Genomic DNA, 144,179 nt, shown 5'->3' with positions numbered 1-144,179 from the left:
CTGCCACACCTCTGCATTCTTACTGGCTGAGCAAAGGCTAGGCCGGTGAAGGGAGGGAGGGAGGAAGACGAGCAAGCAACGTCATTGCATTACTCCAAGTCCTGGCCCGTGAGGGAAAGGGAAGGGGAGCCCAGCAAGGAAGGTCGCTCCCAGCTGTTTTTAGGAAAATCAGAATAGGGCAAAAGCTATGCCCTTCCCTACCTAAATGGTGCCCCTGCTTCTAACTCTGAAGTAGCTTCATTGCCAGAGACCAAGCGGTCACTGGGGACCAAACCTAGTGCAAAGGGACCAGCCTTGATTTCACATGGATCCCTTGGAATCTGTCAGGTTCCGTATCATCTTCTGTGAGGATATGGGGCAAACTCAGTGCCCTGACTCCCTCCTTGCAGGGGGTCTCTTCATAAGAGTCTCCTTCCTCTGAGAACCCTGCTGCGGGTTTTTCCACAGGACATCATGATCCAGTTTGTGATTTTTAATATTCCCACTGATTGTTTGATTGAGCTTTCAGTCCTTAACATGGCTCTGAGTGATTATTCTGCCTTGAACACCTATGTGAGCCCTGAGTAGGAAAGCAAATAGGCCTTTGTTCCTCATCAGAACTAGTAACAAAAGCACAGGCTAATTAAACCCAATAACAACAATGCAACTCCAAGATCATGAATACTGAAGTCTCTCACCAAAAATCCTGTTTAATTTTTAGCATTACAGCAAACATCTCTGTAAAATAAAGAATGTGGCTTTAACACTAGGCACTGACTGGCTAATTGCTGTAGAGAATCCTGATTATGAATAGAAAGACCATTTTAAAGCTACACACACAATGAGATTTATCTCTAGATTCAGCTTAGTATTTTTTAAAAAAAAATCCTTCCTAAGAAATAGTGAAATAGGTGAAATGGTTAAAATCTGAAACCATCTTGTCTATGACTGCTCTTAATCTGAAAATGAAATACCATGTTACCAAGTGTTTTGTGGGCATCCTTTTCAAGAAGATAAAGAACTGCTTAAATTAAAACAAAATCAGTGTTTATGTGCCTTTTTTTCCATTATTCAGCTCATTTCACCCTGTAGATATACACTTTACTTTGATCCTTTTCTCTATTCTACACTCCTCTGGTCTTTTAAACAAATTCTTGGACTGTAAAGGGAATCGTAAAATCATAGAAGATCAGGATTGGAAGGGACCTCAAGAGGTCATCTAGTCCAACTCCCTGCTTAAAGCAGGATCAACTCCAACTAAATCATCCCAGCCATGGTTTCAGTTTTAATTACTCAATCTTGGTTATACATATTTTTATTAAATGTAATATAAATTCACTGATGATATTTTTTTATTAACAAACAACTTATTTGAAGACTATACCTCTAACCGCCTACGTAGGCAGTTAGCTGATTTTTAAAATAGACATCCCAGTTCACAAGTACCCAACCTCTTACAAATCAGTACAAAAACTGATTAATGGAGTCTTGCTTCCCAAACTCAATATTCAGAAATAATAGTTAAGATTAGAATTTGTCAGAGTACATCAAATAATTTTATCTATGTTTAGGAATGGTTTAGGGCTTCCTCTCAAAGCTCTATTGCCTTATTTTCCCCATTTTTCTTTGGTTTTTACCTCTTATCTTTTCTAATAGCTTATTTTCAGTGTTGCTGGCTATCCACATCACAAGTTACTGTGTGATGTAGGAAAATAAGATTCACAATCTCTCAGTAAGCTTACTTGTCCTTTTTTTTTTTTCTGTAAAAAGAACCAGGGAAGCATAGAAGCAAAACCAAACTCTTCACAGTTTTATTTGCATAATGGCTTAAAGGACAGATATGCAGTGTGATCTTTGTATTTTGGATTTTACAATCTCTAGGACGGGGATTGAATATTATTTTGGGTATTGGACAGCACATTATCAGAGCTTAACAAATACTGAGTAATAATACTGAGCATCAGTACTTAATAATACTTACTGTCAGTTTTCAGACCTACTTTAAGATATACCAAGCTTCTGTTGTAATAAATAATAATCATTCAGTATATATGCAGCAGTATTATGGGATAATGATTATATAGCCAATATTTTCCTCTTGGATTTTTTGTAAGTCAGTATTTTGGATGTCAAAAGTGTTTGTTCCATAAAAGATGTAGTTCTTTCTCTTACCTGCTCAATCAGGCCCTGGTCCAGCAAGCATATATGCACATACTTAATTAACTGTGCCTGTCAGTAGTCCCACTGATTAGAAGTTAAATTTAACCACTTTTATCTGAGCGGTATTGGAGCATCATACAGAGAGATTTCATAAAAAGGAGTGTGTTGAACAGAGAATTCAGCAAAACTGGCAATACAAAAATGCAGTAATTATTAGCAGAAAATAATTAAAAAATGACTTTGCCTTAAGAAAGAGAACTCAGTTTATTCCCTCAGTGCAACAGAATAAATCCTCTATTCTTTAGCTTCTGCAGAAAAGCAAGTATGCTTCTCGCTTTTTTGTATATACGAGGCAGATCATTGGGAAATAATGCAAGGCTTGAAGCGGTGAAAACTTACTTACTCATTTATTTTTTCTTGGTAGGTGGGCAATGTTTTGCTAATTGTGTGACCCTGCTATATACATAAATAATAATACAGTCTATAAACAGAGCATGATTTGTATCTTTCTTTTAACAGCCTTTACCAGAAAAAATGCCCAGTGATCACTCTGATTGCAATGGAATTGAATGGGATGAAGAAATAGGCATTGTATAAACACCATAGTGAGATGTTCTGAATAGAAGCAGTAAGTCTGAAGGTATTAAAACTGTTTAATCAATCAACTAAATTATAAACAGTCCTGAGGGTTCATTAAAGGGGCACAGTGTCAAGTGGGTTAGGCTTTGAATTTAGATTATGTAAAAAGAGGTTTTAGAAAATTAGTTAGGTGTTTGGGGTTTTTAAGTGAAAACAGTCTTTCCTGAGGTGTAGAGGGGTGAGTGTGTGTGTGTTTGTGTATTAGCAGGTTGGGAAATATTTTTTTCTTATGAAAATAGTTGCTGAAAACAAACATTTTCAGGTTTTTATTTTTTTGTTAACCAGATCATTCCCTCCTCTCTATTTGATGAAAATAGAAATATTTTTGCAGAAAATATAATTTTGTTCAAAAGCCATTTTCAGTCCAAAAAGCTGTTTTGATGGTAGATGTCTGACCAGTTGTAGGATGCATAATTATGTACAGGGGGAATTTGAACACATCCATGCAGTGTTAGAAACCTCAATATCCAAGAATGTTTTGCTAACCTGAAATTGAAATATCTAATTGCAGCAGACAAGTGAAATGAAAAAGTAAATAAATGGTGAAAAACCATTCACTGTTTGGACTCCACACATATAAAATTCTTTTAGAGGAATGGAATGGAAGGTCGTTTGGCAGTTAGGTTGTTGAGGTAGCCTTCTGTATTGTGAATAAAGATCAGCACATCTGGCATCGAGGTAGCATTTTGAATCCATTTATATTATTCTAATTTATTTTTTGCTCCCATTAAAAAATTTTGACTGCTTTATCAATGCAGTGCAAAGAACATGTAAAATATAATCCACGGCTATAAGCGAGCCCACAAAGCAAGTGGCAGCAAAATTCCTACTTACTTTTGCTGTGTCGACTTAAGGAAGCTGGACTGTAATTGCAGAGACTCTGCTTGTATCATATCACACACAAAATCCATTTGTGCATACATATGTGATGGTGGAATTGTTGAGACGTGCAGTGATGCATGTTGGGGATTCAAAATCAGAATCAGATCCATGTCTGCTTAGGTCATGAGCAGACTAAAATGGCTAAAAGAAGTTCAAACCCAAACTATTACCAAAAAGCCTGAGCTTTTCTGGTTTTGGTTGGGTCTCAAATGTGCTGCTGGGAGAAACTGCTTTTTGATGTTTTGAACTAGGCCACCAGTAGAAGCTACTTCCAAAAAACCCCCCAAAAAACAAACAAACAAACAAAAAAACTTACAAAAGAAATCATTCTCAGTTTCTGATTTCCAGTCTTGCTTTCTAGATACGGTCAATATAAGCAACTAAGCCAAGTGATACTTATCTAAACTGAAATGCAGCTTCTCAACAGTTTGGGGTTTGCCCATCCCTACTACATTGGTTTTAATTTATCAACAGTAGCTCAATGCAGTGCAATTAAATCAGTGCCAGCTTTGCCTAGGGAATGAACGGTAGCATTTACTGTGTGCTAAATTTTAAGGTTTTGTGCTGACTTTGTAGAATTAGTGCAGCAAATTGCAGATGCTCTATGAAAATAAACTGAGAAATCCCTGCCTGGGACACTTTGCTGCACTGTTAAACATACTGTGTGCTGCTGCCTAGAGAGATCCTGAATTCAATATTAAATAACAGCAGGAAAAGCCCACTTCAACACGCAGAAAAACTGCCTGAAAAGTAATCTCTTTTCTAATTACGTTTGTAGTGTCATCTGATTCGCTCCAGTCTTCGAACTTCCATGTAGTCAGAGCTTCTGAGAGTCACAGAATCATTTTTTGGTGAATATTCTATTATTGCTTGCCCAACAATTCCAGTGATTCCACAAATTGACAAAGATTTTGAAAAGCTATTGTAATAGAAAAAGCACTGGCCTGGGGCTCAGGAGAGGCCTGGATTATATGCTATGTTTTGCCACTGATTTGCCATGTGACCTTGGGCAAATCACTTTATCCATCTCTGTGCCTCACACCATTTGTCTTGTCTATTTAGACTATAGGCTCTTTAGAGAAGGGATGTGTCTTTTATGTGTTTGCACAGTGCCTACCACACTGGGTTCCCTCTACAATTGGGTTCTATAGATACTACCATAAAACATAGGATCAATAATAATTATTTATATATATTTTAATATTTTTCTACTTGATTCTTTGGTTTACCCCACATATTGTTTTAATATTGTTTATTTCTTTGTCAGAAAAGAAAGCATCTGCTGGTAATATGAGAGGGCAAAAATCATCGCATAGAGAACTGGTTTCTAAAACAGATCTTTTTTCAGCCCTCACTTGTACTAATTATCTCTCATGCTAACCTGGGCAGCTAGTCACTCTAGCTGATTTACCAGTGAGATTGAAATGCCTCCCCTATCTGGATCATTTGGTAAACTGGGTGCAAGCAAACAATATGCATTTTAAATATGGCTAAATGTAAATGTATAATCTAGGAACAAAAGAATGAAGGTCCTGCTTATAGGATGGGGAACTCAATCATGGGAAGCAGTGACTCTGAAAAATATTTGGGGGCTGTGGTGAATAGTGGTAAAAGATCTGGGGGCTGCGGTAGAGAACATGAGCTGTCTGGTATTGTGTGATGCTGTGGCCAAAAGGGCTAATGCAATCCTGGGACACACAAACAGGGGAATCTTGAGTAGGAGTAGGAGTAGAGAGGTTATTTTACCTTTCTTAGGCACCATGGTGACCACTGCTGGAATACTGTGTCCTGTTATGTCCACAATTCAAGATGATGATGCTAAATTTGAGAGCATTCAGAAAAGAGCCATGACAAAGATTAAAGGATTAGAAAACATACCTTATAGTGATAGACACAAGGAGCTCAATCTATTTAGTTTTACAAAGAGAAGGCTAAGAAGTAACTTGATTACAGTCTTTAAGCACCTGCATGTGAAACAAATATTTGATCTCATCAATCTAGCAGAGAGATATATAATATGATCCCATGGCTGGAAGTTGACACTAAACAAATTCAGACTGGAAATAAGATGTAAATTTTTAACAGTGAAAGTAATTAACCATTAGAACAATTTACTAAGAATCATGATGAATTCTCCATCACTGGCAATTTCTAAATCAAGACTGGGTGTTTTTCCAAAATAGATGCTCTAGGAATATTTTGGGGAAATTCTATAGCCTGTGTTATACTGGAGGTTAGATTAGGTGATCACAATGGTCCCTTTGAGCCTGGAATCTATGAATCTGAGATTACTCACAGACAGTTAACTTGTAATTTCTTTAATCAAAGCCATTGGTGTCCAAACAGTAGAGAAACACTTCAATGAGTGCCCTGCAGAGCCAGGAAATCAGACAGAGCTCTTGAGTGCAAGATAATATTTTTATCTAAGCATCTTTGGTAGTTGAATTCATCTGCATCAACAAGTGCAGTTGATTGTTGTAGATAAGAGTTGGTTATGTTTGAGGTGGAGGACTTCCAAAAAAAAGGCTTTTTAGGCCCACACAAATTGGTATGGCCAGCTTTAAGTGCCCACTAGGTGATGCTGAGGTTGTAAAATGACAACATGCCTAGAGTATGCATGTCTGGTGGTCGGCATTACAATGGAAATAACCAGTTGATGGAGTTCTCTATCTTGTGCTTAAATTAACTGTGTTTGTACAAATCGCCAGCCAAAACTCTAGCCTCATGGATTGAAGACAACCACTTTACCAAGTAAGTCAAAATGGGGACTAGACTGGCATGTGGTTAGATCAACTTCCTGTGGTGGAAGTTTCCCTTTGTAAGCATCTTACACTTTGAAACGGGCCCAAAGCAAAACTTGGAATTCTGTTATTTATATTACATTAGCATCTCAACTGTGGTAGGTACTGTGCAGACATAATAAATGCAAACTCCTTTAAAAATTCAGGAAGTGTGGCTCCAAATCCCCAGATTCAAACCTGTCCCTGTGCCATGGAAAACTGGAAAAAGCGGGAATCTGTCTTTCAGTTCTGGGAGCTGATCGAGTATTCAGATCAAGCAAGTGAACACCGGAGTCACTGACATACAGGGGAATAAATGATCCAGTGGTCCCTTCTGACTTTAAACTTTATGACTTTAGAGACCCAGTAATTTCCAACAACAACATTTGAAAAGCTGTTCTCCCAGACAGCAACCCAAGTTACTGGAGGCCTCCTGAGAACAGCCTACAAGAATGTGAAACAGAGTACAAGCTGTGATTTGGATTCAGATGCCTGACCTTGATTAAACCATCTCCATCTTGGCCTGCCTCTACTTCTGACTTCTGCATGCTTATGGTGGTGATGGGGATTCCCCATTTTGGAGGCACTGGAATATTTCTGAACTGATTCATCCAGACTCCAGTGTAGATTATTTGAAATGTGCTGCTGAATATTTTATACACATAACTGAGCTCGGTTTTACGAGTAAGCTCTTTGTCCATCTATTGGGTTTTAAATATTTAATCAAATTATCTGAAACAAAGCAAAGTCTATTTTAAGATGACAGAGTTCACATTAGCCTCAGGATGCAGAAATTCAGAATGTTGCCTAGATTTTCAAAGTTGTACATTTTTTAACTGTACATTTCCCATTAGCTTTAATGGAAGTTTCATGACTTAACCTACATCTTTCCCCTGTGTGCAGGCCTTCAGGATCAACATAAATGGAAGGCTTTGAGTAAAATATTATTCAGTCCTTATTTAAAAATTAATAAATGGCTTAAGTACACAACTATATATTTTAGAAGAATAAGGCAATTGAGAATCAAAGGAGATGTAAAAACTCTGATTAGATCCAACTACAGTATTTCACATAACAAATTTGATGGGCAATTTGTATTTTTTCCCCTCATACAATAATTAAGGACTTGGGGAGTATGACTCGAGGATAAATTAAAAACATCTACTGATTGAATAAATGATGACTAAGGAGAAGGGAGAGGAGAGCGCAGTTGTTTTCCTCTATCTGAGATGGGAAGAGAACAAAAGTTAGTAAGTGATAAATTAGGGGAGAAACTAATTAGCATAGTACAAGGGAGTAATTAGATGAACTAGGAATAATTAGGTGAAATAAATGTATTTAAGATAAACATTAGGAAAAATTCCTAACAGTGGAATCTTTCAGTCTCCTAAGGAGAATAGTGAAACCTCCATACTGATAAGGAGATGGACTATATCAGATGGTTAAAGTATTTTCCATCTCTAATTCCCATTATAGTCTATAAAATGTACTACTTTTCAAGAGCCTGCAATTTGTAGGTGCATCCATTTGCTTTGTGCAAAAGTTCACATTTGCAGGTCCAAAAGAGACTATTGTAACATGATCTAACAGCCTGATTAGGGGCACAAGGAAGAAAAATTATCCATTTAGCATGTGCAGCGGTGAGGTTTTGCCCGAGACCATTATTTAAATAAATACTGCAGGTGCTCAAAGGCTATTGAAAAATCACTCTACAGAGTCTTATGTGTTGCATATATGTTTATAGAATATTATAGTGGGTTTTGTCTTCTTTTAGCCAACTATAATATCTTGACCAGATTCTTAGCTGCTGCAGATCATCATAGCTCCATCCAACTCAATAGAGCTATGTTAACTTACTCCAGTTGAGGACGTGGTACATTATTTACAATACCCTCCCACCTGAGAGTACCTTTGCCCAGTAATGAAATCAGACAGGAAGGCATAGGGGTTCTGAGCTGTACTTATATATTATCCTTATATTAGTGGCAAATTTTCTGATTCAATTAATTTTTATATTGAGCCACGGAGTACCGTTAGGACAGGGGCGGGGGAAGCCATGTTGATTCCCAATGGCGGGAAAGATGGTCGGGATACATCAAACGACCTACCATCCACCATTAGGTTGATAGCGGGTAGTCACGTATCAGGAAAATAAGATACAATTCTCTCAAATCATAACAACACTGATGGGACCAGAAGGGGGCAGTCACGACATGCCCCTTGGGATCTAATAAAACTCCCGCGGCAAGAGCAAACGGTACTTCAGATGACCCAGACGTCGAATGTCCCTGATAGCCCACCGAAGTGTGTTAGACCCGGCTTATGCTGTATGTTAGCGCGGTGATTGGGTGAGTCGTCTCTAGACGCGGTTGTTATTCCCCTTTCCCCAAAAATAAAGGTTTCCTTTCTTGCATAAGTCTTGCCTGTTGAATTCCATCCTCCGGACCACATATATTTACTGCAATGAGAAGCTACTAGTAATCAGCAACACAACATATTCATTCTGTTAATACAGACTTCTGATAGGCAGGCACAGAATACATTTTCTTTATTTGGAATTGTACACACATGGCTGTGGCTAGAATTCAGTCACTTTTAAGAAGCACTATGGAGACACAATATTTTGACTACAGATTCCTTTGTTAAATTTTGCAAAACCTTTGTCAGCACAGCTTGTAAATCAACTTCTCCCCAGCCAACTTATTATAAAAGCACACAATCTCATAATCATCACCACTGCCTCGGTTGACAATTATACCCTAATTGCCATTTAATTAAACCTGGTATAGCTGCATCCCCATGTGAAACTGATTATCCTAATGATCAACTGAAGTTCAGACTAATCCAAAACTCAATTCTACACTTGTGTTTGTGTTCACCTGATTTCTATCACTATTATAGTTCCTTGTAAGTTGATGTCTTCCTATGTGTTATCAAAATCATATAACATGTCTACTAGTAAATATTCCTCCTTGTTGCTGCTTTAAAAGACAATAACAAAATGAACACTTCTTAAAGAACACAACTATTGGATTCTGCTGACCACTGCTTTTTGTTCTATTCTATGAAATAAGCTTATTGAGATAACACGTTTTTTAAGATGAATGAGATTAGTAAAAATATTTCCATTCACTTCAGTGGGAGCCAATCCATAGTGTGATACTTACTGCCAAAGACTGTGGCCTATCATCCCAGATCTTTTAGAGGATTGTGTGTGTCTGGGTGCTGCTGCTGGATTCCAAATTGCCTGGTATTTTACCCGGCTCAGAGCTGCCTTTGAAGTTCCATCAATGTTCCATTCTTGATCAGCCAGCAGGCACTTCTGTTGAGTAACAGAAAACTTATCTTCTCAACACTTCCTTCCCTGGAACTCAAGTCATCCCATCTGCAGAGCTTTCCCCTCTTATTCTTCTCCCTCCTTCAGTAAGTGAGAATCCAATAGTAGGAAAGAGTCTGATACAGCAACAGTATTTGTTAGTTTCCAGTTTAGCAACAAGTAGAATAATGATCTTCACCACCCTACTCCAAGCTCCATAATAATCAAATGGAATAAATTCTGCCTATTGTTTCTATTTCTCATTTTAGGACAGCTGTGACTGTAAACTGCTGCAGACAACAAGAATGAGATAAAGAAACCTGTTATGTATTCTATATTCATAATGTACTCAATGAATTGATTATGTTAAGGTTAAGCTACTTACTTATGCAATCATTTGCATATATACAGTTGATATAGTGAATATTTTTTTCTGTTGGGGTTGGTGATTTGCTTGGCTATGATTGTTTAGCTTCTTCACTTCATGCAGCTGCAACGTTCTGAGCACGCAGTCCAGTCTTATTCATGGTGCAATGAGGAGCAATGTTTCTTCTTTGCTTGACTCTCTGGATATTATTATTAAGGATATTGTAACATTGTTGGACTGACTGATTGGAGATTTTCTGACAGCTTTGTGTTCTACAGTCCCTAATAACTGAGTTGACAGACAGTGTCACTCAATAAGAACGTTTTTCAGTGTGTTGTTGCAAACTGGATTAATGAGCTTGTCTTTCCTGCATTGTTGGCTTGTTGCAGATTCTTTCCCTTCATTTCCTTATAGGCAAGCACAGTGATAGTTCCCCATAATTACCAGATAATGGAAATGCCTCTTTGTGATCAGATGTAAGCTAGTTCTTTGGACTGGCAGTATCCAAGTCCCTGCTACCACTGTAGAACATTCACTTTTCTGAGACTGATAGGATCTGATGTTTTGTAATCACTCTGAGTGATTATTCTACTCTCTTAGGGCAGTTTCTATCTCTAACTATCTGATTCCATTACTTCATTCTTGCTCAGTTGTCAAAGCTGTCTATCTAGCTGATTAGATGATTGAGTGATTGATTGATTAAAAGACTGTTCTAGAAGACTGTAGTATCTTGCTATGTGAGGACATTGGTTAAAGGTATATTATAACAGAAGCATGCATTACTCCCCCAATGTGTCTCAGGTATTATGCAGAGCGTTTGGCTAATTCTCAGTTTGACGGAGGATACAAATAGAAGGGAAAATAAATATATTAAATGGTATAGAACATACACTTCTTTAAAACATCTTACATTTGTAAAGGCAAAGGCCTATTTATATCCTCCACAGAAAAAAGTCTAGACTTTGATATATGGTCCCACAAAACCATTTACCAAAGTAATCCAGACGTACTTACTGATAATTGTTGTCGTCTTTGCGTATAATAAAATGGGCGGACATGATATCTCATTTCTGGGTTTATTCCAAGACATCTGACATCTTATGGTTATAGAGTGCCATTCATCCAGATGCAAGTGAAAATATTAACTGATAATATACAATATATAATATACAGGCATCACCACACACAGAACGAAACTGCAGTATTGTGTGGGATACAACATATCAGCTGCTGTGCTCTGCTAAACAATACTACATAATAGGACATGGCCAAAAACACCAGATCCAGTTGAAACTATTGGAAGAATTTAGGGTTATCTAATATCACTACCAAGTGGGAATTTGACCAGGGTAGATACCCATTTCCTTAGGATAACATTTAAAACCTATACAAAGTGCTAGGGCATATTTAATAAGCCCAAGTGATCAGACTTTCTTGTTGATATCTCATCTACAGGAATGGAAAGCTAACCATTCAATGCATCTTAATAGCGGGATGTGGGTGTAGATTTAGAGTTGAGTCAGATGGAAGAGTGACACCTAGTCTATTTAAATCTGCAGCACCTTCTGTAGCATTTCCAAGAGCTGACAGAATTGTAACATCAGGTTTGAAATGTATATCTATTGCTGAGCTCTTTCTTCTTCTTTTCAAGGAAAACTTTGCAAATGTAAGAGCTGGCCTGGATCCCAAAGCTTGAATGTATATTAGTAGATTTGAATATATACTTATGCATTAAGAATAGCCATATTAATGGGGAGGGGTTAAAATTGTTTAATAGGAATTTTATAAAAGCATTGTCCAAACACAGAAAGACCCCAAAGAGGTTATATTCTGATCCCTCAAGCGCTCTCCCATTGACTTCACTGGCAGTTCAATGCATGAAAGGCTTGTTGCATCAAGTCTTGGGATCTTGTTAACAGATTTTAAATTAGGCCAAAAGGAACCGCTATGATTTCTTAGTCTGACTTCCTGCATAACACAGCCCATGGAATTTCACTCGCTAATCTCTGCCCTGGAGGCAATTATTCTTCTTAGTTATTTGAGTGAATAATGTCAAGCCAGTAACTTGAGGCTGAAGTAGAGAATATCTTTTAGAAAGACATCCAATCTTGATTTACATAGTAGAAATCATGATGAATTGACCACTGTGGTATCCCCAAGGGTGCAATTCAGACAATAGGACAGCTGTGCCCCCTTAATTCTCCAGTACTATGCCCTGCTGTGCTCTGTGAGCTGACACTCTACCACCCACCCCAGCCGCCAGCATGCAAGTCACCCCCAGACATGTACCAGAGTGCCACTCTTGAATTACGTGGAGGGTGACACCCGCATATCCCTGAAAAGTACCATATTGTACTGTTCAGATACTCACTGAACAATACAAGTTTATTAATTAGTTCGCCATTCCCTCAAAGGGAAATGGATATGCACCAGCTTTTGTAAAGTGAGTAGATTCCCCAAACACTTCAGCCAAAACCACACTGCTTTACATTAAATATAAAACAGATTTATTAACTACAGAAGAATAGATTTTAAGACTGTAGAGCAGGGTGGCCAACCCGCGGCTCGCGAGCCGCATGCAGCTCTTTGCATGCAGCTCTTTGCTCTTTGTGGCTCTTTGCTATTTGCTCTGCACATTGTATGGGGCGCCAAAGTGAAACTGACAAGCTGCTGCCGAAATTGATGGATCCACGCAAATTTTCGGCAGATGGTAAGGTAAATGTGGCTCTTTGCGGTATGTATAGGTTTTTTTGGCTCTTTGTCTCTGAATGGTTGGCCACCCTTGCTGTAGAGGATCCCCTGCAGAGGGCGGCGCCAGTGGCTATCCCTCTCTGTCAGTCTCAGAGGGAGGCCACACCTCCTGGCGTCTATGCCCTTCGGGGAGTCCGAATTAAGGGGCCACCTCTGGACCTCAGTAGGGCGAGCCTTGGTTTAGGCCACTCCTTTGGGGAAATGGTCTCTTGCCCCATGGGGCGTGCTAGCAGTCTATGGTCCAGCCCTCAGCCAGGGACGGGCCAGCAGTGGGAAACAGCCCTCAGCAGGGCGAGGAAGCAGTCTATTGCCTAGCCCCTCAGGAGGGCAGGCACGCAGACACACACACAGGCTTGAGTCCTTAGTAGGGTGAGCAGCAGTCTATGGCTGGGCCCTTCGGTAGGGCAGGCAGTAAGGGACAGCTTCTGGCACTCAGCCAGCATTCACCCCAGGTTGGTGGGAGGGAAGGGGATGCAGGCCCACCTGTCTCCACTGCGTTCCAGCCCAGGGCCCTGTCAGTGACGGGGTGTCCCATCACTGGGTCAGTGGGGCTCCAGCCGAAATGTGCTGACACACAGCAAGGGTCAGCTTAGCCACATCGTAGTCGGCTTCCCTGGGCTTCTTCCTTCCACCCTAACCCTAGAGTACCTGGGGCTAGTCGTCTTACTCGGGGCCGCTGGGGTAGAAGGCTTGTGGGAGTCCCACTTCTCCTTCACTGTCAATCGGCAGCAGGTCCGGAAACTGTGCAGGATCCTCTGTGGAGGGCAGTTCCTCTAAGTCCTCAGGCCCCCAGGCAGTAGGCAGCACCAGCAGGTTCTCAGGGTCCCAGGCAGTCGGCAGCGCCGGTAGGCCTTCCTCTGGGTCGTACGGTTCAAGAAGCTCCTCCAGATCCGCAGGGCCCCAGGCCGTGGGTAGATCCGGCAGCTTCTCCTCTGGGTGGACATTGGGTTCAGCCCTAGGCTCGAGCACCAAGGGAGAGGCGTCCTTCTCCCTCGGCCGCTGGCCTCTGACTGAGCGAGCAGGCCTGGGTTTTAAAGGCCTAGCCCCACCAACCTGCTTCCGGTCAGGTGTTGTCTTTCTGAGTTCCAGCCCCCAGGGGGGGTTTGGCTCTCCCTCTGCATCAGTCTCTGAGGGAGGCCACACCTCCCGGCTACACAGACATTAAGTGGTATTGGTACAGAAGATCAGAAGTAGTTACAAAAGGAAATAAAATGGCAAGACTGCAATCTAAATCCTAAACCATATCAAGCTAATAATTCTACAAGTATAAGGATTTCTCTCACTCAAAACTTCACAGCATTTCATGCTAACTAAGATGTTTTCTAGTTAGGACCAGCCACTCCCAAAGTCCCAGTGGTGTTTTCTTTGTCTTTCAGATGACCTTGTTTCCTTGTGTAGAGATGAGGGGGGAAAGGGAGGCAAGGTGATGTCACTGCCCCTCATTGCTAATCTTCTCCAGGTGCTGGAAAAATCCACAGCGTACTTGAACTACTTGCTAACCTTCAGGTGAGCTGTAAATTTCTTGATTACAACTCCCCTGCTGGTGGGTGGCTGGTTAAGCAGACAATGGTCTCTTAGCACCTGGCTGGGTGTTGGCTACCGCTTTGTTGTCTCTGAAGAGCTAGACTGTGGGCGTTCCCTGGAATTACAACATGCTCCAGTAACAAACATAGCGAACTCTCATAATTTCATATACAGTGATGATTCACACATTTAAAGAGGATAATGAGTTTCAGGAAATCATGACTTTTCAAATGATCCCTCACAAGGCATTCTTTGTACAAAATATATAACCACATACAAGTGGTGAATATGGGGGATACAGAGGGTTATTTTGGGGTACAGTGTGTCACAACCACACCTCTTGATAGTCCATTTCAATGGTTGGCTATCCTCTGTCACATACCAGGGTGGAATCCAGGCTGGTGAGGTGATGTGTCCCAGCATGCCCTGTAACCCTGGATACCTCATGATTTGCTGTTGTAGCTCTCAACCTAGGCAGTTCATAAACAGCCGAACAGGAAGCAGGTTGCACCCTGAATGTCTGAGTATAGCTACAGCCCTGGCCTATCCTCTCCGACACCTGCAGCCTGTCAGCAACACTCCAGTCACATGCCGCCTTCTGCCAGCCTTGGTTACTACTTGCAGGGTGGGCGCAAAACACACCCAATCCTGAATTCTTCCCAAAACTTGTGTTCCAGCCCTCTCCTGAGTAGTTCAGCTATTAAAAGTCCATTGCAGTATGGAATAGTTTGCTACTTTGACTGGAGTTACCAAACAGTTCAGTTTAAACACTATACTGAATTAGTTTTGATTAAAAAAATGTAAAAAGTGTATTTAACTACAAAGAAATTTGAAGTGAGTACAAGTATAAGGTAATAAATTTAGACATGGTTATAAGAGAAATAAACATAATGCTTTCTAGTAGCTAAAACTTAACAAGCTAAAATTTGGTCATGGTAAAATCCTTTCCTCATGTGCCCAGCAACAGGGCTGACCAAATTCTCTGGTCAGAATCTCCCACAAAGTCAATGGGCTTGTTCCTTTGTCTTCTTAGGTGAAAGAGAGAGAGAGAGATGGGGAGGGATAGCCTGGGGTGTTTTTGCCCCCTTTTGTAAGTCCAGTCACTCTTTGAAGTGCATTTTTCTGAGGGTTACCCCTAGATAAAGTTCATTCCAGCTGTATGGATGGGGGCATGGAGCCTCGTGGTGAAAATGATTCCATGTTATTGTTTGTTAAAATGCAGATCAGTCTGTTCCTGCCCCCATTTGGTCCCAAAGAATGACCACTTGACACATGATTGCCAGTCAGTTTTAATGACATATGGCTAAAGGCATCAGCTTGTTCTTTGTCTTTGAGAAGCCAGTTTACCCACTCCACAGACATGCCTGGTAAACATACTGTAGTCATAATTTGTTTGTCTTAATATGCATTTCATACATACATTACACAAGAATATTGATGATCAGTGTGTTATTAGTTTATCAATGATACCTCATAAGGCATATTTTACACAAAGATTATTATAATAATGTATAGAGTGTGAACAGAGGTAGTTTCAATAACACCCTCATTCTTAAAAAGTTACAACTTGTTTCCAATTTGATTTTTCCAACTCAACCTTCTAGCCCTTGGCTCTTGTTATGTCTTTGTCTACTAGATACAGATCCCTTTAGTATTAGATATCTTCTCCCAGTGTAAATACTATACATGGGCGTGAACAGCACATTTCATTAGGGTGTGTACCCAGGGAATTTTCAAACTCAATTCCACCGGCGGGCCACATTTGAATTTCCCGCCCGCGGAATTCTCACCGCGTCCTAGTCTCCACCGAGAAATGCCTGTACGCACACCTATGATACTTTATAACACCTGATCAAGTTATCTCTTAATCTTCTCTATAACATAAGAGCTGAAATACTATGGTGATTGGAACTCTATTGATGCCTACACTAGATTGGGAAAGATAAATGTATGTTGGTGAGCATGAGCCAACTTTTCTTTTAAATAATCTGTAGATTTATGGCAATTTACATAGGGGGGAAAACCTTTCATGAACCTACTGCTGGCAATCAAACAAGTGGTTTGTCAGTATCAGCCAGGAGTTCAAATTTCACAGCTCCTGCCAAAACTGATCTAAGGCCATTTGTTAATCAAGAAGCAGAATTCTTAGAGGCCTTGGAGGTCTGTACACATTTTATGCTGACTGGAACACTGCCTGGCTGCAAGGAGTGCTAGTGTTATGCCTTTATAGTGCAAAATGTTCTGCAGGGATTTGCTCTTTTGCAAAAACACCATTCTCTAAAGAATTACATGTTTTAAAAACATCATTAAGGCTTTGATTGAAAATTATAACTAATGGCTGAGAATTCTGGCTTTGCCATGTAAGAATGTCCCTCTGTGAACTCTGAAAATTAATTCCATTCTTATGGAGTGAAAGTTGCTCTAATGTATGCAATTCTGATGGGAGGAAGGACGTGTGCAAAGTGTTATTAATATCAGCTCTGCAGGTTAACTGAAGAAATAGAGCATGCTACATTCTGTCAAATTTAATATACAAGCTAAAAATAAATTAAGAGTGTATAAATTATGAACAATGTTCCTTTACAAAAGACACTCTCCAAATGAAAAATAGAAAGTGCTTGAGTGGGACTTCAAAGGCATAACAGTGACGGCTGGGGAAGCTGCAGAAACAAAAATGCTTCTTTAGAAGAATGCGAGTGAAGATTATAAAGCGAATCTCATCAGATTACTCATTTTTTAATTTTAAAAAAAAATATTGCCAATGACCCCCAATTTTTAAAAACACGATTGTTTAACTTGATGTAGTAAAGTAGCATTAGTTGTCAGAGTTTTACATAACCTGAGATTATGGTTTGATATATATTTTTAATAATGGAAATGAACTAAGGTTAACTACTAAATGCTTAGCTCTTTATGGCAATGTCATAAAGGTCATATATGACAGATTTCTTTGCAGAACACATTTGTAGCTAATTGGAAGAATTCCTGAGGGTGGCTACAGAGTGTTGAATAGCATTGGAATCCTCCAAATTTGCAAAGATATGCAGGAGGAAAGTTTCCCATCATAATATTAAGATCTTTAACTAGACTATATGAAACCCTGCTGCGCTGGTTCATAGGGTTCTATGTGAAACATATCAGATGTCCCTTTTTGTGGACCCATAATCCATTGAGCCCCCCTTTGAATCTTTGAACACGACATAGGAGCCCATTGAAATACCTGGATTTCACTTGGCTTCAATGAGACACAACAAACTGCTCAGCACCTGCTAAAACTGGACCAGGTTTGCTTGAAAGTTTAGAGTGATCCATAGCAAAGCACTGGATCCATACACCACTGAACTTTGGTGGTGTTTGAAATCCTCGTTTGGATCCAAATTTTGCAAATGACTCATATCTTTATAATATACTGACTCAAAACCCCAGATCTAGATGTCCAGGAATGATGGGATATTTGAACTCTGACACAAATTTCACAAGTGTTTCGATGACCTAGGGATGAGTTTTACATTAGTAGTGGAAGTCCAAGCCAAGTATAGTCACTGCACTACTTACTGCCCTTCGCACATTAGAGAATAACGTAAGAAAAGTGTGTGAATTCATTGGCCTCCAGAAGTATAATAAAGTCACCGGAGGAATAAAAAGTGACAAAAGAATAATACAATGCACACAACTTTTTGAAACAATGAGCCACATTGTTTTTGTCTTAGTTATACTCCTTGAAGTCAATGCCTTTAAAATCAATGAGCTTACATCAGGCATGAATTTTGCTCTCCATGCATAAAAAACAGAAAAATAAAAAAAGTCAATGTTCAATATGAATGTGTAGTTACTATGAAGTCTGTAGGAACCGCTTCTAGATGAAGAGAAAAAGTCTCAACATAGGTCCCATTTATTCGGCTAAAAGAAGGCTTCCTATGGTATCAGCTCACCTAGTAGCACAAGGATTCCAGCATGAGACATAGCTTTCATGAGTGCACCTAGGGCTTGATCCACCCCACTAACCCACTCCCACTCTCTTTATTGAATGGGAATCTTTCCATTGACTTCAGTGGACACTGGATCTAGTGTCATGTGCACAAACAATAACCCCGGTTCCAAACAAAGAGCTAAAATAACTGGTAAAGGCTGCGTGGAGTATCTGGCCATTGACTGATAGACATCGATGTTCTGTGACCTTTTCAGAACGCTGGATAAGTTACACATGTTGTGCAGTATAAAAAAAAATCCTGCATAGTGTTCAAGAATACAGGTCTGGTAGGTTCAGACTAGGATCAGAAATCATATTTAAAAACAACATAAAGTTGAAAGATCAGAACATCGAAATACTTTACATGTTTGACGGTTGTTTTAGGCCCATTCCATAAAGATACACTGGATAACTGTTTGGATTATTCAAAGAAACTGCCCCCTACCAATGCAAAGATTTCAGATTTACTCTTAGGGAAGCCCCTGTGATTTTGATTTGATTGATACAATTCACACAGTCTGTCTTCTTCTCTCTCGGCTTCCTTTTTAGCTGTTCACTTCCCCCATCAGACTTTGACAAATACATTTGAATGGTCAAATTTCTGTCCTCTGATGGCCGTCACATTTTATGATGCTGCTAACGTTTGCACATTCCTCTGATTCTGATTTCTTCTACGGATAGTCACAGTGAAAAAGCCATTTTAATTTGCTCATAAATTGCTTGCAGCCAGTTGCCTGGGGATCATTATAAAATATCTTTCTACCTAAGAAAGGGCAAACCAGTTTGCATATAATAAGGACTGGTCCAAATTTGAACCACATGCTATGGAGTTTTGAATAAATTAACTGTTTTTTTATTAAAGTTAATGTGTGTGAGCTTCTAAACTTTCTGGTCTAGTTTGGAGATGAAGTAAAAGTTCCAAAATGCAGCAAGAAAGTTATTCTTAGGACATTTCCAGCCTGAACTGGAAAGAGGAGAAGCAAGACTAAGCACCTGATCCTGAGGCCAGTGAAGTCAATGGAAAGCTGTCCACTGATTTCTGCAGGCTTTGGATCAGGCTGAGAGAGAGAGAGTTTGAGATTTCCAACTCAACTCTGAGGTAATGCGATCAGGTATTCGCCCCGACCAGCGGTGCGAGCACCTAAGGGTTACTTAAAGTTCTTTTAACTGGAGTGTGATGGAGCAGAAATAAACTTGGCAAACTAGCAGAAAAAATTTGGCAAACTACTTAGATTCTTAACCACTTAATAGTCTTTATTTATCAGCTCACTAGTACAACTATTTGAATTAAATTTTTCTTTTACTGATTCACTTTTATATAATCACAGACAACAACAATTAATTACAATGATTGCAATTTAAGGCACAAAACTTACACCCAAGTCTTTTGAGAGTTACAAGGACTCCCATGGCAATTTGCCCTTTTGGCAGAAATCGAAGTGTGCCCGTAATTGAGACTAACACCTGAGTCTTTTGAAGGTTTTAGCCTTCGCGGTGAGTCTTAAGACTCGAGGGATGCCCGCTAGATGTTACCACAAATTGTCTTCTCTAATTCGTTTACAAATTCTTAACACGCAAATGAAACTTAAGAAACAACTAATAATTACAAAGCAAGTCCAAAGAGCAGTTATTCCAACAGTTATAGCCACAATCACTCCTGGAATACAAATAGAATTTTATTGCTAGTTTTACATTTACAGTCACTACGCACCACATGTAGAGATGAACTCAATAGCAGCAAAGATAACAAATATTTCATGACCTGGTCTTTCTTATTTAGCGCTGATTTTCATCCAGGTGGAACCTCTATCGTATTCACACCCAGGTTATCAACTCAGTTCCCTGACTATTCTAATGCAATGTTGAGGCGACAAGCTGGAGAGAGGCGCGACAGTTGATCAGGCCCTCTATGCAGTGTGATTCTGGTGCACCCCTTTCTTGATGTGTGGCTCTCCAATTTGGGCTTGCCTGACAACCTCTTTTATCTCAACTCCGGCCTATAAATCCGCCGAGCCAATTATGGACATTTTCTACGTCATTTTGTCGGTCCCTTCTTGGGGAGTTCTCAGGCCAGAAGTTTATCCTTGACTGGGTGTAACTTGCCAAGTAAAAGTTGCAGTGACTGCAAACTTCCAAATTTGGGCCAGGAAGTCCCCCTTGCAAGTCCCCCTTATTTCAAGTTCAACCGGTCAGTCTTTGATCAGGGCTTTTGCTGCCTCTGACTTCCTCTCCCCATGTGGCTCACAACTTCTACCTCCTTATCTATTACACAAGATTAACAACTTCCCCTTATCTATTACAAAAATAACTAGGAACAATTACAAGGACAGATGGCTACACAACAACTTGAAGCACAACTAACAGTCCTCAATGGATTTTTCCATTCATCACATAACAAAATTTTTCATTGCAAAACAAGTTTAACAGATACTTCTTTGCCTATAAATCAATTACTGTCTCTTTCTCAACATGGACTCGGGGCACACACACAATACAATGGTTTATCCCATTACAACAAACTCATGCAAAAGTTTTGGAAATATTTTCTCCAACCCAACACTCTGTGAAATCCATGGCAAACTCCTCTTGACTTGGTAGTAGATTGAGGTCCTACTGCTTAATTGAATCCAACTTTTTAGGGTTTGAAGTTTACTCTTTTTTGTAAGAAGATTTTATTGATAAAAGGTGATAGATACATGAAAATGTTGTAAAGAAATGAGTTTACTGTCATTACAGTCCATCCTCCTGCATACCAAGGTAGAAGTGGTCTCTTATCACCACTTCACTTTACAACTGAAATGAAATGATAGTGTCTATCAATTCTAATAAAGAAATAAAGAAGAGAAAAAGAGTTAAAGGAAAGCAAGGAAAAGGTTAGGGAAACAAATTGCAAACCAACGTCCCAGGAAATTCACACATTTTAAGATATCCTTAATGACTCTTCGTTGGTACATCCTTGAACCTGTAGGGCTTACCCACATTTCAGAGGTGGTGGCAGGAATTTCCCTGCATCTCCTCCCCTAATGGCTATTTTCGTCTGAAACTTCTTCATTTTCCTTTTCATTCTTGGAATGATTAAGCCCAAATTTTAAACTTCCAGCAGTTCACATTCTTCTAGCCAGTGCTCTGTTTGTAACATATTGATTCAAAGGCTTCCATTTCCAACAAGGCTTCAATTTAAAATGCTTGTAGTTAATCATATTGTCACTGTTGTCCATCATCCATTTGATTAATGAATGCTTCACTAATATCACCCAATGGGATCCCTTTTTGACTGGAAAAAAATATCTATGGTAATCTCTTACACAGGCAGCTCATATTTAATAAATTATAACTTTGTGAAGGGTACAATGAAGTATAGTATAAATACACATTTCAATGGATTTCACAAGTAATATGCAATGGTGTTAGAAGAGACTAATACAGTCTCACATTTAAAGCAAGGTCTGTGGAGTGGCTAAATCTGGTTAGTCAGCCCTTGGAAATCCATCCATAATTTTCTGGAAAATCAATTCTTGCCTCTATTCACAAATAATAAATTACTTGATTTTCTAACGTGTAAAACAATTAGGTGTAATTCATTTGGACCTTGTAGCAATTAATTAGGTCATTTAGATTATTGTTTTCACTGCTTAGGTGGCATTTTTTCCTGCTTGCTTTTTATTCCAGTGGACTTGTTCAAGTCTAAATTCCCCATTGGCTACATTTTCCCTATAAGGGGTTAATCTGTTTTCTATTAACAAAGCTCTAGATTTATAATGCACAGAATACAACCCTTTCTCTTTCATACTTCATTACTTTCCCCATCAAAACTGAGAGGTCCAACTATTACTAAAATGAATTGCTGTGCATGGGTGTATTTATTTGTCACAATGATTTTACATGACAGTTGAAGTATGTTCACTAAACCTGATTTAGAAAAAGGAAATAGTACTCTCTTCAATTTATAGCTGCTCATAATAGCAGGAACATAAAAGAAATGGGATGAAAAAGTTTGACTTAATTGAGTCCCAGGCATCCCACTGTTGTAGCTTGCATAATTGGCTTTGTCCACATATTGGCAGACCTTTGGTATTGACACTCTTGGAAGACAACATTTCCACAGGTGCCACCCAGAAACCAGCAATAATCCTACTACTTAGCCCACGTTGTATATAGTGCAGGACATCTTGCAAGTGCCATATAAACATTCATTCATTAATGCCCTCTTTGAGGTAAATTATTATCCTCTTTATACAGAGGTGCAAACTGAAATGCTGAGAAGTTTGGATAAAGTGTTTAATAGTGGCCAGAGATTTTGTGTGCTTTGGTTTTTGGGTGCCCAGTTTGACACATCCGAGGCCAGGTTCTCAGTTGGTGTAAATTAGTTCTGACTTCAATGGACCTTTGACAGTTTACACAAGTTGAGGATTTTCTTTCTGATGTCTCAAGCTGGGAACTAAAAATGGACACACTTGGAATTAGTGAACAGTTTTTTGTCTTTAACCTATGTCCAAATTTACCCAGCAGTAAAATGAGTGCAATGATGCTTTCCTATCTCAGAGGAGAATATACATATTGTTTGTAAAGATAGTCAAGAAAAGCTCTATTTACAAGGAGTATAAATATTTATAATATTGTCAGTAATTGTTAGATTACCCTCTTGCTCCCCAGGCAAATAAAGAACATAACCCACTGCGTGCCTTCACTCTGATAGAACACAACTCTTTCTTGTTAGCAGGAACAATGGCTGCAGACGGGGCCTAAATTCTATACTCAAAACAACGATTTGCCATGTAATAGACAGTGACAGAGTGGATCATTCATAAATCACCTGTCTGAAGTTACCGCACTCTGGGGGAAGCTTAGGGAAGGGCTGTGCTTCCAGGAGACACAAGGATTCTTTCCCAGGTGTCTGACGGGTGCATCTTGCCCACATGCTCAGGTTCTAACTGACCACCATATTAGGAGTCAGGAGGGAATTTTCCCCTGGGTCAGATTGGCAGAGACCCTGGAGGTTTTTCACATTCCTCTGCAGCAGGGGGCACGTTTAAACCTGCAAGTGACCCAAGTGTAAATGGTGGATTCTCTGTAACTTGAAATCTTGAATTCTTCAAATTGTGATTTAAGTAACTCAGCCGGAGGTTATGGTTCTATTACAGGAGTGGGTGGGTGAGGTTCTGTGATCTGCAATATGAAGGGGGTCAGACTAGATGATCATGATGGTTCATTTGGGCCTTAAAGTTTATGAATCTGTAAGGGAGTGATGGTTGGTTTATGCTCCCCAGCATTTTCATTTGCTACCTAGGTCAGCATGTCAGGGAAAGGCTAGGACTCTAACCTTCCCCAGCCAATTTGCAGTGCTTTGCGGGGGTGCTCAGACAAAGAAGTATATCTAGACCTGTCCCTGACCACAGGGGCTGCCTTTGACCAGGGACCCTTTCTCCTCTTTTCCCCTTGGGCAGGGACACTCTAATCCTGTGGATACTGAATAATTGCAATGTATTACACACAAGGCTCTAAGATTGAATATCTAGGCTCCATCTAAGGCTCTAAATATTAGATGATTCTAATGAATGTTCTGACACCATGTTACTATCACCTGAAAAGGTTTAAAAATGTGATTAATTTGCTTCCTTATCTTGGCAAAAATCCTACTGAAAATAAGAAGTTGAGCTCATATATTACAGTGATATGCAGTTATATAACCCATCTAAATAGTAGATTATTGTGTAGAACCTAGGATTCCCATTGTGCTCAATGCTGTACAAACATACAGGGTAAGAGACAGTCCCTGCTTTGAATGGTTTAAAATCTAGAGAAGACAGTCAAAGGTAAAATGAGAAAGGAAGCATTATTATTAGATATAGTCTTTTCATGTCTTTTATTCAAGATTTTAGAGAATAGCAAAATAAATACTTTGGATTATTTTTTAACTTTTGTATGTGCATTAAAAAGAAATGTAAAAAAACCACCCGACTCAGTTGGTCTATTCCCAAAATGACTACATATCATACACTTTTCTACATGGAAAATGTGTGAGAGATTGTAGCAGAGCTGGATATTGACGTGAATAACCAATATTAACTTCTGTACAAATGGGATATCTTTTCTTGACTAAACCACATTACATCTTCAGGGAACCTTGTAATTCATCATGTTTTATTTGGGCTGTGGATTATTCACATATAATGTATGTATGTCTTTCCCCTCTCATTATCATGGGACATCAACTTTAAGGGAAAAATTACTTATTTTTACGTACATAATGCCATTACTACTTAAATATGTTGTATATAATCTTGTTCTCAGTCAATGGGATTTCCACAGTGGGTCAAGGGCAGTTCTGAATATAGCCCATAGTTTGTTTTATGCCTGTGTTTTTCATTTATCAATAATGAACTCGTTTATCAAGAACAAGGAAATTATTATCCCTATAAAACATGTAATAAGTGTGTTTCTATGCGAGTTAGCTCATTCCCACTACTGATCTTTTATTTATTATTTGTGTTACCATAGTGTTTATAAGACCCTATTATGCTATGTACAAACACAGAACAAAAAGATGGTCCTTGCCCCAAAGAGCTTACAATCTAAGTATAAGAAAAGAGACAACAGATGGGCACAGATAGACCAACAGGGCAATACACAGAAATAATGAGACAGTCCTGGTCAGCATGATAGGCTAGGGTCTCAGCATACGAGCAACCTCACTGTATCAAGTTCTTTGTAGAACTACACAGCAAAGGAAAGTTTTAAGGAGGACAAAGTTAGTTTTGCTGATGTTTACATGGAGCTTTTCCCAGCCATGAGGGCAGCATGGGAGAAAGCACAAAGTTGGTTGTCCAAAAATTTAACAAGTGGATGATTAGAGGTTGACATCATTGGCTGAGCATAGGTGGGAATCAACCTTTTGATATTGAATGAATAAAATCTGAACTGCTCAGCTGTGTGTCATATGCCCTGTACAGCTGATAGCTAAAATAAATTCTTGCTTAACTTAAGTGGTAAAGGCTTGTGCTGTGCAGAAGAAGGATCTGAGTTGGGTCTTTGAGGATCTCTGTTTAATAACTGTGAGCAATCATTGCACAAACATATAAACATTGTAGCAATGAAAACAACTCCTAATCTAAGCGAAACCCCCATTTTCCAGCATTTAGCTATTTTTGCTGAATAAGAATTTTAGCAGCTGGTGGAAGTTGCTGTGATTTTGAGTGTCAGCATTTTGAAATGACTCCAAGATATAAAAATACCATTTTGTCTGGGAAAGGTATATGCACACTTAAACTGCTAAATGAAAGCGCAACACTGGACAATAAAATATCAGTGTTGCAGGTAAAATGTGGTGTTTACTGGATGGTGGGGAGTATCTTTATTCCTCACTGTTAATAATTTTTCTTTGCTCATCTAAGCAGTTTGTGACACCTCCCTCAGCCAACCCTTCACTCCATCAAAAAACTTTGGAAGAGTAAATTATAACTGCCACCATCTCTTGGAGCAAAGTGAAAACTCCATCCAACAGGGACGTGATAGAAAAGCTTTTATCTGTGTCCAGCTGACAGCAAGCTGCATTTTTGCCATGGTGTCTTCTGCAAAGCCCATTGAAATTCAGCTCACAGGATTGTTTCAAATTGTGTTATGCTTGTTAATTTGTTGTTTAAACAAGTTCCTCAGTGGATGGCAGAACTTTTGCCAGCAAAGATTTAGCACAGTGAAAATCAGGATTACCATGCTGAATGTTTGATACACCTCAAAAGGTTCTGGGACTAACTGCATATAAATTATACACATGGCTGAACATTAATACTAATTACAGCAGTGATGCCAGTTATTTACTGCATTATCACAAAATAACGAGCCAGTGTTTCCATTATTTTATGTAGGCACTTTTTTTTTTTTTTGCCTAAAAGAATTTACTGGGTAATAAATACTTCAGCCCCCGATTGAAAAATACCACACAGGATTTTGCAGTAACTCAGTGAACAGCCAAGACATGACTATAATTTTGTAGGAGGGCCTTAGATTGCACAAACTTTCTTCTGTATTTTTAGTGAATTGCTAAGTAATGTTCATGCTTTACAGAAATCTGTATTCATATCCCTAATATTTTTGCATAATTTCTCACTGTAACCTTATATGCTTTGTTAAACTCCCAATAACACTAATTGGAGTTCTATTAACATGCATTCAAGGGATACTAATATTTAATTGACCCCCCCTTAAGTGAACACATTTTAGCTCTTTGCTCCATGAAACTACAACACACACACACACACAATGTTTAGCCTCTTTTATGTTCACTGTGGCACTGAAAATGTATTAAGACGCTTTATCCTTGCTTGTTTGGAGAATGCTGCATATATGTATTCCAGCCTGTTTGCTCCATAGATTGATTCATACCAGGAGGATTCATTTAAAGAATTATATTGCTATATTATTCCTTTTTCTCGTCTCTTTTGCAGCTGTACAGTGGGCTTCAATAAGGGATTCCAATCTTAATCTGCTATTGAGGCTCTGAAACATGATCCTGAAATGGAGGATGCAGCTCAGCAGTGTGGGTACAAATGCGCCATAATGCTGATTAAAAAAAGAGAGGTACCAAATTCAGATTAACATGATCACGTCTTCCATTTAATCTGTTCCATGTAACATTTAAACAGCTATTTAAAAAGTACCAGATGCTGAATAATATATGTTACTTGATTTACAAATGAAAACACTGCCAAGAATAAAGAGGGGTTTGCTTTGACCTAATGTTCCTGGTATATGTTAGTGAGCACAGGAACTGAGGAGAGTTATCACAGCAGTAAGACCACAGAGCTCCTCTGGTGAGTAAACAATCTACTGCTACTCACTAATGCACTGTGTGTGTATGGCAAGTAACTTGGGTCTGGGCGATGCTTTGGGAGGCATCAAACGTATTTTTTTGGATGTATCCACGGGTCATGTGGTGCGTTTCTGAACATTGGGACCTCTCTCCCTTCTGAAGTCTCCTCCCTTCTCATTAGTTTTTGCGGGACTACTTGCAGAGTAAGGTACTACTCAACATAATGGTGACAGATACCATAGCACACAGAATGGTTCTTATACAAAAGGATTCCAATGAGGAAAGGTTACAGAACACCCCTGTCCCCTTTTTTTCTCCCAGAATTGGTTCCACCCTCCACAGGCATCACAGAGTGAGAAGCTAGACACAGGTTTTTAATTGCAATAACTCCAAGCCATGGAAATTTGGAGTGGGTTGTGGGCAGCAGCCATTGGAATCACATCCTAATTATTTTACTAAACTTTTGCATTTCGTGCAACAATGGATTGGGCCAAAAGAAATCTAATGAGGTTCAACAAAGAAAAGTGCAGAGTCCTCCACTTAGGAAGGAAGAATCCCATGCACAGCTATAGACTGGGGACCGACGAGCTAGGCAGCAGCTCTGCAGAAAAGGACCTGTGGGTAACAGTGGACAAAAAGCTGGGTATGAGTCAGCAGTGTGCCCTGGTTGTCAAGAAGGCTAATAGCATATTGGGCTGCATTAGGAGGGGCATTGCCAGCAGGTCGCGGGAAGTGATTATTCCCCTCTATTCGGCATTGGTGAGACCGCATTTGGAGTATTGTGTCCAGTTTTGGGCCCCCCACTACAAAAAGGATGTGGACAAGTTGGAGAGAGTACAGCGGAGGGCAACAAAAATGATTAGGGGGCTGGAGCACAGGACTTATGAGGAGAGGCTAAGGAAACTGGGCTTCTTTAGTCTGCAAAAGAGAGGAATGAGGGGGGATTTGATAGCAGCCTTTAACTACCTGAATGGGGGTTCCAGGGAGGATGGGGCTAGGCTGTTCTCGGTGGTGGCAGATGACAGAACAAGGAACAATGGTCTCAAGTTGCAGTTGGGGAGGTCTAGGTTGGACATTAGGAAAAAGTTTTTCATTAGGAGGGTGGTGAAGCACTGGAATGGGAGGTGGTGGAATCTCCATCTTTAGAGGTTTTTAAGCTGAGGCTTGACAAAGCCCTGGCTGGGATGATATAGCTGAGGTTAGTCCTGCTTTGAGCAGGGGGTTGGACTAGATGACCTCTGAGGTCCCTTCCAACTCTAATATTCTATGATTCTATGATTCTAATGCTAGAAGTACAATTTTAGTAAGGCAAGCAATGCACCAAAAGAGATCAGCGTTATTGGACAGTCTCTATCCCCTCTGCAGTTAGACAGGTTACATTTCATAGTACCTTAAGAGATGAGAATCTGCCACCTGTGCCGGGTTGGTTAAGACTGAGAACTGTAATGAGAGAATATATATCTGTGTCAGGGAGGAGGTGGCATTACCCCTCTGCCCGTAATGTCTTAGTCCATTATGGGCTTGAGGTGATCCTGATTTTACATAATCAGCAGGCTGGATTTTGTAGGCATCATGACAGAAGTGAGTCTTAAGGAAGGATTTGGAGCATTGTCTCCAAACTGAGATACTCCTATCCATAAAGGCCATGAAATATATTTGATAGATAGTCCAATTTGTCTGGTAGATCAGATGTGTTCTGCTCTGCTAGGTGGCACAGAAGGGATCATAAATGTGAAGAACAAGAACCTGTTCCTGCTCCAGCTGAAGTCAGTGGTAAAATTCCCTTTGACTTTGAGAGCAAAACAGGTCCAAATTTTTCAGGGGCATAGGATAATATGAGTTGTCCTGCTGGGCTGTGTAAAGACTTTATTTTAATAAAGAGTTAGGGGGTTTAATGAATGAGGCATGAAATGGAGAATCCCTGTCTGGATTCCAGAAACTCACATTACTGTATGTTACCTGGCAATACTTTTTTTTGTTTCCTTTTTGGAAAGTCTTCTCAGAAGCTGGCTGCATAAAGCAAGGGCCAGCTTCTGACCTCGTTGGTCTTGTGTAAATCCAGAGTAACTCAAGTGACTTCAGTACAATTATACTGAATTTACCCCCGATGACAATCTGGCCCCAGATGTGCATTGGTGGTTGCAGGCATTCTGGTTATCTCTATGAATTTAATCCAAAATCCCATAGCACTGATCCAGCTGTTGGGATATCTAGGCACAAAGGGGGGAAGGAATCTCATTTCATTTGAGTGTATCACAAATTCTCCACATAGCCTTGTCATTGCAATTTTATTCATGTTTAATATTTGTATTCTGCTGACATTTGGTGAAGTCCCAGTCTGTTGTTTCATAGGAGATCAGAACTCTAGACTGCACAGTCTGGTGCTTTGCTTCCTGTTCCTGCACTCCCCAATTTCTAACTTGGCCTTTTGGGGCAATGTCCCCTGTGTGTTTAATAGGACGGAGCAAACTTCAACCTCTTAATGGAAAGATCATTTAGGATGAAAATCATGGAGTTTCTACTCTGGGTATTTTCCTGTGGTGGAATGGAAAGTGATCTACTCTCCAGGGAGAAAAAAATGTATAACAGCATTTTTTGTAAAGGTCTCTCACATATTGGATATATTTAATTTAGTTCTAACCTTTTGGGAGAAGGATGTAGGAGTCATTCTGATCAGCTCATGCAGAATGTGCATGAAGGCAGATCATGGAAAGATGGAATAATGTGGATAGTACAACAGCATGTTAATACTGATAATATTCTTGATTATTCAAAAAAATAGTGATGTTTAGCACCTGTTAGATAATTGAGAAAAAATTTCAATAAATGTTTTCATCATGTATTTAAATAACATGCAGTAATTAGTGAATTAAATCTAAACCAACTAATTCCGAACTCATTAGCACGTAGGATGAGTATTTCAAATTGATTTTTCCATTTTGTCTATTTTATCTGAGATCCTATTGCCCAATTAACTAGTTTTGTTTGGTCTTTCTAGAGTTAGGGTATATCAGCACTGTTAAATTATTATTAAAATATTTGCTAAGAATGACCAAATCTAGCAAGTACATAGTTATGAATAATACGGTTTTAATGAACATTTTTATTAACATGAAACTGTACTGTAGCTGTCTAAACCATATTTAGAGACTTTGATTTAAAGATTATTTTTAACATTTTTATATCATATTTATGTAATCTGGTATCCTGCATGTACTTAATAAATAGAGATCCCTGAACATAGGATAACTTTCTGAGAAGACCTTAAAAGAAATTTAAAAGACAGCACTGGAACATCCGGAGGGGAAAAGATTTGTTTGGATTCCAGGGCTGGCGGCAATTTTTGAAAAAACTTATCCAAACCTCAGTGCTACTTTCTCTTGCAAGCTAATTTTTTCTCCATTAGTAAAAGATACAGAAGTGGGAACAGATGTTCATGGAGGTCGTACCTTTCTGAAGTAGTTGTTCTCTTTTTTACCAATGGATCCTGAATGTGAAGCTACGGACTTTTTAATATGTTAGTTGGAGGCTCATGAAATGTATTCTGTGTAATCCAGCCCTGAGCTATTGTCTTTTCCACTTCTGAGAGCAGAAGGGACCTGGAGTTAGAGAATGAGAAACTCGCATCTTTGTGGCATTGATCCCTATCCTGGGACCCTGCAAAAGTTCCACTCTTGGTTTCCTCTGCATAAATTAGGAGGCAATGCTGCGGGTTGAGAAACAAAGCTCATTCCTGACTGAATCTACGGCTATCAAAGTGAATATGCTGTTAGGAACCGGTGATATTCGTAGCTGCATTAACGCTTCGTGGGGTTCTTTTTTTGTACTTGCTACCACAGAAGCCTTGCCTGCTAGGAAACCTAGCTTTCAATGAGGAAATGGGCGAACCCAACCCTCCACACAGGTGTTTCTGTAACTATCAGACTGTGTGTGAAGAGCTACAGGAGACATTTGGGACCTGGTACATTATGTCTGCTGCCCCCATCCCATTTCACTTTATTTATACAGACACTGAAGACCTTTGGGCCCCCCTCCTCCCCCAGGCTTGAGGCCCCAGTACTATTGTCCTCACTTTCATCCTCTCTGATCACCACTGACAGGGTCTGCAGGCTGCACCTGCTCTCCACAAAACCTCTCCCACTGAGGGAAAACCGACTGGTAAATTCCAAGAGCACAATCACAAGCTGCTTCCTGGCCCCTTTACTCCCCCTCCTCTCCGCCTTTCCCCCCATAGCCCTCCAGAGGTATTCTCTATGAGAGAGGATGAGCCAGCCCTTAATTTTCTAGTTTCTATGGGCAAAGTTCATCCTGATGTAAATCCTTGGCATTAGACTAAGAATGAATTTGGCCCTATGATTTTGATCAGGCAGAGGGGATGCTGTAAGTTGTACAGTGAGAAAGGAACTGAACTTGCAGTACTTAAGACTTTCCTCTTTCCTACGGAGGTCTATGATTATGGTCCAATTCGGGGGGGGGGGGGGGGGGGGGGGGGGGGGGGGCATCGTTCCTCCCTCTGACTTTTATTCACAGCTTTTTGTGCACACGTGTGCTATTCTTCAGGCCTAATTCCAAGCTGACATCTTACAATTGAGTACCAACTGGGTCACAGACCTCTTCTTTATTTCTTCTTCCGTCTATTAGTTCTTTTCTTACATTTCTTCTGGCAGTTCCTCCCCTCCTTCCACCCCTTTGGCAATGGCTTCTATTGAAATTGAAGATGTTCTTGCATCTGCTGCCAATACTCACTCTGACTCTGAAGCTATTCATCTTTATTACAGGAAGCTTCTTTCTTTTGCTGTCTTCTCAAATTCCATTTGATCTACTTTTCCTCCGTAAGTTTTCCTTTCTACCACCCCTCACCAAATAGCTGTTGTTGGCAGCCATCAGATTATACTGAAGGCCTCATAAAGACACCCATTCCCTGATGAAAGATGATATGTGGAGTTGTATTGTAACAGCCATTGTTCGTTTAATTTTATGATTAGGTCTCAAGTGATATAAAAGTTAATTGTCCTTTTAAAAATGAATAGGCCAACTTCTGCACTAGCGTAAACCTCTTGCAACTCACTGAAATTAATGGAGTTGTACCAGAGTTAAATTAGTGCAGGATTTGACCATACAAGAAACTGAATTCCAGTGCTAAATAACAGACTTCTCTTTTTTATTACAGTCTTGTTTGCAGTGCAACAAACATACCCCTCTGGGAAAGGACCATGGTCCTGCTCCTGCACCCATAGAAGTCAATGGAAGTTTTGCCACTGATTTCCCTAGAAGCGGTATTGGGCCCATTTTTTAAAGTGCTTTGCACACCTATAGCACTGCATTAATAAAACACAACACCTGCACTGTAACCGTATACTAATGGCAGTATATTTACAGTACAGTTAAGTTAGGCCAAGAGGTTTCACTGCCAAAGTCCAATGCCCATATGATAGCAAGGCACTTTCCCCCTCTCCCCTCATGGGTCTATGGATCACTCTTAGGTAATTATTGAGAGCTATATGGTACCCAATTACAGTGCAGGTGTGCAAAGGATGCATGAAGCCTTTGCATCACTTGCATCTCCTCTGGTAAGGCACAATGGCAGCCTTTCCAAGTTCCCCTGTAGGCTCTAGCCACCCTAGAAGGGGTTGGCTGGATTCATCCACCCTCTAAGGGAGGTAGCAATAGGCATGGTCCTCATTCATGCTGGAGAACGCTGGAAGATGTTGTCCATTCCTGAGGAACAGCGCTCTCCAGTACTCACACTAAAATAGTGTAGCTTCACCATTACTATATGCTGTGGACATATCCATGGCAATTACTTTCAGTCTTGCCTGAAAGCGTTGCTCTGGGTACACAGTAACAGTGCCTTTGGAGTCTTCCCTTGAGTGCCAACTCTCCTAGCCTCTGCTCTCCTGTCTTCTAATACATTGCTCTGTCATCAAGGTTTGTAGCCTATACCTTGCTTCACAAAATGACTCAGGTGACAGAACTTTGTTCCATAGTGTGTGTGTAGAATGGTGTAAGTCTGGAGTAACTCAATTAAACACAATGGAACTACTCTTTATTTACACTGGTTTAATTAAGAGCAGAATTGGCTCTTTCTCTGTGAATTAATATGAGCACAGGAGGGTAAATTCTTCAGTGCATGGACCATGTCATATTTGTCCTGGGCAACACTGGGCTACTATAAAGTAATTATGTATCTGGACTAGGCACTGTAAAAATAATCATGTATTGAATGTTTCTTGTACTGTTGCATAATCTGGCTGATCTGTGCAGAGCAAAGTTGACCTTACCACTCCCCTTTTCCTGTTTCTGCTTTCTGTTCAAGGCTGTTCCCCTTTCACCAGGTCAGAACAGCTGCTCTTTGTCAGGCCAGCTCTAAGTAGTCACCAGAATCCAAAACTGCAACCAAATCCAATTAGATTCCCCCTTGACCACAAAATCATTTGTAAAATATGTGGACAACAGTTAGATTGAGTCAAGGAGCTTATCTCTGGTTTCGCTGAGAGCGGTATAAATCTGAGTCAGTGGAATCATACCATCGTAAAACCAGAACCAAGCCCTTAATTTCTATCTTGTATCTTTGGCACAGTATTTTCTTCCTCCTAATAAATTACAAACATTCTCACCATGTTAGAAACCAAGGGCTTATTGTACTGCGTTGGAAAAAATAGAGATCCTGAACCGCACTGAATCTGCAGTCAAGAAAATCTGAAATAAAAAAGATGGTTTAAACACCCTTAGATTTGTTTCTTGTCCTCAGTCTGACTCACATCTATCCCAGCACACATTCCTCGAGTTGATCTGATTCTCAGCTGATCTGTTAGCTGCTCTTGGTTTTGGTATTGCTCCATAGTTTTCCATAATAGCTTATCATTCCTCTTATAGTAATCATATTTTTATGAAGTATGTAATTCTCTGAATTTCACAGACAAAGAGCCATCTTGCATTTCAGCTGGCTGGATGTTCTGAGATGAACTTCAGATTTTAAGATCTAAACAGTGTGTTTTCCCTGGATGGAAATTGGATAATGTGCACTAGCTAAATGCTGGGGCAGGTCCCTTCTTGGAGCAAATTCTTGGAGCTGACGCTTGGAATTGCTGCTTGCTCCTAAGTGATTGCAGTTATTGTAGGGGTCTTGATTTGCAACACTCTGTATGGTTTACTGATTAAAGCAAATTGGTGACCTTTCTCCTTACCAAAAAAATGATAACAGGCAGATGTACAAAAACCCACATTCATGTGCAGTTTTATTCGTGCATTACAACATTACATTTCCTTCACTTTAAGAGAGCATGAAATTAAAATACACTGATCCACAAAAATGCTTTCCTTATGCTGACTTGCATTAGTAATTATAGCTCCTATGTACCTTTCTATAAGTTTCATTTCATTACATCTTTCATGATTTTAATTACATCTTAGTCAAAGCTTTTACATGGTCTGTTTTATTACTTTCAATTTAATTACATCCATTAAAAATAATTTCGTTGCTGCATTGCAAAGTCCTTTTCACCCATTTATCTTGCAATATAAGTATTTATGCTGCACAACATTTCATATTCCAGCATGTTCACAATTACATTTCTTCTAAGTGCTTTGTCAGCCTTTCACATCCCACTTAACAAGGGGAATAGAGCTTACTTGTATCAAAGTCCATTACAATAGTAGGAATTTATATAGCACATTTAGGAGGCCGTATTCATTTTTAAGAATATGCCAGATTTATATAAAAATGTGCAAAATGTGCTATGTAACAGTAATAAACTTTCAATTTGAGTTTAAGAATTTTTTAAATATTTGCATATGTGCCGGAAGCCAAGTTTTTCCATTGAAAGACAAAGTTAATGGAAAAGTCCTACAGAATTTATAGAAATGATAACTTTGCTACAATATTTTTAATCATCCTATATAAAATTATATCCCTGATATAGAATTCTATCAAATAGTGTAAAAACTCTATAGCAAGGAGATCATCTGAGGCTTAGTACACACTTACTGGGAAATTTGGTGGCAGTCGACGGGAGTTCTTGCGTAACACACGTTAACTTACTAAATCCTTTTCTGTGCGCCGTCTCCACTATGTTGTGCTGACAGGAAAAGCGTTCCTGTCGACACAGCATGACGCCTTTTGAGGAGGCGGTTTAATTGAATCAACTTCTGGATCAATTGAGCGGGTCTTCACTGCCGCTCAAATGATCCAGATAGATTGATCTGATGGTGGCGAATTTGCCTAGTGAGGATGCTGTTAAACTTTGCTTATATTGATTTAAATTAGGTAGGTTTAAGGAACTGGCATAAGCTACAGTGGTATGTAAAAACAGTGTTGCTGGTATAATTGCATCTACAGTAGGGCCTATAGCAGCATAGCTATGGTAGTAACATATCACATCCCTAACTGACATAGTTACACTGGTCTATGTTGTAAGTGTGGACTAGGCCTAATTTCTATAAGACCCGATTGGTCTTATCTCTATTACATTTTATAGGACTTTTCCATAAGGTCATTTCCTATTTATGTTTATTTCACAATTTTGTATCTGTTTTCATTAAATGATTTTGGCAGCATTCGTTTGTGTGCATTTTTTTTTATTTAGAAAAAAAAGGGTTCATAACTTGTTTTTCTTCTATAAAAATTCAAGTGTTGCCAATCAGGGAATAGCTCTTTTCAAAAAATCTACAAAGTTTACTTTGACAAAAATAAATGACAAGCCTTTACACTGAAACACAAAGCTTTTTTGAATCACATAACGCCTACAAGGCCAATACATATTCCAACAGGAACACATTAATTATAAGGTAACTATGGCATCAGTCTCCTCCAGTCTAAAGCACCATAATGGATATTGTTGATCAAAACTGTCATGATCACCTTAATCAGCTGATCGAGCCAAGTAATGTTCAACTGTCAGGATGTGATTTTAGAACAATTTACCAGCTCTTTCATAATCCAGCTATTCAAGGAAATGCTGGAAGCTGACACTCAGACATTCAAAGGTACAACATTTCACTGGAGTGTGATATATTTTTGATATATCATAGTGCATGAATAATGAATGAAAACTTGTACCTAAAAAGAAAAATTAACTAACATAGGTTGGTCATACACATGGTTAACTCCTCAGCCCCAAAGGCTTCATCCAATGCCTATTGGAGTACTATGAAATGATTCCCATTGACTTAATGAGCTTTGGATCAGGCGTCAAGATGACTCTTACAAATGCTATGCTTAGGAATATGATGACTTGAAAATGGGAAATGGAGAAAATGGAACACTTTTCTCAGAATTCAGCTAGACAGTGCTGGAAATTGACCCAAGCAGTCATACATGTGAAACCAGTGCTCATGAACCAGACTCCTTACATTCCTTAAGATCTCCACCAACGCTGCAGTGAGCTATTAGAGACAATTCCACCAGGACAGCTGTGGCACATTGAGATTCACAGAAAACATAGTGTTTCTTCAACTGCACAGTTTTATGATTTTTTCCTGTTTGTTTTTAAGATTGCAGCTTGTTGTCATGGGAGTTGCTGCAATTTCATTCAATTTTGAAAATAATTACTGCATAAGGTCTCAGAAAAAATGCTAATATTTTAATAGCCAGTTTCTAATCCAGCCTATAAACATATGTTATTGCAAACTGACAGTTTCCACAGCTTTGGCTCACTCTGCTGTCAGCCTCATCCTCCTAAACTCCTGATGTAAGTAGACTTGGCTCTTTTCAGTCTCTTGCTCTTCATACATTTCTGCGACTGTTTAATTACCAGCTCAGAATAACCCTACGAAAACTTGACAACTAACACAGAGTATTCACATCATGTGGAAGATTTATTATGTTAGAAGACCACAACATAAACATGAGGAAGTTGCCCCTTACATATCAAATTATATAAAGAAACAGACCAAGGCTTGATTATGGCAGTTGCTGAAAACCTCCTGGAAAGTGATGACTGCACTCAACTGCCACTGAACTCACCAAGGGTGGAAGACAATCTATTTCCTAGGAGGCAATCAGCATCACACAAGATCCACTGTTTTCAGATCAACTGTATCTTCAAACACCTCTCTTTCAAAACTATTCAGTAACGGATTGAAAACAGACAGATGAACGAAACAGTTTGAACTGAAAACCAAACCTTAAAAAAAGTAGGAGGATGTTACTGTATTAAAAAGAATATCTTTAAAAAAAATTACCACCCAAATGTACTGTAGGAAACATCATATTAAGAAACCAGTTTGGAGGAATGTGAGAAGGGCTAAAAGTTCATTGTGCACATTTATTAGTCATACTGGTCCTTCAGTTATTCCCTCTAGAGGCAGGCCGGTAGCATTATCTGCTGTAGGTCTCTCTTCTTTCTTCGTTGAGGTCTGAACTAGGAGGCTGATGTAAGGTTTATGGCAAGCCATATTATCCAAAGGAGGATAGTGCTGTCTGTAGCAAATATAAGCGAAAATTAGGCCAATGATTCCTCCGACAAAAGCATCTAGGTAGGAAAAGCAACAAAAAATCAAGCATGTTAGTGTTGGAACAACAGCCAGTATTGATGGGGGTAGATGGGGGGGAATTAAACCCTGCATCCAAAGGGTGCAGAATGTTTCCCTGGATGGAAGCATCCTGCATCCTTTAATCTGCTCCTGGATTTATGCTCACGGAGAGCACTCACAAGGGAGTCCCACAAGAAACCCGAGGGGTTGCTGCCCAGAAGATGGCACTCTTGTTCAGAGGCAGGTGGGTGGAATCTCTGTGAGGAAGTCTTTACAAAACATTCCCTTTGTGCAGGGAACATTGTGAAGGCTGTGGGTAGCGTGAGATGGATGGAATTCTGCATTGCCCCTTTGCATTCCCTACAAGACTTTTGGGCCACTAAATCCCCATGTGGCTTTAGAAGTCCCTCTTTGACCCCCCCCCCCCCAGCCTGCCATCTAAAACTATACTAACCAGCCTATTGGGGGCTTGCACAGAGGCCCCTGCCTGGCCTCTTCTCCTGCATCTAGGAGCCACTCAGCACCTTGCACTATTGGGCCCTAATATTTTGCACCTTTAATATCTTTTAACGATTTTGTTTTAAATCCAGGGTGGATAGTCTCATAGCTGCTAAGCTACATGGATACTCTATCCACAAAATAGGTTTTACTGTAGCGTCTACAGTTGCATGTTTATTTAAAAAAAATCAGTTAATCTGAAAACGAATACAATTTTATTGAAAGACAAATCCTGATTAAACAGTCTGTCTTTTTGGTATTATCTTCCTGCTTCTCACTGACCTCCCCTCCCCCTCCAAGCCTGCAGTAATGCTTGGTGACAAAAGCACTCTGAAGTCCTGCAGATACTGCGGTGTGACCTGCCCACTAACATGCATTGGTGTAAAGGGAACATGGTCATTACAGTTTCTTCCTGTAGTTGTCCTCTCCGTGGGTGCCACCACTTCAACAAACCAGATAATGAACTTCTTTGCAACACAAAGAGATTTGCTTCCTTAGGTTTTTTGTGGGGACTGTTATTCTCTATCTGAGAGAACAACAGTCTCCCAAGTGCAAGAGGATTCGCACTGTTTGTCAAGTCACCACCTGCCCCTTACTACTTGATTTTTTTTTTTTTTTTTTTTGTCTGCTTTGGGAAATTATTTATTTTCAAGCGGGGAAAAAATATTCCCTGAAAATACACATTGGCTCAGAAAAGCCCTGAGGATTCAAACATAAACAATAGTGAAAGACACTATTAAATAATGTGTTTGATTTTGTTTAGGAACTTTAACACTGATCAAAAAAGCGTGGAAATTATCAAATTGTCTTTCTTACTGATTTGATTTGCACTTCCCTAAAGGAAATGACAGTGTAATAAAAAAATAGGGAAATTGTTGTATCTGATTGCAAAGAAGGGTAAATCACTAAAATAAATAGCTTTTATATTCTTAAATATAATTAAAGAGTAATTTAGAATTTAAGTTCTAGTTCTGTCAGCCTGGTGTAGATTAAGTCAGTGTGAATGGAACTTACTTGTCAATAGAGAACAAATTCCCAAGAATGTAATAAAAGTGTGACACACAAGAGTGCTGTAAAGATATTGGAGTGGGAATTTCAAAAACATCTCAGTGATTTAGTAGCATAAATCCCATTGCAAGTCACTGGAAAATGCCACCCTTGAGCTTTATTTCTGGGCTTCATTGCCAGGGGTCAGGGTAACTAAAAGTTAACAATACCCCGTCACATGGCAGAAGTCACTATACACGGACTCCAATGTCTGCTGTTACACAGACTTGCAAAGTTGGTTAAATTAACCAAAATTGTTTAGAATAAAATAATTTACTCTGCAGGTAGATGAAAGGCTGCTTTTGTCCAGTTGGTGCCTCATCTAAATCACATTAAAATCAAAGAATGATTGAATCTGGATAGCATTTTAGGGCCTCATCAAATTCCCATTGAAATCAAAGGAAAGACTCCCAGTGACTGCAAGGGACATTGGATTGGGGCCTTAGTAAGAACGTCAGAATGGCCATACTGGGTCAGACCAAAGGTCCATCTAGCCCAGTAACCTGTCTTCTGAGAGTGGCCAGTGGCAGAGGCTTCAGAGGGAATGAACAGAACGGGACAATTTCAAGTCATCCATCCCAGTCATCCAGTCCCAGCTGCTGGAAGTTGGATGTTTAGGGACACCGTGAACATGGGGGTTGCGACTCTGACCATCTTGGCTAATAGCCACTGATGGACCTATCCTCCATTAACTTATCTAATTCTTCTTTTAACCCAGTTATATTTTTTAGTTATACTTCACATCATCTCCTGGCAATGAGTTCCACAGGTTTATGGAGCATTGTGTGAAGAAATACTTCCTTTTGTTTGTTTTAAGCCTTCTGCCTATTCATTTCATTGGGTGACTCCTGATTCTTCTGTTATGTGAAGCAGTAAACAACAGTTCCATATTCACTTTCTCCACACCATTCATGATTTTTATAGCCCCCATCTCAGTGATCTCCATTCCCTCTGTCCTCATCGACTGCATCACATTGGAGCGTCTGCTGGAAAGTGTCAATATAATGGCAGCTCTCATTATATTGATGAAGACGAGAGAACAGCACCTTTCTCATTTAGAGAGGATACTAGGATTCCCAGAGTATCCAGATCTGCAAGCACACTGTTAATCATATTATGTCCATTCTACTGTGGTCAACACAGTTAGCTTCAGCATAGTGAGCTCCTGACACAAACGTCTTCTGACAGCTTTAGACTTTACAGCTCAGGCACCAGTATTTTTACTTTCTCTCAGGTTCTGCAAACAAGAGCACCAGGGAAACCCTGCGTGCTGGTCCTTTCTGTGTCCCTTAAAAAAGAACTTGCCCTTCCTGGAGGCTTTTGAATTATTAAGATTAGTAACTTTTCTTTAGGTTATTAATATGGCGTGATTGATAACACAGGCTTCAATTCTGTGAGTCTTACATGTAGTAAATAGTATCTTACTCCTCTGAGCAGTCTGATGGACTTCACTATTACTACTCGTGAGAAAGGTGCTATGTGTAGCTAGGATACACAATCGTGTTCCTACTACCAGTACCCTCGTCTTCTTTCTCCCCTAACCTCCATACTGATCACTACTCCCACCTATTACATCTCCATGAAGTCAAAGGGATTGCTTGTGAGAGTAGATGCTCACCAGTATGACCAAGTGTTTCACAATCTAACCGTTCATAAGATCTTTGGGGTAAGGACTACTTTTACTGTATGTTTGTACAGCAGCCACCTCAATGGGACCCTGATCCTGACTGAGACTTGTGGAAACCATAATACAAACTAACCACAGGACTGCAGTCCTTTAGATTTCTGGGTTGCTGATCTTACCCCATGTAACCAGCAAAATTAGAACAAACATTTTCACTCTGGTTTTCTCCAAGAACAAGCCTGGGTTTTGTTTGAGAACCTAGGAGAGACAGCCTTGCAAAATGCTATTTTTAATTCATTTATCAAAAATAGAAAGGGAACGTTGTTCCAGACTCATTGTTTACCCCTGATTCTATATATTTCCATTTATCTAGTTAATAAATTAATTGGAATCTTTTCAGAACTAGAGAAAGCCATGTATAAAGCTAGAGTCTTAAAATAATCAATGTATTTGGGATTTCATATGGAATATGCTAATCTGCTATAGAGTAGAACCTCAGAGTTACAAACACCTGGGGAATGGAGGTTGTTCTTAACTCTGAAATGTTCATAACTCTGAACCAAACTTTATGATTGTTCTTTCAAAAGTTTACAGCTGAACTTTGGCTTAATACAGCTTTGAAACTTTACTATGCAGAAGAAAAATGCTGCTTTTAGCCATCTTAATTTAAATGAAACAAGCACTGAAACAGTTTCCTTACCTTATCAAATCTTTTATTTTAAACTTTCCCTTTCTTTCCCTTTATTCCCTTTCCTTTATTTCCCTTTATTGAGGTTCTACTGTACTTGATTAATGCCAACACAAAGATTATGAACACTGTATTTTCCAACAGAACTGAAGGAGGCTCAGGGAATCCTCTTTGTATTAATTCTGAGATCTGATTCTATGGCTTTTTAATGTAAGGTTATGCTATTTCCTCTTTCATCTCCAGTTCACTGAGTCCTATACCGTCTATTGATAGACCTTGCTCATTCCTCACAGGGCAGTTAAGGTTTTAGCACAAAGCCACCATAAGTATCTTTACACAATTGGCTGCCTCCACTGAGCACAAAAGACAAGGGCTGAGCTACGATACTAAATTTTACAGAGTGACTTAGTCCCTCCCTAGAGAGTGCGATCTTCTCAGGTAAGAGGCTAAAGTCACCTGCAGGATAACACAGCTGCCTGAATAATTCCTGGCTTGCGAGCAGCCAGCAGAGTTTTCAGCATCATCTACTTAAACATCAAAGGCAAATTTACACAGCTGTAATGGACACAGTGGTAACCCCTTGGGTGTAATCTATTTCCACCACATATAAAACACACCATAATTATCTGCCTCACAGCACACATTTTAGTCCACAAATAATTCTTGCTCTTGGCAGGATAAAACACATTGCAAACAGGCATAGACCATGCTAGAGAATAACTATTGGAATTTTTTCTCACAGACGCACACAGTTTTAATACTTTATTCCACAGCATATCTATCTCTATGCACATGAATTTGCTGAAATAATTAGTCTGCCCTTTAAAGGGGTTATCTGATTTTTTTAAAATTCAATTTCTATATTTTTGTCATGAATATGTAATGTTCCTCCATCCTGAATATATCTTCTAGATAAATTGCTATAAAAATGATTCTCTCTACACTTGATATTGTGGCAATTTTGTACATTCGTGCTTATTTGTACAGCTGGTCAACATTTTTTGTCCAATTTTTTTTCTGTCAGAAAATGTGGTTTCATCTAAATAAAAATTTTCTTTGGGAAACTGTTGATTTACACTACATTTTAAAAATTTTCTAATGTACAATGAAACGTACAACAAAAAATTTTGTTTTGAATAGGAAAACTCACTTTCCTGAGTTTTGTTTTAAAATTATTAAAGGTGTTGAAGTTGTCTTAGATAAGCATGCAAAGCATACCATTCATGTTTTTGTTTAAAAAGAGGTTAATAATTGTTTTAAAATTATTAATGTTTTAATTTCTTTAACAAATGCTTTGTTTCATTTTTTTAATAATTATTTTAAGGTCTGTAGTTTCAGTGATTGTTAATAATTTTGAAGGTTTAACACACAGGTTTTTTTTTTTAAAGCAAAAATGGTAAAAATTAAGTATTTTAAATTGTTGAAGGTTAAGTTGCTAAAGCTGATTTCTTTTTCTAAAATAACTTCTTGAGTAACCCCTCTTTGTCAACAGAATATCAGCTTAATTCCGGGCTGCTTCTGTAATAACTGTGAATTGAATATCAAACCACTCAAATGAAGGGCTCTTGCAACACCAAACTTTTTGGCAAATTTTCTGTTTGTTTTGTTTTCAAAATGTTTTTTTATGTTCAAAATGTTGTTGTTTTGGATGTTGAAAAGGGCTCACAAATGCAAAAGTGGTTCCAGAAGAAGATCAATTTGTTGCTTCTTTTTAGAGGAAGCAAAGCACTTGGGTAAGAACAGTATCAGGGCTAAAGATTTTTTTCCCAAGTGTGCAAGCTTAACCACTAGTTCATGGTTGCTGGTTTGTGTACATGTACAGCTTTAACTGTGTAACTGGCAAAAGAGGGGAAAATGTTTTCCGTCTTTACGCATCTCGGGCAGACAGACAAAGAAGTGAGAAGAACTGATTTGTTCTTAAATACCTTACAAATATGTAACAGCAGCAGTTTTAGCTACAAATGATGTGAGTTTTAAGTTCTGAACTTTAACATCTGGAAAATTGACCTGCAATTTTCATAACATCTAGTCAAGTAACATTTATAAATCCCAGTTTTGGAATAAGAAATTTGCAAACCTTACACTATAACCAAGTACCTTTTCCCTTTTCTCCCTTTTTTCTATATGCTTGAACTAAAATAAGGCTTTTCATTGTAACTGTGATTTTATGAACAAATGTCTGATCCTAGGTGGAACTGGTTCATAAAAAAGAGGGATTATATTGTGATAAATTGGGCCTACAAATTTATTCTAATTATGAGCTCAACTGTAAAAGGTAGTGAAAGTTCATAAAATGTCACGATAACCTATAATAGCAAATGTTAATGGCAACAGATGCAAACAAACAAACAAAAAAGAAACTGACAAAAAAAACCCTGAATTAGTCAAAACAGAAAAGTCTACTGATATAGTTCAAAGACTATGTCAAAATCATGCATGGTAAAAACAAAAGATATGTAACTGAATTATAATGAACCAAATTGGTGTGTCAGATATTAGGTCAAATTGGCAAACAAAATAATGAGGGGATGGGCTATTCCATCCATCACTCCCTTTTTTTTTTTTTTTTTTTTTTTTTTTGGGGGGGGGGGGGGGGGGGGGGCCTTAAAGAAAGACTTTGGGGGAAAAATCGGAAAAACAGATGTAAGCTATTGGAACGAGCTTCAGCATTCTGGCTGCCATCCCCATCATTTCCTGGGACCTTGGGCCATCTTCATCCTAATCCCGAGGAATGTCCTGACCAGATCAGGCCAGAGAGAGGGATTCAGATGACACTGGTATCCCTACCAGCTTGAGCTAAATCCTACACACCCCCAAGGACTTTAGGACTTTAGCAATAGCAGAAACAACAGCTCCAGCTCATCTCAACTAACTTCAAAGGACAGTTATTCCTATATTTAATACCATCAGAGAGGCAGCCAAACAAGGTTTCCCCCCTCTTCTAATAACTCTCTCCAGCTAAAGGGAAAGCTAACAAGGGATGTTGTTAAAATGAAAGTTTTAATATTTTACATTTCAAATGCTTTTAACTGTTTTTCCTTCTTTTCTTTATCTTTAATAAAAGATTTAAAGGATTTTGAATGGTGTGTTTGCCATAGTACTAAGCAGGCTGGAGTTTCTGTATACCAAACCCTATTTAACACTGTTTAATGTTGGAAAGTCACTGGCTTATGTTAACACCTTTGGCTCATTTATTCCATGTAAATTAATATGACAGTGGTAAGATCTTCTGACTCTAAGATCTGATTGCAGGATCAGGAAAGCATTGCATGCTCCTGCAATTAAGAACATGTCATGATAAAATAAATTCTGAATATTTTAATTTGCAGTTGCAACTTAGTGAAAATTCATTGGTACAACATACATTCTACACATTAAATCATCCAGCTAACATCTGAGAATTAGTGTGTCCTGAAGCAAAATGCAGGAATCAAAAATATTATCCCCCAGAAGCTATGGAAAATCAAATTTTTATTGGACATGATGTGAATATGATATATTTTCCTTACTAAATTAGGTGATTAATTTGGAAACAGTGATTCTCATTCCTCCAAAGTCATTATGACTGTAGCCTTTTACCCAAACGTGTGTTTTACTAAAAAGTTTTAATGGGCTAGAAAATATGAAGCTTTGCAGCAAAACTTTGAGTTTGGACAAAAGTTGTCACCCTCCGTGTTCTATACTATATATCTTACAATACCACAATCCACCTAGTAACCATTACATAAAAGTCCTGTAGTCTTCTGTTCCATAGTAATGGTCCAAAACATGTTTATATGCATTCATTCATATATAAAAACACACAGATATACTGGGCCCCTGTCATATTCTCACACACTGTAGGACCTAAAATGAAGCCTAGAACCAGCAGCAAGTCAAACAAGCTATAACCGCTCCAACCCAGGAGCTCTCCCTGTACAATGTTAACCACTGAAATACAAGGATAATAAAAAGAAAAGGCATCACTCTGGCTCACCTTGCCAATGATGCTTGTAATCACACATGCGTGACAGGGCAATCATCATGGCACAATACAGAGGCAGAATTGCTGCACAAAGCCGCCAGCTTTTCCCTCGGCCGTTTTCAGTGAAGCAGTGCAACTTTCCAGCTAAGTAGAAGGTCGTAAAGCCAAGGCCTGAAAATGCAACTGCCGAAGAAAAACACAAAATTACAGAGCCATGTAATTAACAACTAGAGTAAGAGTGTGACATTGTGAGGTTTAACAGAGAAGTAAGTAGCTTGTGATAAACAAGAGGTCAGACTAGATCTGGTGAGCCTTTCTGGCCTTTAACTCTTATGACCAGTATCTCTCTACTGCAAGAAGGTTCTGATCCTACTAGGTGCTCAGCACTGTCTGTAAGGTGAGAGGCCAATAGAACCAGAAGGTTACCAAAAACACAGGCCATGCAACCTGAACCTAGGTAAATTCTAATGGCCAAATGGGGGAGCCACGGGTGCACAGTACCTGGGAGGAGGCACTCAGCGCTTTTCACTCAGCCCCGTATCCACTGTGAACCTGCACATAGAACTATTGAGGAGCTTGCTCAGCAACAACCCCAGCCTTCATCTTACCAGAATTGCTATATCTTGGCTATTCAAGTTATGAAAAATCAACCTTCCTAAACAGCTGATTTTTAAATGTTTTATGTTAAAATGGCAGACGTTAGGCTCAAGCCTACAAGTGCTGAGCTGTGGGTACTCAGTCCCATGCAAGATCAGGTCTATTATTTATACATGCTTTCCCCATGGGTGATATACATCTGTACAGTAACAAAAGGTAATGAGGTCGAGTAAATACTTCAGAATAAATCCACCTGCTTTTTCTGGATGTGCAGCTCACACATAACCCACCAAATCCCAAAATACTGCCGTATCTCATTTTAAAAATCTTTTCAGGAAAGTTTTCTTTAGCAGTGAACTCTTTTCCGCTGGAAAAAGCAGACCTCCTCTCCAGTAGGACATCTTTTTCTTTTGCTTTATGGCATCCCATCCAATAAGGCCTCAAGCACACGCTTAACGTTAGCCACATGTTTCAGAGTTCTGCTGAACTGATGCTGGCAAGTCCATGATTGATGGTGTAAAAGGGTTCACTCATATACAGATATTTTTTACATATTTAAAAGCTATTATTGGGCTCCATTTTCTTGCTTCTCTATAGCATTCTTAGCTAGCAGTTATGATAGAACCCAAAAGCCAAATTCCTATATTCTGGCAGTTGTTCACATTACAGATAGCTGGTGATGGATCTGGGACAGCAATTTAACAAAAAAAAAAAAATTTTTTAATTTTAATTTAAAACTATGCATACCGTGCATTTTAAATGTCTGTTGTTGTAAGTGCATGTAGTGCTGGTGAAAGGTGCGGGACAGACAGCTCTGAAAAACCAAGTCCTTTGTTGCTCCATAAAAAGGGGACAAACAGAGAGTACACACAGGGCTAACCTGTGCGCCTCGTCCACAGTCTGGAAGGACCAGCTGTGGGAATGAGAGCAGAGATCGCTCTCTAGGCATCTGATCCAAAGCCCATTGCCATCAATAAGAATCTTTCTATTGACTTGAATATAAGGGTCGGATCTGACCCTCATTGATTTCCCAATCCTGTAAATTGCTGACTACCTCCTCTGAGAAGATGAAGGAAGTTGCAACTAATTCACTGATAATTCCACATCACTTTAAAATAGTGGTTTCACCCTGATTTAAAGGTTATGATTCTACTATTTATACACGTGTCTAATGTAAAGCAGACTATATAATAAATACACTCACTCTGGACGTAAATTGACTACTGAATATTCATGAGATACCTAATCAAATTAAATATAAAGCTACCTATGTATCGCCTTGTGACATTTGTTATGAATTTATCACTGTAAGAACGAGGCATTACTCATTTATTGACACATGAACAGAAGGTCATGTTCATATGATAAAATCCACTGATCCTGCTCTCGCTGAATTCAATGGCAAAATTCTGAGTGATGCAGGATCAAGTCCAGATTTGTTTTCTAAACTTATGCTTAGGCCTTTCAAAGTCCTTCTATACATCGTTTCCATTGCTAAATAAAACAAAGAAATTACCTTTGTGTTCTGCAGATGAATCTATGGAACGATCAATTTTAGTTGATACCACAGTGGAGTATTTTCATAAATATCAACCATGCAGACAACTGAATATAATCACTGTCTTTCTCCTTTAAATTCACAAATGAACAGCGTCTTTTGAACAAAAGCAGCAGATAAAGATGGGATGCCTACTAAGCATCAAACTGGGGCAACACACATTTAGTTCTCTGATAGTGAAAGCATCATAGGCTGAAGGGGGCTATGTTCTTCTTGGCTGAAGAAGGTGGGAAGTGGACTCTGAAACACAGGTCAGTGTCTAATACACTCCAGCACAATAAAAGGTCTCCTGCAGGTAGTCACTTTTTTTAGGAGAGAGTTCTTTAGAGAAGGGACCCCTTGAATACAGCACCAATGCAGTAACCATGCCTGGAAATATAAATACTTGGGAATCTCCTTTAAAAAATCATGAGGTCTTACTTCTTGGGATGTGGATATAGCTTGAAGAGCCCAAACCAATGGGTATTAAAACATTCCTCCTACTTCTAGAGAAGGTGCTGCAGTGGTTTCCTCCTATGTCCAAAACTAGTCTTAACTTGGTGCATGCTTTTTATCGTGTTTCCTTGATGAGCTATGTGAGATGTGTAATAATAGGTATGGACTACCAGGGTTGGATAAAACAGAATCTGACCCAGATATTCACCACCATTCAAATTTCATCTGATTACTTTTTGAAATAATAATAAAAAAGTAGGTTTACACTTTTTCCATGTACTACCTCTCCTCCTCCCCAGTTTCTGTGTGCTTTTGTGCTTCCGGGTTCTTTCCATGACTGCAAAAGGGAAAGCTGAACTACTTGACTGTGGTATTTCCACCAGTCCCTGGAAGCACAAAACGTAATACATTTCACCAGCGAGACTACACTTGTGAGATTTGAAGCCCCAAGCAGTTCAGAGGGTTTGGATAAGCATCGACATTTTGTACTGATTTTCCACCAAATCTAGTCTCTGAATTGTTGAGCAGTACCATGTGGAGTAGCAACCGCTCTTTGTAATGTAGGTCTTCAGTTCACTCCTATGCATATTCAGAATAGCTGTGGTTTGCAAGACAATTCTAATGGAGGAAAATGTAGCAAAAACACAGTATACGTTTTTTTACGGAGAGCAACATGTTTTCTCACAGTGAAAACTCCAGCAAGGTGTTGTTTAGCATATCTTAGGATCACAACCAACACGGAAGGGAAAAAAACCAGCAATTAAAATATGTTCATACATTAATGTCAACCCCTCTATTTTGTTAATGCTGGGAGAATATAAAATTCACCTGGTATTCAGAAAAACAGATTTCTGGATGCCTGGGTCAATATTTGTACATTATGAGGGGATGCAGGAACAGCTTTACTTCCCATATATCATGCAACTAAAAAAAAATGGGAGTTTCTTCCTTAATTTCTTTAATCTAAATCTTTTTATTTTTAGGCATGTAATTTTCACATTCATAGTGAAAGCAACATTGGGTTCTGTAACATGCTCCAGGGCCATAGATTTTTGCAAAGGCAGTGAAACAAATATTAATTATAGCACAGCGATACCCACCAAAATTTTAAAAAAAAATGCACGGCATTGCATTTCAATGAACCAAATTAGCCCCTAAAGACAAAGGATTTAAAACAAAACCAAAGTTTTTTTTTTAGATAAGATCATTGTTAGTTTCAAAAAAGGTGATGGTAAGTACAGAACTTCCTTGATATTGATTATTTATATAGCTTCTATCATCTCAGAGGGATTCTCAGGGAACTTAGTGACAGCAGGGTATCAAAATTTAGAGAATTTTTGCTTCAAATACAATACAAAGTAAAGTAAAAAGAAACAACTTATCAACAGAGGTTTCAAAACCTTCTTAATATGGAACCCCTTCAAAGTTTCTTTTCTGAGAAGAGAAAGTTTTGAAACACTGACTGATTTTAATTGGATTGAAATGCCTTATTGCTGAATTAAATGGGCAGTGCAGTGCAGTTAGCAGCAGAGACATTTGATGCAGATTTGAACAGCTCAGAAATGGCAGTTTTTTTCTCTGCCATGTGTATTACAAACATTCAGTCTGTTGCAATGCATATTACAGCTATGTCAATAACTGATTTTTCAGTTTGCTGGCAATTCTATTTTTTAAATTTTTTTTAAAAAAACGCCAACATTTTTCAGAATTTTCAGCAAATCAAAAAGTTGGAAAAAATCATTTTGGGTTGAATAAAATGCTTCATTCAAAATGACATATTTTGTTTCAGTTTTGAGCATTTTGTTAATAAAAACAGAGGAAACTTTTATTAGGGATAGATTCATAAGGGGACGTAGACACCATTCACAAAACCATGGTGGTGGTGCACTCTCTTCCATAAAGTGCATTCACCTGGGATGTGGGAGTCCCAGTTTCAAACTCCCACACTATATACAGGGGGTTGGACCAGATGACCTCTGAAGTCCCTTCCAACTCTAATATTCTATGATATAAAAGTGGACCAGAAAATAAGAGTGATTATGTTGCCTAGTGGTTAAGTCACTCACCTGGGTTCCAGTTCCTGCTACAGTGAATGTTTAATTATTTACACAAAGTGGAACAGCTTCAATAGGTGAGACTGAGGGTATGTCTACACTGCTGGGGCTGTGCCAGGCTGCACGGAATCGATGCAGCGGGATCGATTGAGTGGCAGTGGAAACCTGCTCAATTGATCCGGAAGTGCTCTCCAGTGGACGCAATAAATCCACTCCTCCAAAATGAATTTGTGAAATGTTTCGGTTGCCTCAAATCTAAATTCTTCACCAAAAAAGAAAAGAAAAGAAAAGAAATACCAGATGAAAAATTCTGTCCAGCTCTAATGAATAACTTGAAGAATCACAGCATCATCATGGTGGTCCTTTGTCAAAGGATCTCTGTGCATGTTTATACTTTACACAATCTCTGGACCCATTGTTACATCTTTAGGGAGATCAGTAAAAACCTTACTAGGCATCAAATATTTTACATTGTGAAATGCCACTTTGTGGGTTTGGATTCTTCTGTAGAATTCCTTTCATGGTGATACACAAGTAAATGAAAAACAGCTAGGACTAAAGCTAAATATACCCCATATAAACAATATATGGGTGCCTGACTGTTATAAATTACATGCCTTTAAAGTTTGAAGGCAAGAAGGTAAGTAAAAGTGTAGGCTAAGAGGCCAAGTTACAGCAAACTGCATCTGACTCCAAAGAAGACAGGCAAAGCCACCCCTGCCTTTATTAAGGAACCTCCATATCTGCCTTGTATTTGTTCTATTCAATCTAATCTACAGTGCAATCTCCAGAGCTGTAACAATGTGCTGTATTATTCTGAAGATTGGTGGCAGAATCTGACAACATAAAAGATAATCCCTTTAAAAGGGTGGTGGAATCCTTTGGTAGATTTAGCTTGATGAGCCCTAGATTGAGTCCAGCCAAGGAGCCTGGTACAAAAAAATCAAAATGCACATAGCACTCCTGGTCCCTTTCCCATACTCTGTATTTGTTCACAGGGTTTAAAATTTCCATTGAGGTCAACGGAGGTTCCTCATCATAAAAGAATGCTCAATACACAGTATGATCTATACTTGCAGTATAGGTAGAGGGACAAATTTTGCTTTAGGCTGTTAGTTTGTAAATCTGAAATGAAGGGCAGAACTAAAGATTGACTCACAAACTCTACGCTGGGGGGACTTATGTCCCACATAAGATGAAAAAGTGAAATAATGATGCTTTTGCTTGTAGCAATGAAACTAATATTTTCCAGCCGGGCTTTACATTACAGTGTTGTGAGATTGATTTTCTGCAACCTGGAATGTGTACATCTGGAACTGAGCTGCTTGTGCCCATGGTGTCGGTGTGTACCGTCAGCAGCAGAGGAGAACATGGACTCAGCAGCTAACAGCTCTCAGATGGAGGAACATCAAATTATAGTCAGCAAGCACAGAAGTAGTCTACACAGAGTGCACAGCAATCCAGTGATGTCCGAGTATACTTTTACCTCTCTCTTTGAAGAAATGGTCAGTCAACAACATTAAGAAGGGCAATTCACTCGGTACAAAGGGAAATCGCTGTGGGATCATTTGTGTAATTCATATTCAAGAACCAGTCAAACAATGTCATGTATTTGAGAGCATTTTTTTTTTGCTCCAGGAAAAGTCAACAGGTTATTTGCACCACACAGAATAAGCAGACCCACACAGAAAGACATGTCATGCACACTTTAGTATTAAAAACAGAAATAAATCTGTCCAGTGTCACATTAAAAGAGTTCTTACGATTCTGCATAAGAAGATTGATTTCAAACAATCAATAGAACCATTGCTACTGACCTATTTTATATCTTTGCTTCATTATGGGCTCCTTTGCTCCCCCGGACCTGAGTAATTAATATTCTGAACCACTTGCATTATGAAGACAAGGAGTGACATAAAACACCAGCAAGTCCTTCTGACAGCACAAACAGAAATGGATAAGTCAGTCTGATTCAGTTTAAAACAGCGTAACTAAAGCTAAGGCTGATGTTATTGTAAAGTCCCAATATAGATATCTAACTGGCTTTAAAATTAGGGAAGGAATGAGAGGGTGAAAAGGAATGATCCAAATGCACATCACTGGAACATGTGAGAATTCTCCGCCCTTTGTGCATGCTGGTATTGCTGGTACAAATCAAGCACCTGATCCTGTGTGGTGCTACACACTCTCAGATCCCACGCAGCACCTCAACGGGGGCAAACCATTTTGCAATTTGTGTTGGTTTCTAAATTGCAAAACTGTTTGGAATTTGGCACACGTGTTGGATGAAGAAAACAGCCTGTTTAAAATGTGTACTGTGCTATTATTATTTGTACTGCAGCATTGCCTAGAGGACTCCGCTGACATTAGGTCCCTGTTGTGCTAGGCATTCTACAAACACACAGGGAAGGTACAGCTCCACAGAGCCTACAAACTAAACAGACAAATGGTAGGAGAAGCACAGATGCACAGAGAAGTGAAGTGACGTGCCCAAGGTCACACACAACACCAAAACCAGAAAGAGCAACAGAGCCAGAATTGAGGTCCCCTGAGACCCAGGCCAGTGCTTTGACCACTGGATCATGCTGCCTCACCACATTCATATAGCTTCACTTTGCATTTGAATAATAATCATAAAAGAACTTTCTCTAAACAGACTGGATTAGTCATAAAATATTCCAGGAGTGAAGGGAATACTGGAATTAAGAAGGAGGATTTAGTTCCTACTGTTAATGGTTGTTATATGCTGACATTCGGGGGACAATAGACCCAAAAGGGGTGAGGAAAATAGATTTAGGAGGACTCTATACCTCCAACTATAGTAAGTTTATATTTTCTGGCTCTGCCAATATCACTAGAAAAATGCTTTGGGAACTATAGGGCTGTGTTAGTTCCAATAAAGATTCTGCATTTGCAAACCTTTGTACCTTTGCGAATAGAAACGGAAGCAGTCCTGGGATATGCAGTGCACGCCAAATATATTTTTAAAAAGAGACCCCTGATAGTTTCTATTTTTAAATTTGTTTTCTACATTTAAAATTATTTTCTTCAACACCACCATCATCAATGAACATTCATTATCAAATACTGTTCTCAAGATAATATTCTCAGTGCCCTGCTATTCACTTTGGCTTCTCTGGATGATGAATTAAATTCCTTAGCATTCTTTTCTGTACATACTTCGCTTGTTTTATTTTTGCTACTACAGCCTTATGGGGTATGCAGACCTGCAAGTCAAAGGTGTCTAACTGATTTTGCTTTGAGTATGGTTGCAAACCTATTAATTTACTTACTGTACATGTTCCATCAAACAATCCATGCCCAAGGGTTGTTACAAAGAAATCTTGCTGTCTCTCTCTGCTTCTCATAGGAATCCCCTATTCTCATCCACTGAACAAGGCTGTTTTGAATACCAATACACACTGGACCAATCTGTCAGTGGCTTAGGTTAGACCAGCGCACATTTAGTTTACACCGCCTTCTGTGACTTACATTGCCAAGAACACTGCCTATCTCATCAGCTAAATAGGGCCATTTATAAAATGTACAGGAAAGCTTCCTCTTTATCCTTTCCTTTTACTTTAATACTGTCCGATTGAGTATGCCTGTGCAGTTGCTGTGTGAAATGATCCCAAAATTATATGATGCTGTATGTACATTTTATCACACCTTTTTCGCACAATCACATCCTCATCCTGCTCTCAGAGCACTGATATGGAGAGGAACACTTTGATTCTGTGCTCCTTATCAGCAAATGAGCATGTCCTATGAATATCATATTGAAAGAACAGGTATTTTCTCAGAACTAACACATCCACAAACAGTCTGAATCTGTAAAAGTCTCCTTTGATCAAAACACAACCTCTTATATTAATAGACCTTATGAGGCAGCTTGCTCAATGAAACCAGCTCATTTTTGCTTGCCTTCCTGATTTGCTATTAGCTTGCTGTTCTGATGCTAATAATATTATAGGAAGGTGATCAGTACTAGAGATGGGATGAAAGAGAAACTTTTTATCTAATTCCTCCTGAACATCTACGGTGCAGAGGAAATGGGACTCAGTCAAAAGAAAACCATACATGACTTGGTCTTGGTTTGACCAAAAAGACTAAATCACAGCCATTGTTGGGCCCTTTTTGATTATTATCTAAGGCCCTGATTCAGCAAAGTACTCAGTATAGGACTAAAGAAGAACAGACACACACACACCAGCTGCTTCAGCAGTGAACAAGAGAATGATCCCTTAAATCCTTTATACAACATATCCATACGTGTTGGCTTACTTCACAGTAAAAAAGTACATGCACAACCGCAATAGGATTACTCGCATGTCATTACATGTGTGCTTAAATGCTTTGCTAATTAGGGTCTAATTCTGCAACAAGGGACCAGGTGGAAAAAGGAACCTCACCTGTTAAAAAGGAAAAATCTCCCCTTTTATTTTAACCGCAAGCTGAATTTACTATTGGTGTAAAGTGAACAGCTGACTCCTTACAGAAAAATATCCTATGACATGGTTTTGAGATGCTGGAAGAATATCTAAAACAAAATCCCGAGTGCTTTGGCCATTTAAGAAATTTCAGAATGTTCAGCTTGACTCTCTTTATCTAGCAAATTACAGTGTGTATTTTACTTGTCATTTAAATGATCAGCTATGCTATTCATATCTTGCATCATTGTGTTTTACAGACCTGATGTATTTCTGTACTTTTAATGGTGCCTCAGTGGAGGAGTATAATAGATGTGAATGAGAACTAGGCTGTCATTCACATGGCAGGCTTTGTTGAGGTCATAAACCACTAAGCTAAGGTGGCTGCTGCTCAGAGAACAACCCAGGGAGTGAGTTTCAGCTTGACGATGTTGACATGCTGGAGCTCATACATTTCTTTTCTATTACTGTACCCTGGAGTATTTGTGACTTGCTGCAATTGGCTCTCTGGGTAGTAGAGTGAAAGCAGGGTGAAAACAAAAGAGACAAGGTGGGAGTGAGAGTTCTTGAGTGCCAAAATCTTTATTGTGATTTGATTGATCCCCCTCATGCAATGATGTGTCAGTCCGGGTTGATACATCTGGGACTGTGGAACATATTGTTATTTATGATACAGTGCTTACAAAATAATCAATGATTTATTTAGGAATATCTTATTTTAATAGTGTGGTGGAACATGAAGAAAACTAGGACTGGTGTTTTGTCTGTTTGAGATGTCACCAGATGTCTTAGATGGCGGTGATAGATTGTTAATATTTATGTGTTGATTTGGTTGTGAAACAAAGAGGTGTCTCCAAAGATGCTTGGAATGAGATGTCTCTCTTCCTTTTTAACACATAGAATTTTTTTTATCATTGATTACAATGGAGGAGGGAGGAAGGGGTAAGAAATAACTGGTGACAGTGATCTGAGAATGACAGGCTATCACTCTTTTCCATTGGCATCACTGAGCCACTGTGCCCACATACAGATGGAACTGAAAGGAAATGATTAAATATGCTAATTTATTATTTATAAATATAAAAGGTGGTGTGTTAGGTGCTTTAGAGACAAGGGGAAAAGACACGGTTCCTGCTCAAGGAACTCAGGCCTGGTCTACATTTAACTTCAAATTCAGCGGCAGTTGATGGGAGTTACTCTTAGCTTGCGTAACTCCCATCGACTTTGTAATTCCTCTTCTACGCCGTGTCTTCACTGCACGGCGCCACTTGAGGGGGTGGTTTTAACGCTTCGACTTCCAGATCAATTGAGCGGATCTTCACTGACCACTCAATCAATCCAGATAGACGATCTGATGGTGGCGAATTTGCCAGCGTCAGTGAAGACGTACCCTTATAGTCTAAGCCCTGATCCTTCAATTGGATCAGGACAGGCAGATCCCTGCCCCCATGCAGTGCCCCACGGAAGCTAACGAGTTTCTGAACAGATCCAAGTTCACCCCTCGAAATCTGATTGCAGGATCAGGGCCGAAATGATAAATATAGGATGGGAGATACACTAGAAGCAAGTAACTGAATGGTGATTTCACATCTCTATGAGCTATGCTGGCTGCCAGAGGATTTCTGAGTACGGTTAAAGGTCCTGATTTTGACCTTTGAAGCCCTAAAATGGCTTATGACGTCTCTACCTGAGAGAGCTGCTCTCTCTCCGTTGTTTGGAGAGGAGGGGGATTTGTGGTGGGCCATCTTAAACTGCTGAATGGAGGATGCATTTTTAGGTTATCCCATGGGGTACCTAGTAGAACTGGAAAAATACCTGTTCAATTAAATTGACACCTTCCGCAGGAACATGTCAAATTCATCAAATCGCCCAACAGAAACCAGGCAGGTTTCCCAGGGAAACCTCACCTACCTCCTCAGCAGCCAGCCTGATCAGCTGCCACGGCCCCAAGAGGCTGGTAGCCTTGGCCGGAGCTGGAGTCTCCAGGATTCTAAAGTTCCCTGCTGTATAGACGAGAGCATGGAAACCGGATGTGGAAAGGTCTCTAGGCAGCTCTCAAAGCCTCAGCAGTTTTGTTTCAAAAAGTCTAAATGAAATGTTTCCATTTTTTCAAAATGAAATTTCACCATTCCCATTTAATGGGAAATTGCAAAATTTCAGGGGGGTTTCTAATACCAAATGAAATGGTGTTTTAAAATTTTGGAATTTCCCATGGAATAAGAATTCCAGGTCCTGATCAGCCTTGGAACATATGGATATGAGCTCTTTTTTTTTTTGTGGACATTTTAATAATCCACATAAATACAATCTTGCTAGTTTCAGCCTTTTGTCTGTGTTGGGTTCACGGATATAAACAGAGAAGTTAGATCAAAATCAAAATACTTTTGTTGGAAAGTTGCACGGTAACTCTGCTCCATTTCTTAGAATTCAGAACCTAACACACAAGACCCTAAAAACAGAGAAACCCAAAGCAGGCTGCTCCCAGAGAGGCACAGCTTGCCACCTCCTTACTATAGGCTGACTTTCTGCAGACTGGCTTTGATGGCATGCTTCCCTATAGAACCCACTAGCCTGCAAGCAGGATCAGGAAACCCCTTACGTTTAAAGTGATGGCTTGTAAATTTTAACACAGTTTACAATACATCACAGTGTAATTTGTGCTTGTTTTGGTTCCTTTAATCTCCTCCCTCCACAAACAGTCATTAGAGTGGAAAACTAGAGGCAGTGTGCTCTTGTGCAGAGACCATGGGCCCCATCTTGCAATTGGATAAGGAAGCCAGTGTGGCTCCACATGAGTGGAAAGATCCACGTGCATGGATCCTAATGTAGGATTGAGACCTATGAAACTAGAAGTCAGGAACAAGGGCCTGATCTAAAGCCCATTAAAATCAATGGGGCACTTTCCATTTATTTCACTGGATTAGGTCCCAACTGGGTTCTAATCCTCATTCTACTATTAATGTGCTGTGTTGTCTTGAGGAAGTCACTTAACTTCAAATCTCAGTTATCGCTCCTTGGGGATAATAACCTATCACCCATGAGTTTGGTAGATTTAATTGATATGTACATATATAACTATAAAGAAAAGCACCATACAAGTGTTAAGTTACATTGCGTTGTTAATATAATATGGAAGTTTACTGAGAAATGCATTATTTTTGTTGGTGTTTGCTAAGTAAACGACCCCATCCAGAATTCTAATCTTACGAAGTTTTAATACCTGCTTTGCTAACCGTGGCACTACATGTCTTCCTTACTCAAAGCTGCTTTTGTACTGAATAAAAACTCTCAACAACATATCTAAATAGCAACAAATTATGAAATTGCAAAACAACAATTTACAAAACTGCCTATGTAACAACCAGAGAAAATGATCCATCTCTTTGTTTGTAACACTTTATACTTGCAATGATTACTGTATATTTTCCAAATACAAGCAGATACCATTCATCACTGGAATTGCACAGCAGCCTGCTGCAATTTTAGCTGGGGCAAATGGTGTATGTTTTCAGTTTCATACTGTTCAAAGAATGGATATTTATCTTTCCTGAAGCAAAATGTATGGTGCCAGATGGTTGCGTACATTTTAATGCTGAAACTCAGTGCAATGATGATTTGATTAAAAGTAAATTTTCATGAGAACATTTTGAGCTCTGTGTCACAGGCATTAGTCCTTTTTTTAATAAGCAGGATAGTGAACCATCTTTCTTTTGGTTTAATTTTATTTATTTGTTTTCAGAAGTAACAACGAAAGACAATTCAGCAGAGACAATATGACAGAAACATTAAAGAGTAAGCATACAAATATAACAAATGTATGCAAATATATAGAAAACCAAAGGAGAAAGTTATCTGAGACAGAGATATGTCAGCACAAAGATGTACCTATATAATCTTAAAGGGTAGAAGTTAGAGTTGTCTAGTCCCTGATTTGTTTCTTCAAGGTTGTTTTGTTCAACTGCTAAAAAATGGAACCAAGTTATACTGTGATCACTAAGACCATTATCACTGTTCTTTCCGGTTTTTTTAATCAGTAACCTTTTATATAAGAAACATGTTCCAGACCTTTTAAGACAAGTCATCATATCTGAAGCATCTTTTTCTTTCTAGAATATGACTAAGGAGCATCTCATTGCTACCAAAGATGAAAAAAAAAAAGCTTAAAACGTTTCACTTGATAGCTCCCTTTCACAAGAAGGCCCAGAGGTATCTCTTAAGGATGCAAGCCTGGATCCACTATGCCCTAGTTATTCCCAGATGATGAACTCATGCTTGAGGGAGGAGAGAAGGTGTACGCAGACAGGCATAAGTAAGAGCAGTTTTCAGGGTTTTCTAACCTACATAAGGCAGTCCAAGACCCCAGCTGGCCCAGGATAAATGTATCTTAAAATCATGTTTACCCCTTAACCCCCAAGTTTGCACTGAGCACAAGTTGGCTAGACCAGAGAAACTGGCCCAGTGATTTCAAAAAAGAAATATAAGATACCAGCACAAAACTTGGCCATCTTTAAAGTCTGAACAAACAGACTAAGTTCTAGCTTCATTTTTCCAGATACTGAGTGCAGTTTATAGTTCCCAGTTTAGTAGATCCCTCATACTTTGAAGCTAGAGACTTCTGAAAATTCCTTATTCTCCAGCATTATACCAGGCATTGAGACTGTGAGTTTGGTTATCAACAATAAGACATCACCAGCATACCATGTTCAGAGACCTCAGCTTACGCAGTATGAATGCCAGAATTATTCTTTATTTTGCATGTGTGAAAGGCTTCATCACTAATGTGAGTAAATTGGGTGATAAAGAACCTAATACCTCTGTTCAATGAAAAGAGTCCAGGGTTATTCCCATTGAGCCTGACTTTGGCTAGGTGGTGCTGAATAGAGTTTTGACCAACCCATTTATCTTTACCTCCAATAAAACCACCCTAAAACTCCCTGTGAATAGCTCCACTCAACACTGATAAAATAATTGTATGCACCTACTTTAGCAATAGATTATGACTGAGCCAAGTAGGTCACTCCAAACCCTTCTGATGCTAAATGATGCCCTCGGACATGCCAATCTGGCAATGTTTCTCTTTACCATTATAATAGTGGCAAAAATCTTCAGCAGTTAGATTGGCCTGTAAGAGAAACATTCTATGCCATATTCTTGCTTTCAGAATGACAAAAATACTTGCCTCCCACATAGTAGGAGTAACTCACTGTCTCAAGGTTTTGAGAGGTTGGTCCATTTGTTTGAAGGGAATTAAAACAAGATGAGCCCATCTACATTAAGCATTTTCCCTTTCCAGTTTCAATGGTACTTTCTAGTTTGGTCCTCAGACCTTTTGAGTTACTAGGTAGATTTGCTGTGCTAATGTGTTAGTTTACATGTGTTAATATTTTAGTGTAGACAAGTGAAGATGTAATTTTAACATTAGCTGTTCAAAGTAATCTCTAGTGGAACCCCAGGTTTTACTTTAAGCATCTAATTCATGTTAAAAGGACACATTTTTCCTAGTGAAGGCAAGGCACCTGTGTGCAGACGCAGGAGTGGTTTCCTTCTGAAGTTTTACATCTCCACATAGATCTACTGGGGTTGGTTTATTGCTGGTCCATGAGAACTAAAATTTGTAGCGTTAACTTACAAGTCCCTCATGCGTTCAAACAGCCCTAAGTTGTTGGGTAGTTGAGTGGCAAATATGGTATGGGAGCGAATGGGTACAACAGGAACATTTCTGCATATTCTTCCGGCCAAATTAACAAACTGATAAGATCTAAAGGAAATATCTTTCTGCATATCTGAGACATCCTTTCCTTATTTTCCTGGACTCTTCTTTAAGAAGATGAAATATTTCATACCGGCATTGCTATTAATTAACAGATTTATCTTGAAAATATGGAAGTGGCAGCAATTACAGCCAAAAACCTGGAGCTTGTAGCTAAGCTACTATTTAAAGTGAACTATCATTGTGGAAGGAAATATGCTTATCCTCCATGAAATTACTAAGTGAAGATAATTAACAGCTCAAATTCAGATAGCCGACTATAATTACATGGGCTGGAGTAATATTTGAGATACATTCTCTGAGTGCAGCAAACAATCCTACTAACATTAAATATTTTTCCACTCCACAACATCACTTAATTTCTTTAAACTAATGCATTTCTTTTAAAATTTTAAAATATTGTCTCTACAATTCAGTAGGGTTCCAATTACTTTATGAAAAGGAACAAGGATCTTGTAGTCCTTTCACTTCTGCTATGCCATATTTTTTCAGTCATCCATTTTCCTTTCTTTTCAGTGGCACAGCAAGACATGCAACAAACTCTACTGCTTAATGTTTCACAAGACAAACATGGTGCTTGCATAATTGGCTTTGATATCATAATAGGGGAAGACTACTCCAGGGGCAATATGATGTTAATGAACAATACAATGGGAAATTTCATCATTTAGAGGAGAATAGTTAATGGCAAACCAAACAGGACAATGAAATATTCAGAAATCCTAGACTCAGCAGCCTGTAGGCTGACAACAAGGTGTCAGTGCCAACTGAGATGGTGAGTTTGGTGTTGCAAACAAGTCTTCACCAAGAACTCAGCTGCAACAACAAAGTCATTTCACATTGTCTCTTAATTCACTGCTTGATAGTTCACGACTTTGGAACTGTTTTAAACAGGTACAGTGCAATAGAGTTGTCCCTCCTTTCCCCAAATACTGAACAGTTAATTGGGCAGGAGTGTTCAGAAGCAACCTCCAGGACGTTTTCCTATCCAGATCAGCCGCGTTCAGACGCAATATAACAGTAACCTGTTCAGTTTCTGAGAATGAGCATTGCTTAGTCTATTTTCTGAGTGGCACCTCCTGCCTGAATTAAGGGGGTGCATTCAATGGCTGTCCTGTTCTCACATCAAATAACACACCATCACAATGGTTGTCAGAGCTTGAACTGGGAATAGATGAAATGGGAGGATCCAGAATGAAGGAATGTGGAGAAAACACTGGATGATCACCCTATGATCACTGCCAGCTGTGGCAAAGGAGAGATTCTACAATCGGGTGGACTGCCACACCAAAAGCCAAAATTCAATAGAAAATATAGAAACCCTCCCACCCAACAACACTATCTGAAAAAAAGAATGCGTGGCAGATGTGCTTATCAAACAACGCACAAGAAACAAGGATGTGCTGCTTCATCAGTGCCAACAACTTAGACCACATATAAATCCCCCTCATATTGCAACATAAGTGGAATTTTGGTGGTGCATGTACCTTGTGTTGGTCCTACATACTAGGGGGAATTTCACTCTAGGAAAGCTCTCAAAATATACATACATGCATTATGTTATTGCTTCAGGGCTAGATCCTCCAAATAGATTCACCCCAACATATCCCTGCTTCACAGCATGATTGATTCCAATCAGGCTCCACGTGGGTCCAGGGATACCTATATCTGCACAATCTAGCCCTTTGTTGCCCTACTGAACACTACCAGAGGAGTGCTATCCTTTCTTCCACTGCCTCGTAGTATAAATAAAGCATGTTTTAATTGATGCATTCTTATCTTTTAGTTGTTGATAGCAATTGATAGTAAAAGGGATATTCAGTTTTCCAAGAGAGGTTCTAAAGTCCAATCTTGCTGTCATTATTTGGGCAAAAATCTCATTGATTTGAATGTGAGGGGGTGGTAGAAGGGAGACAGGGAGGGCTGCCAGAATGAAGAATGCAGAATAAAATCCTTACAGTATAATACTAAAGCATCCTGCAAACCATTTGATTTCATTTTTATAATAATTATGACTTAGTTAGTAGAAGCATTTCTAGATGTTATTTCAGGAGAAACCCACAAAGGAAAGCTGCCAAAACATTATTAATTATTCAAGGGCAACTAATATCCAACTTAGAATGAATTGCATAAGCCTCAAACCAGACCCAAACATAAAGTGCTTCTGAGACCTTTGATTGATTTATCAGATTGCAAAAATTTCAGTCAGAGTTTTGAAAACATTAATTGAGCTCAGATGAAAACAAGGGAATTCTAAAAGCATCTTCAAAGAAGAGCCATATAAATGCAGGGAAATAAGCAGGTTTGCTTACTGTAGGATAAGTTCTAAAATAAATAAAAGAAGCTGTGTTCTCTTTAAGAAAATATTTTGCATAAATATTTATCATGCCACATGTATTAGCTAAAACTTTGATTTCAAGGCTTCCCCAACCTTTTGTGAAAAGAATAAAATTTAGATTTTCAGTTACCTGTCTACCTGAGGGTTTTATATTACTGCCCATCACTGTACTACTGAGAACCATTTACATAAAATTGATATCAACAGTGAAGACCCAGGTAGTCTTCTTGGAATCTCTGGTACATCTCCCTTTGTCCCTTTTTGCGGTTAAAAACTCCTTTTTGGGTGGAGTTTGTGTTTTGATTTTTCAGATTTTAATTTCTATTTTGCATAGGTTGATTTGTTCCAGACTTTTGTTGTTATTGTTTTTCATTAATTTATTGGTTTGGTTGGCTGGGATCTATTGGATAAAAGTGGGTATCAGTGGTACAGGTATTATTTTTAGGAAAAAAATGGAAAGCATTTTTTAAGAAGAATGTTTTGCAGCATTTTCTAAAGATGGTTAGATTGTGGCTTTGCATGATCTCCTCTAGCAATTTGTGCCCTAGTTGAATCCCCCTGAACTGAGAAGGGGGTGGCCAACTCTTATCTGCTTTGCTTGGGGCTTCATGATTTGTCCCAGAGGAGCAAAGTTGTTGCAGTGGTTCATAGATCAAAATTTAGTGATTAATTAGCTGGAGCTTGATCCATTAAATGCTTTAAAGATTAGAACCAAAGCCTTAACCTGGCATCAGAAGCTGACCAGGAGCTATTTCTTTTGAACCCCAGTGAATCTACTACAACTTTAAAAATATTATATATAGTTATAGTTAAAACAAGTGTAGGTTGGGTAAGGAGACAATGGCCTGAGTCCTGCAAAGCATTTAAACATGTGAAATAACAGCCAAATCCTGCTCAAGCAAAACTTCATGTGAAATTTGGGATGCATTCCAAACTTAACTTACTCATTTTACATGATGCATTTTGATGAACAGAAGTTAGAGAAGATGGGGGGAGAGATCATTAGGTTCCTCCCCAGAAGTGCTTAAAGCAGATTGAAACAGGAGGGAGAGCTATCACCAAACTAGGGGAGTTGTTGAGATGAACTGCTTTCCCTTGCTCTCCAGCCTTTGCTGACCAGCAGCATGTTCCATTCAATGCCATTGATTGGTTCACATTAAATGTCTAACATGCTGAATTAATTCACCCCTTCGCTAAACTATCCCTTCCTTTAGGTTTTGCTTTCCATTGCTAAGTACTCTGCATGATTGCTTTTTTTAGATTAAGATAAACCATACCACAGAGCTCAAATAGCTAAACGATCAAGTGATTAGATGTATGCAACCACAACACTTGGATCAATGAGGTAACTTGATAAAAGTGTATAAACAATGTCTAATTTTGGAGAAATATGTCTAATTTTGGAGCTGTCCAAATAAGATGTCCTCAGTATTGGTAAGGAATGTGTGTGACTGGGCAGAATCAAGCTATTTTTGGTTTCCTTTTAAAAGCATTCTGTAGATTTCTGTTGATACAGCAGAGATGCAAAACATCTCATGTTACAATTCCTTCAGTGTGTTTAATTAAAAGATATGTTTCTTGAGAGTATAAAAGACCCATAGAAGGCCTGTAATAGAAAGATAAGAACACACTGTCCTTTTCACTTAGGATTTAATATATCATCAGACAGGTAAGTGCTGTGCAATGAGTCAGATAAAGGGCATATTAGTGCAGTTATGTCCATTTCATAAACAAAACAGCTAGGTAAATGATTTTGGAAAGCTGCCTTATCTTCCAAAACACCCTATCACCTGTGGGTGAACACTTCACAAAGCGACCACTCTATATCTGACCTATCAGTCCTCAGCCTCAAAGGAAAACTGCACAACACTTTCAAAAGATGAGTCTGGGAGCTTAAATTCATTACTCTGCTAGACGCTGAAAATCCTGGACTGAACAGAGACACTGGATTTATACCTTAGAACAACAATCTGTAACCCACTATCCTCCTCCCCCTCTTTTTGTCCTAGACTCCACAGGTGTTAATGAGCCACTCTGCCTCAAATGGTCCATTACAGTACGCGCTAACTACTTATACTAAACAATCTGTCCCACCTTACATTTAGCTATGACATGCGGAGTACCTTTCCCAAACCTGAAGAAGAGCTCTGTGTGGCTCAAAAGCTTGTCTCTCTCACAACAGCAGTTGGTCCAATAAAAGATATTACCTGACCCACCTTGTATCGCTAATATCCTGAGACCAACACAGCTACAAATACGCTGCATTGCCTACCACTGTATCACATGCTATATCCACTTAATAAACCGCTGGTTGGCCCTGGTCCAGTACGTTCAAGAACATACTAGCCCAGGGAAATTAGCTGCCATTTCTTTGCAGAAGGGGGTTGAATAGTAACATGGAGCAGTATGAGTTTATTTCTTTGTGGCCAGCCATCAGGAGCTCATGCCCACAGGACTCCCACAAATAAGGGACCTTCTATGTGCCATCTACCCCTGCCACAGTTTAGAGCTACACTTTCCACAGTGCCTCTGTGTCAGCATCCTTTCATTCTTGTACCCAATGGGCAGCTCTCTGTAGAAAAGGAAGGGTTGAAGGTGGGGTCAGTGCTGGATTCACATTTTCACCACCATCATCATCATCATCATTCCGTGTGGAAACACACAGAAAAGTGGAAGTAGAATAAAGATGCATTAGTTTTTCATCATAGCCCCCTCCATGCCGGGAAGCATCCCTCTAAAAGGAGGTTCCAGAGTCAGCTACTGGTAAGGGACTGGAGCTTTGCTGCCTAGAAGCCAGAGGTCAGAACAGAGGCCCTTGGTGTTTATGTAGAAGCAATGTGTATTCCCTAAGATCTGCAGGACTGGGGGGGAGAACCCCTGTATTTTCTGCAGGGAGGTACCGTACAAGGAGGATCAAAGGGTAACATGTGAGAGGAGCCTAGTGGAGTTTTCTTCTCCCGTGTTCCCCTTCTATGGAGTTTTCCGTGGGGGGGAATCTCCAAAGAATTTTACTTAACTATATTTAAGAGTGTTACAATAGCTGTACTAGCAACTATACTTGAATGGAATCTGGCTACTTTAAGTAGGGAATTACTATTCAAAACTGTGATCTTGAGATGCCATCTTACTTAATTTTCCAGCAGTACAAGTAACATGGATTCTTTTCTAATACTGTCTTCACTCCTCTTCTTGGAAATTCTATTATTTCTCCCCCAGTCTGAGCAAAAATGTCTCAATGCCCAGTAACATCCACTGTGCAGCTCAGACACATCATGCAAAAGTAATCTATAACATGCAAAGTCTCAATTCAGTAACTGCACACAACATTCACAGAACTTTCATGGAATCCATTGGCTCTTTTAAATGCTTTAAGCATTTTTTAAAGGGTCTGATTCTTCTGTTATTACTTGCCACTGGCTTTAATTACTGATTCCTTTCTGAACCATTAGCAGTAGATAATAATAAATTGCTATTTTCATATTAAACTCAGTAATTCAATTTTGCCATTGACTTCAGTTGGAGCAAGATCACTCTCCAAGATGGAACTGGACTCAAACCCCACTTGGGTTTGGGTTTAATTTTGTAAAACATGATGATGAATGATGAGGTGGGGCAACACCCAGATCACTCCAATATTGTTCCATAAAAATGCTGAAGTCCCTGCAAATATGACCAATAGCAAATTAAAAACATCCTCAGTGATGTGCTATCATGTAGAATTTTTTGCATGAGAAAATGCCACTTCACATTATTAAAAATAGTCCCTGAACAGGACTTTCATTCTTACAATTCTAAGACTTGTTTTTAAAAGCATTGATTTCCTACAGAAGAAAGGGTTATGCTGGGATTATATATATCTGTGAACATTTTTCAGTTGCTTGCTGTTGTGACTATAAGGTAAATGTATGCCTTACTTTGGAAAAGAGAGAAGATCATGTCTTTTCCATTTCTTGAGGGTCATAATTCTTTCAGACATATCAAGAGCCCACCATTCATTAGGGAGTAGCTAATTCAAAAAGCATATGACATAAAAGCCACTGTTGTTGCACTTACAGCCAAACACGCTGATTACAGGCTTCATCTCAGATTTCTAATTAAATTCTCTGAATTCTTCAGCTGTATTCAACAGTAATTGCTCCAATTATTTTTCAGCCAGTTTAATACAATCCAAAGATAGAAGAAAACAAACAGAAAGAAAAGAGATGGTTTCATGTACAGCAAAAGCTTAAGATTCATGCTGGAAGCAGATCAAGTTGAACTGAGATACTACCAAAACCTACTCTGGAAACAAGGAGTCTTTGAAATAAATGGGAATTCTATGGAGCTATGTGGCCTAAAGTCAATATCTCAAATTAATTTAGGTTACTGAATTCAACTAAAATAATAGAATCACAGAAGTGGTACATGCAAAAGACCCGTTAGAACATTGTCATTCATGTTCCTGCCAATGTGGGACTGTTTCATACACAACAGTATGTTTTCTATTAAGTTTAGTATCACTATAATTAAACTAAACATCACCTGCCTGTAACTTTATGTTTCTCTCTCTTCTTTTAGTTGTATCAGTTCTGTTTTTCATTTAAGGCCTGATTCAAAGCCCACAGGAGTCAATTGAAATCTGTCCTTTAGGATCAATAGCTTTTGAATCAGACCCACTATCTATAAAGCCCAGGTTGGTGAGCACCACATTCATACCGGTAGTCCCTTTCGTGATTTAATTTTACTGGTAAAAGTAAGGAAGGAAGTTAGGAAATGTCAAAGTTGCACGTATGAGTATTCATGGAAATCAAGGGCCTGATTCTCTACTTGTTTCCCCAGAATTACACCCATAAAACATGGTGGAGTTGCAGAATAAAACCAGCATAAAACAGATGTAACAGAATGAAAAACCAGGCCCCAAATATTTTAAATGTGCATGTTTACATATTCGCACTAGAAGTACTTCTCTACTCGTCAAACAGGGATCAGAAACAAAATCACATACTGTACGAGAAAGACCCAAAGGTTGGATCTTCTTGATCAATCCATCAGTAAAACATTTAAAAACATTCAGTAAATAAATTAGAATAATTAATAAATTCGGAAACAATTGCAATCTGCTCACAGCTATTTCTGAGCAGAAAAGAAGGCTAAAAAGAGGAATAAATTATTCATCACAAATTAGTCATTCATTTCTACTGAGCTAGCAAATAGGGCTAGAATATGAAATGTTATCTGCAAAGCATTTTTGGTGACTTTGGAATAAAGGCTTTGTAATAGTGCCATTATGTTCTCCTCTGAAGACTTTAAAGATCTGATCCAGCAGCTTCCATCAAAGTCTACCATCTTCAGTGGGCTCCAGATCTGGACCATCACCTACAAATTCCTCCTTCAAGATTTTAGAAAAAGGAAACCATTGGAGAAGACAGAGACTTGCCAGGCACTGATATCTAATTGTGTAATAATCTCTATTAGCTGACTTTATAGTAAAAAAAGCATTAAACAGAAATTTTGCATTAGCATTTATTTGCCATTCCCTAAAAAACTTTTACTGACTACTTTCCTTAGCAGTACTCCATGTGTTAAGTACGTCAACATACAAGGAAAGAACCGATATGGGTTTATGAAGATATTTCTTGCTAATACTACAAAGCTAAAGCTAACTCAAGATACCTTTTTGGTTATTAACCTGAGATGGATGGGATCTTGTAGATTCATCTATGGACCTTCACACACTGTTTTATGGCATTTGGCTGGGTAAATGATCTTCGTTTGAAAAGCTACTTTGAAAAATCTTTTCTTCAGCTTTTATAACTACCGAGTGAACAGTTAAACCATGTGAAGAAGGCAGCCGCTACTGGTAATTAGAGTCCCACAGTCTGAGAAACAGTGTGGCATGCTTCCCTTAGCTGTCTCTGTAGCTATAATTCATGAAGTTCAGAGCCAGAACCAAGACAGCAAAGCTACTCAATGGGAAGATTAGAGTCACAGTGGTGCTGGCAGCCTGCTCAACTGTGCCTGGTTTTTTTTTCTCTTTATGGGTTTGCGTGCTTAATAACTGCCATATGAATCTGAGCAATTGTTTGTTAAGGCGATATCTAGACTGCAAGTGCATCCAACTTTTGGTGACACATCATGGTGCTCTTATCTGATGTGGGTAAAACAAACAAAGCACACACTTTTTCCACAATACAACTACATTTGTGGGTCCACACCTACTATAGTGCCTAACCAGGTTTGTATCAATGCAGTCTGAGAAAATCTAGGCAGATATCCTAAGTGCTTCAGTTGGGGATAGCGTGCCTTTATGTCATATACACAGTGCAGGATCAGATTTGCATGGGGTAAAGCTCTCAGGAATGTTGTACCATCCAGAGAGCAGAGAGGAAAGAAAACAGCCTGAACTGGTTATACAGGCACTGCTGAGAAGTCCTGTAAACACAGGAAGGTAACAGTGTTACAGGCCACATAAAGTATTCGTCTTCACTGGCATGTCAGTTCCACCGACCTAAATGGCAGTGAAATTCGACTTCATCAAACCACCTCCGCAAGTGGCATAGCACTGAAGTCAAATGCTGTGGGTTGAATGTGCGTCAGTGTAGGCAGAGCACAACGTAAATCAATGTCATTGGCCTCTGGGAGGTATCTCTTAATGCTCTGTTTTGACCACTCTGCACATTTGCAGCCTGCTGCACTGTGGCCACGTAAACAGGCAATAGCTCCTCCCCGCAAGCCCCAGGAAATTTTGAATTCCCATTTCCTGTTTGGTTAGCATGGAGAGAGCTTGCCAGAACAACTGAGCATGGCGACTGCACATCCCAAATGCGCTTCAGCCTGGAGTCGACCTGAGGTCTTGGATCTCATCGGTCTGTGGGGTGAAGAGCCTGTTCTGGCTCAGCTCCAAGCAAGCAAAAGAAAGTTGGATATCTACAAGAAGATATCTTGCGGCATGTTGGAGAAGGGGCACAACCGGATGCGCAGCAGTGCCGCGTTAAGATCAAAAAGCTGAGGCAGATTTATCAAAAAACTAGGGAAGCTAACAGTCATTCTGGCGCCTCACCAAAAACATGCCAATTTTACAAGGAGCTGCATCCGATTCTTGGTGGATGCCCCACCACTATGCCACCACACAGCGTTGATACCTCGGGAGAATCCAAGGCCAGGATGAATGAGGACAAGTCTGTGGATGAGGAGGAGAAGGAGGATGAGGAGAACAGGGGGCAGGTGAGTTGGGTATCCCTTCTCCCTGAAAGCCAGGAGCTGTTTGCAACACAGGAGCAGCCCACCCAGATGCAGGAAACCATGACTGACCAGGATGCTGGGGAAGGCACATCTGGTGAGTATGTACTGCAAATTGCATATCTTTGGTTATATCCCCAGTGCAGAATCTTGTACCAGTGTGAAAAAGTGGTGTGTGTGGCGCTGGGGCTCTGCTTCCTAATACTTGGTGTGCTTAAGCATTGGGTTCACCCCAGAAAAGATTATTTATGTGCACAGGGATGCTCTGAGAATCCTCCATCCATATCTGCAGGAAGCTTTCATGTAGCTACTCTGCAATCATTTGCAGAAGATTTCTTGGGAGGACAGCCTTATATCTTCCACCACAATAGGACACTTTTCCCCGCCACTCTGTTATTAATTGGGCAGGCATCATCATGGAACACAGCACAGCAGCATAAGGGCCAGACCTATAGCCAGATGCTTGCAGCAAACCCTCCCTTTCTGCCTGTGTGACCCTCAGCAGGCTGATATCACCTATGGATATCATTGTTGCTATGGGCCTTGGGCATCTGCAAAAGGGTTCCCATATTTTTTCTCCAGAGACAGTTAACCCATTCTACCACCTGTTAAAAGCATGATCAATTGGGAGCCTGACATCCATGCTGCTCTAGGGAGCATGGACTTGTGCAGCATGGGTACTGGGGATTTCCCTAACATAGATGCACTAGCCCCTTACCTACCATAGCTGGAATGGCACTCTGACCTCTGCAATAGTTAGGCTATGGTATGCAGTTCTAGCCTTCCCTTGGGAAGGCTAAGGGGAGTTATTTATAAATTGTAACATTGCTTTTCGTACATGGGATGAGTTAATAACGGGTACCTTGTGCTTTGCTCCCCTTACAGTGGATAACATGGCCTTCAACACACCGTCTCATACTCCTGCAGAGCGCCTGTTACAGATAAGAAAGCAGAAAAAAAACCAACCGTGGGATGACATGTTTAATGAGATAATGAACACCTCCACAGTGGCTGACACAGATCTAAGAGCATGGAGGATTTCATTATCTGACAGGCTGAACATGGACAACAAAAATGTAACTCAGGATGTTCAACACAAGATGAGATGCTATGTATAATGCATGATCAGTCAGAACTGTTGAGGCATCTGATTGAGCTTCAGGAAGCTCAACAGCAAGACAGACTCCCTCTGCAGCCCTTGCAAAACACTGAGCTAACACATTCTTTCCTAGCCTCCCCCCCACAAGTGGTCTAGGAGGAGATTGAGCAGGGTGCAGTCGTGTTGCACTCCTTGCCAGTTGAGGGGAGCAGAAAGAGGTGACGGCTCCTCTAAGGAGTGGGAATTTGTGATTCTTTTGTGTGTACACAGCTAAAATGGGCTCTGTATCCCCTCTTAGGCCCCACACAATTCATGAAGAACATTCAGTTATCTTTCATTTCCTGCCTTGCGAAGGATTACCAGTAAAAAAAAGTACTGCTTTACAATTCATTACTGTTTATTGATTAATAACAAGGGAATAAAAGGAGGGGGAAGTTGGAGGAAGGAAATGGAGCGGTGTGGGAGGGGGAAGGTTGGGGGGGAACATACTGCTTCACAATTCATTACAGTTTATTTATGGATAAGAAGGGAATAAAGAGAGAGGGAACATGGGGGGGAACTAGAACAGTGGGTGAGGGAAAAGGGGGGAAACTGCATCGGTGGGGGATGGGTGGGGGATGGGTAGGGGATGCGAAGTGAAAGCACAGCACACATAAGTGACGCACATTAGTGTTGTGTCTCATTGCAAAAGTGGTTTTTCAATGCTTCCCTGAGGTGCAACACTCCGCAATTGGCTCTCAACATTGCAGTGGCATCTGGCTGCTCAAAATTTGAGGCAGCCTATCTGCCTCCACAACCCAACCCAATGGGAATGTCTCCCCCTCTGTCTCATAGACATTATGGAGCACACAACAGGCAGACATAACTATTGGGATGATTTTTTCACTGAGGTCTAACCTAGTGAGCAAACTGCACCAGCGCACCTTTAAACAGCCAAATGCACATTCCACCACCATTCTGCACTTGCTGAGCCTATTATTAAAATGCTCCTTGTCGCTGTCCAGGTGCCTGGTGTAGGACTTCATTAGCTAGGGGTAGGCAGGATCCCCCAGGATCACTATTGGCATTTCAACATTGCCAATATTTATTTTTTGGTCAGGGAAGAAAGTGCCCGCCTGCATCTTTCTGAACAGACCTGAGTTCCTAAAGATGCCCGCGTCATGCACCTTTCCAGACCACCCCACACTGATGTCAGTGAAGCATCCCCTGTGATCCACACGGGTCTGCAACACCATTGAGAAGTATCCCTTTCTATTTATGTACTCTGTGGTAAGGTGGTCTGAGGCTAAGATAGGGATGTGCATGCCATCTATGCCCCCCAAGCACAGTTTGGGAACCCCATAGTGGAAAAGATTCCACTATGTCCTCCACGTTTCCCAAAGTCACTACCCTTTTTTGCAGAAGTCTGTTAATGGCCCAGCACACTTGTATCACAGCTGATCCCACAGTGAATTTACCAACTCCAAATTGATTCCCAACTGACCAATAGCAGTCTAGCGTTGCTAGCTTCCACAGAATGATGGCCACTCTCTTCTCCACTGTCAGAGCTGGTCTCAAGCATGTATTCATGCATTTCAGGGCTAGGGAGAGCTCTCCACAAAGTTCAACGAAATTAGCCTTTCACATTCAAAAGTTCTGCAGCCACTGCTCATCATCCCACACCTTCATAACAATGGGATCCCATCAGTCACTGTTTGTTTCCTGGGACCAGAAGTAGTGCTTCACCAACTGCAGATGGTGCATGACAGCCTGCATCAAATGAAAATTGTTTCATTCTATGGCTTATAGCAAAGCGGCCTCTGTAAAATTGCAATTTTCAGCACTGTGGCTCCTGTTTTGCCCCTGAAAATACTGCACAATAAGTTGTGAGGTGTTTGTGATACTCATGTGCTGAGTTGAATGGGCTCCATTCCTCTCAGGCAATGGCGTGCGCATGGCAGAGGGTGAAAGGTTTGAAAAAAAGGCACGAAAAGGCGATCATCTGTTTGTTTGGACTGGGACAAGAAGGGAGGAGGTGAGGGAGTATGTTGCATCATGGGAGGACCACAACCTTCCCAAACACCCCTGCAGGTAGTTCCACTGTGGGATAGCTACCCACGGTGCACTGCTTTGATTGTTGATGTAAGCGCAGATGGTGGGGACGCAATCCCCCGACATCACGCTCCTCCAACTTCTAAAATTCGGCAGGTGAAAGTCGATTTAAAATAGATCGACTTCACTCTGTGGTGTAGACATACCCATAGAAAGACTTTCTTGAGCTAGCCTAAGCTTCTAGCAATGGTGACATGATGTTAGTTGCCATGGTTACTGTGTATTACCCAGGTTGTGCATGTGGACATAAACCATGCCACTAACTGGGTAGAGACTCAGTTAAAAGTTAACATGGAAATGGTTTAGAAGACATGAGCCTAAATCAAAACTGCGCAGCTGAATTTTTGGGAAAGTGCACACACAGAGTCTAAAGTTCAGGGGTCAGGCCTTTCTGCAGTTGGCTGAGACCTCAGTCCCAAAACTGAACATTATAAACTTGGGAAAATACTGAATCTGGATACTGGCTTCCCACATCAGGCCCGTCTTTAGCTAAAAGTTAACAGAAATTACTATTAAAAATACTCATTGTAATTCCAGCTGGAAGGCTTCAGGGGAGAATTTCTTCATGAAACATCTTACCCTGTTCAAGAGTTTCAAGTGTCAGTTCTTTGCAAAACTATGCCTAGTCTTATAAAATATGTTTTCATGTATGTTGCATAAAATAGCTGCAAAACTGTTTCAATAACAGTTTTTATGGGGTGACATTTTGCTCTTGCTGAAAGAGGCTACAAGAATAAAATCACAATACTAAACAATAGCCAGTCTGTTAAAGATATTTAGGTGCCTAAAGATGCAGATACATTCCTAAAAGGATTTTCACCTAGGCCCAGACAGAACTGAAATCAGTGGGACTCAGGTGCCTAAATACACTGGGGATCTAGGCCTAAGGAACTTTTGAAATTCCCACTGGATGCCTCTCTTGGCTTTTAGGTGCCTAAATACCTTTGAGAATCTGTCCCTAAATCCTTTCGTGTGCTGCCCTGGTGGGAGATGATTAGAGGGAGATTTCTCTTCTAGGCAAGCAACAAAGCAGGTCTCCATACTAGTCTAAAAGGGTCTGGAAAGCATAAAGCATAAATATATATAATGGTCATATATTTCAGTGCCCCACTCTGAGCGCTTCTGCCCAGAAGCTGCAGGATAGTTTTTACACAGGTTGGTAGCCAGCTCCACTCCCTGCACCAATCCCCATCTGGCTCTTTCAAATGAGGACAGGATTTTTCCCATTGAGCTTGATACTTGAATAGATCAGTCGAGCAGTATTTGTAACTTTGTTCAGGTGACAAGAACATGTGATGTGCTACAAATAAATTCCTGGTAACTGCATATGCTGTACTGCCATAGGAGCAAAAAGCAAGTTTTGTAACAAATTATTGGAGCATTTACTAAACTGACATATAATATGGCATAGCTTAATAGAGGAGAACCATATTGAAATGATGAATTCAGAGCATTCTGAAATGATGCATCAGGTACAAAAGAGAAATATCCAATTAGATGGCTCAAGATTAGATCAGAGAGAAGTATGTGCCCTACATTGAACTCGTAAACTGCATAATAATCTTCCTAGGGAATTGCTGGAAACCCTATCAATTAAGATGTTTAAAATTAGGCTGAGAAAAGCTCAAAAAATATATTTTGTTGGGAACAATTCTGCACTAGCAAGGGGCTAATCTACTGTAAAAAAGTTGATAAGGTTTTTCCATCTCCAGCTTCAACACATCTAGATTAAGGATGGACCAGAGTGGGAAAGTTTGTTTCCAGATCCAAATTCTCTGGACGTTTTCAGTAAAGGGGGTTATTTGGATATAGCACCCTACATGGAAAGGGGACAATGGTAAAGTTCAGATTAAAACTCTAAATCCAAATCCTTAAAAGTTCTGGAGTGTTAAATATCCAGGGCATTGATTAGCTAGGCCCATTACTAAAAACATTAAACAATTATGTTAGAACTAGTTTGTACCTGTAATAATTCGTGGGATCATTAAATGAAGACAGAATTTTCCCTTTCATTTTCTTCCCACCCTCACTGAATTATGACCTGCTGACTGGCAGCATTGTGACATCAGAGCTAAATTAGCCCCCCAACTCTTTTTCCCCTTTATTCTCTCTCTCAAGATTTTCAATTCACTTGCATATTGCAATCCTATTGGTTGAAATAAGCTCCTCCTCCAATTTATTTGCATTACATGCTTAAAGTTGCTGGTTTCCTGCCTAGTTTGGCATTATTCATTGAAAGAAAAACAAAGGACTTTTGCTTTCAGCTGAAGTCACAGGTAAGCAATGCAACAAAGCTTTGTTGCAAACTGATGTTGCTGGTTTGAGAACTGATGTTTTAGACAAATACAGATGTGGATATATAATACAGAAATGATTGAAGCGGCCTCTGTTTTGAGCACAGCTCTCTGACCTGTGATCACCTTTCCTATGGAATACAATTGAAGATCAAGCAGACACAAAGACACAACATTACAGCCACTACTAATGCCTGACAGTGACTTGGAGGTAGAGTCGAGGGGATACATAATAGCTAGGCTTTCTGATGTCTCCTCTTCCTGGGAAGTGAGGCACACTGTTACTAGAGGGTCAGTCCCCAGTACAAAGGATGAGCAGCCCCCATCATTACTGCACCTGTTTTTAAAGATTTTCTAAGACCAGGGAAGGAAGTGAATTAGAATTTGGATGCAATCTAAAACAAGACTTGTAAGTATGTCTTTATGTTAATTTAGCAGGAATCATTACCTCTAGTGTTTGAAACTCTCCCAGTTCTCTTTGGGACTCTCTGCCCCCCAAGAAACCTCTAAAGCTTTCTACCATGAAGTCAGGTTAATCTTCTCCTTTTGCCCTTTGTATGAAAGGTGACCCACAGTTTCACCTTGTGACTCCCATCTCCTTTATAGAGACATGGTCACGTTGGTTCACCAGGTGCTTGAAAGATGGCCACTCACCCTTCCATCAGGCAGAAAGTCAGACACTTTGTCGTACTGTTGATGTTCACTAATATGGGGGGTGGGAACAAAGAACCCATTCCTGCGTGCCTTGCAGATCCAGTATTCCCACTGAATTCAACAGGAGTTTTGAGTGTACAAGGAATTCAGAAATATTCCCTAAATGAAGGAATTCACTTCCTGAGTAGAGCAATGGCAGAGATGGAGAGGTTTTGGGTTTTTTTGCAAGCTATTCAGTTTATTTGCACTGAAGAGAAAATAGGGATCTGGACAATTAACTTCATTCTTCATAGTCCCACGGTGATCAAAAGCAGTAGAATAGTACAATAAAGGTATTTTAGGATTCCCTCCTACTAAAGCATACTTTTTGTATTTAGTCATAAATGTCTGTGGCCATTAAAGTATAAAACTGGAAATTGGGGTCTCTGAAATTATTGAAAAACTGTATTCTATTCTTCTCTTCCAAATTCTGTAACTCAAGCAAACTCAGACTCCCTTCATCCCAACAAGTACTAGCTGGAGCCTAATATCAAATATTCACTGCCAACAGAGAACACAAAAATGATGCTCTGAGAAATCTTTCTTGAATTGGTAAATACACAAAGCTACTTATAGTAACAAAGGGCTGACAGATATTGAAAAGAACCTTTCTGATTTCATTTCCAGTCTTTATCACTGGCCATCTGGTCTGCTTGGAATTGCTTTACTGCATGTAAAAGCAGCATTATAAGGGTGTATTTCCCATGCACTTTCCCTGCACTCCATTGTCTAAGGCAATAATGAAACTTAACAAGGAGATTTTGTGTGACGGTAACTTTTTAACAACAGATATTCAAAGAGTCAGACATTATTGATTTTTAAATAAATTACATGGCAGAACTCCAGGCTCACACTTTACTTATGGAAGGATCTTGTGGACCTGACACAGACGTCAAAATGGCATCAGGCACATGATAAAGGACGAGAAATCAATTATAGAAGTTTTATGTCCACCCCATTAGTAGGCTGTACGTCTGCAAATTCAGTGTGCTTTTCAGTTATCAACTACAATGTGTGTGGCTTAATCAATTAAATATACTTTATTTATACGTTGTGTTTTTCCCCCATTCAATATGCCAAATAATCATTCTGTTATAGGTATTATTAAATCCAGTTTATTCAGACTATAATAGTTGTTACTGATTTCTGCACAATTCATGCTGTTTGTTGTGCTAAATGTATCAAAGCATCAAGTCTACATGTCTGACCGTTTTGTCCTTTATTGTTTATTCTGTTCGCCTTTCATTTTGTTACGTTACAGGGCTGAATGGTGCTGAGTACTAGGAGAGAGAGAAAAAAGCAAAAGAAGCGTTTTTGCTTTCCTATTGTATCCGTTCACAGGGAATAATAATCTGCCTCTAGCACTGGGATGAATGAACCCAGAAGGGACAGAGACCCTCCACCCCCTCTACACTGGGTTGGCTGCTCTGAGGATGAGGGGGAACGTTACCTGGATCTGTTACACAGGTGTAATAAAGGTCTGACACACTCCACTCATCACTCTGGAGGAATTATGCCTTTGAAAGGCACATTACTGACACACATTTCCAGTGACAGGGCTGATTTCCTCCAAATCCGCCCTCCAACTCAGCTACCTCCCAAGGGGTGTAATTGACCCCCAAGTGTACTGTATCTTATTCTATTCCTGTGTGATTTGATATATCTATAGAGGCTGTAATTTGGAAGAGAGTAAATAAAATAGCCAATAAAATATAGCATCATTGGAACGTCAAAGTCAAAGAGTAGCCTGGCATTTCAGAAAGACTCTGCTCAGATTCGGTGCAGGGTCAATGCTGGTGTTGAACGCTAGAACAGGAACCTGAGAGGAAAAGTTCTGCATGGTAAGAGATTGCATTGGTATAAAGAATCCACAACCTCAGTTGTCCTACGCAGGGGAGACTTGTAAGGGACAGCAAGGAAGAGGGGAGGGTGGGGATTAGGGCTTCTTGGGGATGTGTTGATTCCAAGCATTGCCTCAGCATCCTTCACAGGTGAGACTTGAACCACAAATCAAAGCTTTTCCACTCAGAGGGGAAGGCAGCAGTATCATTGGCTACTTTTGGTCAACCCACTCCTCCCACTCTGGGCACAGATAGCCTTACTGGTTCAAGCAACTGTAATTTACACTTCCCTGTTCCATTACTGCTGAATCTGACCAGCTCTTTGCAAAGGATTGTGTAGTTGGAACTTTTCCCCAGACCTTTTGTTAATTATAGCTTGTATTTTACACAGTATTTTGATTTCATAGAATCATAGAAGATTAGGGTTGGAAGGGACCTCAGGAGGTCATCTAGTCCAACCCCTGCTCAAAACAGGACCAACCCCAACTAAATCATCCCAGACAGGGCTTTGTCAAACCAACCCTTAAAAACTTCTAAGGATGGAGTTTTCACCCCCTCTCTAGGTAACCCATTCCAGTGCTTCACCACCCTCCTAATATCCAACCTAGACTTCTCCCACTGCAACTTAAGACCATTGCTCCTAGTTCTGTCGTCTGCCACCACTGAGAACAGCCTAGCTCCATCCTCCCTGGAACCCCCCTTCAGGTAGTTGAAGTCTGATATCAAATTCCTCCCCTTTGTCCAGCCCAGAGAGTCTTGCCTCATTACCTTTGTCCCCTCCCCAGCTCCCTGACAGTTATTCATTCACCACGGTGGACCTAATACTTTCAGCCCCATGTTCTCTCCTCCCCTCCCAAGCAATGACAGCCACCTGCCCCATCCTACGGAGGGAAGCCATACCCCCACCACTCACAACTGCTTCCTCCAGTGACAGTTCAGATGCTTAGAAAAAGCCTTTTGAGTTTGCCATGAAGCCAAAGGGCCGTCCTGTTCCCTCGGCCTGTTCTACTCTCACCCTCATGCTCCTGCAAGAGATTGCAGGACAGCAAGTCCCTGCTTTAGGGGGTGTTGCCAGAGGGCAATCCAGTTCATGTGGAGGCCTGGTCCCTGGGCTGAGCCTTGTAGTAAAGCTCCTCCCATCCCATGTACAGCTCCCACTCTGAGCAGAACATGGCCCTTCAATAAGAGCTAACATCAGGCCTCACAACAGGACTGAGGCCTCCAGCTCAAGGTTGCTGTTGCATTCATCATCACCTGACCCACTGCCAGGCTCAGCAACCAACTAACTCACTAAAATACCATAAAACTGGTGTTTAAATGCAAAATAAGAACGGTGCTCTTTCATCATATATGGTATGGTTTGCGTCAGCTTTTATTAATCGTTTTAGCCATGGGGTAGTCTGAAGGAGCTAATCCAGTAGTTTCCATTGTAGTCTATTGTCTGCAGTGAGCTCTGGATCTGGCCCATCACTTACAAAAGCCTCATTTAAGCGTTTAGAAAAAGGAAACTCTTGGAGAAAAAAGATAGTTCATATACCGGAGGCACTTCCCAATACCTATTCCATCATCAATCAACTATTTCAAAGCTGTAAACACTGGCATATAATTAATCTGCAGTATAATTACCCTGAGCCAATGCCAATGTGATGATTTATTGTAGGATCTCCTTATCTAAGAATTTTTAACATTTGTTCATGAATGAAATTCATCCAACTTTATCTTATTTGGTGTCAGACTGGTTGTGTTTGCTGTTGAATAAAGGGGGCAATAACCTAAGGTTTCCCAAATGTTGGCAGGACCAAGATTTCCAAATACTCAAAGGCTCATGGTCAGGATAGGTACATATTGCTCTATCCCCGCCATCCTGGCAATCCTTCCATTCTTGTGAAAATGCAAGGTGTTGACTATATGAAATTCCTGCCACCTGTATATTTCAGTGTCATGCCTTCTTATGGGAATGGATGGACAGAATATTACCCACATGCATACTGGCAAACCACCCTCTCCAATTTATCAGCATCCTTCTCGAACTGCAGAAACTAGAACTGGACACAGTGTTCCAGTAGTGATCTCAACAGGTCATGTACAGAGGTAAAATATAATCTCTCCACTTTTACTTGAGATGGTGTCTGCTAAACAACTGCAACACAAACACAGCTTGTGACACTTTTGTACATTGTTCCATTTCTTCATAAATTAATACAGTAATCACAGAGCAGTGATATTAAATTCTGAAATTGTAAACAACCTTACTACTGGCCTCCAAAATCTTTACCACAAAGATGCTTAGCTTCTTGGCATTCCTTTTAAGCACCATCAAGCTGTTCAAAAAGAAGGTGACTATTATTGTCATTTTAGACTATTTCCTGCACCCAAGAAGAAAAACCACCCAACCTTAGAAAGTTAAATTAGGGGAGATAAAAAAAAGGTATCCAACCTGCATAAACCTTCCCGATGCACTTAAAAATAACTCTGCACTGCTTGCAAGAAACAATGAAACATATTTACGGTGAAAAAAATGATTTTATTTACTTTCTAGCTCTTGCTGACACCAGCATTTGAGTTCAACTGCTATAGTAGTCAAATCCTTTACGCTGATTAAACAACCTCCTGCATGATAAGGGTACCTTCAAAGTAGGGCCTGATTCTGACACTGTTACACACTTGGAGATGTAACTTACTCCATGTGCAGTCTCACTGGAATCACATATGACCAACATAACACATCTGTGACTGCATGAGTTCTCTGGTGGCCCTATTTTCCTGATCCCAAGGGGGGGTTTTAATCAGCCAGGAAGACCAAACTGGCAGCAGAACCCAGCACAAGGCTCTTCCCCCAAATGCCTCACTCTACCATAGGTGTCATTTTTATTTTTAACATTAACGACTTGAATCTGGTCTCCCTTGTCTTCTGTACAAATGCTTCTCTCCCTCCCAGGCCTCCTCCCCCCCAGCATTTTCACAAAGATTGAAAAAAGCACTGGGAACCATAGGAGGCTGCTTAGAAATCAGCAAGCTTTTTTGATGATTTTCTTACCCCCCTGAGCTGAGTTATAACCATATGTGACTTATCTACTCCTTATGGCCAAGTAACATGAGCCCAGCTTTTATCCTGGTTATCACACTGTCATTCTAATCACATCACTCTAGGAAACATCAGCCTTGAAAATGGTGCTTTCGCTAGTCCAGTCATATATTTGGCTCTCACCAATTGTACTCTGCAGTGATATGACTCTGGGAAGGGCTTTCTGTAAGTGGCACCATTTTCTGACTTGACATAAGCAAATTACAGCTTCCTAGAAGTTTGCTCACCTGCCAGGGAGAATCAGGTTTTTATGGGACACATACTTATACCCAGGCGGCTTAAGCATCATCAAACTTGTTCAACTCTCCAAGTGCAGGAGCCAGCCACACAAGAGCCACCAGTGAGAGTGCAAGTAAGGTGGCATTCAACATGATGTTACTGCACATGTACTGTCAGGTTCCTCCACTGATGACCTGTCAGTATGACTGACCTTGCTATGCATTTATGTAAGCACTACAGCCACAACAAACAAATCAACCTGTCAAAAGTCTTGTTCTGCATGGATCAGATATCAGATACTTGTATAACAAGGCTTTTGATTGACAGCCTCGGAAAGGAATAGTGTAAAGAATGCTGGCTTGAAGATGAAAATAGCTTTTGACTGAGGCTTTTAATCTATCTTTACCAGATACCGGGCAGCAAGTAACATTCACTTGTGATTTATTTCCTTCATCTGTACACGAAATGAAAGAGAAAATACAAACTGCAGTGGGCTACTTGTAACTTTAATTCCAAGAGAGATACTATGGTTGATCATGTCACCTCTCATTCCCCCCAGGGTGAGTTATTTATATTTTTACTACCAGAAAACCATGAAACCATGGGAAAAACTACAAGCTTCTCAGATGCAGCCTAAAAGGAAAGGGGCCTGGTGTGAAACTCACGTGCAGTGCTGGTCTACCCACTCTACATGTTACAGCACAGAAGCTGCAAGGGAACATAATATTGAAGGAGCTAATACAACTAAACCCTATTTGTCACTCACATCTGTCAGAGGAGTTACTCTGGATTTACAATGGGCTAAGTTAGACTAGAATTTGGTCCTAAGAACTAGATTTACATGTCTGTAACAGGTCGGAAGGATTCTCCTGCTGCCCTATCTTGCTAATAGGTATTGGGTCCAGGCAGAGAGCTGCTGGTTAATTACTAGTAACTTATTGGGGCTGGTGTGGCTGATTATTATATAGAAAAGGAAGTGGGAGCAGTCCTCTGGCAGAGGGAGTGATGGTATGAGACAAGAGAGATCCCAAAGGAAGGAACAAAGCCAAGCCTAGAGAGAAGTCTTAGCCTTGATTCATGCTGAGTAATTTTGGAAAAACCTTTACACTAATAACACCAGAACACAGGAAGGATAGCCTTTTGACTCTAAGATGAATGTGTGGTTTTTGTTAGGAGTTGGCTAGGGAGTTCACCATGTTACACAGAAGAAAATCAGGAAATTTATAGCTGAAGTAGCAGTTCTAAGAGAACAACTCATAGAATCACAGAAATGTAGAGCTGGAAGGGACCTAAAGAGTTAATCTAGTCCTTCCTCCTACACTGAGGCGGCCTTAAATATATATGATTATCCCTAATAGATGTTTGTCTAACCTGTTCTTAAAGACCTCCAATGATGCGGATTCCACAACCTTCCTAAGTAACCTGTCCCAGTGCTTAAATCACACCAAGCACCCGGTGTGATGCTGCATTTTACATGATGTTTACTGATTGCCACACTGAGGCCCAGTGGGGTAATTTAAGTATGAACTGGCAGCAAGGAAATTAATTTACAATTACTAAGATTTTTTAAAATTATTTTTATAAACCCCTGTTAATCCTATAATCTGGATACCCCCTGCTATGCAGAAAGTTGGGTGGCACCAATGTAAAAGAGTGTTATCTGAGAATAGTTTCTTTTTCCTGTGTGGAAATCAAATATTTATAACAAACTGCTTTCTGAATCTTCAGAGCATACAACACTGTCACTTAATGACATCAAGTTGGAAACAACTAAGGACTTGTAGCAGTTTCCGAATTGTGGCACTTTAGCATAGGATTACCAGCAGATAAAAACTGTTCTGTGATAATATCCTGTCAGTCATTTCACCTGGTAATAAAAGTCTTTGGGGTTGAAAATATAATAATCTAAGATGTATAATAAAGTTATATTAAGCAGTGAAGGAAAAAGATGTTCCCATAATTTTGGTCTGTGCCCCTACTGATGTTGCACAAAATCAATTTACAACTCAGTGTTTATAAATCTAATAAAATCGATCCCAAACACACACTCAGACTGGTCCAGGGGCACAACAGTAATGTGACAAGGGATCTTGGTACGGTAACAGTGGTCAGCTCCTGCGGTGTGAGCCAATACAGACAAGAGCACATTATGGTCATGATGTTCTTAGCCTCTGGGGAAAGATACATTGAATGTCCTCTAGTACCTAAACTCTGCAGCCCCCAATTTATAACATAATATGTTCCAGCAAGGGGAAGTCACAAACTGTAATTCACATAACACTTTAAGTTTTTTGAACTAAATGACATATCATGTACTATACACATGTACTATACACACTATACACTATTCACATGGGTTAGATTGTGGGCTTGCCACAAGCCCTATGTATGGAATGATGAGAAGCTACACGGTTCCAGGAGCAGCCAATGGAAAGAATTGTGCCTCAATTTCCCCTGTGCTCCAGCAGATAGTAATTTGCTACTGATCTACGCCTCCAATTATGTGATGACTCATCTGTGCTAACACATTAAGGGTGGAGTCAAATCTCCCCATCTGCCTGCTTGCAATGAGCACACAACTCTCTTTTATCCCTGTATGCTCAGAGCTATTGAAACTAGTCAAGAGTGTGAGGGTGAGAAAGCACTCTTATTCCCTTTTACATCTCTCTGTCTCCTCACAGTCCTGCCTATAACACTGAAACAATAGTAAAAACCCTAGGATATGGAATATGGTAAGGAAACATCACTGTGAAACTAAATATATTCATAAATGTAAACCTATTTAACTGAGCAACCTCAATGACTCACCCTTATGTTCATGATGTAATGCTACAAAAGTACGAAGGATGGCATTATTTGCAATGTTGTCAAAAGTCAATCAATAAATTAATCAATCAACTCTTGCTCCATTCAAGCATATTTCATTTCAATATAACTGATGAACTAAAGCATTATTTAATATTGTCTCTGACTGGGGGCCCATAATGCTTGGAATCTGTCACGCAATTCCTTCACCCTCTCTCACTTTGAGCAGTTCCTTACTCTACAAATAGTCCTGATGAACTGAGTGGGATTGTCTCTGGTGTGAGATAGTGCTTGAGGTAAGACAGGGTCACAGAATCAGAGCCTTAGTGTTTAATGAGGGGGACATCAAAAAGTTCAAGCCAGGTGTTTTCTGCAAAAGTGCTGTTCCCTGCAACTAAAATCAAGTGCAGAATCCATCAGAAAGAGCAATGCTAATACATAGATGAGGATAACATTGCCAAAGGTGAGTGGTATTTGAATGAACTTACAGGAAGAGTGAATACTGGGAAAGCTCTTTCTGCCTTCGGACACCAGATCTGGATCACCTGTGCAGTGCATTTCAGAGTTCATTACTCCATCTGGAAAGCAGCGGTAAAAGAAATCGGGACGAGGTCTACAAAAAACACCATGGACATTTGAAATATAAGAGCTGTAGTTATAAATGAACCTCAAAGTGATTATTAAATTTACTGACTATCACAGAGAGAGAGTTCATTTGCCTCTTTATATTCTGCATGTGGTAGCAATAGATATGTTTCTTTATTACTTCCTTCCTGCCAAACTTTTGCATACATGCTCTCTGTGGGAAAACTTCCAGCAGTGTTCTAGCAGCAGTTGATGGCTGCATCTCTGCATTCTGACAGGCTCAATCCTGATGGACATATATAGGCTCGATCTTGAAAAGGAATACGCAGGGCTACTCATTGCATATCCCATCATCCAGCCAAACTGCACGTCATGCTCAGTGATCAAGCAGGCTATCCAAAAGAGCAATGACTACCACACACGCTCCACAGGGTTGCACAGGCCTTGTTGGCTCTCTGCTCAGTAGCACCCTAACCTGTTACTATAAGAGGGAGGTATGACTTGCTGATCAGACCAAAGGACTGGAATCAAGGAACTACAGAGTACTAATCCAACCCAGATCTGAGGTCCAGATTCTCAATGGCATTTAGGCATCTAACTCCCAATGACTTCATTGGGAGTCAGGCACCTATATACCTATGAGGATCTAGGTTTGACTCCTGGAGCAAGTCAATTAACTTCTCTGCTTCAGTTTCCCTATGTGTCAAATAGAGCTAATGATACTTACCCACCTCCCAGAGCTCTTGTGAGGATAAGTTAGTTATGTATCTAAAACACTTTGAAAGTGAACAGTGCTAAGTATTATGATTGCCAGCAGAGCAGTGTTGGGGCAGAGCGGGGTGTGTGTCAAAATACAAGCAGAGACACTCCGCATGTTGCACTCCTGAAACAATATGAGAGAGCCCTTTCAGGAGTCCATTGGTTACCGCACTCCTGGCTTTGGTAATCCTGATGGATCCTGATACTGATGGAAGATCTCATGAACAGTAACATGCATTACATGGAATGCAGACCCATGAACTGATTTCAATTTAGTTGTGCTAGTGGGAGCTGGCAGCTAAACCCCAGCACACTGGACTGTTCCCTTTATATGTCACTAGTGAAACACAGAGATTTCAATTTACACCTTTTCCATAACCTTGTCTTGCTTGTCTGGATCTTCAAACTAGTCCACCTGCCACACAAACTCCAAAAGTTGACAGCAGAGAATCCTGCAACAGTCACATGTCATGTAATGAAGATATGCACCATCCTTTCCAGGGAGGAGGACAGGATAACAGGAATCTCAGCTAATCCAATGTGTTTTGGAGCCGTGGTTATTCTTTTTATTAAGATGGATTATAGATTTTCGACCGTTAATTTCTTTGACAGTTTAAGCCATCATTTAGAATATGATAAGACTTACCTCCCCACTATCAATTTAATAGTATTTGTGCAGACTCCATTCAGAGCTAGGGCCAAGGAAACAGCTAAAAAACAAAATGAACAAACAGAACAATAATAACCTAGGTAGCAAGTTATAAACTTTAGTGCATTAGACTTATGCACTGAAACTTTTAACAAACTGAAATTGGATTATTCAGTATAGCTGAAAGATTTTAATAACTCCATTGTTTCTTTCATTATCTTGGCTGAGAGCAAACTCCAGAACAGGGTAATAATCCTGGGACTGATTCTGTTGTGCCAAAGAAAAAAAGAGGGACAATATATTTTGCAAAAAATAAATGAAAAACATTCCTGTTTTCCAGCCAGCTATTGTGTTGACATAAGAATAATGAGGAACTTTCTAATAAAATGGCATTCCATTATGGTAAGAAAATATCCTACTCTTTATTTGTATTTAAGCAAAAGTTCACCAGCGTTCACAAAGGGCCTGATCTAATTCCCATGGAAGCTTTTCATTGACTTATTCGGGCCCATAAATTCCTTTCTGTTTGGATTTAAACTCCTTTAATGCTGCAGGTTATGTTACAGCAACATGTTATAATGCAAGAACCATTGCATTGTATTTCTTCTTAGCAAGCCTATCAGGCAGATCTCTTATTTTGCAATGTGACCTATAATTACGATACTATCATCAGGCTATTATCTACAGGATGAATTGAGAATAAGGACTTGAAGGGCCAACTCCATATAGATGTGACTAAAGCTAGAAGAAGATCAAGCTGTTATCTCACTGGATCACTGTCCCAATTGTTGCACTCCAGTACCACACTGACACTTCATCATTCTGTGTCCACAAAATCCTTGCCTGATGACTCTGTACATCATAAGATTTGTCTATTTTTTATTTTTTTTAAAGTCAAATTCTACATCTTTCACAGTGAGGGGGAAAAAGGTGTTTTCTCAGCCATTTACAAGGCTGCTGTCTGAAATAAAGGAACAAATTGATACCATGGACAGCAGTATTGTTCAATACAATATTGTTCAATACAGTCCCCTACTGACTACTTTAAACACCTGTGGTCTCTCTCTCATTTGCTTTCTCTTACTCTCTCAGTTATTTATACTGATTGCATGTGGCTCAATAAAAATATTATATAAGATCTAATATCTTTGACCAATAACATCACAGCACTGTATTTCCCTTTTAAGGGAATGGTAACATGTGAGAAATATATATATGAGATTTCCTGAGTTCCACTGTAAAGTCTGCCATATTTCATTGAACTATAACTTGATTATTAATGCTGGGTCGGATTATCCACACAGCCTTTCACCTTGAGTAGCCATTTGCATCTATGCAAAGTAAGTGGAATCCAGCTGTAAAATGCTATCATTGGTGTAAGGGAGTGGAGAACTCAGACCTGCTCTCACTTAGCATGGATGTTAATGGCTACTCAAGGGGCAAAGCAGTAGAGAATCAGAGCCAGTATTTTCAAACATTTTTCCCTCTGAATCAAAGAGTTCCAGAAGAAAATAATAGTTATAGAATAAGAGTTTCTTGTTTTTTCTGGGCAGAATGCAATGGGCCCAGATCCTCATCTGGTGTAAATCAGCATAGCATCCTCAAAGTTAGTGGGTCTATACTAATTCATACCAGCTGAAGATCATGGCCATTAATATTTTGAGTCTTAATGATCAATTTAAATATGACTAGCCAATAAAAGGTCCTGAATTTATGTAAATATTGAACACTGGGCTACTTTGTAGAACATTAAAATTGTAGTTTCTCATTTGATTGAGCCGATTTTCTGAGGATATTTTTTTATGAGCTGGGCATGGTAGGGCTAATGGTAATGTCAGTGCAATATAGCAAAAAATAGAGAATACCAATCTAGAGTATCCATGAGCCATGGAAGAAGAACAAACTATGAAAACAGATCCAGAGCTCCTTTGCTTTTGAAATGAGAAAGACAAAATGAGAACCAGCACCATGACTATATGGTTTTATATTTATAAATGCACGTGCCCCCTGTCTACTGAGTACATTTTTCATCAATTAAACATCTCTTGTGATAAATTTAACAACACTCTGCCAAGTACTGGCAGCATCAAAAAACAATCCCGAAGGTCTTTTCTCCAGCTGATATAACACCAGAATAGATTAACAAATTCAAAGAGAACCCCGCGCTTCCCAAAATTGATTTTAGCACTAAGACCTCTGCACTCAGTCTAGTACACAAAAAAGTCAGGGCAAATACATGGGTCTTAGCCCATGATCTGAAAATCAACAAACTCAAGCTCTTCTTCACCAGCAAAGAGGAGAGGATTCCGGTCATGGAGTCTTCACTACAAATGCCCTGCCACCACGCTTCAAATGTTTGAAACTACAGTCTATTGGCAGAAGTTCTTTGACTGATCTCAAACTTCGATAGGGGTGAAGTGTACAGAGGCAATGAGAAGGTAATAAGGACCCACACCTCAGAGAACTTTAAAAATTAACACCACTGCCTTCAGTTGCACTTGGAAATAAACAGGAATCCATGTGGCATAGAGAGTACAGGAGTGACTGTCATAGATTCTAGCCTATCAGCATTTAGAAAGATCTCAGCTGAGTTTTGTTACGTTAGCCAGCAAGGACCAGAATTTGATTTGATCCATGGATGGTAGAAATGAGGCACAGAACTCATAGGCTTAGAAACTATATGTAGAAGAGAGAGATTTTCTTAAGATTTTCCTGACTTCAATGGAGCCAGGATTTGAGCCACTGATTCTTCAAGGTTTGGAATACTAATTAGAACAATCACCAATAGGAACTTTTATGCACTTGCCATTTTAAAAACCAATATACTTTACCTAAGAAAGCTTCTTTAATTTCAGTCTTGTCTGTCCGCCGGATTATTTTCACCACAAAAATAACAGCCAGTGGCGTGAGGAATGAAATTGCCTGTGAGAGATAACAAATAATCACGTATGAGAGCATCAACTCCCTGGCATCCCCACGGATTAATAATTAGTTCCAGTTAATGCCACTTAGACTGGATGGCTGAATGATCTTTATCAAACTCCTGACCTTGAGCAAAGTTGGATGATTTATATCTGTAACTAGAGGGCAATGAATATACTTAAAAATCGTAACCTAATTGTGGGTTACAATTGATTTGTAATTACTTGGAGCTACATTTAAAGTGTCAGCTTTGTAAATGAAAAAGAACACTCTATGAAGATCGTGGCTCAGTATAGCCACCAATTATGTCTCTTTACATTTATGCTTTCTAGAAGTGGATAAGCAAGTTCTTTTTCTTTCCCATTAAAAAAAAAGACACATATATCATCCACAACAAGGTAACATTTAATACAATAAGGCATGTTGGATTGGAGCCCCTGATCCTGCAAACAAAGAAGCAAGTATGTAACTTTATTTACTGAGTAAAGGTGCACCTGTAGTTAAGTGTCTATAGAATCACAGCCATAGTTTTCAAATTACACACTAGAAAATAGTATTGGACCTGATCCTGCCATCCTTGTGTTAAGAAGCATTTCAGTAGTCCCATTGAGCCCAATTTCATCAGTGGGGCTATTCACAAAGAAAGGTACTATTCAGTGTGACAAAGGATGTCAAACAGGAGCATTATTTGTACTGGTTTTTATGCTGGCCAATCATAATAAAAATCCTTGGTGAACAACTCACTCTAAATATACTGTACTGTAGTATGAAAAGAATGAACTATTTAGCATATGTAACTGGTGGCGCACAAAAGCAAATGGCCTAGTTACCATTTTGCTGATCCAATGTTTTCCTCTGTGCAGATTCCTGACAGAAAAATATTTCTAATTGAACTCATTGCGCTAACTTGCTTCACATAACTAAAAATGTCCTTTTTCCGGCTTCCATAAACAACAGGATTATGGGTCACTTTATAGTCTAGGGATTAAATATTTGGAAATGCATGGGCTCACTGCTGTAAAACACATATTCCCTCACATAACCCTTCATAGTTATCACACATCTCACAAAGTCCATTAGTGTTGGAATTTGTCTGCCATTCTTTACTACTACTTGTTCATTGCACTGTAAGAGGAGGGTCTACTAACATGACAATTACTTCAGAGTTGAGATAGGCCTGAGGTAAAAAACTCATTCAGTCCTCGATTTTCTTGTGTTGAACAGGGCTTTTCTTCACAAGAAAACCCGTTAACTTCAATATGACCACTTGTAGAGTATGGTACTGCTCAGTGTGAATAAGGATGGAAGAATCCAGCACAAATTTTTCCAAAGTTTGCGGGTGCTTAAATTTCTTCTTAATATTTTCCCCCAATCTGCAAAAGTGCATTGAGCTGATTTTACTGGAGCATTAGGGGACTTGGGCCTTATGATTCCTTCATTTACAGAACAAGTTACTGGAGTAGAGCCAATGGCAGATTGCTTAATCTTGGTCACAAAGGGGGGGGGGGGGGGGGAAATAGCCCCCAAACATTTGCAACTAAACTCTAGGGATCAAGGTACAGTAATAGCACACTTTGTACCATTCTTGTCTGGCACAGGAACCTGCAGCCAAAATCTACCCTTGGATGCATGTGCATGACTCCCATGGACCTTAATGATACTCCCATTAAAGGGAGAATCTGGCCTTTGGCTGATGGATCATATTACAATAAATGTTTGATTGTAAAGAAGCACTCTAGATTCTTCTGAGGTATGTCCTTCAGCAGGGACACTGCTCGCCCAGCTCTGCTACTGCAGGAAGTTTATTATATTGTATAGCAGAGAAAGGTAAAAATAAGCTGCCTGGGATGTTCAAGAGAATCTGAAAATTAAACTTTACATCATGACACTAATTTGTCTACTATGATATCTTGGGCAAGCCATTTAACCTGGACCAGATTGTGCTACCTTTATTTATGCTGAGTACTCCTTCAGTAGTCCCATTTAAATAAAAGATGGAGAAACTGATGGAGACATGGGGAACGTGGACAAAAGAGGACTCTGTGTCCTAGTTCACCCTTCTGAAAAACGGAAATAATACCCAATGCTCCAAGCCAATATTAGGTTCTTTTAAATCATCAGAGGTAGTGAACTATATAAAAGTGCAAAGAATTTATTGCCATTATAATACATTGTGGGCTAGATTCCACTCTCTCTTGCATCTATACAACCCTGTTGACTTGAGTGATAAGAGCGACATTGAGGGCAGGAGATGGCTCCCTATTTTTACATTTTATTAAGCATGCCATCATTTTTGTGCAGAACATCTTTCATTCCAAATGAATCTCATGTGTGGATTGGTGGCAGAATGCAGTTCTAATAATGGACTTTATATCTTGTATCCTAGGAATGCAAATATCTCCATCTCTCTGTCTCTGAAAACAGAAATTAAACCTAGAATTAAGATCTAGATTTTTTAGTATTTTTAAAAGGTAGGATTCCCAACAAAAGAAAAACCCAAATCTATCTTCTTTTGTTGAAGACCATGTCAAAATATAGCCTCATTGACAGCTTATATAGCTGAAATTATACAGCTGAAATAATGGAATTAGAAATCTTCTGAACAGATAGGAGCAGCAGAAGATATCAGCAAAGGATAGAAGTAAAGCAGAAACTAAATCTAAGCTGTTGCACAATCAATCTGGTAGCATTACAGATTTTCACATATTTTTAACAAATTGACGTAGATTCAGAGCTGTTCACATTTGCAACTCATTGTGTTGGCTGTTATTGCTCATCTGAAAACATCAGTTGGTAACCCCACTCTCTGGGTGTCCCTAAGCCTCTGACTGCCATAAACTAGGACTGGCGACAGGGGATGGATCGCTTGATAATTGCCCTGTTCTGTTCACTCCCTCTCAAGCATCTGGCACCGGCCACTGTTGGAAGACAGAATACTGGGCTAGATGGACCAGTGGTCCACCCCAGTATGGCCATTCTTATATTCTTATGTTAGGTCAATTTACTCATCAGTGCAATAATGTATAAGCTTGGCGTACAACAGATTCCCTTTTTCTTCTACAATAGAACCATGCAGCGCTCACATCTATAACATATGTCGCAAGGGTCTGGATAATAACATCCCCCTCATGGTTCTGTAACATTTATTTTTCCTACAGTGAAATCTTCTACTATTGCTTTGATGGGTGAGACACCAGTAAAAGTCTAGCACATTCATTATTCATCTTGGCAGTCTAAAGATAAATGGAAGTCGCACAAATACCCAGAAAAGCACTTGTTGTTGTCTCTGATTACTTCAATAAAATCCACTGGCACACAAGGTTTAATTTGTGTGCTGAAAAATACTGATTTTCACTTAGGTGCTGTTTTATTGCTTGACAGCATTTTTTAAAACGGTTTAGGGCTAGACTGTGCATTTGCTCTCAGCCCTGTGTAAAGGGCAGTATAGCTGAGATGTCCTGGAAGCAGCGTGGGGAAGGAGTCATACTCCCCCCTTACTCCACGGTGGTAGTAATCTGCTATTTACCCATAGTAGCAGAATACTAACCCCCTGGACCACACCAGCCTAGCCCCACTGGCTGACATATTTAGGGGCTGGGACCAAGGCTGGGGAGGTCAAGCAGGGAAGCATGCACACTGGTAGGTCAGACTATGATCTGATCCTTGATCTTTGGGTGGGGAGGGGTAAAGGAATATTTTTATATTGTATAGAAATTAGAGTGAAATCCACCTAAGCAAACACCTGGTACTGAGTAAAGCACTCATTTGTCTTATTGAGCAATTAGCAGATGTGATGGACTGTGTAAATGCCTTATGCCACAAGGTGCTGCGCTGAGCAGTTCCTGGGGGGGGGGGTGGGGGCACTCCCTCAACTTTCAGTGGGAGCTGAGGGTACTCAGCGCTTTGCAGGGTCAGCAATGAATAGTCTGCGGCACGCCCGTCCTTGAAGGAACAGAACAATGAAGAAATCCCTTCCAGCTCTTCCCCTTTGCCAACATGTAGATGTAGCCTGTCTAAGGTGAGTCTGGAGCTAGACTATTCATGACTTTTCTCTTGGCTTTAAAACCCGCAGTGTTAATAAATGTAGGACTTTGTAAGAAATTCTTATCAGTTCTTTGAAGTACCTTAAATTATGAAAGCAGGATGACAGTGAGGGGAGGTTGTTTTTGTTTTAATTAAAGAAATAAAACCAAACCAATTAGAAATTATCTATAGTTCTTTAATTCAAGGAGTCACTCTCAGATATGCTGCCTTTTACTGTAGTGCAAGAGTCTGGGCCCTGGTCTACACTTACCAGGCGATTCGGCGGCAGTCGACGGGTGTTACACAAGCTATGCAGAATAGTTTGCGTAACTCCCGTCGACTGCTGTGCTTCCCTTCTGCACAGCGTCTTCACTGCACTGCGCCGACAGGAACCGCGTTCCCATCGACACAGCGCTACGCCACTTGAGGAGGTGGTTTTACTGTGTCGACTTCTGGATCGACTGAGTGGGTCTTCACTGACCACTCATTCGATCCAGATAGGTCGATCTGATGGCGGTGACTTTGCCGCCATCGGTGTAGACATACCCTCAATCCACGCATACAGTTACTGAGTCATGGTCAGGTTACTAACTCACAACTGCATGGGTATGTTACTCCACTGATTGCAGTGGGATTGCTCATGAAGCAAGATACCACTCTGTGTGAGTACGGTCAGCAGAATTAGGCTCATGGCTATTTTTTTACACTGTTCCAAATGTCTGCTTTTCATTTAACTTGGGGAAAAAAACATTCACCACCCTATTGTGACTGGGAAATGCCTAATCAGGCTTTTTCCTCACTCAGTAATAACTATATCCTGGTTGATTAAACATCTTGGCCTTCAGCTTCTGATTTCATTTGGTCAGAATAGGATTATTGTCTCGTAAATAAGAAGCACACTCAATTTATCAGCTATATACCTAAAAATATGTATTAATTTTGGATTTACTCTTTTGTCCAAAGACAAAAATCATCAAACTACATCTTTTCTTTTGCCTTCCTTCTGAATTCAAGCCACTGAACTTAAAGACAAAGACTCACAGGGAAATCCTAGCCCTACTGAAGTCAAACTTCCTTTGACTTCAAGGGAACCAGGATTTCTCTGCAGGTGCCACACTCATCCATGAGGTAACTCCACTCAAGCTGGTGGAGACACTGCAGGAATGAATCCACTCCTAGAATTATATCCACCACCTTCTAAAAATATACTGTTCTGTATGTGGAGGTAACTGGCATGATGCCACGGACTGTTTTAAATAAGTGCAGTGTCTCTCCAAGGTACTAGTGCTGAGACCTGGAATTGTAAAGGTACCTTGATATTAATTGCTTCCATTAGCTTAAGACCATTCTTGCATGTCCATATGAATTCTGCTGGCTGTGGCAGGGTGAACAATAGCACTATCGTGTCAGGGTAGTGCTAGGAAGCTTTGGAGCCTGATTCTGTGATATATTGGTCACCCTCATCTCCCACTGACCCTTTGACTGTTCACAGAAAACCAACACAAAGGGGCTGTGAACATGGGCAAATCACAATATGCTTAGAGATTTGGGGTCAATTTTTCAAAGGTGCCTAAGGGCACTATGAAAGGTATTTCTAAAGATCTTTCTATGCCTAAAGATGTAATAGATGCCTAGTGGGATTTTCAAAAGTGCCCAGGTACCTAACTTAGGAGCCTTTCTATCATTCCTCACATCCATTAGTGAACTCTTGCTTAAGTCTGAAATTGCACCATCAATATTATACAATTCAGAATACTGTACTTCTGCTCCTGCCACACTGTTCATTGCATTTTTCTAAGCATGCTCTGTATCATTTCTCTCATTATGAATAAATTCAGGCTTATATGGTTTTGAATCTTATCATAATCAGAACCCAAGGAACAGCCTATATTTCCACAAGTTTTCCTCTTATCAATGAAAATGTATTTCGTTTACAGTTCACAAAGCTGTCAAATGATCCGTTATATCTCTGGTACTTACAAACATGAGGCGTGTAGGTATGTTGTCTGATTGTACCAAAGGATTTTTATAGAGCCAGATCTCTTCTGGCTGGATAACTCTCTGGAATGGATCCAAAAACTCTGTAAAACTAAACAGAACAATAAAAGGTATTTTTCCAGTTCAAAAAGATGATGGATATTGAAATAATAGCCTTGTAGAACCCCCTCCCCAAAGCTAATTAATTATCCCCACATATTGCTACCCTACATCTCTGTGTTGTAGTATAACAACATGAATGCATATACATCCAGCAAAATGGTTCTGAAAATTGCATGAACTGCACCTTTTTAAAGAGTATCTGAAACTGCACTCCAGGAGATAAATTACCATTATTCTCTGTAAGGAACAGGACACGGGGTACAACTCTAAAGCAGGGGAAGAGGGTGCCTTATACAGAAAAAGATATACACTAATTGACAAGCTATGGCATCCAACTTTCAAGTCTTGGGAAACAAAGTTTGAGGTTCAAAACCACGAAAAGTCCTGTGGTCATCAGGCAGATAGAAAGATACAATGAAGAGAATTTCTCCCATTGGCAAAAGGACAGGGTAATCTTTACAAAACATCTTTTCCAAAAGACACTTGTCCCCGAACAAGAGCCACCTGATGAGCTCTTTAGTTTTGGAATATGGACAGCTCACAGTATCCAGCCTTTGAAAATGGAGAGTTATTACATCAAACTGAAGTCAGGCTAGTAAGTCCCATCTCTCTTGTTCAGATAACTCTGATTGGTTGTCTCTTAGAGAACGAATATTTTAATAGGGTAAAAATGTCATCTGGAACTTTGGGGGCCTGTCCAACTTGAGGCCAAAGTAAGTTGCTAGAATGATGGAAAAACTGAAGAGGAGGAAAGGATGTTTAGCTTGCAATTATGGAATGCAGGTAGAGGTAGAAGTATGAACCACCTAAACGAACATGATTTGGAAGGGAATAGGATAGTCAAAAAGAATGGAGGGCCACACTTATAAAGGTATGTAAATGTCTAATGGGATGTACAAAAGAGCTTAAGCAGGTTAAGCTCCTAACTCCAATGGAAGTCAATGAAAGTGAGGCACCTATCTTGCTTAGTCACTTTCAAAAATCCAATCAGGTGTCTATCTGCATACCTTTGTAAATCTGACCCATGGGAATACAAGTCCTGCTGAAACAGAAAATCTCAACCAGAAATCCGCTTGAAACTCCTTATCAGTGTCATGCTTAAGGCTATAAGAAAGCCCGATACAATAAAGGCTGCCAAATAACATATGCAAAAAACCCTGAAAACCTTAATTTGTTGGCTGAATCATCCTTCCCCCATTTTTTTCCCCCTCAACCACCCAAACTATTTTAAAAGCTTGAATGGAAATCTAGAATATTTACAAATCTGTGACACACAATAAATTGAGCCCCATTTACAATGAGTCTGGGCCAAAAACTAAATGAAATAAAACTGGTACTTTAGAAAACCAGAACCTCTCTCAAACAGGCTGCAAACACGATGCCATTTAAATGAATCATAGGAATGATTTTAGGATTCTGCCAATTCTATTATCAAGGTCAATAAACTTAAGAAAATTTAAAAAGCTAGAAATACTCATAGCCACTAATGAAACTTCTTCCTTTAGGTTATCACCTAAAAAAGAAATCTGCTGGGTCTAGAAAAACCAACACACTTTCTCATGCATCTGGTTTTTGTTTTTTTTCTGTAGGATGACTGGCAAATAAAAGACATTCTAAGAAATGCTTTTTTGTTTTGTTTTAAAGAAAATGATTATTGTTTCCAGCAAATTGTATTTATTTTGAATTTCTCAGCTTTACACATATTTAGACATTCTTAAAAACAAAAATTGCTTCAAGTCACATTTTACAAGTTCTCTGTTAAGATAAATATTTTATATGGATTCAACCGGAGATTTTCAAAGGCCTAAATGGCACCCTAAGGTTAAAACAAACAACTCCCCTATCACACATAACTTTTCATTCGACATTTTTCTTGTTGGTTAGGTAGGGCCTACTCAAATCTGTTAAGATACCATTTGGCTGTTTGAGCTAAACAGATTAAGAAGAAGTTTTTTTGTTGTAAAAAATGTTTTACAGATGATTTTTCTCTGCTCAGATAACTCAAGCCTGGCTATGTTTGCATACCTCCAACTCCTGCTGTGCTACAGTGGTGCAGCCGTCCTTGAGAAATATGTGCTTTGCTGAGGTTGAAAAAGATCGGTGAAGAAGCTCTAATTGTGACACAGTGAGGCCTCTTAGTGGTTGTGAAAAAATTCAGAGAACTAGCCCGTATCCCGTCCTCTTGTGTGTTGAAAAAACACACGCACGCCACCCTGATTCATCAAAGCAGAACGAAGCCTTGGGGTCTAGTTGGACACACTGCTAAGCCTAAACTATCAGGTAGATTCAAAGTATATCTGAATATGAGCTGGGAGGCCTGATTTCCAGCTCACGTAGACATACCCGTGCCTCAGGGTAGCTAGCACCTAAAAATGGCCATGCGTCCAAGGCAGTGACTTGGGTGAGCCGCCCAAGGATGTACCCATGGGGTTAGGACTGGTCTGTAGTGGGGGCAGCTAGCCCAAGTGACTGCACATGGCACCAGAGACACAGCTATTTTTAAGGGCTAGTTCAGGCAGAGCTATCATGGGTACCTCTCTGCAAGATAGGACTCGCGCTTCCCAGCTCCAAATAGACCCTCAGTGATGAAAAAAGCCTTTGCACATCCACAGCTCTCTAGGAAATGCCACCCTCCCACTGGACTGCGGATCTGGCCACTGTGACGTATATGTTAGTCATACCCAAACTGGATTACTATCACTCACTGCACCTGGGGCTGAATGATGAAAAAATGCAAAGACACCAGCTTGTGCAGACTGTGGCTGCCTGCCTCCTCAGCAGATTGCTGTGAGTATATCAATGATTATGTCTCCATCAACGGACAATCTGGAGAACTACCCTCCTCTGTAATATGCAGCTTTTGGAGCCCAGGACCAAATGCATGAGAGTTAGAGGTAAAGCAGTCTCAGTGGAGTGCATTCAGTGGTGGAACTACATGGTTTGGAAAGGACATCAGCATGGTCATTCAAGTCATGCTAGCAAAGTTGAAGGCCACCAAGGATCACAGTTCTACTATATCTAAGCCACTTCACACCCCTGGTTGTGAAAGTGGACTGGGATGGGGAGAGCAAGATTTACTCCTGAGTGCTTTTCCAGACACACATCTATAGACAAGCACGTGTGTGTCTGGATATCCAAACAACTAAACAAAAGCTACTGCTAGAATTTCAGTGAATGAATGTATTGTATTGTCACATCTTAAATGACATCCTCCCCAGTGTATCTAGTGGGTTCAGTGACTCAAGGATGTGTTTCAAGACACTGAAAAAGATAGACATGCCAAGCAACGCCTTGAAGCATAGACACACTCTTTGATATGTCTAGGCCTTGATGCATTTCCTCAAACTATGAAGACCAGTGGATGCATGTGCATTGATGCTTTAAGGCAGTGCTCATGACATCTAATTGTATGAGCATCAGTGCGCTTCTTGAAATGTATCACATTAGACCACACATTTATATAAACACACTTTTGAGTATATGAACAAACGACAGCACAATTAAAGGTTTAGGGGCTTTTTGTGTCTTTGCCTTCTGTCTCCTTTTTTCCTCTTAAAAGCAAAAAGTATTAACTAAACATTTGTTTGAGAAGTTAAACAAATGTAAAGAAATACAAATATACAGTTCTCATAGGAATCAACACCCAGCCACTCTGTAAATACGTATTAAGGCATAAAAGTAAACCCCTGCAAGGTAATGAAAAGTACTACATATGCAGAGGAAAACAAATTACAATAAATAAAGTTAACATACTTTGTTAACATACTTTGGCTCTAGTGGGAATCATAACTGAATTTTCTGATTATTAAGCGGCCAAAATCTTTGTAATCTTCTAAGGACAGATTCATTTTTGTCTCAGCACTTAACCAACAATTATAATTATAGAATTAGTAATAACAACGCTGTGTCCACATAGCTTATTAAATCTGATTATGAATATCTTGCTTCCCTTTAATTGTGTTCTCCCTTGTTTCTCTAAAATATGGTCAAGTACTGCATTGGAAAGCAAAAAGGAAAGCAACTGCTGCAATTGAACATGAATCCATTTAAAAAATCATAACTAAGGAACAAAAAGAAGCAGAAGTGGCGGTGGCTGTTGTTACGTGAGCAATAAGAAGGAAAAATAAAGCAAAAGGGAATGAAAAGAAAAGAGACTATACCAGAAAAAAAACCACATTTTTGTATCGAAAGAGCTTTGTTGCCATTTATTTCTCATACCAGTTCACATCATCGATGGGCAACAGGATCTAAGAATTCACCAGCTTTGAATGCACATGTTCTATTAAACAATCATGTGGATACATTGGTTTCCTAAGTCTCCTGATATTGAATGATTTATGTTCCCTGGTCCTGTCTGATAGTACAGTCTATTACTATTCATAAACTACTACATGTTTGTTTGGATGACTATGTATATTAGTAATATATGGCTATAATCTTTTTTTGCCAGGTTTTACTTAAAGAAAAATGGTTTCTAGATATTTGCATTATGAATCAAAACATAGGCACATCCATGCTTGAAAAAAGAAAATCTCATGTTTCCTGGGAGGTAAGTTAGAAAGTTTACAATTTATTCTTATGAGCAAATATAGGATTTACTTTGCTTTCCTCTTTCCCATCTTTCCGTACTTGTATAGGTTTGGAAATGTATAACATTTGTTATCCATTGTCCAACAGACAAATAGACAAAATGGTCAAACATAACAGCCTGAGTAAGTCAATGGAAAAACTCCCACTAGCTTGGATCAATCCCTTAGGATATTTAAAGAAGCCTAAAGGAGTTAGACACCCTAATTCCATTAAAATTCAACGTGAGTTGGGTATCCAACTCACTTAGGCTCCTTTGAAATCCCAGCTTTAGGGTCTACTGGTACACTCCTAAATTGGTATTTAAGCACCTAAATTAAAGTGGTCTGATTTCAATAGCATTGAGCACCAACAGTTCCCACTGACTTCAGTTTAATGTAAGGGTATTCAGCACTTCTAAAACTAAGCCCACCTAAGCCCACTAGCTGCCTAATTATGTATTTAAGAGCCTAAAGCTATAGATTAGGGTTTAAAATGTTTGGCCTAAATAATGTTGCCAAAAAAACCACCCATGGATTCAGAATTAACCAAACTTCCCATGGGCAACACAGAAATACCCACAAGGAATCAGGGAATTGTTCCTCCTCTATAACCATTGCCACTGGTGTAAAAAACCACAAATAAGGGCCTGAGTTGCTATTTGATGTGCCACGTTTTATTGTTTCAAATTGACTGCGTAGGATATCTGCAATGCATTGGCATTCAGCACTGTGAAGTCAGAAGGAACCAGGGACATTAGAAAGTTGCTGGGATCAGAAAGAGTGAAGATAAAACTGGAAAAGCAAGCAGGAAAACATGTCAGAAGAGTGACAGTGAGTGCAAAATGTAGAGAGAGATCAAAAAGTGCACAACGCCTATTAAACTTATAATAATGTGTGGCTTCAGCTCTCCAAATATTAACTGATCAGGTGTCACATAGGGACACAGACTGCATGTTTTAGTATGGCTAAAGTTTTAATACAGCTAGATGTAAATGTATACTTCAAAGAACAAAGAATGTAGGCCATATTTAGAGGATGGGAGACTCTATTCTGGGAAGTAGTGACCCTGAAAAAGATTTGAGGGTCATGGTGGATAATCAGCTGAACATAAGCTCCCAGAGTGAGATGGTGGCCAAAAGAGCTAATGTGATACCTTGGATAAATCAACAGGAGAATCTCAAGTGGGAGTAGAGAGATTATTTTACTTCTGAATTTGGTACTGGTGTGACTGCTGCTGGAATACTGTGTCTAGTTCTGGTGTCCACAATTCAAAAAGGATGGTGATAAATTGGAGAGGATTCAAAGAAGAGCCACTAGAATGATTAGAGGAATATAAAACATGCCTCACAGTGATAGACTCAAAGAGATCAGTCTATTTAGTTTAACAGAGGGTGGTTAAGGGGTCACTAGATTGCAATCTATAAGTATCTACAGGGGGAACTTGGGCTCTTCAGTCTAGCAGAGAAAGGTATAACACGACCCAGTTCATGGAAGTTGCAGCTAGACAAATTCGGACTGGAAATAAGGCGTACATTTTTTAACAGTGAAAGTAATTAACCATTGGAACAATTTACCATGGGTCATGGTGGATCACTGATAATTTTTAAAATCATTATTAGATGTTTTTTTAAAAGATGTGCTCTAGGAATTATTTTGGGGAAGTTCTATGGTCTGTGTTATACAGAAAGTCAAGCTACATGATCACAATGGTCCCTTCTTGCCTTGGAATCTATGAATAGAGCTCATCAGATTTCCTGCGAACAATTCATCTGATGAATTTAGACCTTTATTTTTTCTGTTCACAAATATTCCAAGAACTGGTTGCAATTTGCAGCTGTTCACCAAATAACTGGTGGAGATGTGTATCAAAGGGATCATTGACTTCAGTAGGACACCAGATGGTTTGCTCACATGTCAGACATTGAAAGAGGAGGGGCAAATTATGCACTACAGCTTATTCATGAACTGGTAACTGTATTCGCTATTTATATTTCCTGCCACATAATGGGTCACATGGGGTAAACATTTTCAAATGTGCCTACATGGCTTCGGAGTCTAAGCCCCATTGAAAGTCAGGCTCCTAAGTCACTTAGGTACTTTTTAAAAAGTTTTGCCCGTGTTATATTTTCTGTTCCTTGATTCAACAGCCTAAGCTTTATAAACAAGAGAAGCCCATTGCCATTTCAAAGTTACCTGCAAACTGGTCAAGCGTTTAAGGAATTTGCCCACTATTCATATTTATTTCTGTATATATTTATTTTTTATAATCAATACATACATCCAATTTTTAAAATGTCTGTGCTCCAGAAGCTTTTTGACAACTATGAAAAATACACAACCTAGAAACATTAGCACCTTTTGCTGTGCTTCCTCATCCACAGAGTCAAAGCTAATGAACCACAAAATTAATAAATCAAAAGCACTTGTCCACATCTTTCTGGGAATAAAAAGAAAAAATTTGCAAGCTGGCCAGAAGGAACTCTTCTAGTCTGAGAACATTTGCAAATACTTACTCCTGCTAGCATTTGCATGGCTTAAACTTTTTTTTTACAAACATTCTTGGGAATGAAACCTCCATCCCCTAAACTTTTGTAAATTTGAACCAGAACCCAAAAGGTGCTGAGTTTCCTCTGTGCCTACTGAAGTCAATAGGAATTGAGGCATTCAATTTTGTGAAGGATCAAGCCCCATCTGAGTCACCCAACAACATGCAAGAAGCAAAGTCAGGACTTGAACCCAGTCTCCATGCTAGCACCTTAACCACAAGACCAGGCTTCCACCCCAGCGTTTACTGTAAGGGATCCCATGCTGAATGGATAAGTGCACAAACATGAGTTGAGACTTGACAAGAATTAAATAGTTATTTAATACAAAGATGAATGAATTTTATCTGACAGCAAAGAAGAGAGAAATGGTTGGGGAAATAGGTCCCGCTCCAACTTCAGTTTAAATACATATGTCTATTGCAGTCCTGGGAACCACCATCCACTTAACTACCCTACAGAATGTGTATGATGTTGAGCTTACATGTTTCAGGTGAACACTGCCCTTCGTCAGCCAGGCAGACAAAGTGAAATAGTAGTTCCTCCTCTTCTGTCTATGGTGCCATGTCCAGCTGAGTGACTACAATGTGAAGTCAGAAGGACAGCAGATGAAAAGGAGAGAGAGATAGTGGGTAATGGAAGTAGGGGGCATAATTCAAAAGAAACTACTAGCAATGGCGGTGGAAGAGAACATGGATAACAAGAAAAAGAGAAAGAAACTAGGGAGGGAAAAAAGAGAGGAAAGTCACATGGGGTAAAAATGTTCAAAAGTGCCTACATGGCTTCGGAGTCTAAGCCCCATTGAAAGTCAGGCTCCTAAGTCACTTAGGTACTTTTTAAAAAGTTTTGCCCATGTTATTTTTTCTGTTCCTTGACTCAACAGCCTAAGCTTTATAAACAAGAGAAGCTCATTGCCATTTCAAAATTACCTGCAAACTGGTCAAGAGTTTAAGGAATTTGGAATTAAGGTGTGAGAGAAGAAAAGGAGGAGAAAAAGGAGAGAAAGAAAAAGAAAAGGAGCAGGCAGCATCTGCCATGAATTATAGTGACACAGGGAGCCAGAAAAAAAAGTTTAGGAATCTGAAGTGCAGAATGAAGAGAGATAGAGTAAGGCAAAGAGATTTAAAGCAAATAAATTACCCAAGAAAAAATAATGTATGCATGGGCATAGTTTGTAAGAGGTATGCCTTGGGCAGCCTTGCCCCTTTCCCTCTCCCTCCCCACATACACAGCCCCATTGGCCTGGCTGGAGCTGCCACCCCAAATGTAGAAGTCAAACTACACCTATGCCTTGTAGCTGTAGCCATGTCAGACCCAGGATATTAGAGAGACAGGTGGATGAGGTAATATCTTTTACTGGACCACACTCAAAAGCTTGTCTCTCTCACCAACAGAAGTTGGTCCACTAAAAGATATTACCTCACCCAACTCACAAGAAAAAAGGCGCAGGTGAAGGAGGAGTGTTGGGTACCAGAGACTAGAAATGACATACCAAGCTGACTCCTCTTCCTGCCTAGATTGGTAGGGAATGAAAGAGGTTGTGTGCTGTTTGGTGAACTATGCGTGATGAATCTGGTGGTCTCAATCCAGTTCTTAATGGGACAGAATGGTAGCCAACTGAGTCAATGGATACTGATCCCAGTCACGTGAGGACATTGGCTCACTGGTTCTTGCTATCCAGGATGGCATTAGCAGCACTCCTACATTGAGAGATATAACACCTGTCCAGATGGACACCAACAGAGCAAAACACAAAGAGAAGCAAGTCCAGGTTCAATCATAGCAGCTGAAAAAGCCAAAGCAGAAGGAACAGTTTTGGGTATACGTCATATGGGTATATGTCATATGACCTTTGTCAACCTGACCCCAGATAATGTGATTGGATGTCAAGAAATAAAGTCTAGTATCTGAAAGGAATGCCGGAGAGGTGTCTACATCATAAAATAATGTCATCAAAATGATGTCCCACCGGCCAGTATCTCTAAATATGAAACTAGTGATAGTAACTCTGATAAAATGGATGGGCTCAACATGATGCCTGGCAAATTAGAGGTTAAGATCCGGGTCCAGACTGCTCCCACAGCTACCACCAGTTTGGTTGGTAAGCCCCGGCTGGAGTTACAAAGGTAATTGCCAGTTGGCGGTTGTGTTCCCAGAGAATATAAACACAGCAGGAAGAGGACTGAGGGGCTTGCTCCTGGGAATGTGAGGCAATTAGATGGGTTTATTCCTTCGTAGAGGCTACTCATGTATTTCAAGGTATGGGATAGTTCCCCTTACTGAGTGTGAACCACAACAAGCTCAAGCCTTTTTGTCTCTACTCTGCAGCCTTTTGTGACTGAACTGGAGTGTTCAGATTCCTTTCCCCCTTCACTCTGGTGCAGCCCCTGTTGCTGTGCCAAGCGGCCTGTTACAATAGCTGAGAAACAAACTGAAGCATAGACAGATGCTACATAACTGAGAAAGGAAGAAAGAGCATTAGAAATAAAGTAATTGAAAATGAAATACGAAAGAAATTCCTTTTTTTGTGTGTATGGTTGTGGCAAGTCTTTGCTGCTGATGAATCTTTTATCCTCGAATTCCAAGAGACTAGATCTCCTCTTCTCTAAGCAATACCTTTTGGCAAGTGGCTCAGAGCCTGCCGCTGCTTTGAATACAGTTCCCTATACGCCCTATTAATAGCAGAGGGCTAACTGCAAAACTATAAAGGTCAATGAATCTCTCACATAAAACCTAAAAGGCCTGTTTAAAGCAAAAGAATGGAAACTAAAGTAATTTTAATTAAAAAAAAGCTAAATATTTGTTCCCGCTTGAAAAATGAGCTGGCCCTGTCTAATATTCTTCACAACTCTCCGCATGAGCTAACTTACCAATATTTCCCTCACTGACAAAGACCAGCAATGTATTGGATTCTTATTATCTTTTAAGTGAATTAATGTCTCTTATATGGACACCTGTCTGCCTGAATATTTTCCTGGCCACTGTGGATTTCAGTAGTTGAATGAAAAAGAGGAGAGATTGTGGAGCCTTACAAGACGCCATATGATACTGACAAGAAGCAGTTGTCTGCTTTGAGACTCTTTGAGATCTGCCTGATAAGAATTTGTGGATCTGGTGGAGTACTGCCCCATTTAATCCCACAATCATTTTTTATATACGTCATCATCATTGTATGGTCAATGGCGTTATTTGCTGCAGAGCGATCTAGAAGTGATGCTGTGTAGAGTGTAGAAGTTTGTTTGTTGTGTAAGACTAGGAGATTTGTCAGGTAATTTTTCTGCTGTGTCCTGTCTGCAACTGGAATCTGAAGGTTCTGGGACGTTGCTGCTGGAGCTTGTATGCCACCATTTTCTCAATCACCTTGCCAAGAAGAGTGAGGTTGGAAACTGAGAAGTTGTTGGCCAGCTCAGTGGCACTGAGTGTTGTATTCTTTAAGATAAGATACAATACTGTATTGTTTAGAATATCTGGTATCTTGTCTCTGGGGAATGCACTAATGTTTATTAGTGTAGGGAGTTGGAGTGCAGCAGCCACGTTAATCAAGATTCATGGAAAACATGGGAAGGCTAATTACTAAACACAATGCTTCCCGTACTTTTGGTTGTCATCCTTTTATGAGTCATAAAGGATTTACAGTTACATTTGGTAAGGAAAGCATCAGTGTATTCTACATCATGTTAGAGCAACTGCTTCCAAAACTATCTGAATGCCACTATCTTCACAGAGCAGACAAAGTGGCCACAAATCTTTTGTGGCACTTGTAATGTATTTTCAATGGGTTTTAAGATTTTCAGTATTTTTACATTCATGCTTTTTTCTGCACTCTATATAGCATATCAGTAATAATGGCATTCTGTATTCATCCTTTTTTTTTTTTTTTGAGTCATTCCTGTGCAGGAGATTTTACAGATCATCTGGACAATACTTCTAGTGTCTACAAATAAATAGTATGTTATCTGGCTGTGAATCAGACTCATATTTATTGTGTATTGCATTTTACTGTCTCTTTGCACTGCATAACACTATAAGCTTCAACTTTCCAGAGGGGTCAAATATTGGTTTTTGTTAAAATATTATATGTCCATTGAATTTTGATTACAACAAAATTGAAAACACAGAAAACAGAGTAACTGAACAGTTATGCTGGGGGTTTGGGTAATAGTATTTACAAGCTGTGTTGTTGCTTACTTTAAGGTTGCTTCTGCAGTGAAATGAATCAAATGGTAATACAACTATGAATCAGAAGTGTGCCCCTAGTAATAAATCCTCAGCTGGTGTAAATCAACTTAAGTGGAGCTACTGTGATTTATCCTAGCTGAGAACTGGCTCAATATGTGTAAACTACAGAAAACGTAACATTAACTAATAGCAACTTCTTGTAAAAGAAATGCCATTCACATAGATGGCTAGAGGAAGGCAAGGTTGGTAGCAGGTTCAGGAACTGTGCATGAGCTCACAAGTAGGTCTATATAGATATGGGGACATCACCACAGTCAGATATTGTCATTTAAATATCCTGTATCTGGAAGTTATTTTGGGAAATAGAAATCCCATATTTGGCTAAACCGCCATCTCATCCTGTAACCTTGCAGTCAAACACGTTTACAATATTTTGAATTAACAAGAGTTGCCGCTGTCCTTGAAATTTACAGCAAAAGGGTAGCTGTCAGCTAACCACTATTTTATCTTTGGATGGATTTGAAAATGCTTATAGGATCCTGCTAGGTGTATTAGGGATAGCATGTTTTCTCTAGAAACAATGGCTAGATCCTCAATTGGAGTAAAATGGCATATCCCTATTGGCTTCCAATTTATTTGGCTTAATATCTTCATATCATATACTGGGTATTATTATTATTAATAATACATTTTATTCTTCTAGAACTCAAAGCACATTGTCAGGGTGGGTAAGTACTGCTAGCAGAGATTGGTGAATAGCGCAAAAACTGAATTCTGAAAGGAATATTCATCTTGCCAGTTTTCACACTCCTTTTCATTCACTGTTAACAAGCCTCTTTGTATACAACAACTTCATTCACACTGATGTCTGCACAACGGCTAGTCTTCGTATACGTGGATTTGCTTGTGAACAAGTCTATTTGTTATTCATTAGTCCACTGTTTCTATCAGCCAGTGATAGAGCAGAAATAATACCATGTGATTTAGGTGATCAGTTACACATCATGAATAATGAAGCATGAACACTCAAAATGAAACTGTCATGAGCGACTGATAGGTTGAAAATTGTTGGCCAGTGAATAACAGGCTATATTTTTATCAGTGGAGCTCAGGATCTGGGAAACGGATGGACATAAAAGTAGTTATGTTCATCTCTCCTTAGCTTGAAGACCTTATGATGTGGGACTTTGAAGAGGGGAAGCAAAGCCGGCAAATGGTGGAATGCCACCCCCAGCATATAGAGCATTAAAGCAGATGCTGGCCATTGACAAGATGTCAGAACTAGATAGCTACTTCCAGCTTGTTAGGATTGGGTGAATGGAAGCCGATTACTTGAGAAGGCAGAGTTAGGTTAACACAGGAATGACTCTTGAGGATTTCCCTCTTTTGCTGAAAGGTTGTAATAGATTCTATCTAAGCTATCTATCCATCCACCCCCTGTAATCTGTTTGCATGCATTCAGGGGATTCCCTAGACAGTATCAGTATCTTATTTGTTAAAGTTCACATGATATTTCTTACAAGGCTCACTATACTGGTTAACCTTTACACCATCTTCTAGGGCTTGGTATGACACAATTGTTCACTGATCCTTGACATAGCATGGATTTTACCTGTCTCTTCCTATTAAACAGAAAATCAAGCATCTGATCTGCATCTTTTGTGTAGCCAAAGAGTGGAATGTGAAGATGTAATGACACTTAAGGCTTTTCATTCTTCACCTTCATAATTATGGTTGGATTCCAGCAAAAGCTACACAAGGAAAAATTTTTGATTGACCAAAAAAGAAAAATATAAAATAACACACTCAAAAGGCTTAATGTGCTTCAACAGAGCAAAGTGTACAAAGCTCACCTGTTTTCCTTCACAGGGATCTATGTGAAAATGCAGATCTTTTCTTCAGTTTTGATTTTTGCATATTGACTCCACCTTAGTTGTGATACTCACTTAAAATTGTGTTCGTTCATTTCACATCAAAACCAAAGGAAACCACAAGCCACAAATTGAAAAGCCATAAGCCTCAACTAATGGCTCAAAGGTGGCATGCAACATAAACAGATCAGCAATCGGACCCAACACAGTGGCTGCCATAGTATCAGTGCCCGGCTTCTGGATATTAAACAACTGATACAAGAAGGAGGGTGGTACTTATCAGCTTAAAGGTTAGCATGGAGATAACAGTGAAATACAAAGGGACCTTTAGCAGGGTGGTACTGAGAGGATGAAAGAAAGGGAGATGGAAAATTCTCAACAGAAACCAAATCTCTGTGTTTGTTCCCCTGTTGTTTCAGTTCCTTATTTTATAGCCAACAAGATGACAATATAAAATACAAGTAAAGTTGGATGTGCTCTGCTTTATCAATCTGAATTTTAAGCAAATGTTCTAGGGAATTCTGAAAGTAATTTGGTTGAAAACAAAGACTCTAAGGTATAAGAAAATCAAACATTAAGAAGTATCAACAATAAAACTTTTTGGCTGTCTGCAATATATTTTGATTGATTATTAGTGTACTTGTGTGAGTAAGTCTATCGTTTGAATTATGTTTTTCAGTTAGTTCTGAAGAATAGAAAACTGCCTGTTTGATTTAATACACTGGCCAAACAATGTCTTATGAAATCTCCTACTCCTGTGTCAGCATTTTAATTGCTTAGGGTTTTTTTCTTCACAGACATTAAAGGGACATTAAGTAGCTTAGGCCCCAAAATTAAGTTTTATCCAAAAACAGTGTGTGGGTAACAGTACTTAATATAAATCCAGCTTTGATGCATGGAATGAAAAATAATTCAATAAAAATATTAGCTGGCAAGATGAGGAATGAGGTTTTACTTTCTCGGTATCTGTGCTATTATAAGCCTACCATTATTATTAATTATTTCTGTTACACCAGCGCAGAGATGATGCATTATGCTAGGTGCTGTACATATAAATGGTGAGAAATAGTGCCTACCTCAAAGGGGTTGCAATTAAATAAGGGTCAGAGGAGGAAGTGTGATCCCTATATTGGCTGAACTAAAGCACAGAGAGATTAAATTATGGCACAGATAAGAATCGAACCAATATCGCCTCACTTCTACTGCAGGGCCTTACCCACATAGCCATTCTTCCTCTCTATTAGCATGTCAGCCATGTACAGAATCTTGTCGTAAGAAAGCGGAAAACAAAACCTACGTTTCTTTTTTTTAAAAAAAGCCTTTGAGGTCTTTACACATCATAAAAACAAGCAAACAAATAAACAAGAAGGCACAACCCCATTCTCCCCCACCCACTTTCCAGGTCAACTGAAATGTCTGCACAACTCTGACTTGATGGATTATAGACCCAGAACTAGGGCTGAGAGAGTGAGTTTGGGTAAAATAAGAAATAACCAGAACCTTTACCCTAAACTTTACCCTGTTTGCTTGTTTTAATCTCCGCCCCCACTCTCATTTGTTTTCATTTCTTTGCACCTCTGCTTTCCCAGCTCTCACCAGGTCTAGATGCAGAAATGTCAGGAATAGTCTTAAAGATTTCCAGCCTGATCTTGTTGACTTCAGAGATGATAAGAATTGAAATATGCATCTGAAACTTCTGGATGCTATACCAAACCAAACCTCTGAACTCTTCACCCGTCAGGAGCTCACGCTCCATCTCAAGGCATATTTCCTGCCCACATGGGATTGCTGCTTGTAGCTTACTGGCAATTGAGTGGGTATAAATATATATTCCAAATCAGGAGTGAGCTTTAATGTTCCAGACTTGCATGTACTTGAAGCATGAGGGTTATTTTGTTACTTGCCAAATGAGCACTACATGTTTGCTAGAGGAAGAGCAAAAAACCCCTTTATGAGATTTCAGCCCATTTGTCCCATTCCTTCCAAGTTTTAGACCATAGCCCAACATGTAAAGTATGAGACTTCCTTTTACAGAAAGGAAATGAGATATGAGGGCTATTTATCACTGTAGATTTTCACAGTGGATCAATCTATCATCATTAGTCTCAGATGTTTCTGCAATTCTGATACACTTGGAAAACATCAGATGTTTCACAGACTTCAGAGCTACACTGTCCCCGTCATGTGTTTTGGTGTTAGGACTCTGGACTATACTGCAAAACATAGAGCAGTAGATTATTTCAATTTACTAAAGCATTTATCTCATATCATCCCCACAATGTCAGTGCTATTAAGCACATTATTAGGCAACCATAAGCGCAGGAAATTATATTATACATCACCTGATTAAAATTAATTGTAATTATAAAAGGGAAGTGATGACTGTTCAGAGTCCATGATACATTAACTCATCCCAAGTACAACTCAGTTAACAATTTTTGCAGAAATTTAAGGAACCTGAGCATCTATACACAATCAACCATGAAAAAGGACATTGTTAATAAAGGACTCGACAAGGATGTTTAATATTCCTTCTTTGTTTTAAAAATACCAGTAGGGACCTTCCCTGATATTTCTTCTCCCCACTAAGTTCTCTCAGCATTTTCTAGCATAGCTTCTCTGACACCATCATTCTTTCGTGAATGTGCTGTCCCTAGCAGAGAGGATAAATGACTCACCCAGAATCACACAGCAAGTCTAGGGGAAAACAAACAGAACCCAGTTCACCAGATTCCCTGATTTGTGCTTTGACCACTAGACCACTGGTCAACGTGAGCAGAAGTTCATAGGATCAGTGCTGTGTCATTTTCTCCCCCAGAGGAGCTGAATGCTAATGTGGGTATGTTTTTATCTTTTTAATGATACTTACATATTGAGATGAACAGGAAGCAAATGATGAAAAGATAAAATTAAATCTTAGGTCAAAAGAAATTACATTTGAATAAAAGAAGCAAAGAAAAACAAAAATATGAGAATTAGACCAGTTCTGCAGGATTTTTTTCCTATTTCATCAAAACCTGTCATCTGCTTCCCTGTTCACAGTTGTAGTGTAGCATTATCCAAGTTCCCCCTACTCCTGCCTTCTCATTTTGACCATTTCCCCATATCCCACTACTATACGGGTGAGATGATCATGAGTAAAAGTTGTCTAACTCCCACATAAGAAATCTCTTTTGCTTTTCATTGAATTGAGGTTTTCTTGGTCCAATTGCTTCCCTTTGTACACAGTGGGAATAATGATACTTAACAGATACAGCGCCAGTCATGTTCCATATGCTTTCCAAACATTAGCTAATTAATAGGAAGAGCTTCTAGGTTTTAGGGTCTCAGATCCTTTTGGCACATGTAAAACAAATGTTAGATCAATGTCAGGGAAATTATCCTGCTGTGTTTATCAAATATACTTGTGTGGTTCATGCATGTTCAGTTAACCATTGCCCTTTCTTCTTAGGCTTGAAAGGACTGTGTGAGTTAGTGCAATCATGTATTCAGATTGGAATCATATTCTAGTGATTGAGAAAGCAGTGGACTTGTGAGGTTTCTCAAGACCAAGCTACACTTAGTAAACTTCAGGGTAGCATTCTTTCACCCAGATTTCTGACAGAAATAAAACTCAGCCATTTAGAACCTTATTTGAACTGAACTTTGTCAAAAAAACTTAGAATACCGTCTCCTCTAGGCCTCCGGTGTGGCAGAATTATACCTTTTGAAAGGTATAATTTATAGATTAAGATACAATGCATGCTTTTTAATGGATTAGTAATAATAACCAGTATCCACTGTAAATTGATCTCCCCTCTACCTATTATCATTATCATTTGTATTCCTGTAACACTTAAAGGGCCTGTTTACTTGATAGAGTAGGCACAGAGGCCCCCTGCTGGAGGCCTCAGGGTCCTGCCACCCTTGTCCCAGAAAAAGAGCAGATGAGCTAAGTCCTCTGAGCAGCCTAGAGAGACTGTATAGGAAACAGCCAATTAGGGGGGCTGCAAAGAGCTAGCCAATCAGAGGCTGAAAGGAGCAGCCAATCAGGTCCCAGGAAGGCCATATAAGAAGGAGCTGCAGAGGCTGAGATAGCAGATTCCTTGCTGGAGCCAGAGGACTGCAGATGGTATTCCTGCCTGGCCAAAGGGAACTACAGCACAATGGACAGCTCAGTGCTAGCAGGCAGCGGGTGAGCAAAAAAGAGCTCCTTGCTGGCTGCTGGGCCTAAACACAGAAGATCCCTGAGCTAAGAGTGAAGCATCAGTAAAGACTGCGGCGATGGGGAAGTGGCCCAGGGACCTGAAAACAGTTTCATTGAAGGGACACGGCAGCACATAGCTTCTCTTCTTAGGCTTTCTGGGCTGGGATCTGAAGTAATGGGTGGGCTCATGTCTTCCCCACCACATAGGCCACTGGAGAAGTGGCCTACAATCAGAGAGCAATAAACCCCCAGAAAGGGATCTGAACTACTTTGTGGCCCAGCTGGAGAGCTGGGTCCAGAAGGACCCAGAGAGAGCAAAACCATTGCCTCCAGTGAGGAAGCCCTGGGGGGTATGGCCCAATACCAGGGCTAGGATTATTTAAAGACTGCAAACAAAACCTGACCTGAAGGGGTACTTGTGAGAGATGGGTGCCACACCGTTACTAGTCTCAACCAAGATTAGGGCCCCAATGTGTTGGTGCATTCAGTGTAAGAAAAAGTCCATGCACCAAAAGAGCTTGCAATCTAAATATACAAGGGAAGGGAGAAAGGGAAGTATTATCCCCATTTTACAAAGAGGGAAGTGAGTCACAGAGTTTAAAGGTCCAGATTTTCAAAGATAGAAACCTAGTCAGATTCCAGTATAAAGTCAATGGGAGTTACTGAGAGCTGAACACTTGAAAATAAGGCCACTTATTCAAGCACTTAAATAAAGATTTAGAGCTGAGATTTCAAAGGATCCTAAGGGAGTTTTGCACCAAATCTTATTGAAATTGGCATTTGGACATCTAACTCACCTAGGATCCTTGAGAATCTGGCACTAAGTGACTTGACCAAGGTCACACAGAAAGTCTGTGGCAGAGCCAGGAATTAAACCCAAATCTCCTATCAGTCAGGTGCTTAACCATTCTTCTTTTCAAGTCTCTTCTAATTACATTCCTTGATGCCTTCTGGCTCCTCATAGTCTTCCCACCCCAACTTGACAGATCCTATCTACCAAAACCCAGAAGGTCTGTTGTGTCATGGATGAAAGAGCAATTGCAAAGAAGGTGGGATAAGGTGCAGTGGAAAGGGGAGACTGCTGCACTGTGGAGTTGGTTGGACTAATTGGTTTTCTGCATGACTTAGCAGAGCAAGACAGAGTGACAATATAGTTTAGGAAAATGACTTTTGAACAGACTATTAAAATAATCCTCATCAATGAAAAGAAGAGTCTACTGAAGAAAGAGCTTGCCAGTCTAGATAATGTAAGACATATTTATAATTAGAGGAAAAGCATACTATTGCAAGTCCTAGGCTGAATGAATTAATCTTAGGATCTGTTGTTGTTTACTAATATTGATGTCCGCTGTAGATAGGGCACACAGAGTAGACAATAATATTAATATTGTAAACATACATGTTTATAATACATATGTATATTAGCCGGCAGATAAACATTTATCTTCCAGGGATGTTATTAACAAGATTGTGCCGTTGGGAAGATATCCAATTACTCTTAGTGGTATTTATATTGTAATTACATCATTTAAGAACTCAAGATTTGATGAGGCAGTCCTGAAAGGCTTTTTTTAATCAGCTAGAAGCAGCTCCAGAAACATTGGGGATATGTTGTTACTAAAAATCGTCATGCTAAATCTTCATGGACACCAGTACTCATATCTTCACTCTAAGCCAATGTTGTCATGTTGTGAAATGTCCAAGAGATAGTTGAAAAGGACCCCCTTTCAAGATATAGCTTAGACTAAAGATTGATCTTGTCAACTAGCTTACTAGAGAACTCCTATCTGCAATCATCCTTAAAGTATAATAGCTACACTCCATGCATATTTCATTGCCAGTACCACTTCCTTTTTATGCACAAGACCAAATATGCCCTGAGATGTTTCTGTAGTTTCCTCTATTTTGTCACGTCAGTCAGGTCTGCCTGATCAAATCTCCAGTGACTGGCAAAAGTCACAGTCACCGTGTAGCAGTTGAAAGGTTAAATTTAACATGGTTTAGCATCAATCAGTCACCATCAAAAATACTTTGAGTCATAGGAATAACTACAAAATGCATGAAGGACAAAATACGTTCAGATCAGGGATACAAGTGCCCATATCCTACCCCTTCTAGTCCAAACTATTTTTTTAAATTATTTCTAATAAAGGATTAAACTCTTAAGGTTGTTATATCAAACAATGGTCCTATGTTATCCTAGCAGTGAATTTACATTAAAAATCTTGCCTTATGAAACGCAAAACGGTATTTATTTTTAATGCAGCGTCGTTTAAAAACATCATGAAGTTCAAATGAATTATTAAATAGGTTGAATTGATTGTAAAAGGTATTTGATTTTGTAGAACCATATGTAAAGTTTGTCTACACTTAAATTATGAAACTGATGAACTCCTATAGTTAAAAGCATTTCTTTGCCTATAAGTGATCACATCATCCATTCTCAGAAGGCTGGGTTCAAACTGCCCATTTTATGATGTTGAATATTATGACGTTATGATGTTGAATATTTTTCAAAAAGAAAAGAGATTTAGTTAATCAGATGAGAACCAGGGAAAACTGTATGAAAGAACAAAACAACACAGAGTATTGTGTCCAGTTTTGGACACCCCCCCACACACACTACAGGGACCATGTTGACAAATTGGAGATGGCCCAGTGATGGCAATGAAAATGATTAGGGCTTTTATTTATTTATTTATTTATGAGGAGAGGCTGAGGAAACTGGGAAGAACGAGGGGGAATTTGATAGCAGCCTTCAACTGTCTGAAAGGGGGTTCCAAAGAAGATGGAACTAGGCTGTTCTCAGTGGTAGATGACAGAACAAGGAGCAATGGTCTCAAGTTGTACTTGGGGAGGCCTAGGTTAGATATTAGGAAAAACTTTTTCACTAGGAGGGTGTTGAAGCACTGGAATGGGTTACCTAGGGAGGTGTGGAATCTCCATCCTTAGAGCCCTGGCTGGAATGAGTTAGTTGGGGTTGGTCCTGCTTTGAGCAGAAGGTTGGACTCGATGACCTCCTGAGGTCCCTTCCAATTGTAATCTTCTATGATTCTATGACACTTCAGTTTACAGTTCTGGCTCGAGGGCTGTTTCACTGATGCACTCAAAGAAAATCTATCCTTCCTTCCAGGAAAGTGTGCATCATCCTACATTTTTCCTTTTAAAACAATTTAACAAGTTGTGATTCAGAATTGTAGGCAACCTGAAATCTTCAAATAAATATTATTGAACTAATCTCTCCTTCGGTAGCAATAAATCCTGAGGAGTAAAATAACCTTCAACACATGATCCTTATAAATGCACAAGAGTTTACTTGATTTTAATAGCTGTTCCTTAATTGTTTATCCATTATAGAGAAGCTTAAATGTTTTCTCAGACTTCCTCATTATTATTTTATTAGTCCAGACTTGTCATCATCAGAAGAGTCTAAAAAGGTGATTACCACCACTGCAAAAAGAAAAAGTTGCTAGTCTTTTAAGTACAAGAGACACAGCTGTATATTCAAACTGGAAATATAGTGGATTTCAACAACTGCCAGCAAAGTTACCCGAACAACTATATTAAATATTCCACTTTTACATATTTCAGCACTTTCTGAAATGTGACATTCATCACCAGCCAATGTTATGACACCAAAAGTGTGTCTTTCTCTTTTGTGTCTCAGAGAAAAATGCTCTAGTATATTATTTTGAGTTGGTCAGAAGGTTGAAGCTAAAAAGCCATCTGGTAGGAACAGACAACTCAGAGGATTAGTAATAAGCTATGGAACCATTCTCCTAAAGTCAACATTCTAGTTCTGTGAAGATTGGTACTGACCCAAAATCAACAGTATCTTTGTAAACTGAATTTATTTTCTCAGTCCAGTTTCTAGTGGAGAAATATCCACATTGCAATTGGCAATTTCAGCATAGAGGATTCAGGGAAGCCTCCAAAGCCCATGGAAGTCAATGGGAGTCTTTCTTTAATGAAGGATTGAGACCACACTGCCCTCTCAGTCCTAGAGATTCTCAGTCCTAGCTAGATGGTTATTCTAGGCCAGGATTGTGGGACAGAATAGGCAAATTTGTATTGCTGCTGCCTGGATAGACAGTGAGCTTCCAACTCCAGGGCCTGTCAATTTGCCAGATTTCACTATCACTGGTAGAATAATAATTATTTTTTAAAAAGATATCTGAAAGGTCTCTCCTCACCATGATAAGTCCATTCATTGTGTTACAAAACAAGTTGTAATATAAAAAACACACGTAAAAGATAAAGCTGTATGAACCAAAGAAGTTTCAAAAGCAGAGTTCCCCCTTCTACTCTCACTGTAAAAATAAGATTTAGAAGGGGAAATCAGATATTGTATATCATCATAGCAATAAAGAGCGGCTTGAGGCTAAGATTATCAGAATACGAAGTCAGTATACTCTCATTCTACCCAGGGATTGTATCCTTAAACTATATCCTTATATCTTTATAAATATTACAGTCTAATGTGCAAGCCTTCATAAAACAAAATATCTACCCAGATGCGAATTTCAAATGATAAATCTTCAGTACTTTTAGAAGCCATGATCTCTTCTTTGCCAAGTAGACGCTGAAAATTACCTACTACAGTGCCATAGGGCTAGTCTACACTGGCGGCGGTCAACAGAAGATATGCAAGCTACATAATCTAGCTTGCATATCTCCTGTTGACATACTTACATTGACATACCGCAAGGTCTTCACTGAGCTGCACTCCCATCAACGCTGCCTTCTGCCTTTTGGGGAGGAGAGTTGACCAGAGAGCACTCTCGCATCGACTGAGCGAGTCTACACAGACCTGCTAAATCAATGTTGCTGCATCAATGCCTGCTGCCATGGCAGTGTAGACATACTCATAAAGAACTTCCAGAAGGCAAGAATGAAAGACTAGCCACATGACAGGGCTAGGCTTGTTTGATTAGTCATTATGCATTGGGAATTTTGGTGACTTTACATAAAGCATTTCTTTCCACCATTGAAGACTATGAGCTCATTTCAGAACTACTGTATCAAGAAGACCATGGGATGCTGGTCTAGGAAGGAGATCTGCTGGGAAGAGAAGGGGTCCACCTGTCCAAGAAGGGGAAGAGCACCTTCATGCACTGACTCACCAACTTAATGAGGAGGGATTTAAACTAGGTTCAAAGGGGGCAGGTGACAAAAGCCCATAGGTAAGCATAAAAAGGGTGACCTTGACAGAGAGCTAGATGTTGGAGGGCAGAGGATGGACATGGAAAATTACAATAGAGTCATAGGAGCTAAAAGAGTGAAATTGGGAGGAATCTGCTCAACCTCTTAGATATCTGTACGCAAATGCAAGGACAATGGGGAATAAACAGGAAGAACTGGAAGTATTACAACATAAGTTAAATTGTTATTTAATTGGCATTACAGAGACTTGGTGGGATAAATCTCAGGACTGGAATAATGGTATAGAGGGGTATAGCTTGTTCAGAAAGAACAAGCAAGGAAAAAGGGAGGAGGTGCTCCTTTATACATCAAGAATATATATATACTTGTTCTGAGGTCCAAAAGCAGGTGAGAGGCAGACAAATTGAAAGTCACTGGGTAAAGATAACATGGAATGGGGTGAAATCATGGTAGGGGTCTACTCTAGACTACCAAGTCAGGAAAAGGCGGATGGAAGAGGCATTTCAAGAACAAATCACAGAAATATCCAAAACATAAGACCTACTAACAATTGGGGGCTTCAGCTACCCAGACATCTGTTGGAAAAGTAATATGGTAAACACAAAATTTCCTGTATGTTCTTGGAATGTACCAGGGACACCTTTTCATTTCAGAAAGTGGAGGAAGTAACCAGAGGGACAGCAATTTTGGACTTGATTCTGACCAGCAAGGAGGAGTTGATTGCCTTCCACCTTAAGATTTGCAGTTTGGCTGGTAGTGATCATGAAATAAAAGATTTCAGGATTCTATGGAAAAGAAGTGAGAGCAGCAGAATAAGGAGAAAAAGCAGACTTCAACAAACTCAGAGAATTGGTAGGTAAAGTCCCATGGGAAGAAAATATAAGGGATGAAGGAGTTCAGGAGAGCTGGCAGTTTTTCAAGCAGACAATATTAAATGTACAACTACCAGTCATTCGGTGTGATGGAAAATAAGAGGCCAATATGACTCCATCCAAAATTATTTATGATCTGAAAATCAAAAAGAAATCCTACAGAAAGTGGAAACATGGATGAATTGCTAAGGAGGAGTATAAAATAATAGCAAAAGCATGTAGGGACAAAATCTTAAAGGCTAAGGCACAAAATGCACGGAAAATAAAAAGCTATAAGAAGAGGTTCTTTAAATACATTAGGAGTAAGAGAAAGATGAAGGACACAATCAACATATTTAATATTAATAACAAGGGAGAAGGAATTCAAACTAAACTAGGGAAAAGTATATTTAGCTAAGTTAGATGTATTCAAGTTGGCAGGGCCTGATGAAATTCATCTGTGGGTACTTAAGGAACTACCTGATGCAATCTCGGAACTGTTAGCAATTATCTATGAGAACTCACAGAGGATGGGTGAGGTCCCAGAGAACTGGAGAAGGGCATACACAGTGCCTAACTTTAAAAAGAGGAACAAAGAGGACCTGGGGAATTATAGAACAGTCAGACTATCTTTAATACCTCGAAAGAGACAAATAAATTATTAAATAATAAATTTGTCAGCACCTAGAGAATAATAGAGTTTTAAGGAATAGCCAACATGAACAAATCATGCAAACCAACCTCATTTCTTTTTTTAACAGGGTTACTGGCCTAGTGGATAAGGAGAAACAGTAGTTATGATATATCTTGATCTTATTAAGGCTTTGGTGCAGTCCCACGTGATATTCTCATCAGCAAACTAGGGAAATGTGGTCTAGATGAAACTGTGATAAGGTGTATATACAACTGGTTGTAAGACTGTACTCAGAGTAGTTATCAATGATTTGATGTCAAACTGGGTGTATCTAAAGTGGTCCCAGAGGAGTCAGTCCTGTGTCCAGTACTGTTCAATATTTTCATTAATTACATGGATAATGTAGTAGAGAGTATGCTTATAAAATCTGCAAATGATCCCAAGCTAGGAGGTGTTGCAAGGATGTTAAAAGATGAGATTAGAATTCAAAATGACCTTGAAAAATTAGAGAATTGGTCTGAAGTCAACAAGATGAAATTCAATAAAGACAAGTGAAAAGTACTTCACTTACGAAGGAAAAACCAATTTCTCAACTGCAAATGGGGAGTAACTGGGTAGCTGTTAGTACTGCTGAAAAGGATCTTGGGGTTATATTGGATCACAAATGGAATATGGGTCAACAATGTGATGCGGTTAGGAAAAATGCTAATATCACTCTGGTGGGGTGTATTAACAGGACTGTCATATGTAAGGTACAGGAAGTAATTGTCCCACTTTACTTGGCATGGAGGAGGTCTCATCTGGGGTATTGTGTCCAATTCTGGGCACCACACTTTAAAAAAGTTGTGGACAAATTACAGAAAGTCCAGAGGACAGCAATAAAAATGATAAAAGATTTAGACAACCTGACCTACAGGGAAAGATTAAAAAATAGGGCATGTTTATTCTTGAGAAAAGAAGATTGGGGGGGAGGGGACCTGATATTCTTCAGATAGATTAAAGGCTCGTACAAAGATCAATTGTTTTCCATGTCAGATGAAAGTAGGACAAGAAGTAATGGTCTTAATCTTCAGCAAGGGAGATTTTGGTTACATAGCAGGAGAAACTTTCTAACTATAAGGGTAGTTAAGCTCTGGAATAAGTTTCCAAAGGACGTTGTGGAATCTCCATCACTGGAGATTTTTACTAATAGATTGGACAAACACCTACCTGTGATGGTCTAGGTTACTTGGTCCTGCTTCAGTGCAGGAGTCTGGACTTGATAACCTCTCAAGGTCCCTTCCATTCCTACACTTCTATAATTCTATTAAAAGTATCAGAATTTAGATTAAAATGAAGATGTCACATTTATCAAACATGCTGCATTTCTCATAAAAGACCTTCATCAATATTTAAAAAAAAAAAAGACGAGCTTTGAAGAATATGTCAGCTAGAAGTATATTAGGCAAATGATTCACTAAAAATGACAGGCCCAGGTAGAAATAAAATCAAAGGATTCAAATGTTACTAGCTGTAAGGCGGTGTCATGACTTAATGGATACCCTGCACTATTTTTGTATGTGTTTGTGTCAAACTAGATCCATAGTTAAGTAAATAAGAAGTAAACAGGGCTTTTAAAAATTCCATCCGGTGGCAGTAACCTTTATTTGATCAAACAAACTGCTGCAGTTTCTAATGCACATAGAGAGATCACAAAAGTTTGAGAATACAAATCTTTAAACATTTAGCCGCTGAAATACAAACTCATTTAAAATACTGAAGTTTTTCATTGTTCAAATGTCTAGCGAGTGAAGAATTCTACCATAAAGAAAAATGGATTACATTTTACTGGGTTGATATTTAATGTGTAAAGTAAACAGAGAAAATTATTGTGTTTCTACTAGAGTAGTACTACTTGACAAGGAATAAGAATGAAAGAAATAGGGTAGCTATAGAAGTTTTGTACTTTTTTCAGAATCTTAAAAAGTAAGTTTTCCACCACCCTAGCTTCCTTTATATAAATATATAGACATGCTTCACAACCTAAACTACAGTATTTTTATATTCATCTGGAAAGTTTTTCTTAGGAATCATGCCATGCCATTATTAAATTGCTCTTTTCTCATGAATGCCTGTCCTGGGAATGTTGAGAGCACACTGAAGATTCTGAAAGAAACATGACATTCTGACATGCAGCTAGTTGCGTTTCAAGGCATTGATACATTAGTTATGAAATTAAAAATAACACTGCTATAAAAGAAAATAATTCCTGCTTGAACTCTCTCTCACACAGACAAGAGAGACTCAAAATCTGCTCTCTGACGTAAATTGGGATTTTTTTTTTAACAGCAATAGTTTTAAAGTCCTTGTTGACACATCTTTGTTGTCCCTGCATAGATAGAGCATCCCGGTCTTTTTATTCATATTCTTTATCAGATTATCCTAGGGACAAAATGAAATGCACTGCAGCAACTTTGGTGCCTGTGTGGCAGAAGGGTGTCCGAACCATCGGTTCCTAGGATACTGCATTCCTGTTTTCTTAGATGAGTAAACAGCAACAGTTATCCATCTGCTTAAAGCTACAGTGTGTGCCACTGAAACAAACATTGCTGGAAACGGCTGTGCTCAAATAGACGGAATGCTTCACCATTACAAACACAAAACTCCAGATCTCAGTCAAAGGTTAGTAAGGCTGTGAGGAAACAGCTGTCATGAGCATACATCGATGTTGAGAGGGATGATTAACTCTTCTATTTGCAGTTCTCTCCTCCCCCTAGCTAAAGACAGGAGCTTATTAAGAAAGAAGCTGGCCAAAGATAGGAGGAAGGACAGGGGTACCGGCAGACACCTGGCATGCATGTACCAACCCAGTGCAACTCCTGCAATCCCTGCTCCTCAAATCCTAGTTTCCTTAGTGCCATTCCAATCCCACCAGCCTCAGTTGACCAAAAACGTCTGTGCTTTAAAAACCAAGAGAGGGGAAGGGCAGGGAGGGAAAGACGCCAGTCGATATACAAGTAAAGCCATTACCGTACATGCCTCCTGCAAAGCATGACATTGAGTGTGAGTTAGTTTCATACCTGAGCTAAAAATGACTGGGGGGGGGGGGGTCGAAAAAGGTAAAGGACAGAGGGTGGGAGTGGCTGGGGGCGGGGGGGGGCCGTTCTGTATCAAAGCAACGGGGTCGGTACCAAAGAAAGTCAAGAGCCGGGTAACCCGAAGGGGCGGCGGAGGAAAGTTGGGGCGGGCGGCAGCGAGTTCTCCCTGGGGCGGGTACTCACACGAAGACGCCGAAGAGCAGAACTCGTATCCCGATCTCGATGGCTAGATCCCGCATGGTTTGGCCGAGGGGCAGAGAGGGAAGGATCCCGGCAGGCGGCGGCACCTTCAGCACCCCGCCTTCCCTTCCATCGGCACGGGCAGAGCGCGGGGCGTGCGGGGCGGGCAGCCGGGCTTCAGCGGCTTCCGATCGGCCAGGCACCCGCTGCCTCCCGGCCCCCGGGGCGCTGGGGGAATCTGCCGCCGAGCCGAGCCCGAGGAAGCCCCAGCCCTTCCCTGTCCATTCCCGCCCCGCCGCCGGGGCTGAGGGTCAGCCGCGGGGACAGCGCTGGGCTCGGCGGCCGGGGCTTGCCCGGCGGGCGGCAGCTGCTGGAGGCCGGCGACGCTCTTCCGGCCGAGCGCGCTGGGCTGCGGCAGGGCAGCGGGGGCGGCTGGGCTTGGCGCGCTCTGCCAGCCCGCTGACACCTCCGCCCGGACGGCTGCGGCGGAGGCTGCCGCGATGGATCCGCCCGTGCCCAAGCGCAGAGAGGGGGAGGGTCCCCCAGACTAACTTCCAGACGGGCGGGCGGGGGGGGGAGGAAATCCTGGGGAATTCCACTCCCCCAGCCTGCCCTCCTACTCGGTAACTATCTAGTGCCTGCCTCCGGCTGTTCAGTCACCGCCCAGCCCCAGGGAACCGCTTCCCCCCCAGCCCCGGCTGGCTGTGTGCTTGGCACGGTCATTCTGCCTGGTGCCTGCCTCCCCGGGGTGTCCAGCCTGCAGCTCCCAGACTCGCGCGTGGTTTCCCCCCCCCCCCCCCCCCACGGTCTCTGCGGTGTAGGAATCCCACGGGCCACCCCACTGCCTATCCAGGCCGCCCGCCTCGGAGGGGTTCCCCCGTCCCCGAGGGACCAGATTAGCTCGCTCAGTCTCTCCCACGGGTTCTTTCCGTGGAGTTGGAGATCCCGGGGGGAGGATCGCAGCCTCCCAAGCAGATAGCTGCAAAGCCTCGTTCATTTGGACCCATCGGGGGTCACGCACCTAGCAGGGGGGAGAACACTCCGCTGTGGTCAGGAAAGATTTTTCCAAGCAGCGGCTCGTTTAGGTGGGTCGTATGCCCTGCGAAGGGGCGACCGAGGTACTTTCCCGTTTGCACTGTATTCCAGCCACACTGGGCTGTTAGGGCTAAATCAAAATGAATGTTCTGCGGGGACTCTAGTACAAATCCCTGCCCCTGCTAGCAGGGTGACTTACTTAGTGAAGGTTGCTCAAAATCATCGAGTGATCTCCTAATTTTAGGGAGTCCGGGTGACACTTGGAACGAATGTGCCTGCAGATCGGTGCTGCATTGAAGTGAATGAAGGCACAACGTTTCTGACATCTCCATTTAAATCTGCATCCTCCGTGAGAAAGAAATGAACAACTTGGACTTTGTCATGGAGCGTTGCCATTTAATCTTTAGGGAATCTACTCATGAAACACCCTGCAGGAGGCTGACTCACATGAGGCACCTCTCTAATACTGTATAATTTAAACAAAGAGCATCTAAAATCAGGATTCTGCCGCTTGAGTTCCTTTGCTTGTCACTGGCTCATAAAGAAGGAGTTTGCAATATGAAATGGAGCACCAAAAAAAAAAGAGAGAGAGAGAGAGAGAGCAAAGAACACCGCTGAGAGCAGCTTTACTGCCCGTAACTTGTGCAGCTGGCAATTATAGGCCAAACATCTCCTGCTGACATTGAGCATGACAGCGTTATGGGATAATATTTGCCTGATGGATTAACCGTGTCTGGATACTTTCTTCACCATATATAATTGGCTTTCTACCAAGTTTAGGCACCCATATCTTTTCTAAACCATATTTACTGTAGTTAGTGGGAGTAACATCTTAATCTCTGATCATATGTATGTTATTATTTATATAGCACTTGAAAGAGTGTTAGTTGCTTCGTAGACATGTACAAAGACAAGCCTCTGTATTTACAATATAAGGGCTAACTTGTGCCACCTTTGCTCAGTGAGTAGTCTCATTGACTTCAGTGGGGCTATTTGTAAAGAGAGCATGGCAGAATCGGGCCCTAAATAGTCATTGAGATACAACATGAGGCTCTTTCCACTGTCTTTCCATTATCTCCATTGTACACTATTCAGTGATGTTAGTGAAGTATTATGTGTATCTTAGTTCCATAAAGTAGCTGGTAATGTGTGATCATTTCCTGCTTTTGGAGCAATGAAATTCATATTACACATCTGTTTTGTTATAATGTGGCCCCTGCAGTTGTCCTTTGACACCTAATCACTGAGGAAATCTTCCCTGCAAATTGATCCACGGCAAATTTTCCTGTGGATCTTTGTGTTTAGCCAAGGCAAAGCATTTGTATGAATCCTTCTCTTGTAGCTTTGGGGATGGGGTGAGTTCCCAGTACTGCATTCCTTCTGCATGTGGACAGTGTCCAACTAATATCTGAGATTAGATTTATGCATGCGTATTTGGCTCAAAGTCTCTGTGCAGGATGGCTAATATAGAGCTCACTTAGTTTCCCCTCCCCTGAATGCACATGGTACTTGAATTATTTTTAGCATATTTATTGTGCTGGAAGTTCAAGGTCACCATAGTTAATGCAAGTGAGTAATTCACATTTAGTTACATAAACTCCCAACCTTGTGGCCTTTGAAAACGTGTTCCATGGAAGTATACATGGTTATGATTACTGCACACAGTGCAAAGCAAATATCATTGCAACATGTGGGCACCAACTCACTTTAGTATATTCATACTTAGATAACAAAATGCTCTAGGTTACTCATAACCACGTTGTGATCTTTACTCCAGCAGGTTCCTGTATGATACAAACGTCCCTCTTCCTAGTACCTTCACATTTGAGGTGTCTGCTTTACATCAGGTCCCCTCTTAAGGCTCTGAATGAGCTACCATATAGTCAAATTCCCATTGATCTATAATTGTAGAGAATCAAGCCTAAGAAAGACATAAACTGCCACATCAGCATATTCTGGGCAGTAATTTAAGATGTACTTGATTAAATACACCACAGCTATATTTCTTCTAAGAAGAACGGTTGAAGCACAGTGCATGTGATTCACAAAGCATAGCAATCCTCATTTGGAATACAGAAGCATTTGGAGAAACTTTTTTGCAAAGCCACTGAAAAACATTCCTATTACTTAGCTGAGATCCATCTCATGTTTTATTATTGTCTATTTGTGGCTTGCACTGATTTATATAGGATTAGGGGGCAGAAGAATAGAGTGTTTTATTGTTGTTGTTGTTTTTTTTGCCTTTTCTTTCCTTTCTTCTCTTTTTAACATTTGGTACTGAAGATATTTATCACACTCACCTGCAGCTACTTCCTGGCCTTATCTTCGTTACTGCCTGGAGGTTGTTCTGTGTATAGCACAGGGGTTCTTTTTTCTAACCAGCATATTGTCTATATGTCTTCGTTTGGGCTTATCAACCCTTAGTTGAATAAAAAATAACCATTTAAAAGTGAAATAAAAGCTGTCCTACGGCAATTTTCTGTTCGCTGAGGTCTGATCCCAAAAACGTTATTACGGCTGCTGGTAATTTATGAAACAAAAATATCAGATTAGTTTCTGATACCAAGTTGAATTTGCAGCACTGGCATCTGAATATAACTTGTTCTGGCATTTCAACTGAGCAAATTAGATATGGGGACAATTGGTAGGGAATATATTAAAGTCTACATTGTATCATTCAGCTGCAGCCCTGAATTAGGAGCAGTGCAAAGCCCCCCTGCACCAGCAGGATTTTCCAACAGGCATTGCGCCTCTGAAAGGTGTCATGCCTGATGAAGTGCCTCAGCTTGCTGCAGGAACTTGGCCATTGCCCTACCCCTTAAAGGAGTGCAGCATGTGCTTTTCTCAATGGCTGTCCTGTTCAGCTAGCTAGTATAGTGGAGAGATGAGGTCATGTTCCCAACTTCTCCCTGCTTCATTTAGAGTGACTATCAGGTTACCAGTGCTTTTAGAGGGGCCTGTCCCACTCAATCCCTTTTTTGCTCAGGAATGGCCACTGTCTATAACTGTACCTGGCTCTTGCCAGGGGGCGCAAAGGTGGAGGATCCTTGTGCCTTTTGTCACAACTGTGCACCTACACAAGGGCCCAGTGCAGTTCAGCCCTTACCATGGCCCATCTAGATCCTACTGTTAGAGTCATTTTGCTGACCATGACCTAAGTGAGTGCACTTTCCTGGGCTCCTAAAGAAGAAAACATTTCTCAATTACACAGTGCAGTCTGACTCATGCATAGGCTTTGCAGTGGTTCTGAATCCCTTTGAGCTTTCATGGACTGATGGCTAGAAGGCTGATCTCTTTTATAGAATGGAGCCCAGAGAAGTTTGAAATCCTTTGAAAGGCTTGTATCAAAGTCTAACTTTTCTGCTTTTATACAGTGTGACAAGGCCAGACCTGATAGCTACAGTCTATTTGCAAACCAGGAAGTGGGTGTGCTAGCGCCCGCCCACTGCTAAAGGCCCCTCCCCCACCCTAAGGGGAGGAGCCACTGAGCCTGGAACGCAACTGCTTTCGTGGGACAACTAATGAAAAAACAGGAAGGGACGTGAGGGCCACAGATTTAAACGAAGGGAGCCAGAAGGGGACACCGAGCAGAGAGCCCCAGACAGCGCCCACTGCTCCCGGAAGGTGTAGAGGGAGCCAGCGGGCGCCGCCCAGAAGAACTCTGCCTGGTTATGCGAGTGAACAAGGGAACGGAAGTAGGCCCCACAGTCGCAGAGCACCCCTCCTGCCAACCTCCTCTCCCTGGTCTTGTAGATAGCCAATTTTGGCCAGGGCCAGGAGGAGGCAGGAGATTAGTGGAGGGTATCTATGTTAGCCCCAGGATTAACAAATCCTTGTTCCCTGGGTGATTCAACTGGGGCTACTTCAGGGCAATTAGGCCAGCTGAGGCCAATCAGGGAGTTGACCCCAACAGTTAAAAGCCTCCCTGTCAGACAGATGGGGGCAGCTGAAAGGGAGTGGAGCTGTGTTGTACTGCTATAGTGCCTGGAGCAATTGCTGTTGCTACCACAACCTAAAGGTACTGGAGGCAAGAGAGGAGCCTGTCTGGGCATGGCCAGGGATTTTAGGCACAGAGGCCTGAGGGAGGACCCCTGGTTTCAGGAAGTGGACCATGAGCAGTGGGGCCAAGGACAGGCGACACAGAGATGGCAGTAGCTCATGGACTAAGCAGTTGAGGTTATGCCATACAGGGTCCCTGGGTCGGGGCCTGGGGCAGAGGGTGGGACTAGGCCCACCCTGCTCCCACCCAGCCACATTGCTGCATAGCCAAAAAGGGCGTAGGACCCATGGAAGGGCAGAGCAGGTTGCGCTCGCCACAATAGTTAGATGATTACACACTGGTAGTCATGTAGGTCAAGAAGCAAACCATAGATCTACCATGTCTGAATTATTTAATGACCACACCATTAAATAATCCTAAATTTAAATAATCCTACCTTTTTTTTTAAACTTCCTGTGCCAGAGGAAAATTAAACCACTGCTATGTGCAATAAATAAAGAGAAGCTGTCTGCAGTGTAATCAACAAATATTATTGTCCTGATCTTTGAAAGATGAAATCAGAATCTGTCTTCCATGAAGAATTGGAAGCTATGTTCTCAGAGTGGGAAAATTCCCAAAGGAAGTTATAATGCAGAGGCCAGTTGGTGCCAGCTGGTAAAGTATTCACTACTCTGTGTCAGCAACTCCTAACAGACCTGACAAACTCACTGCACCTAGCACACCACTTTCATTGTATTTATCTAATAAAAACTTATACTGATTCTCATAATTGTTGTGAGATGTATGTCTGGTTGATATTTGTGTATATGTACTGAAAAGATTTTTAAAATCTGTGTCCCTGGTAGGAAGGACAAAGAGGTTTTGCCAAACACAGGAATGTAGAATCACCTGTCTGCCTTGGCTCATATTAAGCCAACACAATCGAAGCCCCATTTTGCATATGGAGTCAACATGAAAGGCAACTTGGAGCCAGCACACCAGGAAGGGAACCAGGGAGTGGGGAGGGAAGAATGGTCATCCTGACTCTGGGTATAAAAACAATGAGTTGTGGTAAATATAAGGAGAAACAAAAAGACATTTTGTTATCCATTCACCACTACTACTAATAATAATAAACTTACGATTGTTTTCACTGTAACTATATCTCAGTGCTATGATGTTATAAAGGACCTGATCCTGAGTTGTGCCAGCCAAGTCATATATATACTGTTGTTCTGGCGAAAGCAAACCCGGTGATTTCTATGAGTGTCCAGTGACGGGACAGGATATCACCGGGAGATGCTTTTGCAGGGGCTCAGGGGCTATGGTTAATCTACTATTAACCTGCAAGGCAAAGAAAAGGCTGGCAGAGCTCTGAAGCGATTGTTGGGGTAGCTAACAGATGTCAGGGAGCTGAAATCGACTCAAGCACAAGCAAGTCTTTCTGTCTCTGGAGGCAAGGAGGGTAACAAGGTGAAGCACAGATCTGAGCACCCTAGAATTCTGATTCCAGAATGCAGTTTAATATTTCAAAGCCACTATATCTCCACACCATTGCAAAAGAGTAAATGACTGAGAGCCTGATTTAAAGCCCACTGAAGTCAATGGGAGTCTTTCCACTGCCTGGAATGGGCTTTGGTTCCAGACCTTACACATTGCTCTAGAATGAGCAGACATCCAAGTTATCCGTGGTATCTTGAGCAATGTATTTTCCTTGCCATTGTGCCTGCCCAAGGGTTTCTATTTAAAATCTGATGCCACAATGTGACTCATTATTATGATTATTGTATTGAAAATAAAGGATGTCTAATAAAAGGAATGGGATTATACATTTTGTAGTTTCAAAATGGGATTGGAAAAGGAAAGGAGGGAAACTAAGTGGAAATGGCTTATGCTGTGAACTGAGACTTGTTTTTTCATGGTTGGATAATTTGAAGTAGTTCTGTGAACTTTGATATTTAGATTCTAAGCTGTTTGGGGCAGGAACTACTTTTTTGTTCTGTGTGCACCTAGCACAATGGAGTCCTGGTCCATGACTGGGGCTCCTAGGTGCTACTACAATATAAATATTAAATAATAACAACATTTTTTAAAAATCACCTTTTAGCAGAGAGCAAGAATAAGGTAGTTCAACCCCAATGGACCACTAACTGCTGTAAGTGAAATAGGGAGTCAGAATCAAACAACTCTTTCAGTCTTCGCTTTAGTATTGTTGCCTTGATGCTGTGATCCCAGGAGCTGTTTGTAGTTTCACCAAATCTATCTATGGAAGAGGGAGATTTCAGGTATCAGTGTTTGGATTCATTCAGGGGAGAATTTGTCTCATTTTCTTGAGTCTTACAGCAGAATCAAAAATAGCCAAATGAATCACAATAAATAAATAAATAGATGGAAAAGATCATCTGGTTTACAATTGAGGGCTATGCAGATACCTTGATTTCTATTTTCTCTCTCTTCACTTCTCTGCAGCTGATAAGGTATTGTTTCTCAGTAAACTGACCTTCTAAATTGAAGGCACAATACACAGATGTTCTTTAACAGTATTACTGGTTATATGTGATGAGGATTTAAACACACTCTGCTATCATTCATTATAATGCCAAAAATTTTGTTAAGTCAGATTCCACTAGCATTGATTTTTGGATAACAATACAAGAGTGTCAATAAAGTTCATATGCCAAATTCAGCCCTGCTGTAAGCAGATTCAATTGATTTCAATTTGACACCATGGTTTTTGCTAATATCTCACCAGTAAATAGAAATTACTACTTCCTTGTCCACACTGCATTGCTATAAACATGGGTGGTCATAATTATGAAAGGTTTTTCATTTAAGGAACTGAGTCCTAAGTAAAGCTAGATAGGAAACAATTTTCCTGTTATGGGAAAACATTCAAGATTTTTGGGGAAAAAAATTCCCATCCCAAACTGTAACAAAAATATAAAATCTCCAAATTTTCACAAACTAAAAATCTCAAAAATACTCAAATAGGTTTCGATGAATTGAAGTATTTCATTTTGATGTTGACCTTTTTTATTTTAAAACACAAATTTGTTTATGATAAATTGACTTAGATTTCAAAACAAAAAGTCATTCTGAACTAAAAATAAAATAAAACTTTTCATTTTGAAAACATCAATGCCCCATTTTAACAACTTCAAAACTTTCCCTGAAAATATTTTGAAAAAAAAAAAAATCAAAACTGTCTCTTTCCCATGTTAATTTTTGGTTTCATTGAACCAACTTTTTTTTTATTTGTTGAAAAATTCCCAAGCTGCTCTAGTCTTAAAGGTTGAGCATTTTTCGGTCTACTTTCTGTCCTCCCCCACACACACTAGTACCACTACAGTTATTTTAATGATGGTGAAAAAGATTGATAGCACTAGAAATTAAAGCCCAATTTCTACACAGAACAGGTACCATTTGGACAGTAGTGTTGTACATTTCCTTACACTGCCCTGGTAATGTGATTGAACCTTAAATTAAGGGACCATCTCGAGAAGTAAGAGGCATTTCATAACTCTGCCCTAGGCATCTACTGTGATATAAGTGCAAACTGAGACCTTGACCCTTCATTGAGAACTATGCAGGCAGGAACTATGCATGCCCACCCAGAGCCTTGGAGTCAAGGTACGACTGCAGGAATCCTCCCACTCCTTCTCAGTGCAAGGCCAGCATCTGAGATGGTGGTTTAAGTAATGTTAATACCCAAGCATTAGGAACTGGATTGCTTCATTTCACATGCTTCATTGAACAATTTTGTCACCATAGCCTCAGAGTGAACTTTGTCCGTAGCCTTGTAGATGAAAAGTTCCATATCCTAACACCATCTGTTATTTCAGGTTATTTATCCAAACCAAAACTATAAGCAGTGAAAATGATGGAAAATGTGGAACTTCTTTGTTCACATAAATTATTTCTGGTTAAATCCTTATGTATATGGATGAATATCTCATGGGAGAACTTTCAGACCTATATAAATCATTCCTTAGTTTCTAAAATTCACTCCAGAATCAACTAATCTTTATTTTTGGTTTTAAAAGCTCTGAGATAGAAAGCATACTTAGAGGGATGGTTTCAGATAGTTGTGAAGAGAAATAGTATATGGTTACACATTTATTCCACACGAAGTGGGCCAGAGCCAGCAGCACATGCTAATTAACAGAAAAAAATGACCAATACAATATTTGCAAGCACAAATTAGTTGTGAGCATATGGAATAGCAAAGAGGTCCCCCAGAATGGAAAGCCAAATCTACATATTGAGAGACTTGGCAGGTAAAATACAACTAGAATACCTGAGACGATTATGCTCCCTGTAGGTCATACTCTGCTGTCTCTTACACTTGTTTAAATGTGGCATAATTTCACTAAGCCTTTCTATTGCATTACTCCACTCAACTGACGCCTCCAAATGAAAGTCACACCATTAAAGTTGCTCTGGTTATATATAGGTATAACAGAGCAGAATTTATTCTATATTTGTTCACACTGGTGCAACTCTTATTAAAGGCAATGGAAACTGAACTTTCGTAAAGGGAAAATTGGTCCCATGGTTGAGAAGGCCTGCCATACAGCCCTATTTATTACTACCTATAAGTGATCTCTATACTTCATAGCAAAAAAAAAAAAAATCTCAGAAGACAAGAAAATCAATTCTCCATCCAAATCATGCAAAATGTTTGGAATGAAATCTGAAACCAAAGTCTCACCTGGTTTGATTTTTCATTCAGCCCAAGTTTGTCAAATGATTTGCTAAGATTTGAGAACATTTTGAGCCAACTTGGGCCAAGCTTTTCATTTTAATCAAATCTTAACAGTTTTGATGCAAAAGTACTTTTTATTTGAGCAGTAGGTCTGTTTGAGTCTGACACTCAAAGCAAAAATTGCTGGGATGAGCCCAGGCAGATTGGAAACAAAGAAAATGTCCAGATGAACCAAGTTCCCATCCTTTAACTGCATTATTCTGAAGTCCTTTGGCTCATTGAGTAAGAAACAAGTATGTTCATGTAAGTCTATTTTTAAAATGATGCAAAACTAACTCAAAAAGAAGCTTCAATAGAGGGATAGGCCCAATCCTATATTATAGAAAATTCCAGTTTAAAAGAAACTATCTGCTATTCTTTCAAATGGGGAACAGGAAGTGGTTTGGACTTCATTCTCTCTGGGCTTCCCGACTCCAACGATATTGGAGCTATTCATTCTTTAACTTGGAGTCTACCGTCCCTCACTCACTTCTGTATGGCTGCCTGGCCAATCAACTCCGAACAGCTACTGGGAAAAAAACTCACTCTCAGTCTCTCATACACACACCTCATATTTTAGAATTCCCTGAACATGCTCAAGAAGTCATCCTGACATAACTCCCTCCAGTGCTGATTGACATATATGGCAATCAGGACTGAAGGATCTATGGGGCTCTTTTCTAGGAGAAGTGGGAACAAACAAGTTGTACCTCAGACTGTCTTTCACGGTTTATTTTATTGAGGGATTTAGCATACTGAATTAGCCAAAGAATTTTACGTAGTTATAGAATATCCGCGGGACAGAACCTTTTTAAGACACTACCAGGTGATTTTGTCTGCTGCGCACACAAGTTTATTTATGTACCTAGCAAATTAATTTTGCATAAAATACACAAACTTTTGCCAACAATATCTGGTTCTTGGACTGCATGTTCTTGCAGTATATAGTAGTTTTTGCATAGTTCAGGTTAACTGTCTCATTATGGAAATGGTTTTAAAATGGGCACATCACTGAAAAAAACAGCCTTTTATGCATCTCTGTTCTGGCTGTAAATCTACCACTACCACACCCACAGAGCTTATTCCTGGGAGGAACAAAAATAGCCTGAGCAAGTAGAGAGAGTTAATTGCCACTGCCAGATTACAGAGTGCATAAACTGCATTGCACACACAGGTTATACTACATAACTCTTAACCCTATACTTCACATTAGAACATCTCTCTATAGCTGGTAATGAGGACTTTGGTAGAGGGAATCAGAATCAAGGTAGAAAATGTTTTGATGCACATGGCAACTGGAATTTGGCCTTTGGTCTAGGTATGCAGGGTGGAACTATTGAGGGTTTGGTGCCTAAATAACTACCATTCTCTCCATTGGTGATGTTTTCTTAACTTAAAGAGGGTTCTAATTGGCAAAAGGAACTTCAAAGAATACAGCTCAAAAAATTACAAACCTGAGTCTTTTTGATGTAATCATGTAATTATCTTGTATGAATATCATATTTAAACCTTTATACAAACAAATTGTTAACATTTCTCTTTACTTGCTGTATAATTGTCTCATGATTGTGCCTAATTAGACAGTTACACTGATACTTTAATGTTCAGAATATTTCAATACTCCTCATTTAATGAAATTATGTCAAGTGCACATGCTGAAAATTAATTAGGCTCTGAATGCATGTGCTTGGAGCCATCTTGTGGCCTAGAACTACACCACAATTAGTTTAGTTACTCACTGCATCTAACTACACAAACAGAGAGAATTTGCTAATACATACAGCAGTGCTACACATACTACTATATCAATGAAGTAAGCTCTATGAGTTCCCTTAATTACAGAGCCCTGCAGAATGTAACATTGTTTTTAGTGAACTTAATCATTTCTCACCTGTCTTTGGAATAAAAGCTTTGAACCAGGTCTGTGATATTTGCACATTTGCCCCAGATGGACACGGACATATTTTCAGGCTGCAACAGTCGCATTTAACAGTTTCGCTCTAGTAAAGACTGCTAAAGCCAAATAGTGCAATGCATATATCTTGTTAAAGAGCCAGTTGGCTATTTGTGGCACTGCAGTCAGCAGGTTTTCTAGTACAGTATATACTGCATACTTTGTTGTGACCTCTATAAGACTGTACTTCGTTGTGACCTTGTTGTGACCCCAGAACAATTAATGATCCCAAATACCTGTGTTAAATCCACTTTTGTAACAATAATATATAGTGAACTATATTAAAGTGTTCATAGAGGTGTGTGTAATAGGGAAATCATTTCTTCTTCTTGTCATCACAAAGCATCTTTACAGACATGGGAAACAGTACATGGTCACCACTCATTCCTGTCCATGGATTGTTCCTCCATTAAGCCCAGCCTGGTCATGTTCCTGCATATGCTATCCTGATATCTAGTCAGAGGCCAGCCTCTCAGTCTGATTGACCTTGGTTGCGTTCACCTTATTTTCTATGACCTACTATCATCTGTCTTCCACTATGTCCCCACCATCACAATCTTTTCTGTTGCAGCCAATCCTGCACCCACATCCTACTCACCTTCTAACTTTTTCATCTGCCTTAAAATTATTCCACTTTACACCCGCCATCTTCCAAAGAACTCTCATTTCTACTGCCTCCAGCCTTCTAATGTCTATTTCATTTAATGCAGCTGCTTCCAGATCGCAGAGTAATACTATTAGTACACTGTTTCCATACATTTTCACTCTGGTGCCAAACATAATGTTTTTATCAATACATAATTTCATCAACTTCTGTACAGTGCTTGTAGCTAAAGCACATCTTTTTTATGCTTCATCCTTGATGGAGCCATTGGCACTGATCAAGCTTCCTAGGTACACATAAGATTTTACTTGTTCTGTGACTTCGCTGCTGCATTTCTGTACTTTATCTATTGTTCCTTTTCCAAGATGCAGCCATTTTGTTTTCCTAACACTTATTATAATTCCAAGTTAACTACACCAATTTTCCAAAGCACTGAAGGGAAATCTCACTTGAAGCCAAATTCTGATACCCTTACTCTCAGCTGCACCTTTCGCCATAAAATCAATGGAGCTATTAGTGCATTATGTTACTGTTAAGCATGTAAAAGTATCAGAATCTGGCCCTCGATTAGCAAACTCACTTCGCTGAAAATGAGAGAGACAAGGCAGGTGAGGTAATATCTTTTATTGAACCAACTTCTGTGGGTGAAAGAGGCAAGCATTTAAGCTCACAGAGTTCTTCTTCTGGTCATTTGTTGAAAATAACCGTTAGCTCCCAGGTGAACAAAGTTAAACTAAATAGAAAATGTAAAACTGTGGTGGAATTAAAGGAAGAAGAATAAATAATGTTAATACCATGAGATGATAATAAAATGGAATGGCTACATCTTAAAATAGACACAAGTTGCAAAATTTGAACCCTAAAGAGCTGGATTTAGCGTATTGTTTTGGCACATTGTAAAAACAGGGGGCCATTCACAGAAGTTATCTGCGTGGATTCTGAGTAGCTCAGAACTTTGGGACTGTTCATATCTGGAGCCTTGATTCTGTCCCATCTCTACTTGGAATTAGTCCAGAAGACATGGAAAAGGATGCGCTCCAATAACTTAATAGATGCCACACTTGGCCTTTTATCATCTTCCAATCAGGAAAGCCAGGATTACAAGTGTTATGATGCCAGGGTAAATTGTACCCTGAGGATTCCTCTTTTATGATAATGCAGTGGTTCTGATCTTGATCTGATGTTTCAAAATATTCCTCTACCCATGCCAGAAGCCTCTATAACAGTAGCAGTAAGAGAAGCAGTAGTATTTTCTCAATAAAAAGTCTCTGGGAAAAAACATCACTGGTGTAACTTTAGTGGACCAACTCCTGGGGGTGAAAGAGGCAAGCTTTCGAGCCCACAGAGTTCTTCTTCTGGTCATGTGTTGAAAATAACAGTTGGCTTCCAGGTGAACAAAGTTAAACTACACAGGAAATGTAAAACTGAGGTGGAATTAAAGGAGGAAGAATGAGTAATGCTAATACCGTGAGATAACAAGAAAATAACTACAATGGAATTACACCAAGGGTGAACCTGGTCCAGTACACTTTGCTTTCCCTTCAGAAGGTCCTTAGTTGCACTGTCTCAGTAGTCAAACTGGTTCACTGGTTAGCAATGGCGTGCCCAAATGCACAGTAAAATGCATTCCCAATGCTGGAAGAAATTAAAATATTCAGCTCTGGCTGTACGCAATGCAGCCATACCGTCGAGTTGCAGAATTGCTATGCCAAGGGGATTTCCCACTATGAATCATGTTACATTATCATTCAACCGGCTTCCACCATCCGAGAATGTGTCAGTGATAATGTGGGGGCGAGAGAGAGGCTTCTCTGCTGGGTAATTGTGAAAAGCTATGAGCGTCTGTGAATAAGATATGAATTCTCTTCCTAAATCAGGAACCAGGTAATGCTAATAGGAAAGTTCTTTCCTACTTGAAATTCGGGGGGCCATTGTCAGATTCAGTGCATCTACCTGTTTAACAGCACAAGCAGAACAAATCTTTTCTCACAATCTTGTTTTATCCTATTGAATGCTGACCTATATGCCCAAAAGTTGCAGCTGTTCGAAGGCACACCCTTATTTTGCATGTACCATGGGGACATCCGGATGCTGTTTTATTAGACATATGGGGTAAGTCCCTGGGTACAGAAGGAGTTCTGATTTCGTATCAGTTTGTTTCTCAGACTACTGGTGAAGGGGGTATTGTTAGGCTGGGACTCCTGTCTTGTTGACTGATGTCACACACAGGTTGTGCCAAAGGTGGCGAAATCGGACCCAAGTGTCCTCCAGCCCAGAAGATAGAACTGCTGCTTCATTAAGAGCACAATACATGTGTTTGTGTACAGATGTACAAGTCATTGCTGTGTGACCCACTGTATAAAATGTGGACTGGGGATCGACGAGCTAGGCAGCAGCTCTGCAGAAAAGGACCTGGGGGTAACTGGATAAAAAGCTGGATATGAGTCAGCAGTGTGCCCTGGTTGTCAAGAAGGCTAATAGCATATTGGGCTGCATTAGGAGGGGCATTGCCAGTAGGTCACGGGAAGTGATTATTCCCCTCTATTCGGCATTGGTGAGGCCGCATTTAGAATATCGTGTCCAGTTTTGGGCCCCCCACTACAAAAAGGATGTGGACAAGTTGGAGAAAGTACAGCCGAGGGCAACAAAAATGATTAGGGGGCTGGAGCACAGGACTTATGAGGAGAGGCTAAGGGAACTGGGCTTGTTTAGTCTGCAAAAGAGAAGAATGAGGGGGGATTTGATAGCGGCCTTTAACTACCTGAAAGGGGGTTCCAGGGAGGATGAGGCTAGGCTCTTCTCGGTGGTGGCAGATGACAGAACAAGGAGCAACGGTCTCAAGTTACAGGGGGGGGAGGTCTAGGTTGGACATTAGGAAAAAGTTTTTCACTAGGAGGGTGGTGAAGCACTGGAATGGGTTACCTAGGGAGGTGGTGGAATCTCCATCCTTAGAGGTTCTTAAGCTGAGGCTTGACAAAACCCTGGCTGGGATGATATAGCTGAGGTTAGTCCTGCTTTGAGCAGGGGTTTGGACTAGATGACCTCCTGAGGTCCCTTCCAAGTCTAATATTCTATGATTCTATGACTTCACCAAATGAAAATACCCTTTTTAATTTATAAGTATATTGCTTTCCCTCATAGGTCTCATGTAATTTTACCAGGTGACTAGTGCAGGACAGGTTTTGCAAACTTCTATTCGATAATATTTAATATTGTCATCACTCTTAAGGAAACCACACACCAGTAAAATAAGGCACCAGTGTGAATTTGCCATCTTGCAACATCAGCTATTTCTAGAATCCAAAATGATAAAACCATCAGACATGTTGTGGGAAATTAAGCGTCAGTTAATATGAGCTTTATTAAGACCAATATGCAAAATGCAGCTTCCATTTAATTAAAGGCCTGGGCCAGTTTGTGGAATGAGAACCAATAAGCCGATACATGCAAGCTGTCAAGCATTTGTTTACTAGTCTATGTAGAGTGCAGTTACCATGTGAGCTTCTGTAGGTCACTTCCTGCAATGCTCCCAACCCTTTAAAAGTTGAGTCCCCCTCAGGAAATAATTCCCACCTATAGTAAAGTGGTCTTAATGAGGTTAACTGAGTTACCCAGAGTATTATGGAATGGAGCCATGCTCCACTCTTTTCTTACTTCCTGTTTTGTTAATGGGAATTTTTTCTGTCCCCTCTGAGTGATGCAGTTGAATAAAGCGGCAAGTTCCCAGTTTCAGTATTGTGAGCAGAGCATTCTGCTTGTTGCACTGGAAGGCCCCTTTTCAAAACCACCCTTGCCCTGCAACCTTGCCCACTGTTGTTAAAGACCTGCCGCTCTTAATTTGTACAACTTCCTCCTCCCCCTGACTAGATCTTCACACCCCCAAAATTTGGGGAAATGCTGGTGAACATCTTCATAACATGGCACATCCTCTCCATTTTAAATCTGTTTTGATGAGCAATGAAAGAGTTAACAGTGTTAACAGACCAGACCCCGTGGGGACACCACTATTTACCTCTCTCCATTCTGAAAACTGCTAATTTATTCCTACTCTTTGTTCCCTATCTTTTAACCAGTTACTGAGCCAGGAGAGGACCTTCCCTCTTATCCGATGCCTACTTTATTTAAGAGCCTTTGGTGAGGAAATTTGTCAAAGGCTTCCTGAAAATTTAAACTGCATCCACTGGATCACCCTTGTACACATGCTTGTTGACCCTATCAAAGAATTCTAGTAGACTGGTGAGTCATGATTTCCCTTTGCAAAAACCATGTTGATTCTTCCCCAACAAATCATGTTCATCTATGTGTCTGATAATTCTGTTCTTTTCTATAGTTTCAACCAATTTGCCTGGTACTGAAGTTAGACTTACCTTCCTGTAATTGGTGAGATTGCCTCTGCAGTCTTTTTGAAAAATTGGCATCACATTATCTATCCTCCAGTCATCTAATACAGAAGCTGATTTAAATGATAGGTTACATACCACAGTTAGTAGTTCTGCAATTTCACATTTCAGTTACTTCAGAACTCTTGGTGAATACCTTCTGATCCTGCTGACTTATTATTGTTTAATTTATCAATTTGTTCCAAAACCTCCTCTAATGACACCTCTATCTGAAATGGTTCCTCATATTTGTCACTTAAAAAGAATGGCTCAGGTTTAGGAATCTCCCTCACATCCTCAGCCGTGAAGACCGATGCAAAGAATTCATTTAGTTTCTCCGCAATGGCCTTATCTTCCTTGAGTGCTCCTTTAACATCTTGATCATCCAGTAGCCCCACTGGTTGTTTAGCAGATTTCCTGCTTTTGATGCACTTAAAATTTTTTTGCTATTACTTTTTGAGTCTTTGGCTAGCTGTTCTTCAAATTCTTTTTTGACCTTCCTAATTATATTTTTACACTTCACTTGCCAGACTTTATGCTCCTTTCTAATTTCCTCAATAAGATTTAACTTCCACTTTTTAAAGGATGCCTTTTTGCCTCTAACTGCTTCTTTTATTTAGTTTGTTTAGTCATAGTGGCACTTTTTTCATCCTCTTACTATGTTTTTTAATTTGGGGTATACATTTAAATTGAGCTTCTATTATGGTGTCTTTAAAAAGTTTCCATGCAGCTTTCAGGATTTCACTTTGGACACTGTACCTTTTAATTTCTGCTTAACTAACTTCCTCATTTTTGTGTAGTTCCCCTTTTTGAAATTAAATGCTACCAGTCTGGCTGGCAGGGATACAAAACCATGTTTTGAAATGTCTCTATCCTCTGTTGCCAGAAGCTGGAAATGAGCGACAGGGAACTGATCACTTGATGATTACCTGTTCTGTTCATTCTCTCTGAAGCACCTGGCACTGGCCCCTGTTGGAAGACAGGATACTGAGCTAGATGGACCATTGGTCTGACCCAGTATGGTTGTTCTTATGTTTTTATGTTCTTAACATTTCCAATATTTTAGAGAGACTATATTTGCATTAGGGCATAAAATGGCATCCCAAACTACAGCTGAGGGATTTATTTATTTTAAAAAAATCCCACATCTCTATACAACAACTATTTTAATGTAGATGCTGAAATCTTTTCATTACAATGGGGCTGTATGCTTTTCATTGTATTTTTCAATGAGCACATAATAAAATAAAATGTTGCTTCTCAATCTAGGAACCCAGAGTTGATCCTCAGATGGGTGATGTGGGTTTGCAGCCAAATTCTGTTGATTAAAACAAACAAACAAACAAACAAACAAAAACCTGTACCATCATTCTTGTGGTTGCCAGGTGGCCCTTTCTATTGCATTGCATTGATGAACCCCTGATCCTGCTGTAGGAAGTGTGCAGATCTTAGAGGCTTGCTGCTTCCCCTTTCACTGCCATCTAGAAGGAATCGGAGCCTTTCCCTTAAATTTCTACTTACTACTGCAGTGATTTACGCTCCAAGGGGCACAGGACAAATCACAGTCACAGATCAGTAAAAACCATAGAAAGAAAATGAAATCAAGGTTACCTTTGGGTTGTGAAGACATTAAAAAACATTTGATGCTTTTGTACCATTGTAAATCTAAGTTGTCCTCAGTTCAAACGCCTCAGAGTGGAAATGGATTATTCTTACGCAGCAAAAGGTATCTGCAGTCTCAGATACTAATAACTTTTGCCATTGGTGCACAAAGATCCCCACTGAGGTCTGGTCATACGTGTCTTAAGTCACTGGGGCCAAAGAATGGAGTTGGAGAGAGGAACATGGAAGAGGGACCAGGTAAATTCAAGGCGGGGGGGGGGGGGCGGAGAGGAGAGCCTGAGCAGAACCAGAGAGCTGGAAAAGGGGAAGAAAAGCAGAATCAGGGAGTAACAGGAGAAGAAGAGCAAAATCCAGGTCCTACTGAAATCAGTGGAGTTTTGCCATTAACTTCAGTGGGGCCAAGATTTCACCTCCGATGAGTAAATTTTAGAATTTGGATGAAACCCTGATGTCCAAACAATTAGCCCAAAATGTCAAGACTTTTTGAGCAAAACTAGGATGTCTGATCATGCAACCACCTACAAATCTTTTGAATTAAATGTATTTTTCTATTTTAAGTTGTTTCAGTTAACTAGTCTTTTATTTTGTATATATATAATAAATATTTCATGTGCATTTATGTGAAATTCCAAGGCAAATAATAAATATTTGATATGAGCAAAAAAGGTTCTGATGGTTAAAATAGGCAAAGGGTTATGAGACTGGATCATAAGTGGAGGAAAGGTTGAGAACCTCTGAAAAAAAATAAAATACATTAGCAAAACTCTGTCAAGACATTCCAATAATTAAAATATGGTTTTGTGTTTTACATTTTTTGCTGTGCCAATCACAATATTGGAATAATCACACTTATATCATCAACTACAATACTGAGGGAAGAGAGGCGTGGATTATTATAGGTCTGACTGTGGACATCATAATTTGAAGGTATAGTTGTTTTCGTGTCTCTAATGTCTTTTTTTGGGGAATAGCAGTTTTCTTCTCTTTCCTCTCTCTATTTTTTCACAATAATATGTTAAAGAAAAACCCAGGTACAGGTAAGTTTCCCATCTCTGAATTAATGGCAAAGGCAGCCTGATGGAAAAATAATAAAGCTTTATTGCTTACACAGGAATTCTCTAGTGAACCTAATCAAATTCATTTCAAATAATACTTTTACAAGCATTTTACAGTTACTGTAAATCTATGATATTGTTATAATGCAACCTCAGTGCAGGAACCTCTAGGATCAAGTTATCTCTAAGGTTTACTTGTACCTCCATGTCTAATTGAAGTTCAGTTAAAAGCTCCCTTTAGAACAAATTAGAGCTTGAAACATTTCAAACCTTGGAAACTTTGACAGAAATCCTGTTATAGTTTTAGGCTGCATTATTAACAGAAATGTTCTTTTGTGCACAGAGACTGAAAACTCAGAATGTTGTTAGGTTCTTCAGTAACACTCAACAATAAGTGGGTAATCATCATTAATTCCTTTGGTATTCATTGGAACAATACCATGAATTATGATGAACAAATTCAGAAATAATTTGGATGCAGTACAGGATTCTGTAGGATCCCCTGTTATATAGTTTTAATTGATATCCTCTTCAAAACTGCTATCCTCTATGATACTGTGTGTATCCACAGGAGTGTCCTTTACACACACTTTATAGAAGAGAAAGTGCGATCTTTTGCCAACTTCAGTATGGTATTTGCATACAGCATTATTGGTTTCTCATAACACAATGTTATGTGGCTTTCTCTACAGGGTCACATTTGTGGTTAAAAGTATAGAGCTGAAGTAGGACCTGAGTGTTTAAAATCACAGGGTGAGATTTTGCTCTTAGTTACACCAGAGTAACCTCCATCAATGCCAATGGAGTTACTTTATATTAGCATTGATGCAACTGAGAGCCTATGCTTCTGACCACATTCAGGGTCAAATTCTGCCTTTAAGTTACACCCATGTAGACTTCTTGTCAGCAAGACACGAGAAGTAATTCTTCCACTTTACTCAGAACCAATAAGGCTTCAGCTGGAGTAATGTGTCCAGTTCTGGGCATCACGTTCTGAGAAAGATGTGGACAAAGTGAAGAAAATCCAAAGAAGAGCAAAAAAATATGATTAAAGGTGTAGAAAACATGACCTACAAGGAAAGATTGAAAAAATTGGGCTTGTTCAGTCGTGGGAAGAGAAGACTGAGAGGGGGACATGATAACAATCTTCAAGTACGTAAAATGTTGTTATAGAGAGGAGGGTGATAAATAGTACTCCTTATTTGCTGAGGACAGGACAAGAAGCAATGGGATTAAATTGCACCAAGTGAAATTTAGGTTAGACATTAGGAAAAGTTTCCTAACTATAAGGATAGTTAAGCACTGGAACAAATTATGTAGGGAGGTTGTAGAATCTCAGTCACTGGAGGTTTTTAAGAACAGGATACACAAACTCCTGTCAGGGATGGTCTAGATAATACTTAGTTCTGCCAGTATAAGGGACTGGACTGGATGACCTAATGAGGTCCCTTCCAGCCCTACATTTCTATGTTTCTATCATTCATTGTAGTTGTACAGATGGAGCAGAAGCCAGAATTCACGGGCGGTGCATATAAGAGGCTTGGGGAAGCTAAGCCTCCCCAAAATAAAAAAGGCTGGCCATGCAAGGGGCAAATGCTGGATGTGGGTCACCTCCCTTTGGAGGCGCACTGCGGGCCCACCACCTTTGTGCTCTGAGAGCAGGAGCACTGGAAGCTTCCTAGAAGTGGGGGGGACCCACCACCCCATGCTCTTGGGCCCTTTCTCCACTCTGCCTCTTCCCCCGAGGCCTTGCCTGCCACTCACTTCCATCTTAATATTTAGACTCCCAGCATTTGTATTTAGCACTTTAAAAAAGGTTACTTTTTACCTGTCTTCCATTATGTGATGTAATTGAATCAGACTCTTTTTCATTTGACTCTTTCTCATCAGATCCTACCCATATTTTATCATCTTCCATCCCCTCCTCCTTACCAGGATATAGAGAATCCCCATTAATAGATCCTCCCTTAAGTTATGTGTCTGTCCAAACCATGTGCTCCTCCGCACCTGTTGACTCTCCCCAATCCTTAGTTTAAAAACTGCCCTACGACCTTTTTAATTGTTCCAGCTTATTTGTTTCTTGTTCTGTTTTAAATAAGTGTCCCATTTCTATTGAGCTATGTTCTTGAAAGCAAGGTTATAGTCTGAAGAGTGACTATAAAAATTCCATATTTATTGGACCAGATCCACAACTGCTGCAAATTTCCATATCTCCACTCTGCAACCCCAGAACTATGCTGATTTACACTAGCTAAGGACCTTGCCCCTAATGACTTCAGAGCAAATGATCATTTTGCAAGTATAAGGCATGTACTTTCTATCTGCTCACACTGAAAATTCACACTGGAATTTAAAAATCAAACTGTGTTATTCTGGTTTATATATCATCAGTAGCAATGAAGATTCTGCAACTGGAACTTAGTTTACAATTTTGTTGACAAGTGCACAAGCCAGAGTAGAACCCAATTCACTCTCAATAGCTGCATTGGCTCTGTAAAGCTAACAGAAATAGAAAGAAGTA

The 144,179-nt window shown here is 39.9% G+C and overlaps 1 protein-coding gene across 1 annotated transcript; it reads right to left on the bottom strand.

The window, feature by feature from the left end:
• Positions 1-37,446: 37,446 nt before the first annotated feature.
• PLPP4 (phospholipid phosphatase 4) lies at positions 37,447-122,397 on the bottom strand. The gene is made up of 7 exons (XM_067561288.1): positions 122,289-122,397; positions 94,914-95,022; positions 88,820-88,910; positions 85,986-86,049; positions 84,484-84,608; positions 45,481-45,651; positions 37,447-37,646 (listed from the first exon to the last, which is right to left on the bottom strand). The coding sequence occupies exons 1-7, from the start codon at positions 122,342-122,344 to the stop codon at positions 37,447-37,449; spliced, it is 816 nt and encodes a 271-aa protein (XP_067417389.1). The 5' UTR covers positions 122,345-122,397.
• Between the last annotated feature and the right edge of the window lie 21,782 nt (positions 122,398-144,179).

Source organism: Emydura macquarii, unplaced genomic scaffold (assembly GCF_026122565.2).
Source record: "Emydura macquarii macquarii isolate MOO-44397 ecotype Brisbane River unplaced genomic scaffold, CSIRO-AGI_Emac_v2 contig_2372, whole genome shotgun sequence".
Classification (NCBI taxonomy): Eukaryota; Metazoa; Chordata; order Testudines; family Chelidae; genus Emydura; species Emydura macquarii.
The sequence above is the reverse complement of the archived record's forward strand: the minus strand, read 5'-3'. Positions and strand labels throughout refer to the sequence as shown.

What these genes read in the sequence shown, in the direction of transcription:
- PLPP4 (XM_067561288.1), bottom strand. Translation starts at nt 122,344, where the DNA reads ATGCGGGATCTAGCCATCGAGATCGGGATACGAGTTCTGCTCTTCGGC. An exon ending in CTGCTCTTCGGCGTCTTCGT is followed by an intron (nt 95,023 to 122,288) that starts GTGAGTACCCGC and finishes TGTTCTGTTTAG; the next exon opens with TTTTACAGAGTTTTTGGATC. An exon ending in ATTAAATTGATAGTGGGGAG is followed by an intron (nt 84,609 to 85,985) that starts GTAAGTCTTATC and finishes TGTTTTTTGTAG; the next exon opens with ACCTCGTCCCGATTTCTTTT.